Here is a 144179-nt window from a genome sequence, read left to right as displayed (position 1 = left end):
TATCAGAAAAGAAGAAAGAATTAACAAAGACAGGGATACTGTAAGTTGGAGGAAGGAAGGAAGGTTGCAGTTGTTTGTAAAAAGAGTTCTCTCACATAGTCCTGATCTTTGCACTTAAACAGAAGATAAGAACAGTGTTCAATGTTGAGGGAATGAGTCAGAGTTAGGAACCTGGGGCGAGTGGAAAACATTTAGTAAAGCTATGATGAAAAGCGATAGTGAACGACGCATGAATAAATGATGCACTAGTGGAATTGAGGACCACTTCCTATCTCACTGCCTAAAAAGCTGTTTCATAATAGCATGAAGTTGGGCTGATAGATTTTTCCATTCAGCGGGGGGGGGAAGGAGGGGAATGTATATACTAAATCCAGCTTCCCTAGCCCTCATAACAGCCTTCAGTGTGATTATACAAACAACAGATGCAGAAGGAGATTTTAGCCACACACCCACACACATAAAATGCACAAATACCTTCCTGTAGTTTTAGTAAGTAGGATAAAATATTGCAAGAGGATGAAATGATTGTGGCAGATGGTAAATAAGTCCCAAATTCCAGTGTCTGGGGCAGTTTTATCATTGGCTTTGCAGTGTCTTTGATGGCTATTTAAAGGAACTAGAACTTAACCACCCATTAAGAGTACAGATCAGGCTTTAGATTCACCTTGGTCTTCTGGGGTTTATCCCTTTCTACAGGATCTTCCAGATGCATTCTGTAATGACACTGTCTCAAGCCACTGAGACCAACTGCCAAAGCCCAATCTGCTAGAGGAATCTTCCTAGAAGAAAAGGATGTTTCATCAGAGGCAGTCATTCATCCTAGCCCACACCTCGCCTGCTTCTGATCTTCCGCTGTTAAAAACATAACACACTGGAGGAAGATTGTGCTATATTTCATGAGTGCTCTGTGCCACCACCAAGGGACAGTTCCATCTGTTATTTGCTCTCAGCTTTGCTTACTGATAAAACAGGAAGGACAGCTTGCTGATGGGCTCTTTGAAGCAAGTGGCTCCTCTCTTTCCTGCAATTAATGTTTATAAATTATTTCTACAGTAGATGGTATGTATGGTACCATGATTTCAAAATTCTTTTCAATAAATTACGGGCCTGCATTCATTACAAGAGTAGCTTGATTACAATGCGCCTCGTGGAGTTTAGCGTGTGCTCTGCATTTTGTGAAAATTGCTGCATGAAATCAAACGCTGCCGTTAATTCTGTTATCAACCCCTCGTAAGAAGATCTTCAGATCGTATGTGCAGTTGTTGAAATTTCATTTTGCCTAGTACATCGAGAATTTCAGTTGTTCACAGAAAACAGGGTTCAGGGTACTCTAAAATTTCAAACTCTAGGTTAATAGCCCTTTGGCTGTAGCAAAGGGAGCTGGCTTATGAGAACAAAGCACAAATATAACTAAAGCAATTTGGGTTTCTTCCCCCAAATTAGTCTGGCATTCCAATCATGCACCATTCTTTGGGTAGAGAAATCATTGTATATTTTCTGGCCTCTGCAATATTTTAAAAGGAATTTCCATAGGCCTAGAATATAAATTGCTTTTTCTAAATTGGAAAACATTCTTTTACCTCAACTTGTCATGTTTCCTTTATTTCCTTGGTTCAATATCCATGACCAAATTGTCTGTGTTTTCTTTATAAACTAATTACCTTGCCCTGTTACGTTATTTTATTTTCTAGGAAATAGTGGCTATGAAATTTATATTAGGCTTGTCGCTTGCAAGTTTTAGACTAGGAATTTTAACTTCCCAAGCAACGCCTACCAGTTAAAAGGACAAACAAGAAAAAAGTGGAATCATGATTTCTAAAGACTAGAGGTTGGGGAGAAAAGCCTTTGAATAATGTAAAAGTCATTTAGAGACTGAAAAGCCCAGGGAAGCAACCATCTCTTCATCCTTGAATGAGGTCAGCTGAGAAACTGAACTTTTGCAAGGAGAGAGGACCAGGAGGAGATGAGAATGCCATGATTGCCGGTTCAATAAAAGAATACAGTACACCTTGACAGTGTGACTCTTTAGAATATATTTATAATGTATGAGCAAAATGAAAGAATTACTAGAACAGGAAGGAAGAAAAATAGGTATGAAGCACCCTCCTACTATCAACAGGGTGTATTTAGGAGAAGCAATTTTATTAAAAAAAAAAAATAGGCCAGTGGTACTGCAAAGTTTACGACCATTTCATTTCATTTCATAATAACTCATAGAAGACATGACCTGAGTTGCTTGTGCTCATGGCACTGTGAGAGTAATCTGGAAAGCATGGCAGAGATCTGAAACTAATCGCACAAAATAAAATCTATTACATTTTTAAAAGACTAACTTGAGTGGAATTTGAATTACAATATTCGTTGTCAACTCCATCATTCAATGAGAGATAAGATAAAGCCCCTTTGAGATGGGACCATACACATTAATAAAGAACAGAAAAAAATAAAATGTTCAGGGACGTTTTACTTATCATTAAATCTGTCTCATCCATTTTTTTTTCCCTAAACTTCCAAGAACCCAGCCATTCTTAGCAGATTGGAGTGGTATTCAAAATGGCACTGATTAAATGAAGAAGTGATGAGAAACTAATAGAACACAGTTATGAAGAGACTAGATAGAGTACAATTAGTTTTTTCAAATGCCTTTTGGTAAGATTAAAAGAAATAATTACCAAGAAGGTAATACTGTTATTAAAAGAACAAGAACATTATTAGCCCATGTGTGATGAATAAGAATAATGAAATAATTTTCCTATTGAATATAGTCATCTCTCTTTGGGGTAATTTAGATAATCCAGGAGCCGAGCCTTTGGAATGATTAGACATTTGACAAAACAGTCTGGACATTTTATACTCCTCAAGTAATCAGAGAGATAGAAACATGGACAGAAGTTAGAGGAGAGAATAGATTGAGGCATATGATATATATGATAATAGATTGAGGCATATATATATATATATGTATATATATAGGCATATGATATATTTTCTAAAAGGAAGCATGCATTGAACCTAGAGGATATTCTACCATGTAACAGACTTCAGCAAGAGGTGGCAACTCTGTGTTTTTCATAGTTCCTAAAAACACATACATAAAATTGAGAATATAATATCAAAGATTGAAGTTTAATCTAGGAAAATGTACACAGGACCTGAAAGATACCAGCCTTTCTTCTGAGTCTTTAATAAATGCATATACCATCATGTTTCAAATAGTTGAAGGCCATCCTTCTTGTGGGCCTGTTTATTATGATCAGTCCCATTATTATTCCCTATGATGCAGTTTAGAAAATAAATTTGTGCATTTAGTAAATGGACCAAATCATAAGGGACTGCCTTTTGCTCTATAGTTGGTTGCTTTCATTACTCGTACACTTAACCAGTCAACTTTAGGGGGAAAAATGTTCATTTTCCTTTGAAGGAAATTAAGTACCTATTTTTAGAAAACTAAAAACAATCAGGCATCCGTTGTGTTCTTTTCCTATGAAAATCGACTGATGTTTAAGAGTGACTAGGACAACATAATGACTGGCTACTAGTAACAAGTTCTTTTGTTATGGAATTGAAATGAGTTTTTAATGATCTATTTCAGAATTTTCAGTTTTCTAAATAACGCGACATAGGGAAAATGGGCAGCACAAGGTTAGTATTCAGGAGAAAGACTAGATTTGTAAATAAAAACAAGATGGCAAAGAAACAAAACTGTTTAGGCATTAAAACCACCTATCATTTAAATGGGTATTTCTCTTCAAAGTAACCTATGCAAAAGCTATTATCCCAATAACAGTTTTGTTTTAGGTATTTTTAAAGCTCCATTTTTGGAATGGACATTGTGCATAATTCCAGTCATATAGGAAATCTGGCACTATAACTTCCCATATCCTATGGAATAGTTTAAATTCTGCTGCCTCTCTCAATATAGCAAAGTAAGTACTCTATACTCAGAATATTTGCTGCCTCCTTATTTTATGGACAGAGCCATACAATTAAATTGAAGAATTAAAAAATTAAAAATTAAACTCTTAGAACTACCAATTTAAATACAGATTCATGGTTCTTAAATTTTTGCACCATGATATGCTAAATAGACTATGTGAGTGGTCATGAACCAATTCACTAATCCACTGCTACTTTACTATTGATTTGGTTACATGAGGCTACACTGTGTCACCAGATAAACATTTAGGAAGAAAAGTTGCCTACACAGTCCAGCCTAAATGTCACAAGTTAGTTAATACATTTTGGTTCTCAATTGCCACTTGAAACCAGTTCAATACTAGTGCAAATTCTTCCCAAAGCCAGCTTGGGACTATTATCATGCCTGGCACAGTTGTTCACAACCCTAAAAATGGCCATGTTCCTCCATTGTAGGAGGACACGAATCTGAGGATCAAAACCTCTTAAATTATAATCTCCAACTAAACAAAGCCTGTCATGTCTTATCATTATGAAAAGAATTATTGTTTCTTAAAAAAATGTTAAAATATTGACTGATGGAGTAGAGTGGCATGACAGAATTTTTAAGGAAAAAACAGCAAAGACCAACAATATGCAGTGAAATATACGGATGTGTTTCCTGTCTTACAAAAACTTGTAAAATAAAATGGCAATATTTAGGATCATAATCCCTTTCCAAAATCATCATTGCATTACTGCCACTATTGTTTTTAATAAAATCTCTTGCCCTGGAAAGGATGGTGGCAAATGTGACTTTAAAAAGTTTGTAGGTTAATTGCATATATTACATGTCTACTGTGTGCTCTATTAACATAAAAATAATCAACCGTTTCTAAAGAATTTACTGTGATCCAGACACTATTCTTAGAGGTTATATAATCTCCATTTCAGGCCTGTAAAGGGACCATTGCCAGCCCTTATTTTAAAGATAAGTAGATCGAAGTTCAGAGAGGTTAATAACTTGCTCTTGGTTTCATCTCTAACAAGTGGTAGAGCCAAAATTTAAATCCAGGTCTAACGCCAAAGCTTACACTTTTATTAACTATTTCTGAGAGCTATATTTGACATATCCTTGCTGTTGGAAGTTTTAGTAGGGAAAAAATCTCAGTCTCTGGGAGCTGAATGAAATATATAAAGCGTTGTATATGAAAATGTCTCTCAGCTGAAGAAACACAATTTAAACAATGTTTAAACCTGACACTAAACTCCATGTCCTATTTCTCATTTCAAAAATGATTAAATAAATTTCTTTCCCTGCTGGACTCTCACCAGATTGGCATGTGATATATCTGGAATCTACCATCCAATCCCAAATGGCCAGAGGACAAAAGCTGCTTTCATGTCATTTCTAAGCAAAAGCTGAAAAAAAATCACTGGAGAAATTTGTTCTGGTGAGATTTTTCAGTTCAATATTATACTCCCTTGAGGTTTAAACAAACTTCAGATAATCATCTTGAACTTGGTGGTGAACCAAACTCAGATTCAGACTATGGCATCTCAGAGGGTCAGCCTTTCCATTTAGAACAAGGCCCAGCTTAAAGTGATGAGCCAAGTGGGTCAGATATTCAATACTTGGCAACAGACTCAGCTGTCGTATTGAAACAATGTTGACAAGATGGCAGGCTTTAAAATAAATCCCCCATGGAGGCTATCCATATCATTCTCCCTTTCCCTTCTGTCTCCTGTCCAGTCTGGAGTACATGGCAATCATGCAGAGCATTTACTAGGAACTATAAGGACTGCACAACATTCCATTATTTATTCCTGCAACAGGAGCCAATCGTGGGCATATATATAAGGGGACTTCCTTAACTCCCCTGCACAGAGTCAAGCATGCTGCTGACACACATCAGCCCAAGCTATCAGAGGGCAGCCAAAGCCACCACATTCCTCACTCACCAGCTCTTAACCCTTTCTAGTCAATTTTATTGAATAAAGTGGGCACTGGGCACCTCGAGTTTTTCTCCTTCAGGATCCATTTTGGCAAATGCGCCCAGAATGTTGATTCATTTCAGTTAGGTAGCCATCAATGGATCTTTCTGGTAAGCAAGACACTGGCTTACTAACTTCAAGTTATACATCATATAAGGGTTAGAAATATGGATTAATTATTTGTGTGATACCATTTCTCTGTAATAAACTGACTTGGACTGCTTCAAGTATAACCTACAAATTTAGCCCAATTCATGATAACATTTAGGCTTTTGATTTCATGAACTTTCACATGTGTGCCCTAATCAATTATAAACAGATATCTAGCCACCCCGTGAGGAAAAGTAACTTTTGATATATTACTTCTCTGTTCTAAAGTAACTGATCATCTTGTAGATATAAGAGATTAATTAGAGAATAATATAATATAGGAGAAAAATACAATGCCAGGAAATATAATTTAGTATTAAGATAAGATTGTTTTAAATGGCTCACATTGTCTTTGCCTTCAGGGTCTATATAATAAATTATCGCCAATGTGCGTATCTTTCAGTTATGTGATTTTGAAATTGGTATATAGGTATTTCAGTAAGGTCACTAGGCTAGCCTAACCACCCGAATATCCAGGTGAATGGCTTTATTACAATGAAAAGTTGAAAAACTAAAATGATCAAGGGAAACACTGAGAAAAGTTCTCTTATATTAACCCCGCCCCTCACCGCCACCCTCAAGCTATTCATCTTTTTAGTGCTCCCAGAATACGAAGCTATGGACAATTAAAAACCTCGCACTTTAAGAGGGCCATACATAAGATGATCTGATTCGGTCATTTACAAATGGGTTGCAATACCTCCTTCTGAAGCTATCTCAAAGGGGCTAAGGAGAGAGAGCAGTTGCCCGCACCTGCTTCATGCAGAGTCGCTCCCACCATTCTTCTCTTATGGTCTTTTTTTTTTTTTTTTTTTTTTTAGATTTTATTTATTTATTTGACAGAGAGAGACACAGCGAGAGAAGGAACACAAGCAGGGGGAGTGGGAGAGGGAGAAGCAGGCCTCCCGCAGAGCAGGGAACCCGATGCGGGGCTCGATCCCAGGACCCCGAGATCACGACCTGAGCTGAAGCCAGACGCTTAATGACTGAGCCACCCAGGTGCCCCTCTTATGGTCTTTTTAAGCAGGGTTCTCTTGGAAACATAAAATGGCACTGCTAAGGGAGAAATTAAAAACCATGCATCTTGTCTAGGATATTCCTCGTTTTATAAGTGAGTAAACTGAAGCTGCGAGAAGTGAAATGATGAGGCCCATGTCGCCCACCTAGTTAATGACCAGGTCAGAACAGTAGCAGCTCTTCCTACTTTGGACGCTAGAACCCATCAGGCCCTTTCCGAAGACTAGGGCTTTGCTCATGTTCTTGTTTCCTCTGTCTACATTTTCCAGAACCCTCTTTCTCCCTGATAGGCCCTACTCATTTTTCCAGCAGAAAATCATGGAGCCTTTTTGGAACCCTCATCAGCTTTATTCATTTAACCACAGAGCTAAGCATTTACCCAGGGGGGAACTGGCTTTAGGTGTAAAGGAAAACCCAAGGCTAGAGTGAAAATTTCACTTCATTTCAGGATCATTACCACCATTACGATCACCATGACTATGTCATCATCAACATCTCCATCATCATCCCTTACATTTATACTGCACTCTAGAATGGCTTATTCACATGCATGTTACTTCATTTGATGACAGTCAACAAATACTTTTCAAGTATCTTGATAAACTGAGTTCTAGGAAGATCAAGAATTTATTTGTACTACTTTGTACTTTTAGATAGACGCTTTGTAACCATCCATAATTTGTTTAGCATATGCAATTGCTCTCACAAAATAGATTTTTAAATCTTTTAAGTCCTCTGTTATGCCCCGTTATTTTTTTTTTAATTACACAGGTGTCTAACAAAGAGACCTATTTATAGAAAACAATGTGCAGATTATTGGTTAACAAAACTAGACATAAAACCAACAGCCTTAACCACAGAGTCCAATGGCAAAAAGTTAAGAGCTGAAAGTGGAATCAGCTGCAGGCGAACCACGGGAGTGCTCTAGCCTCGAGTGACCTCCCTGCGGCTCTTGATGCTAATCATCAGGCCCTCCTTCCTGAACCTTCCATTCCCTTTGTTTTATATATCACTGCTCTCTTCTTAGCTCTTTGAAGCCGCCTCCAAGTGCCATTTTATGGCTTTTCTGACCCTCCACATATTTTCATACTTTTGAGTATCTGCTCATGATTTTCTTTCCTTTCTTCCTCTCTGCTTGAACTTCTCATCTTCCAAGATTCATCTCAAATACCACTTCCTTTCTAAGGCCTTTCCTGACCATCTGGACTGGAATTATTTGTTCCTTCCTCTTTTCCTTTTTAAAAATATATCTAGTTTTTCAAACAGGTAATTCATTCACATGATTCAAAAGCCGAAAATATAAATAGGCATGCATTGAAGAGCCTGCTTTACACCACCGTTTTCTGTCATCCAGTTTTCCTTCCCATCACTTGATTTTTGCATTTCCAAAGATACTTATGCATAAATAAGCAAAGATAAGCATAATTTTCCTCTGGCTTTACACAAGTGTAGCGTATTATACAGTATGTTCTGCATACTGCTTTTTTCTCACTTAACGAGAAATGTTTTGGAAAGAGGTATTTTTATATTAATATATAGAATACCTATTAATACTTTATTCTATAGCTCTATGGTATTTTATGATAGAGGTATAACTTTGAGAAATAATAGTCTCATAGCGATTAATAGTCTCATATGTCATTTTTTCAAATAGGTACTATTATACCTACAGAATAAATTGGAATTGTTCTGAGAACATGAAATTTTCATAAACATTTTCCATTGTCCTTCATATATGTGTGCAGCAATTTACACTTTCTCAAGCAATATGTGAAGTGCTTATTTGATCCATATTTTTGATAACACAGTATTCTCAAACTTATGCATCTTTGTCAATCTTAATAGGTAAGAGACGTTATTTCAGTGTAATATTAATCCGCATTTCTTTTATTACGATTAAGATTGAGTACCTTTTTCACAGTTCTAAGGATCATGTGTATTGCCTTTTTAATTGTTTGTTTATATCATTTCTACATTCTTCTGGGTAATCTCATTCATCTATAGATGTTCTTTACATATTAAGGAAATTAGATCTTTTTCTGTTACATGAGCTGCAATTTTTTTTGTATGTTGTTTGCTTTTGACTATGTTTATAATAACCCTCTTCATTCTCTAGGTGCCTATTATTCATTTATTATTGAGCTCATTATATTATGTCATAAATGTTTCTATATTTGCTATTATATAGAAACAAATAGTGTTGCTCTTAGATTTTGAAGATCTCAAGAGCAGATATCATTTCTCATCCAACTTTCCACACCTTTGATTGTTAGCACAATACTAGGCATCTAGAAGTCAGCAATAAATTTTCTGTGAATGAATTATTAGTGTTTGCTTACTTTTTTCTTCTGAGCTTAAATTGCTGCTAAATTGGAATGATTAAATTGGTGTTAGCTACATGTAACAACATTTATAGCACTGCTTTGTTGTGGCTTTATTTCTCCTTTCCTTATTCTATGATACTTAACTGAACAATAACAAGCAACAATTATTTAGCAGATTGGTTTTTGTCTGGAGTATGATTCAAAAAAACGTCATGAGTGTGTGTGCATGTTCATGTGCGTATGGGGTGGAAGTGGAGAAGGCAAACTCATACCCATTTATGGTCCTAAGTTTCTTTTTTAGCCTATAAAATAAATAAGTACCAGAGTAAAGCTTCCTGGAACATATTGAAGATTTTGTGCCAGGATCCCTAGTCCCAGAAACCTATTTAGAAATGATACCTTTGAAGTAAATCAATAGGAAATTCAAGGAAACAAGAGACCTGCCCTTCAATGAATCCTACATCAATTAGTACTACATCTATTTATCCTTTCTTTTCCTCCTTGCATATCCTAGACACAAATTTTAGGATATCTTTTTATAGAAAAAAAAAGTGAAAATTTAATTTTCTATTATCAACTACTTCTTCTCATGTTATTGTTTCTCAAGTGTTTCTGTAGTTGAATGAAAATACAGTGACTCCTCAGGCTGTCTTTAAAAGTTTGTTATATACTTGGTCAGCAGGGGTGGAAAGAAGGTGTGGAATTCCACCCACATGTTCATCCATAATTTTCCTCTTTGGTTTAGAACTTGATGAGGAGTCGAGATGTCCCCTTGCTTTGTTTGGTTTTTAGGTCTCCGTGCTAGCATGCGGTGGCAAAAGAGCATTCACCCTGACTATCTTCCCTTTGTGTTTCTCTCTTTTTTGTTCTTTTTTTTTTTTTTTTTTTGCCACTGATGACTGCACAAAAAATAAACACTTTTCCTATGGTGCTCGATAGCACTCAAACGTACCAGGGCAAGGACCCCTTTTCTAGAAAATGAAATAAAACATATGGAAGGAAACTAAGAACTCTTGTCAAAATTATTCCACTGTGAAATTAGTTACATTCTACAAGAAAATATAATCATGCCAAGGGTTTCTTTCTTCAGTGACTCTCACATAAACTGCAGCAGAAAAAATAAAAAAAATCTGGTGTTCAGCTTCATAAGCTGTCAGTGCCATTGGCTACCTAAACCCATTCATATTTGATTATTTTCAGTCCACTGCAATTTCTATACAGCCCTGGTGGATATTTCTTTGGTTCATTGAATAAAACATTCACATCAGTCTATGATTGTGTTGCCATTGTCCTTGCTATAATTAACACAGCAACAGATTAAAAAATACTACTTAAAATAACTGGTGTACAATTCACTTCCAAACAGAATACACATAAAAAAGATTATCCAACAGAGAGCTGCCAAATGTACTGTAAACTGGAAGGGTTTCAATATCCTTTAAACACTCAGCTAGAAGCTAACTGAACCACATCTCTGCTGTCAGTAGTGCATGAAACTCTGAGATTTGTTTCGGTTTTCATCCAGTCTCTGCCAGTTAAAACTAAAGACTTCCACAGAGCAAATACATATTTCCATTTTTACTGGCATCGTCTACTTTCTCTTTTATAAGCAATACATTTCCCTTTCAAGGATGCTTGAACATTTTATGAAGATGACATTCTGAAAAAGCACGTGTAACAAACTTCCCCAACTTTCATCATCATCCTCATCTCCACAGAATCCTTCTTGGGTGCACACAGTTGCGAATGACACTGTGAAGAAAATCTAATAGACCCCATCCTTTCTCCTATAAAAATGAGTCACGGAAATCTCAAGGTCGTGAGATGAAGCCCCACGTAGGGTTCCGCACTGGGTGTGGAGCATGCTGAGGATTCTCTCTCTCCCTCTGCCCCTCCCTCAGCTCATGTGCACGCTCTCTCTAAAAAAAAAAAAGAATGTATCATGGAAAAACACACACGTGCGCACGCACACTCTCTCTAGAGAGAGAGAGATGAATATAAACAGTAGACCCTGCCCAAAATCCTCTATTGGACTCCCATTTCTTATCAAATCAAATGCAATTTTCTCAGCCTGTCATTCAAAGACTTCTACAATATGAGCCTAGATTATCTTTCCAGCCTGTGTTTTACCCATCTCCTGAGTGTATCTTCTATTCCTAGTAAACCAGGTTACTTGCAGTTCCTGTATCATTGGCTGTTCCCATTATCTAGTCCTGCCTCCTAGATAAGCAGAGAATCAGAGCCCCAGAGTCAACTCATCTGAAGTATTGGCGTTGGATGCCTGCTACAACGGAAGACAGGGAGAAGCACAGGGAGGAAGAGGTGCTCCTTGTAGCCTGATCGCTAGGCAGCTGGCGGGCCACTAAGGGCATGATTTGAGTCAGATCATCTCTCAGAGCTGCTGATGAGAAAAACCACGCAGACATCCAAATAAGTTATTGGTTTATTTTTTTTTAATATTTTATTTATTTATTTGAGAGAGAGAGAATGAGAGAGAGCAAGCACATGAGAGGGGGGAGGGTCAGAGGGAGAAGCAGACTCCCCGCCGAGCAGGGAGCCCGATGCGGGACTCGATCCCAGGACTCCAGGATCATGACCTGAGCCGAAGGCAGTTGCTTAACCAACTGAGCCACCCAGGCGCCCTGGTTTATTTTTTTAAAGATTCTATTTATTCATTTGAGAGAGAGACAGAGCAAGCACAAGCAGGGGGAGGGGCAGAGAGAGAGGGAGAAGCGGGCTCCCAGCTGCGTTGAGAGCTGGACGCGGGACTCGATCCCAGGACCCGGAGATCATGACCCTAGCCGATAGCAGACGCTTAACCATCTGAGCCACCCAGGCGCCGCAAGTTATTGGTTTAGATAAGTGCTACAGATAAGGAGTCTGTGGTGACACCAAGAGGACAGAGATAGCACAAGGAAACAAGTTTCAAAGTGGAGGGATTGAGATGTAGTCCAACGCTGTATAAAGGAGAGGGGAGACGAAATGTTTTTTCCTATAGTGGCTGCTTCTCTGGGTGGCTAGGACAGAGAGTTAAGGATGTGAGTGGAACAAAATGCCACTTCAGGGCTTCGTGGCCTTCTTTCTGCATGGAGCATTTTCCTCCACCAGTTCCACTCATATCCATGATTCAAGAGCCATCTCAAATATCTTCTTTTCCATGAAAACTTTTTCCATCCCTACAAAAGGGACCGCCCTTACCTCTTTGGCACTCCATCAGACATGGTTGGTCATGTTCAGTAGCCTTCCCTAGGCAGGTTGTGGATTACAGTCTTTGGTTTATTTGTCTCGTGTCTTTACTATAGTATACACACTGCAGATTATGGATTTGTTCTTTCTTAATATCAACTGTAGCAACTGCAAACTCTGACGTATAATTGTTATTCAATAAATATATTTAACATTATTTTAACTAACATCTGGTTGGGGAACAGATATTTGCATGACCTATGGAATAAGGAAAAGGGTATCAAGGTCCAAATATGTCTCTGGATGCTTTCCCAGTTGGCCAGTATCATTGGCATTCCTACAATATGTTTTATAGAGACAGCTAGATATGTTTAGCTTATATTCAATATTTACTTACAGTTCCTCAAGGGCCAATTTGCTAATTTGTCAACATAAAATGATTCAATATAATCTTAAGGTAAATGGAAGATGTTGAATAAATATTACCCCAGAAATACAATAATGTCCACTTTCATATTCTCTTCAGTTTTTCTTGGACAGCCAAGAAATCATTTCATCCCAACTAAAATTCTGATACCAAGACTGATTTAGGTTATGTGTTGATCAAAATTTAGTTTGCCTTTCTCATTATATTATCCCTTCATTAAGTTCATCATTTTGGAAGTATATGCTTGCAATATATATTTCATATAAACTAATGGTAGGATCCACAGGAAAAATCTTACAGTATCAGGAATAAAATACTCCTTGAATGCTCTTTGGGTTAGTTGCTAGGAAGATTAAGGTCAAATTTTCAGCTGAGCTCCTAGTAAAGTCTATTGGATATTATAAGATATATTTTGTGATTCAATATTATCCCCAAATTTATCTTATTCTTCCTACTTATTTTCCCATTCTCTAATTTTCTTACTTAAAAAAATTAGTATCTAGGGGTGCCTGCGTGGCTCAGTCAATTAAGCATCCAACTCTTGATTTTGGCTCAGGTCATGATCTCAGGGTTGTGAGATCGAGCCCCATGTTGGACTCCATGCTGGATGTGGAGCCTGCCTAAGATTCTCTCTCTCCCTCTCCCTCTCTCTCCTGCTCTAAAAAATAAATGAAAAAAGAAATTAATAAGTAAATGAATAAATAAATAATTGGTGTCTTATAAGCCCCTTTAAATACTTGCTATTTTAACAATGGTGATTATGCATAATAAATACAAATAAAATTAAAGTGAAGCACTAGTTTTTTTTTAAGATTTTATTTATTTGAGAGGGAGAGAGACAGAGATAGTGACAGAGAGCATGAGTGGGGAGGAGAGGGAGAAGCAGGCTCCCTGCTGAGCAGGGAGTCCTTTGTGGAGCTCAATCCCAGGGCCCTGGGATCATGACCTGAACCGAAGGCAGATGCTTAACCGACTGAGCCACCCAGGAGCCCCTAAAGTGATGCACTGTTATTTACACTTTGACATCCTGTGTAACATCCTGCTACACAGAAGTATAATATTATTAAATTAAAAAAAAAAGAAATTTCCCCTTTTAGGTACATTCTATTGAAAGTAGAATGATTTCAAAACTAGCTGGAGGGTTCAGGAAAAATCTATTGGTCTCCTAATTTGCTCCTAACATTGAGAGAAGCCATTTATTAATTTTATCTCTTACTTTCTTCTCTAAAGGGTAAGATAAATAAAACTCTCATCTGCCCATCTACCTTAGTTTTATAATTTGAACATAAAATACATATAAAGGTAAGAACTCTTGACTTTCAAAGTACTTTGTAATATTTACAGAACTGAAAGACTGTAAGAAATGCAGAGTGGTCATATTCATTACAGACCTTGCTTTCCAAGGCTACAGGAGTGCATCAAGAAAATAAACCATAAATATGATACATTTTTGGCTACACCACCCTTAAAAGACCCTTTAAAATATGTAGTTCTTCCACTAAAATAAGATGAAAACTTAGGATTTGAAGCTGATTAACAGCACAATTATTGCAAGGGCAAAGAAATTTTTTCATAACTTTTCTTTTTGTTTCTACAACTTTCACGTTCCTAGTAATGTTATGACATATGTTTTACTTTTTTTTGCTCAAGTTTAATGGCTAATTCATTTCCAATTAAAATGTTCAAAAAATTAATATTTTGACTAAAAACAGTCATTAAAAGGCCAGTGCTAACTATGAAGTTTCCCAAACCCAGAGTCTATCCTTTTTTAATGTGTGTAAACAAACTCTATGAGTCTGTTTATGAACTGGTTATTTAAATGTGTGAAAGTGAGCAAATGTTCTATTACTGCTGACTCTGAGGAAGGCACTTGCTTTGTGGGCAGAGAATGTCGAAGCCATTTGTGAAGGGAAGAGTATGTCACCTAAATTAATGTAGTAGACTCGCCTCATAAGTCATCTCTGCCATTCTGCTCTACCACACTGCTGGGAAGAGTAGAGGTCAATACTCCATGCACTTAGAACATGCAGAGCCTATTTACTGACTATGGGACTCATATTCCTTCATATAGTCAGGATACAATAAGACTCAGATTAAACACTTTTTTTGAGAAACCAATTATTCAGAACAATAAATTAGCCATTAAACTTGAACAAATATTTCAAAATCCCTCTTGGTACTAATGCCACGACTCACCTACTTATACAGAGGAGGTGGTCACCTACGGGCTCAGACTTCAGTGCCCTTGAATATGCTCCTCCCCCAATGCAATAAGTTGTTTCCTTCCTCATGTTCATTGAAGCGCCTGAGTTTTTCTTCACTTTTCTCTAAAATCCTTTAGAAAGGGATATGAAATTCCTTGGTTCACTTTAGACTTAAGAAGCAAACTCTTTTTATGCAGAAAAAGTGCAGTATTAAGCATTGGGGCCAGGCTTACAGAAAGCAGACAGTGAGAGGATGAGAAGTGGCAAATAGCAGAGGAAAAGAGATTATGAAATGTCAAAAACAAACTTCAAGTGGTCAGTGTTTTGTTCCTGGTTGCTTTTTGCTGAAGGTAACAAGGAACCTAGGATGAGGTCCAGAGAATTTTTTTGTTGAATATTTAGATTGGTAATTGCTATTTATAGTATGTAATTATGACTGGTCATAAAAATGACTAAATATTGAACAAATGGATGCTTTCTGGCCCTATGGGCCAGTTTCCAACAATGAACATATTCTTCGTACTATTTTGTTCCCATAGAAGCACAAAGGGTTGTTGCTTCAGACTTCTTGCCCAGGGAATCAGCTCATTCAGCACATCCATATGGTGCTCCAGATTCTACTGAAAAGTCAATGAATCATGTGGGTAAATGGCAGTGGACCACTTCTATGCCCTCATTTTCATTTCCATTTGTTGGGGTTTTAAAAACTTTGTGTTGAGTTCATTTTGATTGCTAATTATTAGGTTTCTGTAGTTCGTTGGAATTGTTCCGAAGGAGCTGAGAAGATAGTGGGGGGAAAAAAACCAAAAAGCTGGGAGAAACAAGGCTGGTGCAGGGATGTGAGCACCCTACAGAGATCTAGGTGCATGAAACCTCTTTTGCAAAAGTCTTTGCTTCGGAGTCAAACTACTCCTCTAACAACTTCTTTCAGATGATAAAAAAAAAAAAAAAAACACCTCACTGAGCACCAATTAGACAGGAAGCACCATGATAGTTTTTCAATTATAAAAATATTAAAAGAATATGATTGTTATCTTCAGGGAGCTCAAGGTCCCTGTGAAAGTCACCATGAAAGCAATGCACTTGAATACAAACTACTAGAAGAATGATGGCAGGTTATGAGTGCAGTAGAAGAGACTCAGGGGGTGTAGATGGAAGGGTCAACTAGCAGGAGAGACAAAAGGGACATAAAAAAGATAACATTGGAGGGGAGTCTTAAAAATGTGATTGTGAAACATAATTTAATAATATAATGACAATATATACATACTGATGTGATTCTGACATGTGGGAACCAGGTCACTTCCAGTGCCTCGCCAACTGAAGGTACAATCACACAATTCGGGGTTTAGGTTTCCATCCGATGCACTTTTAGCAGTGCCATGTTTCTATTTACACACCATTAGCTCGTTGGCTGGAATCTTTGCTGCCATGCATTCATCATCCCTGCTCTTCTTTTATTTCTTTATGATAAATGATTTAATCTCTGTAAACATATTTTCTCATAGGGCTCTATTTCCCTCTAATTTTGTCATCTTTAGGCTCTTCCCTGACCATTTGTAAGCTCTTTAAATTCAGTGTAATGATGCTTTCCAAAGGGCAGAGGTACCAGACCCCAGGGCAAATTAAAATTGTTTTTTCTTCTCCCCTATAAAGTATGGTTAAAATAAACATCACGAAAATCTATGAGGAAATAAAACAGAGAGGAGATCTCACAAAGCCAACTGAAATGAAGCAGAGAGGAAGCCCTGTTTCTTCAGCTTGTTGAATGAACACTGCGGTCAGAGTGGAAAGAGTGGGGACTCCGCCACTGGGAGTCTCTCCCACCTTTGTGCCCTGGGCTTTTCATGTTATATAAAGCAGCCAACCCTTGGCGCCCACCTCAAGCCTAAATTCAGGTTGCATCCATGTGTTTGTCAAAGCTCTCCATTCAGATGGAACAGAGGGGACTAATTTAGTTGGCACAGCAGATAAGTAAGCCAGTGGAATCACAGTGGAGTCGCAGGATAGACAAGAGTCCATGGGTGTGTGGAGAGCTTCCAGCAACAGGGAGCAGAAGAAATCAGGCAGAGCATACACATCACAATCTGGAGCAGAAATGTCTCTGCACGTTCAGCATACATCACCAGCCTTCCCTTCTGGCTCATTTATTCTTCAATAAGTTCACCCTAGGAATTGATGCTGTATCACTTCCATTAGTTATATTTTCATCTACCCAAATACACTTTTGCTTTCAACCCTCTCTTGGCATAAGAAACAGGATAGTAAAATGGCCACTATTCTCCTAAAAAATTTATTCCATCTGCAGTAGCTTATTGAAAGGCTAACTATAATTCATTCCTACCAACCACTTCCAGAAAGTCAGAGAAGGAATGGCCCACACCCTCAAGGAGAAAGAGAGGTAATTTCTCTGTGATTTTTAAAGGTATGAAAAGAAAAATCTCTATTGTAGCATTGACTGTAAACTGCACAAACAATACATTATTTCGAAGATTGATTAAACTTTCAAGTGTCATTATGACTAGTATTAATCGATGGCATTAGCAACTTACTACTTTACATGACATCAACTGAGCAATAGTAAGAAACTGACAAACAACTAAATTCAGTTATAATTTGTTCAGGTAATCAGAATTCTCATGAAAATGGAAGACAAAATGGATATTAAATGGTACAGAAATCTAGGCACTCCAATTTTCATGACTACTGCACTAGCAGAGTTTGATTTTAAATTGTAAAATTTTAGGGTAGACTTTGGTTCATAACGTGTTCCAATTTTCAAAGAGGTCAAGTTTTCTTATGCCAAAATACAGCCTGCAATTACTGGCACTTTCTTCCCCCCCCCATCTTTATGTATCTTCGACAAAAAAAAAAAAAAAAAAAACACTTTATTTAACCCCTTTCTACATCCTTTATTTTTTGCTGCTACTGGAATAAATTTGGGCTGAATTTTTAATCCATCCACTTCAGCAAGTATTTTCAACCAATACAAAGCTAAGGGAAGGTAGCTGAATGTGACACAAGAAAACAGAATGGAATAGTAGAAATACCTGAAACCTCTGTCATCCGAAAGCAAAGGGGTCATCTCTGATCCTCTCTGCACCTCTTCATATTGCCTACTATAGTATAAGGCAAATAACAGTTTCCCAGAATTTCTGAGTGAAATTGGTTAAAGATAAATATTCTTATGTCATAAAGATACAGTAAATTACAATTTGTCACCCACCTTTTTGATGTGGTCTGTAAGGAAGCAAGAGATCATCCTGCCCCTCAAGTCTAGCCTTGAAAAGTAGATTTGCTAAAGTAAATGTCAATAAGGCCAGTTACAGGATCAAAGGGTTTTAAAGTATGAGACCTTACCAGGAGTTTAGTCAAAATGTCTCTACGAGGGGCGCCTGGGTGGCTCAGTCATTAAGCACCTGCCTTAGACTCAGGTCATGATCCCAGGGGTCATGATCCCAGGGTCCTGGGACGAGCCCCGAGTCGGGCTCCCTGCTCCGCGGGAAGCCTGCTTCTCCCTCTCCCACTCCTCCTGCTTGTGTTCCCTCTCTCGCTGTCTCTCTCTGTCAAATAAATAAATAAAATCTTAAAAAAAAAAGTCTCTTCGAGGAGGAATAAGGCAGAGGAGAAAAAGCACTGACGTAGGCATTGACTGACGGAACTCTGCCCCGACTGTCATATTGAGTGAATCTCTTTAACATTCCAGGTCTTAATTTATTCATCTGTAAAATGAAGCAAAAGGTGAACCCAAAAATCTGTTTATGCCAGGGTGAAATTTTCCAACTAGCCTATTACCTTTCATCTGGTAAACCAACAAACGTAAGAAATCTTTAACAGAGTTCTTTAACATTGACCTTGAATAATTATCTAAGACTGCCAATAATTGAAATAAAAATATAGTGCAAATTGCTCTCTTAATTTGACTCTGCCCATGGCCTTATCTTTCTTCATGATTTTGTTTTCCTTTTTATTTTTTTCACTGTTAGAAGCTGCGGGAGCCTGTGTGTGCGCACATCTGGTCCCATTTTGGCCACCAGGAGGGGTCACTTTCTTGGACTTCCCACAAGATTCAGTTTGTCTCCTTATACCAGGACTTTCATGCTTTTTAGTAACTACTTCTCTAACTCTCCACATCCCCCTTCCAGAACACCACTCCCTCAGCAAGCCCCTATAGTTTTCTATAGTCTAATTTCTTCTACAAATTCTACTAAATCCTCTCTTCCTAACTGGAAACTGATGGGTACAATGGCATTACATAGCATGTTGGCCTCCAATTATAATCTCTGACCTTTTTGCATCATGTTTAGTCCCTACCTTTAAATTTCTGTATTCTTAGTTTACTTTGAACTTCTCTGATGATGTAATACATGCAGAATCACTGCAAGCCTACACATCTGTTCTTTATACTAGGTAGAAGACTGCTTCCCGCTTAAAGGAGTTCCTCACCCATTCTATGAATAAGAGAATAGAATTAGGTATGAAATAGGAATGTTTCTGGGCAGTTCCCTTCTAGGATCACTCCTAAAACTATTCTGGAAGGAAGGAAGGAAGGAAGGAAGGAAGGAAGGAAGGAAGGAAGGAAAGCAGGAAGGAAGGAAGGAAAGAAGGAAGGAAAGAAGAAAAATGGTCATCAGGTGGAGCTCCTGTAAATGTCCCCAAGATCTCCAGACATTTTAAAATCCATTTTTTCTCTTCTAAAAAAAATTAGAATGAAATGCAGAAAATGCCAGGAAATTGAAAAACAGGTATGAAGGAAATATGTAGTTAGTGAAAGTCAGTATAAGAAAATGTAGAACATATTTAAAAATAAAACTAAACCTGTATTTTGATTGGCAAATAGATGTCAAATTGTTTAATGACACAGGGAACAATCACTAGTGGAAGTGAGGGAAGTTATGACTAACTACTTTGCAAGGCACTCTTTGACTCCTTTGTCCTATCATTTTTCTAGTCCATTTCTAAATGGCAATCCCCTATCAAATGCTCAAATGCAAAAACTTGAATTCAAATAATTGTCAACACTCATCTGGACTCTTTTTTATTTCACCTTACATTTCTAAATCACATTTATTTCATAATGCTAAACTCAAGCCAGATGAAATCCCTTGACAAAAGAATCGAACAAGTCCAAATTGATCTCTTAAGTGGATCAATAGAAACTTAACTGAAATGGATTAGGGATTTTATCAAACTTGATGTAGTAGAACAATAATAAGATCACTTCCAATTCACACATATAGAACCAAGTTTTCAGCACAAATTGATCTGATTACTAAGGATGAATGGTCACCTTTAATAATGGATTAAGGTGGTAAAGAATTCTTTTTTTATAGGAAAATGCTAGTTTTTTAAACTCTTGGATATTGCTTTAACTTTTCTTCTTACACCACATTTTACTCATTTCTGACATGGTCAGGTTTGACCTTAGAACTGTTTTAATTTTAATTAATTTCACCTGACTTTTTTGGTCAGAAATATCTTCTGAAGTGTTTTCAAAAGGAAATTTTGTAACAGCCAGAGAAGCCATGATGATGCAAATGCATTGCTCTGGTAAAACCATAACATCCCTAAAAGTAATTTGTAAAATAATGCAAGTAATAGTAAAACTGTCACTATGACAGAGGATTATATGCTTGAAGGGTTAACTTTGTCCATTTTATGATCACTAATCTGATAATTCAGGTACATGTTCCTTAGAAGATCTGTTCCATGTTAGGATTTTAATATTATTCATAAAAGGTATGCATGAAAATTTGATGACAAATCTTCCATTTGGTTGGGGTAAAGGCTTAACGTTGTGATGAATAAAAGCCAAAGATTGTATCTCTAAGAAAAAATACCCTAATCTACCTCCAATCCATTTGAAATAGTGGAAGATTCATCCATTTGAATATCTGTCTCTTCATTTCAACATTCAGTGACTAGCTTCTACACTTGTGTTAGGTGTTGGCTCCAGAATGCTCTCAACAAGTTTTACCTTACTTCAAGAAAGAGTGTTGCTATGAAATGCTCAGACCCTAGGATATTTTACTGGACACTCTGTTAGTGAACGCATGTGGGTATATCTTCTCTAGACCTTTTGTTTCTGGGACCATGAAACAATGTCCCATGACCTAAACCCCTTGAGAAAATCAATCTTTCTTTCTCTTTCACTCCCTGTCTCTCTCCTGTCCCCACCCCCTCTTCTGTGTATCTCTCTTTGGGTCTTTGACTCTACTGACTCTATCTCTCCCTCTTACCTCTGTTAGGTAAATAGATACAAAAATGGAAGGCTTCTCTATGCCTAAGAAAACATTCAAACAAGCAGTCAAGGCTCGGTATCTTGTTTCCTGCACTCTCTTCTGCTTACTGGTGGGTGTGCTTTAAATTTAAAAATTTTAAGCATATTTGTGCTTCAGGAAGCAAATAATAAGACAAGACATGTGGTCTACTTTACTTCTAGGTTCTAGAACCTACATGGTTTAGATGGACAAACTACACCTAAAATGTTCTCCAACTGTTTGGTTCAGGGCAACTCACACAAATTTTATGTTGGAGTATGAGTCTGAAGCCCCAGAATCTCCAGTAGTATCTTTTCCCTTATGGTGGCTTCCTGTTTATCTTGCCTCAGAAGTGCAAAAAAAAAATGTCTGATTTGTCTAGTGTAGATTTGGAGTATTTGTGTGTCCCTAGGACTAATGCCACCATAAGCTCGCACCAATATCTTTCAACACTGGGAATTATGAGAAATATAAAAATGAACAAGGTATTACATATACTCATAAATAACCTGGAATTATTTCTGATTTCTCCTAGTAGTACTTTTTATTCTCTCTTATGTTGTTTTCTTTAAAATTTTATTGTATTTTATTGCACATTTTATTGCATTTTTTCTAAATGTGAAAGTAATGATGTATTTATTGTAAAACAAAAATTTGAAAATTTGGAAAACTACAAAAATAAAAGAAATAAAGGTTCATATGGTCCCACAGGCCAGAGACAATCACATTTTAGAGAGAACCTACTATGTGTTGAAGTCTAAAAGTTCTGTATCTAAACTAAAGTGTTAAATAGGAAATTTCTTTCTACTTCTAGACCAAAGCCCAAATAATGGTCACATATTTTGCATATTCAATGCAAGGAAAGGCCATCATTTCAAAAACAAGCAGAAAGAAGAATATTCAAGATATTCAAGAACAGTTACCTCAATTTTTATTAAGGCTAATTGGTCCTATCCCCATTCCACTCACCCATCCTATCTGGTCATGTGGGAAAAAAATCCAAAAGGGGGAGAGAGGGTAAACATAAATGGTCCAACCATCTATAAGAAAGAGGATGCTTCAGGCCACCCACATTACCAAACCACTCTAGTGCAGCACGAAGAAATCCCCCAACCATTTTCAAGTGGATGATAATGCATCTTTGGCTTTGAGCAACACATCCTCTAGGGGCTCATTAAATGAAGTATTTCCATCTCTTCTTGAATAAGAAGTCAGAAGGTTGTGTGGGGAAAGAGGATCTGAGCTCCTTTGAGAGGCTGAAACCATAGCACAGGATGTGACTTGAGTATGGATAATTAAAATTGCAGTAGTGGCCAAAATGATTTAATGTGAGATACTGGAAGAAATGAGAGACGAGGGTCACTGTTTACCATGAGATCAAATGTTATTACCTCTCTTCACATTCTTTCACATTCTCAGAGAATGCTTTCACATTCTCACTCTGCTAAACTTGGTCTTGTTTTGGTCAATTAAGTGTGCATGAAGTGGTGTGAGTTGATGAGATGTAGAGCCTCTAAGAGCTCCTGGGTGTGATTTGCCTTGTCTCTCTTCTCTCTAGTGACAAAGTAGTGACAACTTTCCAGAGAGAGATGGCACCATCACCCTGAGTTCTAGAGGAAATACAAGAGCACTGGAGCTAAACAGTGAGGGACACTAGCATAAGAGAAATAAACATTTATCAATATTAGTTAACAAGATTTTCGTGTTGTTGATTACTGCAGTCCCGAATAACCTATTTTGATGGATATAGGCCAGGTGCCAAAGCTCTCAGGAACTAATGGGGGATATAATAGAGAACACCCACAATAAGGGGTAGAGCAAAACAGCTGTAAGAACTGAGCTGCAAAAAAGATTTGGTTTATTACATAAAAGATACAGTTCTGGAAGCTGTGCAGATTCAGTTTTTGCACTATGTATTTGATTTTGATTCATACATTATTTTTATTTAACGTAATATTGTGAGAAGTTTTCATGTTTAAACACTTTTGTAAAGTGACATTTTTAATGGTTACGTTCTATCTCATTGATTTACTTATTGTGCTATTGACATTTAGGTTGTCTTCTATTGTTTATCATCACCAATGATACTATAATAAATATCTTCATTTTGATACTCAAACTTGAAATGTAATTTTAGAGCCTTAGTTGAGTAGGGATTTTACTTATTTAAAATATCTTTTTGTGTTGTCCTTTGCATTAGAATGTAGCTCCTTATATGCACATACTATGTTCATTATTTTCTCTTAATTTCCCTTGATACTTATTCCAGTAAATTACACAGAGCTAATGCATATAATAATTATAACTAGCCAACTAACCAAATAGTACTATAAACATGCTTTTCTCTGACTCATAGGGACAACTGAAAGGATGGTGGAACGTTTTCTTAACAGTAGCTGTTAGATGGGTGACCAAACTGCATAAACATTTACATGTTTTTATAGGAAGTCTAATTCTAGCATGTGAACTGAGTTTTATTCTACATTTGGCATCGATGGCCACCGAGGTCTCATCAGAATTCTTTGGAAGACAATTTAAGGAAAATAGTAAAAGCCGGTATTTTAATATATTCAAATTCCTATTTCCCTCCTTATTCAATAACTAAACACAATGTGACTTTACAAAGTCAAGATCATGATTAATTCAATTGTGAAACAGAAAAGTAATGTAAATAAAAGAAAAACTGAAGTCCCTAGAATTAATCATCTATAAATGGTACACATTTATGCAATATAGATCATTCTAAAATGGGGTGAAGGGAGAGAATTTAGCTTCACCCAAATTATCTTGTATGCCATACAGTTAAATGCCACAGTCACCAGAAGTAATGTATGAGACAGAGTTGAGAATGATAGCCAAATTTCTGATGTGAGCAACAAGATAAATGGTGATATCATTCTCTAAAAGAGGGAAACCCAAGGCAAGGGGATTTGGTGAAGGGGAAAAAGTCTCGTGCAGTTATGGACATACATAGAAATGTGAGAATGGGGTGTTTGACAAATGGATAAACATATACATACACAACAGTGTGGTGGTAATTTTGTATACTTATCAACCTAGTTGGCATGTGTTCATTAGCTAGTTACATCCTGTGATTTAATTTTACAAGTGAACACAAAAAGAGAGTGGAGAAATAGGAAAATGTCTTACCAAGGCAGTAAAGTAGTGAAAATAAATGCCTACACAATAATAGGCTTTAACTCAGTTGGAGTAAGTGCTGGCCATTAAATATAGTCAAAACAGATACCATGCTGTGAATTACAGGGTCTTAAACATCCCTTTAACTGATACTTGACTTGTTAGAATGTAATGGTGAGTGGAGAGGGGACCTATCACAATAAATAATAGAAGATAAATTCTAGGCCTGTCAGCAAGGATTTCCTATGTGTTATTTTCACTTAAACAGTGAAGGAAATGACAAAGGCATAAATAGAATGAAAGCCAACTTAATGAAGTCTTTTTTATACAGTTTAGTAACACTGAATCTAAACCAGCTTCCAGACAAGACAATTTGGCACTTAAATCAGACCTCAGGACTGGTTTGCTGGGATCAAAACCGAGATGCATTTCTAGAATTGTCTTTCTTAGAACGAGTCAAAAGGGTCAGTGTCTTCATATCATCTACTTTTTTGCATTTTTCAACTTGATGGTGTCTGCAAAGTCCTTTTCCATTTATAAGGTTTATTCTGTAGTTTAAGAAGATGGGCTGCACATTAGTGTATACTTAGTTACTTCAGACTTTTGAAGGTAACAGTAAATCTAACATAAAGAAACACTATGGATTTCCAAAAGTTAAGGGGCCTCCGGTACAAGCTAGTCTACCTTTCAGCTTCTAAAATTAATTCTACCTGAATTACCATTTATCTAAATTTATGTTGTCATTGCAAAATCAAAGCAAGTCAAAGATTAGGCTGTGTTAACCTTCCATACACTAATGGTTGTCTATGAACAAAAGTTGCTTCAAGAAAGTCAATTGGTACTGGATTAATCCATTTATTCTACCATTTTGTTGAGGATTTATTTAATGCAGGACATCATCATGTACTAATATAATTAAAATATTAGATATATCTTCCTTGTATCTCTTAGAAACCTAGATACATGGCTTGAATAACAAATTCCAAAATACTAGGAAAGTCAAGTCATTCTCACAATTTTTGGGATTCCAGAGCCCTACTTTTTCCTGGTACCATCTACTTCCAGACCGATCCATACCTGAAACTTAGTTGCTTTAACAAGAAATCCACACATTCACACACACATGCACGCAGACACACACACACACACACACACACACACACATTTTGCCTATTCTCAAGTTCAGTAATGCTATTAAACATTTAGTACCCACAAGACTAGAATGACATGGCAGAACATATGGCCTCTCCCAGCTCTCTCATTCCCTGCCGCTCTCCCCATTTGAACACTCACCTTTCCTGTGCTTTCATCTCTCAAAACTAAAACAAATTATTTTCCTTGTTGCGTGCTTGACATCTCTGCCTTATTTTATTGGAATGTTCTAACTCAAAACAAAGTCTCTCTCTAGCTTATGACACTCTATTTCCCAATTGTTTCTCTAATTTATAGAGCAGTGTTGTTTAACAGAACTTTCTGCAATGATGGAAATGCTGGATATTCATCTCGTCCATAGAATCGCCACTAGCCATATGTGCCTATTGAACACTTTAGATACGGCTAGTGTAAGTAAAGACCCGAATTTTTATTGAATTTTAATTAATTAAAATTTAAATAGCCATATGTGGCTAGTGACTAAAATGTAGAGCAGCACCACTATAGCTCAAGTAAGCTCTGCTAAGCAGTCAAGTACTTTCTTAATAATCGAGGCTATATTAACAACCAAGTTATTAGGCTTGCTTATCTTCGTAGACTTCATTTTCTTCATATTAAATATTCTACCCTCTTAATTAAAAAGAATACAAAGGACTGAACTATTAAACCAGACTCACATGAATCAGAATTTCAAGCTTCAGTAATAATTTTGAGTTTTAAAATAATCCATGGCACAGGCAAAGCAAAGAGAAGTCTAAGATCCATAGTGTGGCTCTTCGTGCCTTCTCATCATATTAAAATACCTCTGGCCCTAATTATATATGAGGTCACTAATAATGTATGTAACTACGCTCCTTACACAGAAGGAATCTCTTTTAATTATGAAATAGATACATTTTATGCCAAATAGCTTTTATGACATTTCCTAGAAAGCCATGTCCACACATCCATAGATTCCATTCTCCAGAACTCCACAGACTGCCATAAGCAATCATTGACAGATGCAAAGATGACAAAAGAACCATCCAAGATGCAGTTCCATAATTGGTCTCAGTTCAACAATCCCAGAGGAGCACTCAAAATGAAATCTTAATATTGGCTGCAAGTTATCTAGAGTTTTGATGTCCAATATAGAAGCCACTAACCACGTGTGGCTATTGAGCCCTTGAAATGTGGGTAGTTCAAACTGAAATGTACAGCAAGTATAAAATGCACACCAGACTTTGAAGACTTAGTTCCAAAAAAGGAGTAAAATATTTCATCGAAAATTTTTATAGTGATTGAATGCTTACGTGAAAATACTTTGGATAGATTTTGTTAAATAAAAACTTATTATTGAAACGAGTTCCACTATTTATTGTTACTTTTTCAATGTGACTGTAAGTACATTTAAAATTACATATGTAGCTTGCTTTTTATAACTCACATAATATTTTTATTGGGTAGCACTGGCCTAAAATATCCTATTTCAAATACCCTTCACCTATTATAGTACAAAGCCTCTTCACGATCTCTTCAAATTCTCAGTATATTACATTTTAATGGCACTTTTGTCAAATACCTCCTCTCACACACAGTTTCTGTTTTGCTCTATATTAGCTCAGCCAAAAATTCATAGCTTCTATCAGTTATTAATTTAAAGAGAAGGATTTATAAGCATAGAAACATTATTGACTATTTATGGGCCAGAGTTGCATCATCAGGTCTGCCTTCTCTTTATGATCTTGCTTTTTCCCTTCATTCTTTCTTCATTCTTCCTTTCCCTCTCCTTTTGCCTCAGGAACAAAACATTTTTCTCTCTTTCTCCTGCACAGCAGTTTAGGAAGCATCATATTATGTTCGAGCACGCTTATGAGGTCTGTCTCTCTCTATCTGAAGACAGGCAGTTTTCTCCTTAAGATGAGGTCTAGTCAATACATATTTCTTCATCTTTTTACACTTGTAATACAAAGATGAAAGTCACCAGAGAGATTTTTAGTGTGTTTACAGTCTACAGGGAGAGACAGAGAAGTTAAACCAAAAATGAAAATAGGAGTGTGAAAAGGGCCATGATGGAACTGTAGCCAAGAGGCTCTGCGAACACAGGGAACCAACGGCACTCACCATCAATTATGTAGATATATACAAGTAATCAGTGGCTGAACTGTTTTGGCTACATTCACACAATGCTCTAGCCAAACAACCATGTGACATTCATCATTCACTCTAACTCAAACTCTCTAGAGGTTTTCCAAATGTAAATGCAGTTTTATCACAAAATGCCTTACTTTAGTTAAACCCCATGAGAAAATGTAAACCAGTTACCCAAATAAAAGCAGTTACTCTAATTGTGGGGAGAGCTGTGGAGTACCATCTATTCCCTGCCCTCTCTATTGTCAAGTGCGGTGACACCTACTGGGACTTTGGGGAGCACAGGGTAAACACCATTGCTCTGCTCCCTTGGCCCATGAGACACTCTCTTCTCCCAATTTCCCATTTCTGCCTGACAAGTCCTCCCCAGGCAACGTTGAGAACTGATCATTTTCCAAATACCCCTAAATGCTAGCTTCCTCTTGTGCTTCCTATTCTCAATCTCTTCGTGTGTATTTTCATCCAACATGGATTCAACTCTACTCTCTAGAGACTGAAACATGCAACTCTAGATCTCCATGCAACTTTCCTCCAGGCTTTGGGTTCAGATAGCAACATACCTGCTAGACATCTCCTGTTGGTTTGAGGTTCCACAGGCACCCCCATCTTCACATGCTACATACCTCACACCTGAATGAGTTTTCCTCCAGTATTCTTCATTTCAGTTAGTGACATTTCTTAAAGTCAGATAAGTTAAATACCTGGGAGTTTTTGCTTTGTCTTTCACTCATCCTGTACCATCTTCATAACTGACCAGTCCTCCCAAGTACTTTTTTAATGTGTCCCCTTCAGTAGACAGAATAAGGGCCTGCCAAAGATGCTTACATCCCAATCCCTCAGGCCTGTGAATACATTACCATACCTAGCAAAAGGGACTTTGCAGATGAGATTAAGGATTTTGAGATGAGGAGATTATCCAGTATTACGTGGGTGAGCCAAATCCAGTGTGATCATAGTTATTACAAGAGGGAAGCAGGAGGATCACTGTTGGAGGAGATGTGACAACAGAAACAGAGGTCAGAGTGATGCAAAGAAGAGGCGATGAGCCAAGGAATGCAAGAGAGCTGGAAAAGGCAAAGAAGAAGATCCTGCCCTAAAGCAACCAGAAAGAACACAGCTCTGCTGTCACCTTGATTTTAGCTCTTTAAGACCCATTTCAGACTTCTGTGTGCCACAACTGTAAGATAACAGGTTTGTATTGTTTTGGAGCCACTAAGTATGCAGTAATTTATTATAGTAGCAATAGGAAACCAATACACCCCCTTACCACAATCTCTATGTCCACAGCCCTAGTTTTGTTCTCCTCACGTCTGAACACTGTCATAACCTCTTCCTTGTAACCCTTCTTACATGTTGATTCTCTAGAATCTAGCCTCTAATCAGTATAGGGTTTTCTGAACGTCCCCTTGTTTACTACCCAAAGGAATCACATAAACAATGCTCACCATGACCTATGTGGTCTTATATGACCTGGCCCTTGCCTACTTCTCTCCAGCCTTAAGCCTTTCTTTCTGCCTCACACTCAGCTTGAGGTCCCTGTGCACTCTGCACAATTCCTTCCCCCCCTTCCTTGGCAGTACACATGCTGAAATGCTTTCCACAATCCCAACCCTCCTGTAACCCTTTGCCTTCTTAGCCATTAATGCTCAGTTTATGAGTCATCCATCCAGGATTTCATCTGTACTTCCTTAGGTGGGATTAGGTATTAGTATTAAATGCTTCCATAATGCCTATCCATGCCTCTACCAGGCCCTTAAAATACTATCTTATATCTGTTTATGGGTCTCTTTCATCGTCACACTCCCAATTACTTGAGAAAAACTGGCCTTTACCTTTGAATGCACAACACTCAACCCGACACATTGTAGTGGCTTATTATTTGTTGAATGAATTAAATTTTTGAATTAAACTACATCATATTGCACATTTCTCATTTTCTAGCAAAGGGAGGGGCTTATTTAACAGCAAATTGGAATAATATTAAGGAACTGTGATAGAAACATATGTCACTGGCAAAAGAAATTTGAATGCATGTTACAAAACACCACAACTCATTCAGTTATCTACAACCTGGAAAATTCATCTACGACAGGAAATGTTGTATAAAGCAAAGCAGGGTTACAGTGGTGCATTTCCAGTTTAAAAGTATAAATTACCTTTGCACTTGTATGATGGAGATAAGACGCAAGTCTAGTAAATGAAGGAGAAAGATTTTATAGGAGAAAGTAGTAATTTAAAATACATATTCATACTGGAACTCAAATGAAAGTCTCTGAAATGATTTTCCATTGCCACATTTGTCTTATTATATAGCTAAAAGGTTAATAAACCCATCTCAAGGCTTCTTTTTGTTTCTTCCTTTACTATAGAATTAAAGTTAAATTGTGGAGCATATCTTATGATTCATATGATATTAGTACTTAAAAATTATACTACAGAGAAACTTCTGATTATTAGGTCAGAGATTCTGCCAGGGAAACTGAGAAGTATGAAAGTTTGTTCTACACTTGTTTTTTCTCAGAAATCTGAAACCAGTAGTGAATTCCCTGGACAGTGAAATAGCGAATGGCACTGATCTACAGGTAAGATAGATTAACCATCCTTATTCTTCTTTATTTTTTCCTTTCTCATTTATGGATCTCAGATGCATGAATAACTAAAAAAGTTGGGGTGTTTCACTACATATCTTGACAATGATCTCATCGGGACATGCATTTCCATCATTGCACCTCAGCATCATTTAAATTTCTTTCTTTTTTTTTAAAGATTTTATTTATTTATTTATTTATTTATTTATTTATTTATTTATTTATTTATGAGAGAGAGTGCAAGTGATGGGGAGAGGCAGAGGGAGAGGGAGAGAGAGAATCTCAAGCAGACTCCATGCTGAGCGCTGAGCCCGAAGTGAGACTCCATCTCACCACCCTGAGATCATGACCTGAGCTGAAACCAAGAGTCAGTTGCTTAACCAACTGAACCACCCAGGCACCCCTTAATTTCTTGTTAAATAACTTCCCTTCTTTCTAAAAACTGATTTTAATGGAACACATTATTATTGCATTATTACAGCTAATTCACTCAAAACTGTTATCTTTTTTTTTTAAGATTTTATTTATTTGTTTGAGAGAGAGAGAGCATGAGAAGGGGGAGGGTCAGAGGGAGAAGCAGACTCCCCGCTGAGCAGGGACCCTGAAGCCGGACTCTATCCCAGGATTCCAGGATCATGACCTGAGCCAAAGGCAGTTGCCTACCAACTGAGCCACCCAGGCGCCCCAAAACTGTTATCTTTTAAAAATACTATTAGTTAGTTCTTAGGTTCATAATCCTTCATCTTGATCAGTGGGCACAGTTGGTCTCCTGCTTTTATCACTGTTGTTATGCTGTGCTATTCTTGTGATTTTCCACTGTATCTACCTCTACATTCCTCTTGCCTTCCAAATTTCCCCCTTAGGGTGCTTTAGCTGCAGCCCAAGAAGGTTGGCTTGTTTTCTTCATTGTTACCTTGTTCCAAGTATTTTGTAAATTTCTTCTACCTGGGATTTTCTTAGCAGTCTATTTTTAAGATATACAAACTTTTTAAAACTATCCTTTTATTATTCATTTCCAATTTTGCTATATATTGTCATAGTCTCCAAGATATTGATTCTTTGCGATTTAGTTGGTTTTCATCAAGTCTCAATAGAAAGCTTCAAACATTCTATATCTTCATGTCTTGTGGGTTTGAACCAAACAATTTCTGAGGAAGTGTTAAAATCTCCAATTAAAATAAGTAATTCATCCAAATATCCCTGTTGTTCTGTCCACAGGTCACCTGCATCCTACCAAAAACAAAACAAAACAAAAACACTCTGGAAGCAAGAAACTAAGAGGAATGTGGAATTGTTAATTAGAAGTGAAATCATTGGGGTGGAGAAAGATGGCAGAGGAGTAGGAGACCTGGATTTCGTCTGGTCTCAGGAATTCAGCTGGATAGGGATCAAACCATTCTGAACACCTACAAACTCAATAGGAGATCGAAGAAAAAAAGAGCAACAACTCGTGGTATATATATACAATGGAATATTATCAGCCATCAAAAGGAATGAGATCTTGCCATTTGAAACGACGTGGATGGAACTGGAGGGTATTATGTTGAGCGAAATAAGTCAAACAGAGAAAGACATGTATCATATGATCTCACTGATATGAGGAATTCTTAATTGCAGGAAACAAACCGAGGGTTGCTGGAGTGGGGGGTGGGGTGGGAGGGATGGGGTGACTGGGTGATAGACACTGGGGAGGGTATGTGCTCTGGTAAGCGCTGTGAATTGTGCAAGACTGTTGAATCTCAGATCTGTACCTCTGAAACAAATAATGCAATATATGTTAAGAAAAAAAAAAAAAGAAGAAGAAGGTAGCGGGAGGGGAAGAATGAAGCGGGGGAAATCAGAGGGGTAGACGAACCATGAGAGACGATGGACTCTGAAAAACAAACTGAGGGTTCTAGAGGGGAGGGGGGTGGGAGGATGGGTTAGCCTGGTGGTGGGTATTGAGGAGGGCACATTCTGCATGGAGCACTGGGTGTTATGCACAAACAATGAATCATGGAACACTTCATCTAAAACTAATGATGTAATGTATGGGGATTAACATAAGAATAAAAAAAAAAGAGAGAAAAAAAAAAGAAGTGAAATCATTTTTACTAGCTATGGCTTCATGGCAGGATGTGGAAATGATGCCTGTAATTTGTCTTGAATTCCCTTACTATTTGCAGGATTTTTCAGTGGTGAGAGAATGCCCCAAATTACACTTCTACTCCTAACATCTCCCCACAGTTAAGTAAGGCATTGTCCAGATTAACACTTGTATGTCCCGTTACCTATGGATATCCTAAAGAATAAGTAATATTCATCAACAATACTCTTGTTGATGGAATTTTCTTTTCCCTTTGCCCATTAAGCAAAGAAATTTCAATACTTACAAACAGATGGAAAATAAAACATTTGGTGGTTGTAGAATAGGAATAATTTTAAATGCTTTTATTTAAAGACACCTAAAATGTGCCAAACACTTCCTATGTGATGTCGAACAAATTATTTGACTCCAACTTACCTCAGTTTCTTCCTAATAGAGTGGACCTCATGGGGCACCTGGGTGGCAAAGTGAGTTAAGCAACTCACTCTTGGTTTCAGCTCAGGCCTTGTTCTCAGGATCATGAAATGGAGCCCCACATCAGGATCTGAGCTCAGCATGGAGTCTGCTTGAGATTCTCTCTCCCTCTATCCCTCCCACTTGCGCTATCTCTCCCACTCTCTCTCTCTCTCTCTCTCAAAAAATAATAAATCTTTGAGGCACTGAGGTGGCTCAGTCGGTTAAGCGTCTGCCTTCGGCTCAGGTCATCATCTCAGGGTCCTGGGATCGAGCCCCATGCTGGGCTCCCTGCTCAGCAGGGAGTCTGCTTCTCCCTCTCCCCCTGCCCCCCTCCAATAAATAGATACAAATTTTTTTAAAAAATAGTGTGGACTTCATAAAGTTGGCATGAGAATTAAATGAGTTAGTTTTTACTTGGTCCTCAGAACAGTGTTAAAGGCACATAGTACACATTTGTTTAACATTAATTATTTTTATCTTGTCTCTGGCTGTATCTCACACTACCTATTCTTTCCAATTTCTTGATTTATTCATGCTTTATATGAATGTACATCTGTGTATGGGGGGGGACAATATACATGTGTCTAGAGAAAACCTTTTACAGTTAGTACAGTGACTGGGAATTCTGCTTCCTCAAAACCATTCACCCATTCACTTGTGCAGGGACCTGAGGGCCATCATTGAATTCTGCTTGGTGTTAAAATTTGTTACTTGTAATTGTGACTAAAAGACCTGTGGCTTCTTGAAGTACCTGGCCAGACAAAAGATTTGAGTCTTTGTGGTTGGGTAGAACTGAAAGTTACATCCAGCAGTTAAATGGAACTTCTGACTCGCTTACTGTCTGGGTGGGGTCATAAAATGGGCTCTGCGCTGGGACAGCCTGATGGATTTTGCTCCAAACTGGGCAGAACTGCCAACCAAACTCCATGGCCAGACAGAGTCACTGGATTGGGTCTGCATATGGGCACCACTGCCAACAGGAATGCTGTCTACCAAGATCCACATGCTAATTACTGTGAGCCTTCTCCCCTTCTTTATCTCTAGCAGATTTCCCCCAGTGATCCTTATGAGGTAATACCTAAGTGGGGCTCATGGGAAACTTCCCAGAATTATGGGGAAACTGGGTGTCCACCTTGGGCTTTCCTTTGCCCACTAGAGAAATAGGCCAGGGGACCACCCTACGTGTGGTGTTGTACTGGCCTGGGGGAAGGTAGATGTGGTCAAAATGAAATCAGTCTTCTTATCTTTCTAACGTGATTTTTCTTGGTTTTTGTCATCCAAGGGGGTGCTTCAGCCTCACCACCAAGTTCTGGGGTCTTCACAAAGGCGTCTTATCTATGGGTAGTTGCTAGTTGTTCCTTCTGCAAAGAAAGCTTAAGTTGGGAACCATCTTTTTTACCATCTTGCTCTAACACAGCTTTGTCATACCCAGGTTTGCTTTACCTGAAGTTCCATTACCAGATGTTTCTCTATGCACTTATAGTGATATATTGATTTCCTTAAAAGAATAATTTGATATCATCCAGGTGTGCCTAATGATAAGAAAAGGGTAATGTAGAAAGTGTGATTATTAGTAAAATACTTTCTCAAATTAAAGCTCTCAGATTTCAGTGAGAGACTATTGAATCAAAGAACTGAAAGGGCAGAAGAAATTGAACAATGGTTCAATTTTGTAATAGATGTTATTTATCATTTTTATTAAACTTTGTATTAGCCATGTGCTTTGCATTGACTAGGATACTCCTCACCACTCTTTATGAATAAGACAGATGACAAGTCTTACTTCCATTTTTGGATTAAGAAAATGCATCCAGAATAGCTAAAATGACTTGCTTAGAGCAACAGAGAAAGTCAAAGAGGTCAGAATAGAAATTCTCATTATCAAGTCACTCTTAATTTTCAGACTATTAAATCAAAATATTTCTTAAGTGAAGACAATTACTTTATTTATCAGTTAATTAGTCATTAAATATTTATTTTGTATCTGCTATATAATTAATAATACATTTTATGATATAGAAAGTATACCATAATTCTTCAGCCCTAGGAACTCACAGTAATTCAGCTTGGATAAAGAAGTATCTGTAATAAGCCACAGAAACACACAATAGCATGTGATTAACTATAAAACTGTGGGTTACAACTCTAAATGCACTAAAGCATAAGAGTAGTGGGCTTTGCATTGGTCCTTAAACATTTGGAGGAGATGATCAGGAGGGTAGAAGTTCATTTTCAACGATGTGTGTATGTGGTTTTCAATTTGAGGAAAGACATGTATGCCACGTATACCATGCTTTTGGTTTCTAGAAGAGTTAAGTCTGAGTAAATTCGAGACTAGTCAATACAGAGGAGTTGATTGTATCATGTCTGCTTATGGCAAAGCCTTTAGACCAGGAAAGTGAGTTTGATCTGAAGATGGAATCTGCTGAAGGCATTTCTAAAGGGAATAATTTGGTCAAAGCAGCTACTGAGCAAGGTTATATTGTCAGCTCTGCCAGAGAGTTTATGAGGAAAAATCTGGGATCAGCAAAATCTAGCTGATGAGTTTTACAATATATAGGCATAAAGTCTAGATTGCAATTAGAGATAAAAGGGCAGATGAATTAGAAATTCTGGAGAAAAAACCAACAAGTGTTTGTGCTTGATTTATTATGGAGGATAAAGAGGAAGAGGAGTCCAAGGAGACTCCTAGGTTTCAAGCCTGAATGAGCTGATGAATAAAGGAGCATGTGACTGAATTAGGCATGTTTGGTGGTAAACAGCTGATTTCTTTTTATGAAGTGATTGGAAATTTGAGCACATTTCCATTTATGAAGTGCTGAATTTGAGGTAGTGAAAATTCCTCTGGATACAGTTCCTAATTATTAGGTTACAGGCAAGAGCTCAGGAGAGAGGAGAGGATTCAAGATGTACATTGTTAATATTCTTGGGGAGGCTGATAAATATCACTTCTCTTCCCCACTTGAATTATAAATCAAGAAGACATAAGTCAAACTTGTAAGGCAAATAGGAGCATAAAAACATCACCTTTATTGCTGATACAGTTAATATAGAAGAATATGATTCATAGCTAAGGGCAAGTGGGCTTTCTAAGATTGAACTCTAGGATTAGAAGGATTTGGTCATCTCATTGCAAGCATTGTACCATTTCAGGCCTCTTCCCAAGGATTTCTGACTCTGGAAAGGTATGGAGCAGCATGGCAGAATTAATGCCCTCTGAAGCCAGGATAGCTCCAAGAGAGAAAAGACACATAATTAGTTTATTTTTTTCCTTTCCAAACTCACCAATAAAATTAGGGAACTTCTCTTCTAGAATGAGGCTGAATGTTTCCCTAACATGGCTCCTTCTACATGGAAGTATATATCAGGTATAAGAAAGAACCATCTCCTCTCTCCTCACCCCCCACTCCATCACATTTAGGAGTACTCTGTATAGAAATGCACCTTGAGTTCAGAAAACATGTCTTTTTCACTTTGTACCCATAATCTAACTCAAGCATGGTACCTAGAAGATGTCACTCAACAAATACTTTCTGATGACATGAGCAAATAAAATTGGCAGTTGAAGATGACATGACTTGATAGCTTTCCATTGAGGAGAGTGTAAAAGAGAAGAGGATAGCCCCCATTGAGTAAGCCTGCATGATCTGGGGAGGAATGGAAGGAACCAGAGGAACTAAAAGGGAAAAGAGCAGTGGGAACCTACTAAGACTTTGGATGTAAGATGAATGTTTGGGATGATGACACAATATATTGCATTTCATTGATGTCATCCTCTATTTCTCATATTTTGTTCAAGTTGGCAGCTATCCTGGACTTTGTGGTTTCAGGTATGTGGTGAGTGAAAATATGTCCAATGATAATTACTGTATTGTATTGTCTTCTGCTACCAGAAGCAGTCAAAAACATAATTTCAGCCTTAGCAAGCTCATTGTGATGTAGTATATCATATTATCTAAAACTCTTTTGGATGTAAATAGCAGAAACCAATTCAAGTAATTAAAGCAAAAGAGGGAATAGGATAAGGAAATAGCCATGTCTTAAAGAACCACTATCAGTTTGGCCTCAGAAAGGGCCCCAAATCTTGAACTGAAAAGGTACAGGAAACCAGGCAACATTCTTTCTCCATTTCTTAATCTCTGTGCTTTATGTGACTCTTAATACTTCTATTCTTCCAGGTACTGGTCTCTGCTATACAACACCTGAGTTTGTACATCTCTTCCAATTAAGAGAAAAACTCAAAGACTCAAATCTTTTATCTGGGTACCATAGAAAACCACCAAGCACATCCTCGAGCCCTCCTGGGCAGGGAAGAAAGTCAGTGCCCCAACCAATTGCTGAGTATAGTCTCTAGTACTGCCTCACCGGCAAGCCTGGCCAGAGACTCTGGGGGGCTGTGGAGTCCATACGGTAGCCCTCCTCAGGCTGGGTCAAGTCAGCAGGCTTGCCCAACTGCAGAGTATAACCTCTGACACTGTCTTCAAGGGATCCCAGACAGTGACTACAGGCAGACTTGGACCTGAGCCAACCGTACTACCCACAGCCTGTGGTCTCTTCCAGGCACAGAGCCCAGCCAGCAACCCCACCCAATCATGGAGCATAGCCAACAGCCCCATCCAACTATAAGGCACAGCTGATAGCCCTGCTCGGCTAGGGACCCCAGCCAGAAGCCTTACCAAAGAGTGGAACATAGCCAGCAGACTGCCCAATCATGAAGCCCAGCCTGCAGCCCAGCCTGAACACAGAGTCTACCCAGTGGCACCCTACATCTGGCTGGGGAGCCAAGTCAGATGAACATAGATTAAAAAATTCTCAACAAAATACTGGCAAACCAAATTCGGCAGCACATTAAAAGGACCATACACAATGACCAAGTGGGATTTATTCTTGGGATGCAAAGATGATATAACATATGCAAATCAATAAATATCATATACCACATTAATAAAATGAAAGGTAAAAATCACATGATCTCAATAAATGCAGAGAAAGTATTTGACAATAGAACATCCTTTGATGATAAAAACTCTCAACAAATTGAGTATAGAAGAAACATCTTGACATAAGAAAGGCTATTATATGACAAACCATAGTTGTCACTTTAACGGTGGAAGGTTGAAAGCTTTTCTAAGACCAGCAACAACTCTCACCATTCCTATTCAACATGGTACTGGGAGTCCTAGCCAGAGTAATTAGGCAAGAAAAAGAAATAAAGGGAATTCAAATCATAAAGGAAGAACTAAAATTCTTTGTTTGAAGATGATAAGATCATATATTCACTAAACTAAATACTCTATCAAAAAACTATAGACCTAATAAACAAATTCAGTGAAGTAGCAGGATACAAAATCAACACATAAAAATCTGTTGCATTTCTGTATACTAACAAGAAAGTATATGAAAAAAGAAATAAAGAAAAGAATCCTATTCACAATATTATCAAAAACACTAAAATACTTAAGAATAAGTTTACGCTGGAGTGGGGGGTGGGGTGGGAGGGATGGGGTGACTGGGTGATAGACACTGGGGAGAGTATGTGCTCTGGTAAGCACTGTGAATTGTGCAAGACTGTTGAATCTCAGATCTGTACCTCTGAAACAAATAATGCAATATATGTTAAGAAAAAAAAAAAAAGAAGAAGGTAGCGGGAGGGGAAGAATGAAGCGGGGAAATCGGAGGGGTAGACGAACCATGAGAGACGATGGACTCTGAAAAACAAACAGGGTTCTAGAGGGGAGGGGGGTGGGAGGATGGGTTAGCCTGGTGGTGGGTATTGAGGAGGGCACATTCTGCATGGAGCACTGGGTGTTATGCACAAACAATGAATCATGGAACACTTCATCTAAAACTAATGATGTAATGTATGGGGATTAACATAAGAATAAAAAAAATTTAAAAAAAAGGAATAAGTTTAATCAAGGAGATGAAAAATTTGTACACTGAAAATTATAAAACAATGATTAAAGAAACTGAAGGAGACCCAAATAAATGGAAAGATATCCCATGTTACTGGATCAGAAAAATTAACATTGTCAAATGTCCCTACAGCCCAAAGCAATCTATAGATTCAATGCAACCCATACCAAAATTCCAATGGCATTTTTCACAGAAATAGAAAAAAAATTCTAAAATTTGTATGGAACCCACAACAGATCCCAAATATCCAAAGCAAACTTGAGAAAGAAGAACAAAGCTGGAGGCACCACCCTTCTTGATTTCACACTTTATTATGTAGCTGTAGTAATCAAATAACATGGCACTGGCATAAAAGTAGACACATAGGCCAATGGAATAGAATCAAGAGCCCAGAAATACATCCATGCATATACAGCCAACCAGTATTTGACAAGGAAATCCAGAATGTTCAATAGGGAAAGGTAATCTTCAACAAATGGTGCTAGGAAATCTGGATAATCACACACAGAATAATGAAATTTAACCCCTATCTGAAACCACTCACAAAAATTAACTCAATAAAGGAGCACCTGTATGGCTCAGTCAGTTAAGTGTCTGCCTTCGGCTCGGCTCATGATTTTAGGGTCCTAGAGTCAAGCCCCACGTTCAGCTCCCTGTTCAGCAAGGAGTCTGCTTCTCCCTCTCCCTCTGTCCCTCCTCCCCGCCCCGCTTGTGCTCTCTCTCAATCTCTCTAATAAATAAATAAAATCTTTTTTAAAAATTAACTCGAGATAGATTAAGGACTTAAAAACTATAAAAAACAAAAAGCTCCTAAAGAAAACAATAAGAAAAGTTTTCTTGATATTGTTCTTGGTGATAATTTTATGAAGATGACACCAAAAGCAGGAGTAACAAAAGTATATTAAACAAGTGGGGCTAATAAAATAAAAAGCTTCTGCACAGCAAAAGCAATAATCAATAAAATGTAAAGGCAACCTGTGAAATAGGAGAAAATGTTTGTAAATCATATATTTGATAAGGGGTTAATGTCCAAAATATATAAGGAACTCCTATAACTCAATAGCAAAAAAAAAAAAAAAAATTTTAAATCCATTTTTAAAATGAGCAGAAGAGGGGCGCCTGGGTGGCTAAGCTGATTTTGGCTCCGGTCATGATCTCAGGGTCATGAGATGGAACACCGTGACAGGCTCCATGCTCAGCAAAGTCTGCTTGAGATTCATTCTCTCCCTCTGCTCCTCTCTCCACTAATGTTCTCTCTCTCTCTGTCTCTCAAAATAAAATAAAATAATAAAATAAAATGAAATAAAATAGGCAGAGGACCTGAATAAATATTTTCCAAAAAGATATACAAATAGCCAACAGGTACATGCAAATGTGTTCAATATCACTAATCATCAGGGAAATTCAAATCAAAACCACAAAGAAATACCACCCCACACCAGTTAGAATGACTAGTATCAAAAAAACAAGAAATAACAAGTGTTGATGAGAATGTGGGAAAAGGGTGTCCTTACACACTGTTGGTAGAGATGTACATTGGTCCAGTCGCTATAGAAAACAGTTTGGAGATTCCTCAAAAAAAAAAAAAAAAAAGAATTACAATATGACCCAACAATCCCACTTCTGGGTATATACCCAAAGGAGATGAAATCAGAATCTCAAAGACATATCTATACAACCTTGTTCATTACACCATTATTTATATTGCTAAGATATAAAAACAACCTAAGTGCCCAATGGCAGATGAATGGACGATGAAAATGTATACTTGAAATTTGCTAAGAGAGTAAATCTTAAATGTTATTGCCACAAAAAAAGTGGTAACTATGTGAGGTGATGGATGTGGTAACTAATCTTGATGTGGTAATCATTTTCACAATATCTACATATATCAAATCATCACATTATATACATTAAACTTACACAGTATTATTTGTCAATTATATCTTAATAAAGCTGGGTGGGGGGGAACTGTATCAGATAATTCCCTGTTTTCCAAGAAAGTGTTCTTTAAATAATCTCAAATAATTTTTCTTTATTTTCCTAATTCCTTAAACAAATGTTATCTTGCTAGAAGAGTCACTTTTCATCCATTGTGAATTACGAAGAGTAGAAATAACTAAAAATTCATTTTATTTCTACAAAACCAGAAAAAAATTTCAAATAATTTTACTGTACTCGCATTTTTCATATAAAAGCATTATAGTCAAATGAAGATTTTCTTTTCTTCTAAGATAATAACTCTGTTTAATAATATGTCATGGAAAGTAGTTTTTGCTTAATGTTTTCACTTGGGGGAAAAAATTTAGAAGTTACAATTAGGCTAAAAAATTATAGCACCAGAAAAATATTTCTCAAAAAAAAAAAGAAATTACAAATTGGCCTTGAGATGAATGTTGGTGAGCACTCAATAGTGTAGGTCAGATGTAATTTAATTTGAAAAAGAGGAGGGAAAACATGCTAAGGAGAGACAACAGTAAAATTTCTGGAAAAAAAGATTTCCATTTGTTGATTATATATTTCTTGCAGTTACTTTCCTTTTCAAAATACATGTCTTGAGCTTATTGCCGTTTACTAACACTTTTGGCAATGTAAACTAATTAGATAAAATATAACAATAATTAAAAACAGAAGTAAAATGGAAATCATTTTTTACTATTTGAAATGATTCTATTCAGAGATTTTAGCAGAGTGTAAGATTTGAAATTTTGATAAAGTTCAATGTGTATATTATATCTGAATTTCATTTGTCTATGCCATAACACTGGGTAAAAACCAATGTCTTGAACATTGACTAATAAGTCCTCTACAATTGCTCCACTCTAGAGGTACATTATGTATGGTGTCCCCATGCTCTGGTTCCACTGGTCCTGCATTTATTTCCTTAAACAAGCCCTACTTTTTCTGGCTCAGGGACTTTATCACACAGTTTGTTTTGCCTATAACACTCCTCATCCAGGCTCCACTTTACCTGAGTAATGCATACCCATCCTTCAATATCAATTCATACTACATCTCTAGGAAAGCCTTCCCCAACATCCTAGGACTAGATCACGTCTGGGTATACCGTTTTATAGCACCTGAGACCCTAATTTTAACGATACATTTGAATGACTAGGAGAAAAAATATTTGTACCCCCCAGCTTCACGAAGCAGAGGCAATACAAACTGTTAACCGTTTTGTATCTTTAGCACCTATCATATGGCTTAGCACTGGGGAGGTACTTAAAACTTTGACTTTAGTTCTCTAAGTAACAAATTTTGAAAGGAACATAACAATGGGAGAATAAGAAGTAAACATAAGTTTAAGGCAGAATTCGGAACATGAAAGAAATTTTTATGGTGTCTTTAGATTCTAGGAAATGGAATGCATGATGATAAAAGAACATTCAGGTATATAATCACAATGTTAATTACTATGACAAAAGTAAAATTAGTTTCTCTTATTTTTAAGAAAAAATAAAACGAGAGGAAAATAACTAGCTTGCTCACATTTTTCTTAGGGTTATCCTCACTTATACTTCGTTATTTTATTATAGCCGGAGGGTATTTCAATTTTTGTAGTATTTAACCTGAATTAACAACTTTGAAACCCTGTTTCACATCTTTCAGAGATTAATAAATCTTCAAAGCTAAAGTTTTAAAAGGTATTGAATCCTAATTACATTTTTATTTCTGAATTCTTTCAAACATCAAACGTTTTTTGAAAGAATTAGCCCATGCCTGCTGGTGACCAGGTGTTCTTAAGCTTAACACTATAAAAACAATAAGATGGCTATAAAGACCTGACTTTCAAAGTCAGATCTCCAGGAAGTCTGCAAATACAATTTTTAGGGCATGTGGAAGCAAAAGCAACAGTAGTTACCCATGGCCCACCCACCCAATCCCAGCATATATAATGATCTCAAATCTTCATAGACATAGCCTAAAAATTCAAGTAGTAAATTATTAGAGGTAGTTTAGCAGCAAAAGTTTTTGTAAACCTAAACTAGCATGTTTAAGAGCCTAATGATAGTTTAAAAGCAAATTATTAGCCATTATGTATTATCTAAGTTTTTCTGTATATTTTTATTAAACATATTTCCAGTCACATTCATTAACTTTAAAATAAGTATATCTACATATGACATGGTTTATATTTCTTTTGAAAATAGTTTAAATTTAACAGGTGCCAACGTTATTAGTTTACTTTTTTGTTGTTCTCCCAAAGCATTTCACCAGGGAAAAGTGTTACTCAATCTCCTATGTCTACTTCAAAGAGAGTTTTGGTCATCAAAACTTTAGGTTCCTTCTACTCTACATTTTTGAGCATTTTTTTCAAATTATTATGAAAATGATACCTTATTGAAAATATAAAAACCTAAATGTCTTTTCACAAGAAAAGTTCATAGTAGGTCATTTGACTGTTCATTTCCTCTATCAGGACCCACTTACTGACATGAACTGGGGATGGGGGGCAGTGGAAGGGAAAGAAAAAGAGAGAATGGGAGGGGGAGAGGGTGGGAGGGAAGAGACTGAAACTCCCCAGTTTTCTTACATTCTGAAGTTAAGATATTCCACGGAAATATTCTTTCCCTAGAATCTAATGGATTGCTCAAATTTAGAGGTAATAAAAACTGCATTTAAGAAAAAATTATCATGAAACCTAATGAATACAAACCATTCATTTATTCATTGAATATATTAATTTAATAAACATTGAGTACCTACTATGCTTCAGTCAGTGATAGACACACACACACACAATTTCAAATCTAGGCAGAGAAGGGAGTCAAGTACAACAATTTCAAAGGTGTGATGAGTTCTACAGAAAAGGTGCACCTAAGATGGTGAAGGTATTCAGGGATCAATCTTGGGGAAGATTTCTGGAAGAGGTGACTTTTGAACTCGGTCTTGAATGCTGGATAGAAATTTGCTATGTGGAAAGTAGATGATAGGAATGGGCAAGGAAAATGTAATTCCTGTAATCCACAGTGTGTCAAATGAAATAATAGCATCTTTTTTGTTGTTACTGTTAAACTACTGGGAAAAAAAAAACATTTTATATGGCTGCAGAGAATGTAGAGTACCTGGAGAAAGAAGGACAGCAGATTATTCAAAGCACTGTGTTATGCAGGGGAATTTGGAGTTTGGATTTATCCAACCGAAAAAAATATATAAGTAAATGTAAAGCCATGGAAGATTTTTACTATATTTGTGTTTCAGAAAGAACATTCTGGAGAAACATGTGAAGGCTGAAATAGGGATAGACAAGACATGAGACTTTTGTTAAGAGGCAAGAAATAAGAAGACTGAACTAAGACAGGAGACAATAGAAGAGAGAAGTTGGTAGATATTTCAGACCAGAGCACAGATGGACATAAGCCATGAGGAAGAAGAGTGTCTACGGTCTTTAGTGTTTGCTACCACTTTGAGTTTTTAGTATAGGGAATTGATGCCAAGGGGAATACACCAACAAATTCACAGAATCAATGATAGATAAATCCAATCATCAAAACCAAAGCCTTCAATTTGTTGGGATGTATACTGCTTAAAAAAAAAAAAAAAAAAAAAAGCAAAACATGACTTTTCTTATGTAAACTATCAAATGTTTATTTTATTTCCATTTAAAATATTTTCAAGTAAAAAATACGGACAAAAATACATATACAAAGCTTGAAGCAACTAGAAGCAGGATGGGTATGCAGATACATAAATACAAATGAAATTAAATTCATTGCAAAATTGAGTGACATCATATTGCACAAAAATTTATTTGATACAAAAACACACGTGTCAAGACTTTCCATCAGATGAAAGTACTCTTATTTCATAGCATCTTACCACTCACACAAAGAGCCCATAAACACCATCTGGCAGTGTGATTGCTGTACCAGAACTCTCCCCAGAGGGAAATCATTAAACTGTAGAAAAATCCATTTTATTTCACATATCACATGATGGTATAGGCTTCAGTGCCAGAGAACCTTAAGAAACACAACACAATCCACACATGAAAGTCCCTTCGCACCATTTATATTTTCATAGTTAAATATCTAAATAATTCAGCACTCCTAATATGGTTGGAATGTAGACACAGAAAAGGAATTTTGCTATTTAAGAATTTAGCAATGTAAGACATTGTGTAGAATTTGTACAAAATACACACAGACCCCTTTACCAAGTTTTATCATCATACTGTCAGAGTGAAGAAACCCCACCACAGATGAAGACCATTTAGGATATTGAGGTTCATTCTTCCTCAGATCAACTTCTCTGTTCCTGTATTTTGGATGACCGGGCCAAACACTGTTCCCCCTGCCCCTCAGTTAGGGGAATGGTACAAGGTCATGACAAATGCATTACAGATTCATGGTAGGGGTTAGAGCTGGTCTATAAATTATAGTTGAAACATAGATCAAAGAGGTGGCTGCCAGCATAACCCTCCAGAGGATTCTGACTACCATTTGTTCCACTGGTCTAACCTAATTCCGTGGGTGCAAATTATTGATGCTTGCCATATAGAATGTCAGAGGCATTTAAACACAATAATATACAGAACCTAATAATATGTTAATATGAACATACCAACACACATATTTGCTATCCCTTGATAATTGAAAAAAAAAAAGTCACTGTTACTAGGCAGATTTAACACAAAGCTCACTAAATCCATTTTTATATAAAGTAAATACAGATATACATACAATAAAAAGACACAAAAAATTCATCATGAAATGAATTCTGAGTCAATAACTAAACACCATCTCTACCAGTGCATCACTACCACCTAATCCACTCTACAATAAGTAAAAAAAAAAAAAAAAAAAAAAAAAAATAATTCTATGAAATCTGGAGTGAAATATTTGTCAGAAAAGTAGGACAAATTAAGTTTGTCAAGCATTTGGTACAAGAGGCCATTTGTCTTGCTTTTTTCTGACTTGTGCTTACCATAAAAACACAGGTAGCCAAATGTAGCATTAGTAAACACAACTACGTGTCTGTTCACCAATTTGGCAAGGAGAGAAGACTCTATATTTCATGGTACTAAGCAATGAACTCTTAACACATCCTTAACACATCTAATGCTTATGTTTGCAAAGTTCTCAAAATGTTGAGGGGTACCACTGAAAACTCATTACTATTACATTGCAACACATCTACAAAGAAATAGAAACTTGAGGCCCACGCCTATGTTCAAAATAACATTGGCCCCAAATATCCTAAAAGAGTAAAGTCATATGTCACTCGCTGTACATGAATAATGTCAAAAGAAGAATCCGGTTTTCAACATGTAAGTATCCACAGTTTAGTTCCAGATTTATAGCATTGGTAATACTATTCACAAGGGAAAACTATTAAGTAAAAAATTTCTCCAGGGAGAGGATCAAAAAAAAAAAAAAATCCAAGACTACTTAAAATTTTTGGAGGACTCTTGTGGTTTATGTGATAACCGTAGATAGATATTGGGGTCTTTTTTTTTTTTTTTTTTTTGCTTCCAGAGCAATTAAAAAGTGCTATACTGTAGTGTTTGAAATCATTAAAACAACAGTAGTTTAATGTAGATCACTCATATTCTGTTAAAAGCATACATTCATTTGAAACAATCTGTTTTATTTGCCCAGAGTAGTATTTTACTTTAAGATAATTTTCTTTATATTACATTAGTCAGTAAATGGAAATTTGGAATGGAGAACTTCTAGGGAAAAAATAATTCCAAAATCTTTTGAAATAAGACAGTTCAAACCTAGAACCAGGAACCACATTGCATTGCCTCCAGGTGTGATACAAATGAGCTTCTGAGGATGTACTGAAGACTGTTAACCTAGTAGGAGTAAGAGAGGTCTATCTTCACAGTCATCATCTAAGTCAAATCCCTCCCAACCCATCCAATTACCCAGATGTAACATCGAAAGGCCTAATATGTTTTCCCATAAGATTCTGTGCAAAGTACATTGTCACCCACGGTGCTCAAAATACAGTCACTTCTGCAAAAGACATAACTGTGATTCAGTCTTTTTTGTTTGTTTCTCTAGCTTTCAGCATGACCTTTAAAGACTTCAAGAGGTAATAAGGAAGGACTCAGCAAACAAGTCTTCTAACCAATAAATTAATTCGCTTGAAAGTCATACTTTAAAAAGAAGTCAGTAGTGTAAGTTACTGTGGAAGGAAAAACAAGTATGCTCACTTTCAAACCAGTGCATCCATCTGCATGTCTCTCAGATGCCTACCGCTCCACAGTTTTCTTGAGAGAATTTTTATCTATAAAATTGTTAAGGCTGTTACTGATACCATAAAGGTACCCTGTGTCCAAGTAGTTGAAATACACACATGTAATAGATAACTACTTGAGATAACCATCTCCCAGTGATATTTTAAGGCCAGTGGTAACAAAGAGAGGAGAAGTGAGGACTCCCAGGGAAGTAAATCAAGTGGCAGTTTCACACTAAGGATATCTAGGGTCATTGTATAAATTCAAATTAAGACTAACTCCCATCTCAAGGCTATCATGTCGAAATATGACCAAAAAAAAACAAAGGAAATCATTGATTCATTTAAAAGAAAAAACAGAAATGGTTCAAAAAGATCAAGCTAATATCCTTAGGAGGTTATAAAGAAGGACAATATCTCACAACATGGAAACCTGGTGAACTTTCTGTGAGACCAGGATTTACACCTTTGTGAATTTGTAGTGAATCTAAAAATAGACCAAGCATTTATTTTTAGACACCAACTAATTTGAAAATGCAACAAAAGGAAGTAAGGATTATCTTTAAAACTTGGCTGTTAAAATAACTTTTTAAGAACAGTACTAAAACTACCTAGAGGTTACACTTTTAGGTATTATATATATTGAGATACATTTAAAATACTGTTTATGAGAACATTAACCTAAAATACACGTATAGGTAATAAATTTTTACCTTACATATAAATTATGTAAACAGAAGCTGTCAAGATGTCTCATTGTCTACTCTATATCTGCCACGAGTTTCTCACCAGTTACACAATGTCATGCTTTAATTCCTGACTTTGAATTGTTAACAAAGTAAAATGTGACTGTAAAAATTATCAGCACTAACATACAGCATATCGTGTTGGGCAAAATGAAGAAAGATTACATTTAAGTAAAATCAGTCTTTTACTCACTTGCATTCAAATCCCAAATATCACTATATTTCTTTCCTAACTAAGAAAAAGAATTACAATTAAAACCCTATTTGTTGTTTTTCTATCATTCAGAACTGAATCATAAAATATGTCAAAAGTGAACTCTCTCCTTATATATCGCAAAATATATATTATGAGAAAGCCATTTATAATTATATATAGATACTTCAGTTAACTCAAAACTTTATTATTTAAAAATGTATTCTATAAATGGCCCATGTTTATTTCTACTAGAAAAAGTAATGGAAGTTTATTTTACCATACTCACAGGGAAAGATGCAGAATTTGTAGGGCCAGAAATGTATAAAATTTTTCTGATCTTCTTCAAGAAAATTAATACACATTTCCTAATGCAACATTAGGTACAGGACCTTGGAAGGGGCATGTCTAAGTGAGGGGCACGGAAGCTACATTCCATTAGCTACTTGGGATATCCACTTATGCACAACAATTAATTTTTAATATTTCTCTGACTATGCTGCATAATAAGTTACATCAAAGTATCATTACTTCCAGTCACATGCTATCGTTCATTTCCTGCTACTCTGACCTTCAGTATTCTATCTTTTCATAACCTACACCTCAATTATAAGAAATCCACCATAGGTCAAAGATGCCTTCTTTCTTGGTTGGCATTACATTCATCTACAAATAGAGATAAAATAATGAGTTTCCTGAAGACTGATTACAGTTCATAAAAAATTAAGTTAAGTAATTATACTCAGGTTAACTATCTGTTAATATACCAAATAGCAACTGGGGAAACAATTTTACCAGGCATGTAAAATAATCCAGAAATCTGTTTCAACGTACATGTTTTAGTGTTGGAGAAACTGCCATGCATTGCTAATGTTAACCTAATAACCTATTGTACTTTTGTGCCAGCAGAGATGGGGGAGAATACAGTATAAGCACATATGTATATGTGAACATTTATATTGGGTACTGGAGTCCGCCATCTTTTCTAGGGCAAATCTTTAATCTCCTGAAGAAAGACAAGAACAAGGTCTACTTCCAGCTGACCTAAACATTCATAGTAGTCTAGTTTTCCTCAACTGATCAAAGAAATATCTCAGAAAAATAACCTAACATTTTTAAAAGTGAGTCAAAAACATTTACTGAAATATTCCTATTGTGTAAGGAGAATCAGGTCATTTTTTAATCAAATTGTTTTAGCTTTGGAAGTCTTTACTAATCTGTTTAATCCGCAATTAAATACTTGAGACTCCATGTAACCCAAAAAGTAGTACATTTGAAAATAATATATTAGTTGTCTTAAACTGTATTGGCCAATTTTACATTTTGTGTTATAATAAACTCATAATATGTATATAAACATTTGAATATCCACACTGGTGCAAGTATATTGTAATGGTTTATATATAATTCTCTCCATATATAATTTTAAATATATGAAAAAAAATTTTACTTAGTATAAATAAAAATATATATATTAGTGTTCAGGAGAGTTTTCAAATAGAATTGGTTTGATGTGATACCATCTGAATAAAAATTATGAATACTGATTTCCTGATTATAGAAACTCTGCATCTTGTCATGATGTATCCTAAAAATAAGCTGAAGTACAACTTAATCTTTATTACTTTAAAATAAATTACTGACTGACTCTCTGTCTGGCTAAAGGTGGTATTACAGTAGCATCAGAAATTTAACAATGCAAAAATCATTTTTGAAAATGATGGAAAAAATATGAGAATGTATCCTAGTTAGCTTTTATAATGTTATATTTAAAGAGAAATTAAAACAAAAAATAAAGAAATAAAATGAGACCTATCTGCCCCTGTAGTTTATTATAAGCACATTACTCTCAGGAATAATCAAGAACTATGTAAACCTCTCCATGAGATTTTACCATTTTTTTTCATTAGACAAAACAAACAAACAAAAAAACAAACAAACCCCACAAAAACCCTTAAGAAGAGTTTGCTGGTTTATAGTACATGGGCCTAGACTGTTAAAAAAAAAAGGGATATAAAGACAATCTATTTTTTTTTTACCTCAGCAACAATAGAATGGCATGAGATACAGACAAATGGATATAAGAAGCAGAGTCTACAGATCAAATTTGAAAACCAGATGGTAAGAGAAAAAGGAAGGAATTTTTATAAATTCACTTAGAGACCCAAACACCAGGTTTGGCCGAAAATAGTATCAATCTTGGATGTGTATTAAATGTTATCAAGAGCAAAAACTGAAATTAGTGAATTGGAATTGCCTCAAATTCTAAATCATCATTTCTACTTCGGTCAATTTTCTATGAACCTATATCAGCTCTTAACGATTTTAATCAGTGCAGTTGTTTCAAAAATTGTTACTTTTAAAATTAGAGGATGAAACATACTCTCGTATGACTATTTAATCTTGGATGTATGTAAATAATAGTTTACACATTCCATCATTATATTACACTATATGAAAATTCCACAATATTTTCTAAACCTTGCATAAAAACACCTATCTGAATACACACACAGTTTCTCCTTCTTTCAGTGAATTTGTTATCAGTTATCTCTTTTGCAAGTTGAATGATAATTAAGGTGAGGAAATTACTGACAAAGCCGAGATAAAGAAGTGGAAAATTTTAGAAACATCAGTTGTAAATCTTATTTAGCAGTGACATTTCTTCCTCAATTTTTATGTAAATATATGCCTTTTCCTAATTAATCTGGACAGTTTCATCTGAAGAGATATTTTAACAGAATATAAAATATATAAAGGAAATGTACAAACTGTCAAAATTTATCACCATATAAAAATAGCTATGAGATTAAAAAATTGCTCATAATTACTAACACTGCATATAGATATGATTATAGGGTTGGGCATAGTATTTTGGGTATTCTGTTTCTTGTTGATTTCTGTCTTATATGGACATTGCAATTTGAAGATTTAAAAATGCATATATTTAGCTATATTACCAAGGGGTAAATTATTAGTGAAACAAATGATTGTCCTTAAGAGCCTTTAATACCAAACTGACTATTGCTTTGCTCTAAGAAAGATGTTACATCCTTTCCTGATCAAGTGGGCTTCCACAAAAACAAAGTGGCCCATAACTGTGGTGCTTCCTGATAATGAGTGAAAAAAAAAAATCTTAACATAATCAATTACCGAAAATTTTTAGATATAATTCCTGTATTTTTCTCACAAACAATAGCCCCTGGAAACTCTTCTTTAATGTACTCATTAAAATTAGGCATATCCCCTCTGTCCTTTGTTCAAAATGCTCTGGGAATAACGCACTAAAAGATGAGTGATATCTAAGTTGGTATCTAAGGGGAAGCAATGCAATGCCAACATAAAATAAATTTCTTTCTTTCCTCAGTCCATAATGATGACGTATGGTTCCCCCACCCCAGAAGAGTAAAAAACACTTTTCACAGTATAGTCATCTACAGTATATACAAATTGTTTCTATAAAAGCCATATATACAGAAAACATCTCGGTGTTTATGATTAGATATGTTATATGGACCACTAAAGTAATTGTTCATTCGGTAGTCTATTTCCTCTAACTTCATGTAGGTATCAGGAATTCCAAAATCATGTGAACTCATGGAATACTTGCATAGCATATCTGCTTTCAATAACTACAAGGAGTTATAACTAAATTTCTTAGAAACCAACTTGAACACACTAAAATATATGAATAGCAATAACCGATTCCTTTAGTCCATCACCAAAGTTGCAATCTTCTGGATTTTCATAAAATGAAGTGAAGATCCACATTTTGTTTCAGCCCTTTGGGCAGAAACAAGGCCAAGCATAGATTGCCAAGATTTCAAATGCATTAATTCATAATTTATGACAATCTTCTTCTGGTACAACTTCCAGTATTATTTGTAATGTTCTGGTTATTCTGTCTACAAAGAAATAAAGAAGAGAAATTAAAAACGCACAGAACTCAGAAATGCATAAAAACAGCAAAATGTGAATTATTTGGGGTTGAATACTGAAAACACACAACCGCACATTTCATAGAGCACTTTCAAGAATTATTTACTTCATTAAAATCCCATCATGCTCAATTAATTTATTTGTCACTTCTGTAACATCCCATGATGGCTTCTCAGCAAGAATACATTAATATTTTGTATTCAAATAGGAATTTTTATTCATAAACCAGGAGGCTGAAAATATTTTGAGGCAATAGAACCAAGATATAAATAAATGTTCAAAAATACACTTCATATTTGGTGTAAAATTGGTTTGTTGTTTTAGTACCTATGAGATTACAACCAATTCCTCAGAAAAATCAAAAGACTCATACTATAATGTCCAGTCTTAAACATGTAGCGTATTGGGGCACCTGGGTGAATCAGTCATTAAGCGTCTGCCTTTGGCTCAGGTCATGATCCCAGGGTCCTGGGATCGGGCCCCACATCGGGCTCCCTCGAGGAAGCCTGCTTCTCCCTCTCTCACTCCCCCTGCTTGTGTTCCCTCTCTCTCTGTGTCTCTCTCTGTCAAATAAATAAATAAAATCTTTAAAAAAAAAAACATGTAATATTACTGAGTAAAACATGTTATGTCCCAGGGCCTTATTACCTCATCTGCAGAATGAGGGATTTGGGAGTGCCACCAGCAAGATGGAGGGCTAGGGGGTCCCAACACTTGCCTCCCCACCAAAAAACAAAAACAAAAACAAAACAAAACAAGGGAACCAAAAAGTACCCCAAGAACAATAAATAAACAGCTATAAACTGAAGAAAACAAATCAGGGAAATTTCTAAACAACAAAGAAAAGGGGGCAAAAGTCTGGCAGAGCTAAAAAATTGAGCATGTCTGCATAGAAAAGTAAAGAAAGCATTTTGCCTGCATCATCCCATCCCCCAGTCAGAAGCTGAAAGACCCCAGCAAGCCTCGGTGTTGTGGATGTATGCAGCTTTTGCTACCGAGTTCTCGCACGGTCCTCCCCAATGACACTGGTGTCAGCTGATGAAGCAGCCTGCAGCGCCCCCACTCTGCATCTGCTCCCAGAGGCTGGGGCTGTTGCTGAGGTGAGATTTGCCCTTGGGGGTCTTGGTTGTTGATATGCCCACTCTTAAGGACTGGGGGCTACAGCACATCACCATACACAAGACTGGAGCTGCCACAGTTCTTTGCCCACTCCAGCCCCAGACTGGGGCTTTGTCCCATAATTACTGAGGCAACCTCTCCCCACCTAAGCCCTGCCCTCAGGGTCCCAAGTTACTCGTTGGCTGTCATTTTGGGGACTGTGCTGTTGCCCTGAGCCCTCCTCCGACAACTTTCCCAGGTCAAGACTCTGAACTATAATTGCCGAGACAGTCTCTTACTGTTCTGACTCCTACGCCTGGGTTCTAGGTCCTGGCTCGGACTCATCACTGCCAGGGGCACTGCCACTACCCTAAGAGTCACTCACTTCCTGTGTCTCGAGTCACACTTAGGCTACCATTATCAGGGCTGTGCTGCTACTGCTCCGAGAACCCCCATCCCAGGTCAAGACTCTGAGCTGTCATTGCTGAGATGGGCTCTTGCTGCCCTGATCCCTGTCCTCTGGGTTCCAGGTCACAGCTCTGACCCATCATTGCTAGGGGCACTGACACTACCCGGAGCTCCACCCCCCAAGTTTCACGCTGGGGTTCTGACCCATCATTGCTGGGACAAGGCTACTGCTGCCCTTAACCCTACCCCCAGGTCCTGGGTTGCAGCTCCAGAATGTCATTGCCAGGGCAGTGCGGCCACTGCCCTGCGCCCAGATCCCCGGAGCCCTACACGTACCTTAAACAGACTACTACCAGAATTGTGCTGTTGCTATCTTGTCAGTGTACTGGTGCCAGAATTGAGACTTTCACCCACATCCTCAGGCTGTGCTACCATCACATCTTGTTATTCCAGGACTCTTGCCACTGCTGCATTCCCTCCTACCAGCACAAGTCACAGTGGTGAGTCTTTGAGACCCAGGTACCAGTTACATGGGATATCTGCATATTCCCACACTCTAGACATTAGTGCCGGAGCCACAGCCAGCACATCTATGCCCCAAGATCTAGGCACTGTGATAGTTCCACATGCACCTGAGCCTAGGATGCCAGCTCCAATCCTGCTCTGAGGGCTCTGAGTGTCAACATGACTGACCAGGTCAGCTGCCTCCCATGGGCAAAAAGATCCCGGTAAGGCTATCAGCAGATTTCTCAGCAGAAAACCTGCAGGGAATGGGATTACATATTCAAAGGGCTCAAAGAAAACCAAACCAAACAAAACAAAAAAACTGCCATCAACCAAGAATATTTTATCCAGAGAAGCTGTCATTAGGAAATAAAGGAGAGGTAAACACTTTCCCAGACAAACAAAAGCTGAGGGAACTTAAAGCCAAGAGACCTGCCTACAAGAAATGCTAAAGAGAGTTCTTCAAGATAAATTATATATATAGAGAGAGAAAGTAACATGAAAACATAGGAAAGTAGAAAATTCACTGGTGAGGATGAATATATACTCAAATTCAAAATACTCTCATTTTGATCAGAGCAGAATTAAAAGAAATAGAGACAGAAAAACAACAGAACAAAAGCAATGAAATTAAGAACTGATTATTTGAATAGATAAACCTTTATCTACATTAACTAAGAAGAGGATTCAAAAAGTAAAATCAAAAGAAAGAGGAGGGGTGTTTGAGTGACTCAGTCAGTTAAGCATCCAACTCTTGATTTCAGCTCAGATCATGATCTCAGGGTGGTGAGATGGAGCCCCGCATCGGACTCCACACTGGTCATGCAGCCTACTTAAGATTCTCTCTCTCCCTCTCCTTCTGCCCCTCCACCAGCCCTTTCTCTCTCTCTGTCCCCCTTTCAAAAAAAAAAAAGAGGAGACATTACAACTGATACCACGGAAATACAAAGGATTATGAGAGACTTCTACGAACACTTATATGCCAACAAACTGAATAACCTAGAATAAATGGATAAATCCTAGAAACATATGCTCTCCCAAGATTAAATCAGGAAGAAGTAGAATCTCAATAAACCAATATCAAGTAGGGTGATTCAATCAGTAATAAAAACCTCCCAACACAGAAAAGCCTAGAAATAGATGGTTTGCACTGGTAAATTCTAGCAAACCTTCAAGGAAGTATTAACATGAATCCTTCTCAAACTGTTCCAAAAAAATTCTAAAGGGAGGAACACTCCCAAACTCATTTTATGAGGCCAGCATTATGCTGACACCAAAGTCAGACAAAGACATTATAAGAAAAGAATATCATAGACTGATATTCCTGATGAATATAGATGCAAAAATTCTCAAAAATATTAGCAAGTAAAATTCAACAACACAATAAAAGGATCATTCACCTGTGGTCAAGTGGGATTTATCTCTGGGATGCAAGGATGCATGAAACATATACTGGAAGTCCTAGCCAGAGTAATTAAGCAAAAAAAAGAAAGAAATGGCACTCATATCAGAAAGAAAGAAGTAAAATGATCTCTGTTCACAGATGGGTGATCTCATATTCAGAAAACCCTAAAGACTCAATTAAAAAAAACTGTTTTAACTATTACATGAATTCAGTAAAATTGCAGGATACAAAATCAACATATAGAAATCAGTTGCATTTCTATAGAGTAACAACAAATTATCTGAAAGAGAAATTAAGAAAGCAATTCCATTTACAATAGCATTGAAAACAATAAAATACTTAGGAATAAATTTAACCAAGGGGTGAAAGACCTGTGTTCTGACAATTATAAGACATTGATGAAAGAGACTGAAGCAGACACAAATAAACGGAAACATATCTCATGTTCCTAAATTGGAAGAATTAATATTGTGAAAATGTCCATATGACCCAAAGCGATCTACAGATTCAATGCAATCCCAATCAAAATTCCAATGACATTTTTCACAGAAATAGGACAAACTATCCTAAAATTAGTTTGGAACCCCAAAAGACCCTGAATAGCCAAAGAAATCCTGAGAAAGAAGAACTAAGTGGGAGGCATTGCAATACTTGATTTCAAGCCATATTACAAAGCTACAGTAATCAAAACAGTATACTGGCATAAAAAGAGGCACATACAGGAATGGAATAGAGAGCCTATATACATAAATCCACATACATAAGAATGAAACCTTAGCTTGGACCTCTACCTTACATCATTCACAAAAGTTCACTCAAAATGGATCAAAGATTTAAATGTAAGACCTGAGATCATAAAATTCCCAGAAGAAAATATAGGGGGAAAGATCCTTGACATTGGTCTAGGCAATGACTTCTTGGATAAGTCACCAAAAGCACAGGCAATAAACACTAAAATAAACAAGTGTGACTATATTAAACTAGACAGCTCTGCACAGCAAAGGAAACAATCAACAAATTGAAAAAATAACCTACTGAATGGGAGAAAACATTCACAAATCATGTCTGATAAGGGACTCATAACCAAAATACATAAAGAACTCAGACGACTTAAAAGCAAAAAAAGAAAATAATCCAATTAAAAATGAGCCAAAACCTGAATAGATATTTTTTCAAAGAAGACCTACAAATGGCCAACAGGTATATGAAGAGGTGTTCAACATCAGTAATTACCAGGGAAATGCAAATCAAAACCATAATGTGATATTACTTTACACCTGTTAGGATGGCTTTTATCAAAAAGACAAGAGATAACAAATATTGGTGGGGATGTGAAGGAAAGGGAACCCTTATACACTATTGGGTGAGAATGTAAATTGGTATAACCATTATGGAAAACATAATGGCAGTTCCTCAAAGAAGTAAAAATTGAACTACCTATGATCCAGCAATCCTATTCCTGGTTATGTGTGCAAAGAAGTTGAAGTCAGTGTCTCGAAGGATTATCTTCACACCTGTTGATTGCAACATTACTCACAATAGCCAAGATATGGAAACAACCTAAGTGTTCATCAACAGAAAAATGGATAAAGAAGATGTGATTATGGAATATATTCAGCCATGGGAAAAAGGAAATCCTGCCATTTGCAACAACATTATGCTAAGTGGGATGAGTCAGACAGAGAAGGACAAATACTGTATAATATCACTTACATTACAGAATCCAAAAAAAAATGAACTTGTTAAAATACAGAGTAGAATGATATTTACCAGGGACTAGAGGGTTAGGAAATTGGGGAGATGTTGTTTAAGGGTACAAACTTAGTTATGGAGATCTAATGCACAACATAGTGATTATAGTCAACAGTACAATAAATTACAAAAACTGCTAAGAGACTAAATCTGAACCAAAAAGAAATGATAACTACATGACATTATAAAAGGTGTTAACTAATGCTAGTGTAGTAATCATATTGCAATATACAAATATATCAAACCAACACATTATACACCTTAAACTTATATAATGTCATAATGTAAATTATATCTCAATAAAAAAGATAACTAAAAAAAGAAGAAGGGACTTGGACTAGAAAGTAGTTCTCAAAGTGTGATCCCTGGACTGGGAACATTAGCATAGCCTGAGTTATCAGAAATGCAACTTTTCAAAGTGCTATCCCAGACCTACTAAATTGGAAACTGAAGGCGGGGCCCAGAAATCTGTGATTCTGCTAGACACTAAAATATAGAAACCAGTGGGCTGGATGATTTCTAAGGTCATTTTATCTTGGCAGTCCTAGAACTCTGTGATGCTAGTGTCCCAGGGTATTCGTTCTTGTTCATCTCTTATCTTTGTAATCGATCCCTACAGAATCTCTTTAAACTGTTACTGATCCTGGAACCTCTGGAGCTTATCTTCTTGACAGTTTCAGACCCACATCGTCTCTCATCCAGACATGCAATGTTTCTCCTCTTTCATGACTTGTCACCTGTTAATAGTCCCTTTCAAGCAGTATTTCACGTCACTAAAAAAGATATATTTTTCATCCGTTGCTTTATAACAGTGTTCCCCAAAGTTGTTTTTCTCCACACACTGATATTTATAATATACATTAATTATCAAGAGCTCAGCACAGTTCTGGCAAATGATAAACTCCATGTAAATCTTTCTTGAATAAATTATATTTGTTACAGCCCACTCTACACTGAGATATATATGTGGAATACAAGGGAGTGCTCAAGAGTAATAAAAGTCCATGTTTACAGAAAAGGGAAGTGGTAAAATTATCTGAGAAAAATAGACTGTGGAAAAGTAAGTATCAATAGTATGGGATATATGGCTTTTGTAAGCAGAGAAGGAGACAGGGCTATCTGATAGGTTGAAACAGTAAGAGATTTTAGGCATCTACAGTGCTGGATTGCAAAGCATTGGGGTTAAATTTATATCCTCTCCATCTCTTCCTCCCTGAACTAATCCCTACAATGGCTGACTTTTGACTGTGTGTGTGTGTGTGTGTGTGTGTGTGTGTATGACTATTCAGGCATGTATCTTCTGAACAAAAGCCTTTTCCGAAAGTCTGTTTCTGTATTCTGGGACCCCCAGCCCTTTGCTTTCTTAGATGTCTTACTTACCCATGTCACAATACTGCATCAGTTCCAGAGAAAAGGAGAGCAACTTAGAGATCTTGATGCTTTGCTTGTATGACATTCTCCTTTCTGAAAACTCAATTTAGATCTTCTATTCAGCAGCACATATGGAGCCAAAGAATCTGTTTTCTGGTTCTGCACACCCATTCTCTTCTTCCATGTTCAATCAGACCTATTACATTCTCTCCTATGACTTTTCTATGTTCTCTCTGGGGATCCCAAGATTTGAATAATTATCATAATGGAGGTTTGGCTAGAGTGACTGATTTTGGCCATGAGTAAGCTGTTGGAACTACACCAGCTTTTCCTTCTAGGTCATCTACAGCGATGGGGTCAGATAGGAGTACTCAGCAGACCCAAATAAGCCTCTGTGGAAGCTTCCTGCTTGCCCAGGAGAACTGCGGTGCATGTAGTATTCAACTGCACTTGTGCTCATATAAGCCTTTTGACTTTGGGGATAATCAACTCCATGATACTCTTCTTTTTTACATACCTATATTTTATAGATTTTATTTATTTACTTGAGAGAGAGTGTGAGAGAGAGAGCATAAGCAGGGGGAGGGGCAGAGGGAGAGCAAGAAGCAGACTCCCCAGTGAGCAGGGAGCACACACAGGGCTCAATCCCAGGACTCTGGGATCATGACCTGAGCCGAAGACAGATACTTAATCGACTGAGCCACCCAGGAGCCCCTCCATGGTACTATTCTTTTAAATAAAGTTGAGCCAATGAGTCTATACGTGGTGTTTTCAGTAACTGCAATTTACAAGAGCAAATAGCAATTGCAGTAATTTTAGTTTTACTTTTCAGTAGTAAAGTAAAGTAGTTTTTGAAATCAGCTGAAACAACAACTGACCTTGCAAAATCTGACTTACCCAACCACGCTTGGTACAAGCATGGGATCTACAGCCAAAGCTGAGTAAGTCTGTGAAGTATTAGCACAAAACCAATCTTCCCCACAAGTCATAATGAAAATAATAGTATGTGTTTTTTTAAAAAGGCTGCCAAACCTTTTCACATGTATGGTCTCATTTTATCCTTACAATGAAGATGGTTTAGGCCCCTAAGAGATGTAGGCAAGCTTAGCTAATTTACAATATCACCCTGCAGACTTCGTGAAGAGTCAGTCAAACGCATTAAGGAGCTTTCAGTGAGGTATCAGAAGCTAAGTTACCAATGATACACCATAAGCAGCATAATGCTTTTAGGACCCCAGAATTGCAAAGTCATTGTCTACAGAGATGGACTATGATCATTTTGCTGGTGCTCCCCAGTATGATTCTTTGTAATCAAAGATATTGCCTAAATGCAGCTGTCCTCCATATCTTGCTTTAGCAAGAGGGACCAGCTTCCAGTCATCCCACTCATCTCAGGTGTGACACAGTCTGGCTGATGAATAGAGGCAGCCAAGCCAAAAGCTACTGCAAGCCCTCGCCAGAGCTTGCCAGGTCTAGCTACCCCCATGTATAGTGAGTATGTCAGTGGGGTGTCTGCCCCATTTTCCTTGGGTGAGAAGCTCGTGTTTCTATAGATAAATAAATAAATACCCAGAAAAATTCACTACTCTGTCAGAGATTGCAGAAAAATGTGTTCTGTGTATCTGAGCACATTTTCTTTTCACCCTAGGAATGCTATCAAACAAACTGTGGTTCAATACTGGCATCCTGTGGCCAGAGAAATTCATTAAGTCTCTGAAAATCTCAGATCCTCAGGTTCTGAACATTTCTGGCTATCTGTACCAAGCAGCTTTTCACCATTTCCTGAAGGCTGTTCAGTCACCTCACATAGTCTGTGAAAGCACCTAAGGTAAGATGTATTGAGATCAACTATCATTTCAGAAGGCTAACCCGTTCATGTATATCAGGGTGAAAATAAATGATAACAGAAAGTCTAGAGAGTGTTACCCAACAACAACAACAACAAAAATCTGATATGAAGCTCTCCAAGTTCACACTGAGCTTTTTCCTAACAAGGAGGCGGTTGGGAAAAGAGGCAAGGTGGTAGGCAGGACTCCGCTGTTTGTGTGTCTATGTATGAGAGTTTTGTTTTGGCCAAAGGCTAGGAAACTACTTGCTATTGCAGCAATAAATATCATGAGTTTTCTTTATTTTACTACAAGAATGCTGCCTAAGAGGAAAATCAAACAAAATTATGGAGGACTGTTGTTTTTTGCTACTTACTTTCAAGGCGGTTATAAAGATAAAGGGTTACAAGGCCCGCAGTTTAAAGGCAGCATTGCCATGCTCCCTGGTAAGACTTAATGGCATTTATGAGATCCAAATAACCATCATGGGACTACCGCATCACGGCTGCTTTCACAAATGGCTACACTAAATTTGGAATCCTTGGAGATGTTTGAAACATCATTAGAGACAGAAAAACAACAAAAAACTTCAAAATCACATAACCATGGAAAACCATCAAAGAAGGATCAAGTGTGAAAACTGACAAAGAAATGGTGCAAAATATGTACATGGTAGCGAGGGGAAAGGATGTTTAGAGTTGGCTGCCTCCCAACTGCAGGAGCGCAATGCCTACTACACAGAGAAGGCATGGACTCTGCTCTCTCAACATGCTCTGCCTCATCATCGTCCAACTCTAGGGCTACTAGCTCTCTCTTCCTCAATTCGCCTGCTTTCCCATGGCTCTTGGGGGTTCGAACCATCTCTAGCCAGGATCTGAGACAGACACAGACCTTGCAATGATGAACGCTAATCTGTCCCAAACATTGGTAATGAGGACAGCAATCCTAAGGGTAGTTTGCTTAACAAGATTCTTTTTTTTTTTCTTTTCAGGAAAGCCTCTATTTTTATTGCCTACAACAGAGAAAATGTAACTAAAAATATTCCGCAGAAAACTAGTGTGATCTAACAGGAAATAGAGATTAAATACCCTGCCAGACAATCAGTGTGCCCGTGTTAGCCTTAAGGAACCCAACTTTTAGAGTAATGCCTCTTCAGGGAGTAAGTGTTGCTGGCTAGAAAACAAAATTCAGATATAAATCGTAGCATAAGGTCTAAAGATACCAAATACCAATTAAAAGCTAATAAAGAGTAGTAGCAAAAGTCTATTTTAAATGGCTGACTTCTAAATGAGTTTGTGTAGCACACTGGAGAGCCAATATGTATACATATTTCGGGGCTTTTTGTTTTTTAGTTTTAGTAACACTGACATTATTTATTAACAATTTTACCAGAAATATCAGAAATCTCCCTGAACTTCTTACTGGGCCTTTAAAAATTAATTATGGTTAAAGAAGTAAATTAAAATAAAGGACAAGAACAATAGCTGTTTTCTAAACTCACTAAACTCACCAAACTCACCAGCAAGAACATGGCTGTTCCTCTGGCTACATGTTTTTACTTTGCTCTTGTCCCCCAAGCACCTACTGGAGGGAGAGAGCATGGACTTTGAAGTCCAGCAGATGTGGGTTCAAATCCTAGCTCAATGGTTTAAAATCTGTACACTCAAAGAAAAGTCCTCTCTACCTGCCTGAATCCTGGTTTCCCACCGGGTATGGGAATAACAAACATTATCTCTCACAGGGAGCTTGTGGAAGATGGAATAAGATGATGTGTGAGGGGAAAGGCCTCACCCAGCTGAGCCCCTGACAGAGGGGTAGGTTCCCCACAGAGGCTGCTCCTAAGCACCCTTCCTACCTACTCATAGCCTATATTTCCTCTTTCCCCAACCTACCTGGTCACCAAGCCCTCTGGGTTTTTCCTCTTTAACAGCTCTCACTTTCTCTTAGACCCTGCCAGCATTGTCCATGTTCAGACCCTTCTTAATCCTTGTACAGGGTTAATGTGGTAACTACCAGTCTTGAGTCTCTTCAGCCTTGACCCTCTCTAATCCATCTTCACTATACCCAGGATGATTTTTATGAAATACAACACTACTTGAGTTTGAATTCTAGCTGGTCTACCTAATATCTGCATGACTTGAAACAAGTCACATGAACTCTTCCACGGTATAACTCAAAATCTATAAAATAGGGATGAGAACTTTTCTTACCTCAGAAGGTTGTTATACAGATTAAATAAGGTCATATATGGGCTAACACACAGAAATCACACAATAAATATGAGTTGTTATTCTTCTCTTCATTGTTTTTGCTGTTCTTATGACCCTTCTGTGAATTGCCATGCCTATTAAATAGGGTTGTGTCACAATCATATTTAGGACCTTTGTGGGTCTCTATCTCACTCCCTACCAAATCTCATATCACTCAGCAAGTGGCATGTTATGATACAGAACCAATAAACTGAGTTCAACCCAGAATAAAAAATAATTAGGTTAGTAAGGGATTCAGGAAAGCAATTAGGTCATTTATAGAACTGCTAATAAAATTCTATCTAAAAAAAAAACTATTCTCTTAAGAAGTGATTAGAGCAGCCCAAGCTAAATATCCTGAAAGGATTGAGTGGCTGTACCCTAAACATCCTTCCTGCTTTTTCTTCTCCTAGTTCTAATTAAAATGCAATAACGTATTTAAACTAGCAATTGTCTTACTTATATTTTTAAACTTTAAGGGGTGTGGGTGTACAAATAGATGGGTTTTCCACAACATGGTCCCTCAAGAGGTCCTGAAATTGTGTAAAAGTCTTACCTGACATTCTTCTAAACCACTTGGGTTTCTTGTCCCATATGATAAAGAGATAGTATGCAGGAACCCCAGTCAGAGTAATGATGAAGCCAATCCCTGTACTAAATGGGTCCGAATACAGGGAAAGGGCAACCATGAAGAAACACGTGAAGGAAAACAATGCTGGGATGAACAGCGGCACCTGGAACACAGCACAGGAAAAAAAAAATCACTTCAAACAGTTCTAGAGACAGAAGATGGGTTCAAGAGGAGCACATCAGTCATAGGATCGGATGATCCCCACTGGTCATGTGAGCAGGTGACCGGCACCATCCTACCTTTACCTTAACAGCAACTTTGATAGGGCACAGCGAATGTAGCAAACATACTCCCTTAAATTTTTTTTTAAAAAAAATCTTTGAATAGAATAAAACCTGAGGATAAATAAGTGTGTTTCATTAGAGATGTTTTGTTTGAATGGTTTGACTAGATAAGTACCATTATGATTTATGTTTTTGATTTTAAAAGGTTGGCTCTTTGATAATTATGATTAGAATCTGCTTTAATGTAGAGTCAAGAGCAACGGCTGCTTGTTACATGTTAAAGCCTTTCAGTGCATATTGATTTTCTGTTGGAGACTCACAATAAGAACTGACAGGAATAAAACAGACCAACTCCTATTCAACCGCTAATAAAGATGTTGCTAGCATTAGGCAATGGATGAAATTAGGAACAAATTCTGACAACATGACTGACAACATTATCTGTGTTATTTTTTAAAAGCAAATAAATAGTGAGGTCAAATCAATCCATGAACATTCACGGCTAAAGGAGATGAGAAATAGATTCGTCAGCCTCCCAAAAGGAAATGCTCAGTTATAGTAAATGGTATTCTCTTAAGTGGTACATTCATACATACACCTTCACTTTCCCCATGTGTCCACACTTTTATTCCTTCTAGAATATCTAATTTTAAAAAAGAGCAATGTCACAAGTGATAAGATTTAAGAATACTTAAAATGACTGTTTTGTAAAGCAGCATCCTTTGTAGAGTTTCAATTAGTGACAATTCCACGTATATCCGCCTCCCTCTTTCTCAGCATGGCTATCCACAATTACTCAGCATAAAGATACAAGTGTCCCACACTTTGAACACATCAGGTCATTAGACACATCCAAGAAATAGCAACATAACAAATACCTTATATATATATATATATATATATATATATATATATATATCTACCCCTTTTCAGAGATGTGACATACAAAGTTGGGTATATCACATAAAAGACTTGATGAATTATTTTTCCAAGCTAACATAAATTCAACATGAAGGCACTACCTGCAAGAGTTAAACATTTTATTCCAGAGGATGCTGCCCCCCGCCCAAGCTCCTCCTCATCAAGTTATGACAAAGGGAGGACTAGGTATTAGAAGAAAGATTTATGTAAACCCATCAAGATTACTGAGGTTACCTTGAAAGGACGATGCATATCTGGGCGTTTGTATCGAAGATAAATCAGCCCAGCAACCGCCAGCCCAATAAAAAGCCACCTGGCAAAACTGAGGAAATTCAAAAGACTGTAGAGGTTCCCAGAGAAGAGCATTATCATCGTCAAAGGGTACTAGGGCGAAGGGGGAGAAAAACCTCGCTCAGTGAGTTAAAAGAGAGCACAGCTGATAACAAACAATAACATCACTATACATTATGATTACCTTTTTCATATGATTATTTATACTGATAAACGACCACAGTGATTAAAACCTATATTCAACTAACTTCTTATCTATATTCTGCTCTTACACCCCATTACGCACCAGTAACAGCATGAGATCATCATCATTACCACTTAATCAGACGGAATGTTATATGGAAATTTAGTTCTTAGTTGTTTTTTCATTTGAGAGAAGAGAACGTGTTTTCAAAGAGTAAAACACAGGATAGTCAATGACTTAAACTTAAAGACCCAGAGACTGAGATGGTTAGCAAATAACTAATACTAAAAATCCAAAGTGTACCCAATTAGAAAATTCGCAGAGCACTCTGTAAATGGTTTCTGACAAGCCCTTGGCTATGCACACACGTGAAACGCAGCCACTTCGAGGTGACTCTGCCAACTCCTGAATGCAAAATATTGACCTTTCCTTCCTCCACACTTACTCTCCCCATGCGCTTGCCATGTGTGACCCTCAAGACCGCAGAAAAAAATGAAGCACAGAGATCAGCATAGCAAGTCTCTGCAGCTGCACACGCCAAGGACAGCACGACTGATAGCAGAGGCTTAAAAATGAAAGCCCTCTCCACCGAATAATACATTCTGTTCCCACAAGTGACGTTAACTTCCAGATTCCGCACAGAGAGTACAGAGAGTACACATACTTTACAAAGAGATTTCAAAGGAAACATTCTGAAACAAATTAAATGCATGAAACAAAATGTCCAATGTATTCTATGGTGCTCCTGACAGCAGATTCCATTTGACAAAAATGTTACAAAAATAGTAGGTAAAAATGACTATAACATTGCCAATGGGTATTATAAAGGACTTTTACACCTTATGCAGTTTTTTGTATCCCACGCTTCACAAACACTTTGCATTAAGAATTCTACAACTCAAATTTCGGTTTTGGTGCTTTTATTTCTTCCCTATAGAGTTGGTCTCAAATAGCTCACTTTTTATCACAGAATTACTGCACTGTCTAGGACTTCATGTGATTTTTTTCTATTAGTTTTGTATGCATTTCATTATAAGGAGCCTACGATACTATAACGTACACCTAGGTGTTTCTGGACTGTGGCTTTTCGCTCCACTTGCAGTTCGCAGATTTGGGACTTGTTGCTCTACATCCTTTTCTGTGAGGCTCTGTGTCAATGACAGAAGCCAAGGTAGTCATTTCCCTCAGAGCTCGCAAATTTCTACAAAGGTGAAAAAGAAGTGATGTGCTTATTGCCCCATAGCATCAAATATGCATCGGAAATACTGAACAAAGGGAAGCGATGGAAAATATCCTGCCTCCCAAACTCCACCAAGATACACATAGAGCCAATCCAGCAATGAATGAGAAAGTAAAGCCCTATCTAAAGTCTGCTTTGAAATCCTCTTTGCAGGCGCCTGGGTGGCTTAGTTGGTTAAGCGACTGCTTTCGGCTCAGGTCATGATCCTGGAGTCCCAGGATCGAGTCCTGCGTCGGGCTCCCTGCTCAGTGGGGAGTCTGCTTCTCCCTTTCCCGCTCCCCTCCTCTTGTGCTCTCTCTCTCTCTCTCATTCTCTCTCTCAAATAAATAAATAAAATCTTAAAAAAAAAAAAAGAAATCATCTTTGCTAACTGGTTATTCAAACTTATATGTAGGTATACTTTTTAATATGCATTACCAAAACAATAACTCCTGGCAGAGGGGTGTGCTTGCGGACATGAATCATGGAGAGGAGTTCTGGAAGGTGACCCTCTCGAGACGCAACATAGAATAACCTGATGGGAGAAAAACGTGGCTGGCATTGACTGTACAATTGATCATTTCAAAGAGAAAAATCCAGAAATCTAAGAGAAAACTTGCATCTAATTCCATACCAAACGGTTTGGCATTTCTTAGGTGGATTTCTTCAGTTTCACTGCCCAGGTAAGGCAGAGAATCATCAAGAAAAAACTGACTTCAAATTTTATAAAATCTGCCAATAATTTCTCTTATTCTTTGAGGAGACCCAATAGCAACATCCGGCTCAGCATGGCTCTCCCTACATAGGAATAGTTCTAGATTCCTAATATTGTATGTGTGCTGTCCATCCAATCCAGCCCGACATACACAGACATGCCCAGGTACGCACACACACAGACATGCCCATGTACACACATAACATTTATATTTTTCTGATTGGATCTTAATCTTATGTTAAAATAAAAGGGGCTTTTATATCAAACAAAACAAAAGGGATACGGATGGTAGGGTGGTGATTTCTGGTGTCTCTTACTTTACTTTTTTTCTTGTTACCTTTAGAGAAACAAAAGATTTTATCACCAGAAATAAAATGCTGTTGTTAGACTCTATAGACATACTATTAAAAAAAAAAAAAAAAAAGGCTCCATGCCCAGCTTCAGCGTAGGCTATGAGTAGACAAGCAGTGCCCTCTAATGGGCAGAATGAGACATGCTGTTGATACTTGGATGAAGATTTCGATCTTAATGTCTCTTTAAAAACAACAGCTTTGGAGGCACTATTTCTTCTCTTTTTAAACCTACCCTTATCACATCCAATCTCAAAAACAGAAATGCATTTCTGGAAATGCTTGAACTCACTCACCTGGAGACAGCAAACACACCACCATTCATGGAGCCAAAGCAGGAGAGGGCAACAAAGATCGGAACTGCTAATGAGAAATTTCCCAGTAGCCGCTCAGAAAAGGTCTAGTGAAAGACAGAACGAAGCAAATTAATGCTCTGCCAGAAAGTGGAATAAAATGAAGCAATTTAGTCCAAACTCGCTCTATGACTTTGTTTTAGCCTGCTGATACGTGTATGTTTTATAATCTTTTTGGTTAGGGTCAGACTAACTTCTTAGACAATAATCAGAAGCAAGTACCATGGCATTGCTTGTTGCAAAACTATGGGCAAAGGTCTAAACAAGCACCTTCTCCCTACTTTCAAAAAGCAACGACCCATTTATTGAATTTTCATCAACCGTGATATCTATCATCTCTGATTCTGGTAGGTAGAAAAAGCTCAGTTCAGAAGTTCTCCTATTGGAAACAGAAAGCCTTCTGTAAAATGCCTTCTCTTTAGCCTGGAAAGCCACATTTTGATAGCGAAGTACAAAGGTACACTGAGAAGTATCATGGATACCTGTTTCATAGACCAGTCCTCCTGTTACGACACAGAAGTACAGTGAGATATAATTGACGACTTAATCATTTATATCGCATATACGAGCAGTTCTGAAAATCTTTGCCCCAAATAATCACATTAGCTGAATGTCTGTTTATTGAGTCCTCCCTCCCTCTCAGGTATCTGCCAATTCCTTCTGTGGTTTCCTATCATAAGGCTAGAATACAAACACAACTCTGAGAAAATCCAGCCACAGAAAATACGAAAGATAAATGACAGAACTTCTGAAATTTCCTTTTATGCCATGGCACAGGCAAATTTCCATGAAGGATGTATTAAACACACACACACACACACACACACACACAAAACAACTATGTGGGGTTCCTTAGTTGTCCTTGATGCAGCTGGTGCTGTGTAATTAATGGACCACATTACGCTCAAAGAGTAAGTGGTGCCCTTTGTCTAGTAAGACGAGATAACTGACCTGACCTCAGTAAGCTCTGGACACTTGGTTGTCTGGGAGGACTTACAATAGCGGCAAAGTCTTTTTTTTTTTAATACGGTGAACAAGTCCATACGTTCACGTGAAATGAGATAATTTGTTCCCTGTGGATGTTGCCTATATGAGGTAATAGCGACTATTTTAAAAGGAACTGACATCTAGTGAAGGGAAGTTACTTTTTCACCCTTCATTGTTATGAGGTCATGAGTAAATGCCCCCTTACCAGCTAAGTTTTTATACAAAATAAAAGTATGTGTCACAGAATAACAGGCCCATAGCCTGACCTTTGAGAGCAAAGATGATCCTGAAGTCAAATAAATTTTGGAAAACGCTGTAAAATTATGAGTATCCACTTCTTAGGGAGCTAAAATGCACATTAGCACCTTTAATATTCTGAGAAGTTCCATAGCAACGACATCTGTTTAACTTTGAATAACTCAGCATTTCTAAAAATTAGTAATATCCCATTACTGGTATTCAAAAGGATATACTAGAACAAACAACTATATATGGTCATCCCTTGGAAATTCTTAAGCGGTACTTTGGGGAAAAGATTTTAAGTTAGCATTTGAAAAGTTTACAAACAGGAAAGAGTACAGAATAAATTACAATTCGCATACCAAAAAATACATGCATTTAAATTCAGTAACTGCCCACCTATCCTGAAAGTCACGTTGGAAGAATACTATCTTCTGTACAACATGCACACATGGAAATGTGTTTTCAAGCATGAATATGGGGAAATGTTTTACACGAAATGAACAGTGCAGAGAAACCATATAGGACTTTGGCTCTATCAGTTAAACGGAGTGTGCTAAGGTGTGTTCTAAAATTTTTAAGTGCTCATTATCATTCAGGTCAAGAAACGATTACTGAATTTCAAAACACTTTCTGCTGGAGGGAACTACTGTGAAATTGCATCAACTCATTAACCTAGATTCAGATTGGCCTTTTCTCAACTTGGACTCACCACCGCCACCGCATTTGACAGCAGCAGCTCCTCGGCACTGATGGTTGTAAAGTAGGCCACATTCGTTAGCACGTAGCCAACGGTGACGACAGCCATGGAGATACAAATGGCAAGGGGGACGGTTCTGAAAGGCACAAAGGAATTGCTTATTAGTCATCACTTGTTAGTCATTCTCTGAAAGCAAAGACCATACGACAACAGGCTAATTCAAACAAAGAATAAAATAGTATGTATGATAATCACAGGCTCTGTTGGGCATGTATATCTTATCAGGGTGAAGTACTACAGAGTCCTTTGTAATTTAATAAGGTCCGTGGGAGCAGAGACTTCATTTGTCTTGTCTCCTGCTCCACCCCCAGAACATGCGGGTCCATCCCATTCTTGGAATCCATAAAGGCTACACAGTGTTTCTCACACTTGGTCATGCATCACCTAGAAGGCTTGTTGAAACACGGTTCGCTGATCCCATCTCAGAGTTTCTGATTCAGTAGGCCTTGTACTGCTAACAAGTTCCTGGGTGATTGAGGGGACTACACTTTGAGAACCACGGGCCCATATTCTTTTCTAATACTAATTTACTGCCTCGACACCTTTCTAATACTAGGCCCCAGGAAGGTCTTTCACATTCAGCTTTTCCCCTTCCGTAGCTTCCCTTATCAGCAAATAAGTTGTACCCTTTTGGATGCATAAGAGCAAGATACATCTATCAGTCTAAATGATAGTAAAGATAATTTTATATATAACACAAAAAGCACGGAAGTGCTCCCAATAATGACTTTGCACTGCCCTGCTGTGAGTTCAAAGGAAGCTCAAGATCGTGAGTATCTATTAAAGCAACAGTGCAGATAATCCCATGAAATTAGAGGTGACATGCTGAGAAGTACATATGACCGGACCGTGCTGACACTCTGGCATCCACAAGTACCCGGCACAAATGCAATGTTATGTCTTCATTTAATGCACTGGGAAAGCCAGGAGTTACTGACCCTAATAATTTGATTCCATGTTACCGATACACATTACTTGCTTAACATAATCACCTCTTCAGACTCTTTGCAGTTCAAGCAACTTAAACCTTCAGCTCCCTGCACAAAGGCTGATTGGTTTTTTAGCCACACAGCTTATCAGCCCTCATGGAGCCTTAACCCTGCTGGGTGCCACTAATGAAGACCTCAATATAATTTCTTCCAAGATGAAAATACAGTTCAGAGCTGGGAGAGGAAAAAAATAAAAAAAAGGAGGCACAGCCTGCCTCACTCCCCAAGCTGGGTATGTTTAGCACACTAGGTCCCAGCTCATTATGCTGAACAGCACTATCCCCTGTTGAGAAGGGGCAAACCTGGCCAGTCAGCAACTGCCATGCATTATGCTGCTTGGAGCCTGACACTTCCCCTGATCCCCAAAGCCTTAAGCCTTGATGGGGAAACACACTGACCTCTAAATCCTGGCATCCTTATATAAAAGTAGCAGATGTTCCCCTTCCCCAGTGTGAAGAGGGTCCTGTGGAATTTTCTGTTAACACCATAACATGCATTGCTAGCTGTGATTGATAAATGCTAAATTTAAGCAGAGGAAATCACCGGACCAATTAAATACAAAGGAGTGAGAGACATAAGGCATATTAAAGATGAATTCTGTTTCTCTGAAAGAAAGACAAGATGTAAATGCAAAGGGCTAAGATGTATTGCAAAATGCAAAAAAAAAAAACTAACAATTTTACTCTCATCCAGATATACTATATAGATACTAGAGGGAAAAGTCAAAGGAGCTTAAAATACGAGACAAAAGTGAGAAAGGGTCCAACCTTGTTGCAGTCCAGGCAGACTGGAAGGTGTATGTGCAGCTTTTCAACCACTCCCTGTCTTATTTTAAACTTGAATCTTTTCTGTTTTTACAACATCCCAAATGGTGTGTTAAGCTCCTTCTCTGGAGGAGAGAAGCAGGGAGGGAGAGGGGGAGAGAGAGAGAGACTCTCTATTCCTTGCAAGGATGGGATTAAGAAGTGTAAAGTTTCTGTTAATAAAAACTGAGGTGACATTGTTAAGTGCAGCGAAGCAGCTAACCGGTCCAGGACAGGTAGCCCTGTCACATCTTGGGGCGCTGCAAAATAGCAGGGACAAGTCAGTCTGAAACGTGGGCCGTGGCCCTCCCAGCACAGAATCTCGCCTCTGCTCGGCTCTTCCAAGGCAACCTCCCCACTTCCCGCTTTGAGATTATGGTATGTCTGAGGGAAGTTTTCTAAACTGATTTTAGCAGAAAGAATCCTAAAAAATCCAACTTTTTTTCCCTCTGCTTGTCAGTGACAAAAACTATAGCAATAGCTGCTGCCGTTTACTTGGTGGTTGTTACGTGCCCGATATTTTATTAGGTACTTTACATATTTGCCTCATTTTATCTTCGGAAAATTCTGTGAGTTAGGAGCATCATCACCATTTTCTACGTGAGGAAATGAAGTCTTAGAGAGCCTAAATAACTGTTTAAGGATACACAACTGGTAAATGGGAACCCAGAAATCAGCTGATCGATCCTCGCTGAAGTCACAGCATTTTAACCACTAAAGTGTACTCTCTCTCTCATGTATGTGGATCCTCAATCTTTTAACTCTTCATTTTCAGAGAAATCATAATTGTTGAATATGTTTATTGCAAAGCTCTTATCAAGATTGTATTTCTCATGTAGTCACTGAAAATACAGCTTTATTTACTATAAAGGTCGGGAAGAGAGTTATTCCATGATTTTTATAATTTTTCTGTGTAACATGAACCGTAATGTCAAGTGAATGTTTTCAAAAGTTTCAATTTTTAGAAAATGGGGTTTGTATTTTTTTTAGATTTAAAGGACAACGGAAGCTCACTTAATAAATTTCCCTAAACAATTTTTGCAGGAAGGAGGAAAAGCGAGCATGTTTGTCAGAGAAGCTGAAACATATAGATTACTAACAATTTTACTCTCATCCAGATATACTATATAGATACTAGAGGGAAAAATCAAAGGAGCTTAAAATACAAGACAAAAGTGAGAAAGGGTCCAACCTTGTTGCAATTCATAACATGCCCAGGAATTCCTCTCTAAGTAAATTAAGCCATGAGAATTGGAGGGGGTATGGCAAAAGAGCCACTATCTTCTGTCCTCAGGTTCCATTTCACTTTGAAAAAGGGAAGGAGGACAAGAGTTTGTGGCTGCCTTGGCTTAAACAGCAATCAATTACCGAGGAAAGCAGTTGACGTGTTCAGAAGGGCTTGGCACCATGTGGGTAACTCCTGGGTTTCAAGCATCAAGGCTTAAGAGCCACTGGGTGAGCTGATAAAAGCTATTAGGCCATGCCAGAGCAATCTTTCTGGAGGCTTTAGATGCAGAGGGCAGATAAGCACGGTTAGTAACTCAAGATTAAGGCAAATGGCACGTGATAATAGAATGAATTAAAGGGACTAGAAGACCACTGATATTTCAAAGCCTCTGTGTTATTGTGAGGTACCCTCCAATTCTAAGTGCAACAAAAGCATTGTCTTTAAGCTGAATAAAAATGACTCACACCTATGAGTTCTACTCTTTTTTGAATGTCCGTGCATGTCTACTATGATTAACAAAATACAAATGTACTGAAAAGAGTTACTTAATCCTTAAGACCTCTAGTCATTATACAAAGTCTTTTCAATTAAAGGCCATTAAGTATGTGAGAATCCAATAATTGTATTAGCTGCACTTAGTTTTCAATCAAAAGGTCTTGGATAGTCTTCTTTTCCTCTGGGTTTACTTTAAATTGGTACCTATAACCTGCCTATGTCACACATGGATAAATACTTGCTTTCTTTGAAATTATTAAATGGAAGTCTCTGCAACATCTGCTTAAAAGCACTTCATTCCAAGGAATAGACCTCCCCAGGTATCCAAATGGTCCCAAAAGTAACGGCTGGTAGCTTATATTTGTATAATCTACAAAGCACTGACAAATACACTTTATCTTCAAATATGCACATGCCATTCCAAATCCTTTGTGGAATGAGAGTGTAAACGAATAACAAACAAAATTCACAACAACCAAATGAGGCAAGAGGTTGCTGAAATTGTTCCCACCATTTTCAAATAAGGGAACCAACGCTTGGAAAGTTAAGTGATGTGGCCAAGGTCACAAGAATAAGTGGGAGGGCTGAAACTTGAGCCTACATCTTCCAGATTCCACATTCACCATATATCCTGTCATGATACCATGGTTCCCTTGTGCCCGCTTTAACTCCATGGACAAGGTCCCTAGGATTCTAATGAGCTGACAAACATGTGTTTTATTTTGTATAAGTAATCCAAATACCCGAAGGCTGGATGTAACAATGTGACACGTTTTATACCAAGTGTATTTTCTCTGTGCACCAAACAGTCATCACAAATAAACTTGCAAATAATGCAGCAGGGGATGCATTTTTCAATATGCTTTGCAACTGTATAATAAAACATCAGAAATGACCATTGTTTCCAATGTTTTATATTGGCTAGAAAGACTCTTGCTGCAAACACAGAATGAGTCAACCTCGCTTGATTCCCCAGAGATTTGAGGACACCTGAAGGTTACAGGGATTTCTGATTTTCAAACCATATGAGCCATTTATTCATCACTTGAATTTAGAATATTCCTAAAATTGTTTTATAACTTGATCCAAATTTTCCGAGATTTGTGTGAACCAAAATAATTCCCACACAATCCCAAGTGTTGCATACACAATGGGGACCACAGAACTCATTGATCCTGGAGCATCTAAAGTTGTCTTTGAGCCAGGGGACTGGGCATGATGACAGTCAGTTATGTAAAGCCTGCTCTTTTATGTTCAAGAATTTTCTAAGGGAAGTAACTGATGCTTCACACTTTCTATTTAAAAATCATTAATATTTTAACACATGTATGTGACATTCAGGAGAAAGGAGCAGGGGAAGGAGGGCTTAAGAAGTGCAAGAAAATGGTAAACTTCTTAATATGTGAGATGCAAAAAAAAAAGTAAAACAACTTGCAAAATATTTTGCAATTCTATTAATAAACTAGGCACTATTTATTCATACATAATTGAAAATGTAACTGTGATTCATCTCAAGACATTTAAAATTATATTAAGTACCTCTTGATTCCAAGTTTTTATTTTAGAATCATCTTGTTTCACATTTTCTTTTTAATTACCCTATAAAGACCTTGAAAGCTTTTCTATAGCCCTGACACAGAAATGACTCAAGCACCTCTTTTATTTCTCTCTTTTGTATCCACCAATCAATTAATTAATTAATTTTTGCTGAATCACTCTGTTTATACACTGCTGTTAATTTTAGCTCACTTCTCAAACTTCAGTCATGTGTTATAGACAAAAACATAAGTAATGGTATATCTTAAAGAAAATCAATCTATATTTTTCATTCACGTGATTTTTTTTTTCCCATACACTTTTGCATACTTTCCCTGACTCTTGCTCACACCAAACGCTCTAGAGAGCCCTAGGCACAGAATCATCCTATCTGGCTATGTCATTTCTGACATTTCGAGCAGGGATTGAATTACAAATAAGTGTTTTTGATAGTTTTCCAGACTTGAAACAATTAGATTACAGATGGCTGGAATCACAGATTCCTTTATGCGTTTTCAGTGATTTTTGCCTCATTGTCATTTAGTGCTATCACTATATCTCTAGTTATCCATGGTGAGTGGGAATTGTGCTGTTAAAAACATAAAAGAAATGTACTTGAGGAGACATAGCAAGTAGTTGAGGGAAATGTGGGGCTGTCACTAAAAGAAAAAAAAATGTAGCAAGAAGAAGAATCATGTTCAGTTCTGACTTAATGACAATTTCTGGGCCAAGGATGAACACAGAGATGTGACCAGCAGATTGTCACATAAAGGTACACAGTGATCCCACTGATTTCAGGCATTAAACACCCGCCCTCTGCTCCTCAGGATCACCGCAAGGCTATGGATGTTTCCACTGAAACATTTTAAATTTCAATAGCGCTGATGTCTAATCTAAATCTCACCATTCTCCATTGTCCACAGATGAAGAAGTCCACAAACAGAAAGAGAAGACAGAGAGACCTGTAGAGAGATGTAAGAAATGAACAGACACAGATTAAAAGACTGCAGGGCTGAAGGAGTCTCATGAGAAAATGTAAGGAGGGAAGTAGGTACAGCAACACCAAAGAGAACAAAGAACTAAGATGGAAACTTACAATTCAGAAACATAGGGTGAGAAGCAATTAGAAGCATTAGTATAAGCATTTAATCCCGAAAAATACTTATTTTTTATCCTATTAAAATAAATTCATCACTAAATAAAATTAAGCTTGAAAGTAAATTTTCATTTGCTTCAATTTCATTCAAAAAAAATAACATGGGCTACATCTCACTTTTTCTCATGTTCTAGAGATTTAGAGTATGTCTTCCAGATATATTACAATTATTCATATTTATCATGGGTAAACATAAAGATATTAGTAGGCAATTTTGAACGTACAAAACCATTATTGGTTTCCAATAAATGTTAGCCATTAAATAACTGGAAAGATAAAATATTTTAATAACAATAAATTTCACACCAATGTTCAATTCTTATTTTTGTTACACTGTTTTTACCATATGCCTTTTAAAATTTCATTATTTTCCTCAGGACTTGGCCTGATGTACACTACAATAATGCAACATCTCAGTGAGCCATTCTTTGAAACAGAGTCCCTAAAATTCAGATATATCGCTGAAACATTAACTACCTACCACACCTTTATGTACCTCTTTCCACAGTATAAATTGTTCCTGAGAAGAGCTACTCACATAGGCCACATTTGCCAGACTCTCTTGTATTTAGGTGAGAAGGTGACTTACCCTTGATGTCAACTGATGTGGCAGTTAAGGGCCCAGGTGGATAAGAAGTGGGCCGCCTGTCAACACCTTTGCCTAAATGAGAGCCTGTCAACCCCTTTGCCTAACTGAGAGCTAGTTGCTGAGGATCTATCGAGTAGCAAAGCCACTCTATGGAAGGAATCTAGGTCACAGAATCAACATGTGGAGGAGGGCCCACCAGTTAGCCAGGGACACCAACACGGGACTGTTACATGATTTAAAAATTAAATTTTTGACTGTTTAAAGCCATTGAAAACTTGCAGTTTGTCTGCTGTAGCCATCAGCATTATCCTAACTAACAAAAGAATAAAAGGCCTCATTATATCAAGATCTCAATTAATTAGTTTATATAAGAGTTGAAATGGGTCCTCATTAAATTTTATCCTGTATTTATTGTTTTATAAGAGATTAGTATATGATATAAAATTCTTAAAACAATGTCCCAAATTACAAAAGCCAAATGAAAACATTCACATCTGAGAATAGTAAAAATTAGTCATTATTCAAACTTCCCAGAAACAGAGCGAAGATAGATCCCCTTGTTTGCCACTTTAAAATATAAAATCTCCTGCACTTCTAACAATTGCCACCAATCCAACAAAGATCAAAGCACAATCGCTTCTTGTTTTGACCAAGGACATATAATAATACACAATGCAATGTTACATAAATATACTTTTATGCCAAGAACAAGGCCACATAAAATAAATATACCCACTCTGGCATAGTAAATGAGAATTAGAGTCAAAATTCCCTCAGGCCATAAGCACTATCTTGGAAGGAACAGATAACATTTCTCCTACTACACATGCATAAATCAGGTCCAGGCACATTTCTGATCAGCCACATGATAAGAAATGGAACAGGTAAACATGGAGACGTTCAGCCATGATGAATAAACTACTGCTCCTACCACCAAAAACTGCCTTCGACATTTCTGACCAACAACGACAAATCTAATTATTAGTAATAATTTTACTTCGATATCTGGTGGTCATATAGATAAGTGACTTCCCAGTTGGGTGCTCTGGGAATCGGAACAGAAACTGGACAATTGGCAAGATTACAGACCATCCTGTTCTCATGCACTTCAACCAAATCCGTCCTCTCTTATTTGTTTTATGCATTGATATTCTGCCACACAAGTGAGGCTTTTGAATAGTTTTAAAATCAGTGCTCTACATTCTACATGTTGAATTACATCTTCAGATTATTTTTTGGACCCAATACTGGCTTCCTAAAGTACAGTTTTGAAAATACATGAATTTGTTCTATATATGAATGATTATACAGGTATGTATGTATATATTTGACCCTATAAAGTTGAAAATAATGTTTTTTACTGCAACAAGTCCCTATTTATACTCCCTATTTATAGGGTCATTCTTAGTAGGAAAGGTACAAAGTTGATAGACGAGCCAAGAGCTATGGCCTGGCTTCAATAAGTGGTAAATCCATATGGCAGGACCACAGAGAACATGACACAGCAGGCTGATGAACCAGTAGAGAAAGGCAATGATGAGAAGACACAGAGTTGATGGGCCAAGTACCTTGCCGGTTGAGAGAGGTGATATGTCACTGTCAAGAAAGTGATGACGCAGATTCCTGATTGGAACAGTTCACAGCTCCCCAAAAAGGTCACAAAGGCCCAGAGAATAGCAGAACCTCCTGCAAGCTGTCCCTCTCCTCTCTGCAGACTGTCCATTCACAGAGATTCATACTCACAGCAGAAATGGAAATTTTGTGATCTTATACCTTTTGGCTCAAAAGTTAAACCCTCTGAACAATAAGCTTTTGTGCTAGAGTTTATAATTACTAATGCCCTTTCTTAGGCTACAAGGATTCATAGGCAAACCTCTCTCTAGGAATAATTTTCTCAAGTCAGATACACTGTACAGTGGCTGAGGGACTAGGAAAATAGAAGCAGTCCTCACATTCGCCCACCTTTTAATTCCCCCTCTCCTTCATACTTTCTCTCAGCCCCATTCCCCAAATCCTACAACCAATATAAATATTGGTATGTGTGTGTGTGTGTGTGTGTGTGTGTGTGTGTGTGTGTATATATACCATCCCAATTGTAAATTGTCTTTTCGCAACATCTTTTCTCTGATTTTGTCTTAAGTTCATAGAGTTTTGAAAAATATTCTGGACCCCAGTCCGAAGGCTGGGTCTACTCACATTCCAGTCACTTGCAGGGACTCAGTGAGATCACTGGATCTCTCTAAGTTTAAACTTCCTTATCAGCTAAAAGGGGTATTGAATTGGGGCACCCGGGTGGCTCAGTCAGTTGAGCCTCGGACTCTTGGTCTCGGTTCGGGTCATGATCTCATGGGTCCTGAGACTGAGCTCCAAGTCAGTGTCCGTGCTCAGCGGGGAGTCTTCTTGAGATTCTCTCCCTCTGCTCCACCCGTGACTCACGCACATGCAGACTTACACGTGTGTGCGTGCTCTCTCTTTCTCTCTCTCAAATAAGTAAATAAATCTTTTTTTAAAAAGGGTACTGGGGCGCCTGGCTGGCTCAGTCGTTAAGGGTCTGCCTTCGGCTTTGTTCTGCTGACACCCCACTGATGTGTCAGGGTCCTGGGATCGAGCCCCGGCATCGGGCTCCCTGCTCGGCGGCAAGCCTGCTTCTCCCTCTCCCACTCCCCCTGCTTGGGTTCCCGCTCTCGCTATCTCTCTCTGTGTCAAATAAATAAATAAAATCTTTTAAAAATAAATAAATTTTAAAAATTAAATTAAAAAGGGTATTGAATGAATAGAGTCTAAAGTCTATTTTATCTGAAAGTTTATTATTCAACCATTTTAGCAAATAGAGCTAATCCATAAAAACTGTTCAACAGAATACTTTTAAAAACTCAGTGGAGCACTTGCTCATGTACCAGAGCATTCTAAGGAAATGCCTGCCATTGCCTTGTTCTGTCATTCGGAGGAAGGAATAGGATGCTAACTTTACAATCTCTTCTCCTGGGCTCTGGAGATTACGATTCTATCCTCAACCAGGAATACCAGCACATCAAAGCACCTTCTATCATTACAACTTCAAAGTATCATCCTGGCTGAAAAAATTGATCATTACTAAAGATCACTTAAAGGAAAAGTGGCTGTCCACTCTTCCAGATTCTAAAATGGTATCGGTAGATCAGGTCAGACCTCTGGAAGGCCACATTACAAGACCATTTTATACTCACAGCAGAAATGTCTTTGCAAGTCACTATATTTTATGCCTCAGCTTTTATCAAAACTTTATTGCAAATATATTTTTTAAAAATCATCTGAATTTTAGGAGGACATTTGTAGTAATATTATCATTTATCATTTCCATCTATTCATACTGGCCAAATTTTACAAAGAACTTAAGGCCATTCACTGAGCATTCTAAAGTGCCCTCAAAGTGTTTCCTTTAAATCTGTAGCACAAACATTTTTGAGAGGAGTTGACAGGACTCTTTGTTACCCTCAAAGATACCTCTGCTTTTCATGTAGCTCGTAACCACATATGGAAAGAGTTCCCGGCCTCCTTGGCTTCTGGGTTTTTGTTTTTGTTTTTTTTTCTTTTTATCAATCTTTTATTTCTAGGACATGTGGTTCATTAAAATAGGGAGAGAAGAGGACTAATTTGGAAGATATAACATGGGATTTAAGAAATTTTTAAAATAGAAACTTGTTTGCAATAGTGATGGGAGGACTCAAAAGTTACCAAATATAAATTACTTCAACCAAACGAAGCTATCATTTCGACTTTCTTTTACATTGTTTTCACAGCCAGGAGACAGATCTGCACAAACCTTCCAAAAGAAGACTTTTAAAAAATAAATAAATGGAAGCTGTGAAGAGGAAAAAGGAAAAAAAAAAAAGTTAAGAGGCAGCTTTAACCGAGAAAAGAAATGTTTATTCCACCAAATCCTCACGAGAATTCTAAATTATTAAATCTCTGAGAACACCTGATTTATGAACAGGATAACACAGCCCCTAGCCAAAATCATTTTTAATAAAAAGCAGGAAACCTCCTGAAGTTCATCTCAGATTTAATATCAAACACAGCAACCACACACGAACACTTCCCCATAAAACACAAACACAGCACGGCTCGACCGGCTGGCAGCCATCAGTGGGGTATCAGCAGAACAAACAAACAGGGTGTTCGAACCGTGGGAGGGATCTGGCCTCGCAATCAAGATGAAGCAGCCAATGGAAATGGACGGCAGACTGAACCAACGTCAGTGAGGAGGGAAGGGGCTCGAGGAAGACTCATTTCTAAATATACTACGGCAGCCAACTCACAGTCCTTGTCAAAACCCTGAGCTTCCTGATTGACTGCTAGATTTGAGAGAGCAACGCAATTGTGGTTTTGCGTTGAATTTTACGCATAAATTTAGAATATACCAACTGAATGGGAACCACCATAAGAAAACAGAGGCTAGTAATGAAATATTCCAACATTGCCATTCTCATTCTGTAAAAAAAAAAAAAAAAAGGAGAAAACACCTAAAAGATGTATAAAAATGTGACTTGAATATTTTCCACCAGATACTTGGTTCATATATAAGAAAGGTGTCAAGGAAAAAATAGTATCTTATTCTTTCTAATGTATGTTTGCTTAGGAACTGTGTTTATTACCATGTTTATAACGTACATGGTAAAGGATTTTTTATCAGGAATATAAATTCAACTGGTTCAAATATAATATGATATAATATAGTATATATAATGTATAAATATATACATATATAAAATAATTAACTTCATTTATGTTTGATCCCTTAAAGGGCAGTTTCAACAATTTTAAGGATCATAAGGAAATATTTTTTGCATGTTTCCATTGATATTTTCATTAATATTTTGGCATTTGGTGTTTTGTTAAAAAAATATTCTGGGAAACAGAAAATCATTAGAAAAGGTGCTCCGTTAGAAGAGTTCAGGGATTGGGTGCCTGGGTGGCTCAGTTGGTTAAGCGACTGCCTTCGGCTCGGGTCATGATCCTGGAGTCCCTGGATCGAGTCCCGCATCGGGCTCCCTGCTCGGCGGGGAGTCTGCTTCTCCCTCTGACCCTCCCCCCTCTCATGTGCTTGCTCTCTCTCATTCTCTCTCTCTCAAATAAATAAATAAAATCTTAAAAGAAAAAGAGTTCAGGGATTAAAAAAGAAAGGCAAAAAGGGGAAAAGAGTGAGACTAATATCAATGACAGTTACCTTATAGGTTACTTTAATTAGTATTTTCAAAATGTAAAAGAAGAAAGAGAAGAAAACAAGTTAATAACTAACTGTAGGATACAGGAAAGGAAATGTATGGACTATAAAGGGTTTAGCCATACATGTAGAATATATCTTTATATATAGGGCAGATTCTACTGTAATATAATACTACCAAGATAATTTGAAAAACTATGAGTGTTAAATTTCAAAGCATTATACAGTTTTTCTTCCTATTCATGAAAAGCCAAGAGTAAAAACTGCCTCCCTCCAAATATGTTTATACTATTTATTTATTCAGAGAGAAAAAGTAATAAGTAAGGCCATCTTTCTGTCCAGATAAGAAAGAGTATTAAAACTTTCAATAAAAATTATATAGTAATTGGCTGATGTATCAACAGAAAGATAAGTCGAGCAGAATAAATTACCTCAAAATACAACTTAGTATATAACATAAAAACAATATATAACAACTGTCATAATTTATGAGTTAGTGTTATAAACTAAGTAAGTAAATATCATAAACTAGGGGGTAATATGACTGTTCAACAAATGCTGGGATATTGAAAAATTGAGGGGGGAATCAAAAGCCTCCATTATATCATGCTAAAAGAAATCCATTCCACATAAATGAAAAAGCTTAATGTCAAAAAGAAATCAGGAACAAATAAACAAACAGAAAATATGAGTGATATTTAAATGATCTAGGGATGTAAAAAGATTTATGATAGAAAAGCAATACACAGAAATATTTTTAAAACTTACATTTAAATATAGCACACTTAAATATTTAATTAAATTATGATATATAAATTCAAAGTTCTATGAGCTAAATCATAAAGAAAATTTAGTTACATGAAAAACTGTGATAGAATTTGGCAATCAATATAATAAAGAATTAGTACCCATAATATACAAAGAATTGTGTTGAATCACAAATATTCATGCCCCAAAATGTCAACCACATACAGCTATTAAACATGGAGAAAGTATTAAGCCTCATATGTGATTTTAACAATGCAATGTAAAACAATGAGGTATAATTTTTGCTTTTCAATTAACAAAGATTTTTGTAAATAATGACACTCAATGCTGATTAAGTATTCTTAAGTATTGCTACTACTGAGTGAGGAAACCAATGTACATGCTTTGGAAAGCATCTTGGTAATACAAAGAGAGACTTTTTAAAAGTTTATGGCCTTTGACATGGTTAATTCTCTTCCAGCAATCTTCCTAAGAAAATAATAGAATATGTACAAAGATTTATCTATTAAATGTATAACACAGCATTATCACACTAAAAGAAACTGGAAACATTTTCAATGCCTAACAGAAAAATGAGTAAATGCTGGTATCCCTACCCAGTGAAATACTGTATCACTATTACAAACGGTGTTGCTAAGATCCACAAGATCCAGGAAAATCTAATGAAATGATGTTAAGTGAAAAAAGCAGGATAGATCTAGATGAATAAAAAGCGCTAGAGCTGAGCTTAAGATACGACAAATCTGGATGGCAGGACAGACTTCATGGGTGCCTTTGAGCTGCTGGAGATAGAGCAATGAATGACACAGAAGGAGGCCCAGGCCCTCATAGGGGAAACAGACAACACATAAACAAGTAGATCTATAATGTAATGCCAAAGTGACAATGAAAAATGCATACGTACATTTAGCTCAAGTAATATAATGCAATACATATGAGCAAAACACAAACACAGGCACATTACACACGGGGAAAAAAGCGAAACATCAAAATAGTAACAGGACTTCTATGTGATGTGATTATGAGATAACAGGTGATTTTAATTTTCTTCTACATAGTTTTTGGTATTTTAAAATTTGACTACTACTATTACTAAAATAAAAGAGGGAAAGACCCCCTACTGTTAGTGAAAATACTATGAAAATCATAAAGTTTTACTGTTACTTTTTGTAGCAGGGTCTAGAAAACATAGAAGTTTTCCTTTCTAGAACTTGATTAAATTGATCATTTGACCATAACTGCTAGGTGGAAATTTGCATCCTAGCCACTTAAAAATGGCATAAACAAGATGTGTCTTTTAGGAGAAATAGGAGAACGAGATCGTCAGGATGTCTTGCGCTCCCGGGTGCCCCTGATCTGAGCTATGGAGCTGGGAAGGCCGGTCTCAGAGGTGAGGGAAGTCTGCAGGGAGATGCCTTAGAAATGGCAACAACACGGCGCCTGGGTGGCTCAGTTGGTTAAGCATCTGCCTTTGGCTCAGATCATGATCTCAGGGTCCTGGGATCCAGCCCTGCATCGGGCTCCCTGCTCAGCGGGGAGTCTGCTTCTCCCTCTGTCTCTCCCCTCCAGCTTGTGTACTCTCTCTTACTCTCTCTCAAATGAATAAATAAAAGACCTTAAAAAAAAAGAAAACAGAAATGGCAACAACAGGAGCAGAAGGAGCCCTGTCTTTTGGAGAATAGGACTTGCATCAGAAACTTGAAGGTTGAAAAGCACCTCCATACCCAGGCTGAAGCTGTCTCCCTCACTGCAGTTCAGAGTTCAGGTTGTGGCTTGACAAAAAGACAAAGGGCTCCGTGTTACCAGAGAGGGACATCGCTGAGTTCAACTGGCCATTGTCTTCTTCCAGCATTTGCCACTGATCGCCTCTCCTTGGCCAGAGGCCATGGCATGAAGAAGATCAAATAGCAAAACACTTACATACATTTAAAACACATTTACCCTTTCTTCCACCAGACCCTGAGCAGCTACAGATCAGTAGTTTATTAGCATGATCTCCCCTTGCAATCTCTCTCACTCATGTCTTTCGTCATTTTCTGGCTCAAAACAAAATTAATCATGTCTTCTATGTCAATTTCTCTTTTGCTTGCCCCAGGCCAGAATATGGCAAGTGAGATCTTGATTGTTTGATAATATCAATACAGAAAAATTAAATATTGCCCCCCCCAAAGAGATATCAGAACTATTTTGAGAATCAGTGTGTCAGTAAAAATCTTAGAGAAAATAAAAAGCAACTATTTCCTTACAATATCCTAGCATTTCAGCATTTCCTAGTCATAAAGTTTCTGTTTTAATCATGTAACCAAATGACCTTCAGTAAACAACCTGAAATAGATTATTTAACTCAGCTAGCCTAGGACCCCTTTCATTATGTGTTTGAAAAACAGCTTTAGAAAGTCGAATGCAGGCAAATGTTAATGCTTTTATACATTTTTAAAAGCCGTTTCGTTCCATTCTCAAATAACATACAGTCACTCCTCATGATTACATTCTTCCCCCCAGCTAATTTTGAGGCTAAAATCTTGCCATATCCATCACTTTTAGATTTGTATTCAACAACGCTAAGTGTTTGAAAAGAGGACTAGAAAGGGATCAGTTATTTTAAATATAAACAAATGTAAATACAGACAAATTAATCCATCTCTCGGGCTTCAATTCTTTATCTTTACAATGAAAGGGATAGAAAATTTGATGGCTACTTCCTTCCCAACTCAAAAATCTCAGACTTTTGTGACATATTTTCTCAAGGTCAAGTCCACTGTGTTTTTTATTTCTAATAGGTAGTTAGTCTAATAAACTAGGCCAGCCATGCCAATGTGTGAATGGAAGAAGGTGAATGGGTGGAGAACTATTTGTACACACGGGTAACATGAAAACTGAAAGAATTTAGAAATTTAGAGACATTATCACACCCTTTGCTATCTATTCCCTAAGAGAATGACCATGACAGTAGAATGTCAGGAAGAAAGGAAAAAATGACATCATGAAAGGCCAAGAGGAGAGACACTTTGGAGGAGGTGGGACATGAGATGCCTACAAAAAGCTCTGTGTTGGGCAACCAACCAGCCTCTAGAAATAACTCTGCTTACAAAGTCATGCATTATGGTCTTTAGTCTCTCTTATTTTGTGTTATATGACTGTATGTTATAAACTTTAGTTTAACATATTATGAAATATTTGAGTGCTATGCCATAGACTTAATTTCATAAACTATCTTCCATATAATATTGTAGATCTTACCATATAAAACAGTGGCCACGGTGTTTAATCACTGCATTCTCAACTAATATGCATTAGTATTGATTATTATTAAGCTTTTGTCACAGATAGCTCTCCCTATCTGTTCCACATATCTAACTTGAAAAGAGAGAGAAGGGGGGTGTGCCTTGATGGCTCAGTCGGTTAAGCATCCGACTCTTGATTTCCAGTCAGGTCATGATCAGGGTCATGGGATTGAGCCCCGCATCGGGCTCCCTGCTCTGCGGGAAGCCTGCTTCTCCCTCTCCCACTCCCCCTGCTTGTGTTCCCTCTCTCGCTGTGTCTCTCTCCATCAAATAAAATCTTAAAAAAAAAAAAAAAAATCCTGCACCACAGAAGTTAATAGACTATTTTATACCTTCTATAGGCACATGTGATAAAAATGGTAAACAGAATCCAGGATTCATCATCACACACGTTACCAATCTCCCCAACAAGTGCATTAACACCTGCCTATCCCTCCTGGTGCACTCCACATATCACAGGATCCTGTACTTCAGGCGACCCCACTGAATTAGATTCCACAGCTTGGATCTAATCCTAGATCTTCAGATCTAATAATTAAGTTCCCATGTGGTAGGGTATCACTCTGGCTTTGTTTCCCCCCTCCCCATTTGTCCATTCAGACTTCTTATCATTTCCTGAAATAACTCATAAAGTTTTAGTCCTACCTAATCTCCCAGTCATCGTGATATCTAGAAACTGGCTGCAACATCCCTTTCTCTGGGTCTGTTTTTCTTCCTGAGACAGATCTCCTGCCTACGTTTCTCACCGTTGGCCATATTCCCAAATGATATCTTCATGTCAAATGAGGTACTTCCATGTCATCTGTAAGAACCATAGAACATACTAGAGTTGAAAGGAAACTCAGAATTTGATACTCTACCATTCCATTTCCACAGCTGAGAAATTGGAGGCTCAGAGAGGATAAAGGATATAGCTATGGTCACAGAATTACATGTTTCCAGAACTGGAAGTTCTTAGTCACGTGACTCCAGGTACAGAGCTCTTTCCACAACACCAATGTGAGTCTCACTGTGCTTGGTGTACCCGCTGCTTTCCAGCCCAAATCTTCCCCTGTACTGGCATTGCTGTCTCCCTCCCCTCCTTAACTCGCCCTTTCCTAGAATACCAAATGTTTGAAAGCCAGATCACTGACACATCTTATTTGAAATATTTCCAAACTTTGACTCAGGATTCTATTTGACCTTACAATTTAAGCAAGGGTTTCCTTTATCCTCCTAAAATGTGACACCTCTGTCCAGTAACATAGACCTGTGGTGCAGTAAGTGATTCCCCGCATTGGTTCCCATATATTCACTAACCTAAAAATAGAACCAAAATATTAAAGAATTAGAAGCAAGCTTAAGCAATGGTCTGCCTCATTTTTCCACCTGAGTATCTAAAGAATCATGGCTAAATGATCATTTTTTTAATCTCTATTTTGAGATTTCTCTTGTTTCAATACTTTTGAATATAATTTTATCTTAAAATGAACTTGCTTCTCATTTAAATTGATCTCATTTGCTCTTCCTCTGGCATAGAGAATAAATTATTCCATCTTTTTCATTAAAAAAAAAAAGGACAACTCTATTTTTTAAGAGAGTATGTAAACACCAGGTTGACTCATTCATTTTGTCTAAGCAGTTTAGTTCCTATCTTTGAGCTGGGACAATGTGACCATTATGATGCTATTTGCCAGAGTTTTCTGCCACATTATTTGTCACCATGTCTGACTGTAGTAATGTTCAGGTCCAGAAGGCAATTAACTTTTCAAAGACATTTCCTTTTTATTGATAATAAACACATAAAAGAAGCCTGAAATGTGACTTCGTGGATTAAAACTCTCTTTAAACTGTACATATGTCACAAAAGGAAAACCCACTGAACCTGCCGTCAGGTACATCTTCCCTAAACACCATTTCATATATACCCAAAACTTGCAACACACCCCCACTCACCCTATCCCATTGGCTACTGGCTCAGGTCCAAAATTCTTATAATGGAGGCCCACCCCATATCAGCATCCACATCTTACTACCATTTTGCCTTCCACTCTTCTTTACAATCCTTTGCTGAAGCTAGAGCAATCTATACATTATTCCTTGAAACTAGGACTTTGTGTATGCCCATCCCCCATTGAGATGGCTTGACTTCTCTCTTCTACCTTTGTAAATCCTACTTTTCTGGAAAGAGTACAAGCTCTGAAAACAAACAGCCCATGCACTATATCAAACATGGATTATAATCCTAATCTTCTCACTAGGTACACAGCCATGAAAAATTACTTCACTTCTATGAGCTTTAACTTTCTCAACTGAAGAATGGAAATAGGGGCACCTGGCTGGCTCAGTGGGTAGAGCCTCCAACTCTTGGTCTTGGGGTCATGAGTTTGAGCCCCACATTAAAAAAAAAAGAATGGAAAAATATACATCATATTATTGAAAATAATCTGAAGTGCTACTTTGTAATCCATCTATTACTAAGATAACAAATACTGTTTATATTTTTAATAAAGGCTATGCATTTTTTAGCTAGGCAAAAATTCATTAAAAAAACATTTGGGGGGTAAACTAATACTTGTGCTCTCTGGAAATAAGAATAAAAATTTAAATACATGATGCCAGTCACTCAGATCAAACCCTTGTTTGTCGGATTTCATAAAGGAGTTTCTCGGTAAGAGAGTAAACCTAAAAATAAGTGACTGCACAGGAAGTACAAATAGTCCATCCATTATATCAGCACCATCAGCCCCCAGCGTGCTGGTAACAGTACTGGGTGTGGGCATACAAATATTTGGTTTAGAAGGAAAAAAAAAATCTGCCGAGAAATGCATCCTGATTATGATGCATGAGCATATTGCTACCTAAGGGAGATTAGAGACTACTAAATAAAAAGCAGTTCTCATCATCTTTTGAACCTTTTATCTACTAATAATTGGGTACTTTGCTGATGATGCAGAACAACTTTTCAAGCTGATTAATAGGTCATTTGTGTAGAAAAGGCACCCCTGTTCATAAAACAATTATGCTAATCCTCTAATTTTTTTCAAAAATTATGAAATATTCTAATCTTTCAAGAATAGAGGTTTGGGTTGCACATGGCAACCGTTTGTATATTACTTGTCGAGCTCGTTCACATTTTTGAATTTCACATATTTTATCCTCACGACCCCATGAGAACTCTAATATGGGGATTAACACCCTCTATTTAAAACTGGTAAAAAAAAAGATTCAGAAGCAACTTAGAGGCCTGCCCAAGGTCAAATAGCTACTTAAGAGGAGACAGTCTTAGAATTTTGATTTCCTAAACTAGTGCTATTTCCAAAGACTCAGTAAGTAAATATTTTCACCGTTCATAAAAGTGAAGGAAATCTTTCTTCACTGGGAAGTCTCAACTTCATTTGCTTCATTTTAGATGTTTACATTGGTAATACAGTTTTAGCTTGTGCCTATACAAATTCAAAAGTTACTCATTTTCCTGAGTAGATCGATAAGCTGAGTCAATGTTTGATCATGACTAGAACAAAATTATCAAAATTATGCCAGTGTATGGCCAGTGTAAATATAATGGCCTGGATACATCTCGTCTCTGTGCATAAAGAACAACATGGGATATTATTCTATTTTTGTGAGAATCTTAAACAACACTGAATCTGAATGAATGCCAAGCAGCAGACCACAGACTAGATATCAGTGGTCTAAGAAGTTTTTCACCAAGTATAACCCAGAATGTAAAACTTATTTGTGAGCTACTTTTTTGGGTACGATCATTAACATTCAAATCCAGGCACAGAGAAAAGTAGCTTATTTGCATAAATGAGAACATGGATAGGGAGTCACTAAACTGTGAACTCAAAAGCAGGAGACAATCTAATGACTGACATTTACATCTGATTGCAAAAGGTATTTCCTTTCAGATAAAAGGATTCTAACTCTGTAACCTCTGATGTATGTCATTTAATTTTTCATTTGGGTTGTACCTGTTACAGTCAAAACGTCTGCCCTACCCTCTTTATGCTACCCACCAACAATTTATCAAAGCTTGAAATGGTCACAGAAATGAACAGGTTGCTAATCAACATGTGAAAGCAAACAATATTGGTAGCCCAGTTCACAATAGGTATAGTCGGTTTCTCATTTTATTTTATATGAGTTATATCTGTTTAAAGCTATTATGGAGGTGATTCATGTCTCTGATGGAAAGCTTGATTACACAGTGTCCAAGAGCCCTCCTAATTCTGAAATTTTTTGATTCCACTCATTATACCATTTCTGGTCTCTTATTTTATGAACAACTAAAGGTAACAGAAACATAGGGTAAATTTAAATCAGCCACCTGTACTTCACCTAAAACATTAGTTCACGATTCTAAACTCGAAATATAAACTTCAATAAAATTAAAATTAAAATTTAGCAACAAGTAATATGAAAGGATGTAAAACAGTCAAAAGCATTGACCTTCAAATTTTTGCCACCTAATGGGGTTAGAATCCTTAAAAAAAAAAAAAAAACTAAAAAACTAAACTAAATGGCTTCCACAAAGCACTTGAAGGATTAATATCTGTCTTCTTCAATTACTGCCTGATAAAATATTATAATATAATCCTATAATTTCTGCACCACTTATTTGACACCTCAACTTTACATGAACACACTGTGTTTGAGCCAAATGTATTTTTTATGCATATGTGAAGCTAAGAAATGCAAGAATTTTGATCCCAGGGTACCTCAACCACATGTTCCATCACTGAGAAATTTTTAGACTAAGCAAAGGCAGGAAGAGTAACTTGGTGACCTTGTTCTTTGAACATAGAACCATCTCTTCTCTGTGATATCAGTGGCTCAACCAGTATGATTATATACATATTTTGAAACATATTTTTAAAAGGATATACCAAACTTTTTACCTATATTTCCAGAAGAAATGCACAAAATAGAATGGTTTTAATTTAGACATCAATTATTTCAATGATTGAAGAGAAGCACTGTCACATACTAAGATAATTCTAACTATTCCTTATTGTCATTAATAAAGAGATACTTCATTTTGCCAAAGTAATCTTTGTAACTTGGGTATAAATTCAATTTTAGGGGCGCCTGGGTGATTCAGTCAGTTAAGCGTCTGCCTTTGGCTCGGGTCATGATCCCAGGGTCCTGGGACAGAGCCCTGCATCAGGCTCCCTGCTCAGCGGGGAGCCTGCTTCTCCCTCTCCCCCACTGCTCGTGCTCTCTCTCACTCTCTCTCTCAAATAAATAAATAAAATCTTTAAAATTTTTTTATAAGTTAACTCAATTAGGAGACATCATTTTTAAGAAATTCATTCAGCAAATACTTTTACAAATTAATTCTGCTTAATAATCCAGATTTTTCTATATGCATTTATTTGCAGTGAGCTAATTTTCTGTGGAAATTAGTTTACATTCCTTAAGAACATATATCACTTGAGTATTTGTCAAATAAACTTTAGAAATATTCTAAGAATGCAGATAACATTGTTTTGTAATAAAAAAAATCACAACTCATAATAGTGCAGTAATCTACACATATATATACTCAAGACATTGTATGCTATTTTCCAGCAACTGTTAAGTTAGAAAGCTACAAAGTATATAAAGATGGAGATTTGTCTCTCGTAGAAAACTGCATCCTTAAAATGCCAAAATGCAAAATAAAAGACCTCAAATCAACCTTTAATGTTCTGTCATGCAACTTAGCTATAGAACATTCGGGCAAGATTTTCAGATTGGTTTGTTCTGCTGTGTTTTTAACCAGGTCAACAGTTTTACATGTCCTATAAGCAACAGGCCTTATAAAACAGTATAATGTTATTAAGAAATGCCTTTACACTGACTTAATATTAATCAATAAGGATAGAAACACATAGGAATTTAAGATGGCAATATCTGAACTGAATGCAAATAACGTGATTATGGACCATTTATGAACCAGTGTGATCGATCACACTGCCCTAAATAAAGGTCTTTGGGCATCTTCCACAAGCCAAGTTTCTCTTCTTCTAAGTTATCGTTGGTACAAGGTGTGATGACTCTCAGGCATCAATTAATATTAATTGGAAGCAGGCAAAGTATTAATTAAACATGATACTCTGATTATTTAAACCTTCTATTAAAGTTGATTATTCAGACCATGTTGATAGCCTGTTCTTTAAAAATGACTGATGATATCAAGCTTTACTGACTTCCACCAAGTCGACTATTTCCAACTCTTGAAGACAGAGGGAATAAATGAAGTGAGAAGAACACTGGAACAAGTCTAATAGAGAAACCGACTAATCTCAGACCCCCAAGGTCAAAGTAAAGTGATTCATATCTTGGCTTTCCTCAACACAAGACATGATTGATCAATCGAAGAGCAGGATTACAAACATTATACATCTCAATGATATGTTCTTTGCACTGTGTAACTTTGGGAACAATGATAGATTGCACAGTCTCCACACAAGTAATATCATAAGGCAAAACTCATTATATTTGCGAAGAAAAACACTTCAGTGTTTAAAAACAAAGGTACACATTAGCCTTCCCTACTACTACTAGGCATTTCATTTGATGGGGGGACGCTTTAAAATTCAGATATTCTTTGGGATTCTATCACCTTCATGGTTCAAACTTTGGACATTCTTGCTCCTCAATACTATTTTTACTCTTACGGAGTCAGCCACCATGCTATAGATAATTACAAAATGTTACAAAAATTTCCACAATAATTACTGTCATTTTACGTAAGTATGAAGTGCCTCTTAAAGGATTGATACTTCCTTAGATCCAAAACTACTCTTTAGAGAAGAAAACACTCTAAAAAGACACTGGGAACATTTTTAGCATTATAAATGTAATCATAGAGCAGGAATTTTACCCCAATTTTTAGGATTAGTGCTTTACAAGCTTTAAAGAGAAAGTGAGACATAATACAAGAAAGAAGTCATGAGCTAGTTATTTTGATTCCATTAATTTCCCAGTTTACCTCTCACTTGTTTTAACCCTTAGGGAACTGTACTATAAGTCATGCTTGTAACAGCACTTCCGAAATTACTCCCTAGAGTGACATTAGGTAATTTGAAAGATTTCCACTGAAATTAAATTATATGTAAAGGATAGTCAATTGTGATCATGAAAACTTATTCTACATTCTGTATATTTTAAATCACATTGTTATTTGCAGTGATCTAAATTAATGATCACTTTTTCTATTAGGTCACAATTTTAGCAAAATTTTATTGCTTAGGTGGAGGAGGATAGTAAAAGGCGTTATATGTTCAGCCGATGATTCATTTCACCAGCTGCCAGAAAGTTACACGTTGCAGCACACCTGGACACATGCACCCGTGACTGATTGGGAAACACATTTATCTTGGCATGTCACAAAGGAGATGGAATTATAATTATTCTCCCTTGTAACTAAAGGTATTTTGGAGCTGTATCTACCTACAAAATAATACAAATTACACATCTGGATGAGGTTCACATAACTTTACCATCTGTTCTCTATGTTCAACCATAAATATTTCCCAAATTGTTCCTTGTGTTTAAAAAATAAGATTGAGTTTTAAAAGACCTGGACTGATTGTCAATGTTATAGGGAAATGCTGTTTTTAAAATTAAGACACTGAATAAGTTGCTTAAAACCCTGAATTTCTTTGGTTGATAAGTACACAGTACAAATTTAGTCTTTGCTTTCCATTAAGGGGATTTTGTGGATTTCTCACATTCTGATTTTGAGAAAACAAACATGTTACCTAAGTTTTACACAGAATCTTTTAGGCAAAAATTGGATACTTAAGTACCCTAGTATAGCAGAACAAAAAAGTACCAGAGGTTTCTTTCTTCAACTAAGTCTTAGCAGTTACTAATTATCTTGACCTAAAATTCCATAGATTCTTACTTAATCTCTCCTGAGAAGTTCCTTAGTTTAAGACCTTAAAATATCAAATTAAAAGTATTTAGAAATATTTAATGACATTTGCAGAATCATGATTACCAGAAAATGAAAATACTTCGTCTGGCATACCCAGTGATAATAATCAGTCTGAATCAGTTTTGACAGTTACTTTTAAATTATTATGAAACTCTTATATCTTATGTTTTTCCTTTAAAATACTAATTTTCTCTGAATATAAAAAATTAAATGAAATCTGTACACAAGAAGAGGAGAGATCATAAAATGCATATTCAATTTCAGCGCTGAAAGTTTATGGAACAGGCTTCAATATGGTGTGAAATAAGTTTTCATATTTCTTTCAAAAATACTGAAGAAAGAGAATGGCTTAGGATATTGTAACCGAGGAAATACTCTAACATGAGTAACACTTTATGTTGTTCTTAAAATCAGAATATAATTACAGTAAAAACAACCAATTATGTAGAGATTAAAAAGTACAGTCACTAATATAGGCACTTTATACATATTAACTCATTACCACCACCCAATGAGGTAAGTGCTATAATTATTCTCACTTTTTTGAGATGAGGAAACTTCTTTGCAACAAAAACAACAAAACACCAAATCAATACAAAACTGTTCTTTAGTAGTTGTACATATTGAATCATGGACATTATCAACATGTAAAACTAAGACCCTTAAATTAAGAAAGAAAGAGAGAGACAGAAAATCCTTGAATGACATACTTTTCCAGTAGAATGAATCAGAAATTCAGATCAGGGTAATCATGGCATAAATAATTTCAAAATCTGCTTAATATACACAATAGGATTATATATACAGCAAATAAAACCAGACTTAAACTGTTAAACACCATTACAAGAGAATCTGAACTGTATCTATTCCACTGATACACCATATAACAAATGTCACACTATAGGGCCTATCCACAAACCTACAGCTTGCCTTTTTTTTTTTTTTCCTAAGAAATATTTCTTTTTTTTTTAAAGATTTTTTTATTTATTTATTTGAGAGAGAGAGCACAAGAGGGGAGAGGGTCAGAGGGAGAAGCAGACTCCCTGCCGAGCAGGGAGCCCGATGCGGGACTCGATCCCAGGACTCCAGGATCATGACCTGAGCCGAAGGCAGTCGCTTAACCAACTGAGCCACCCAGGTGCCCCTAAGAAATATTTCTGATACTAGATTTTAGTAACTGGGCTCTCTAAAGGGTCTTTAGACTTAAAAGACATAAACCATAGATATCTCTTTTATACAATAGAAATTCAATACATATTTTACATACATAAATCTAGTAAGAGCAATATGTGCTCTATGTTACCACTTACACACTATTCTCAAAAACAGTAAAAACAGGGCAACCTATTTATCTCTGTAATCAATAGATTTAGAGTCACAAAGTGGCTTATCATTTCAAAGTAATGCTAGAAGAAACTAGTTCCTGGTAAATGTATGTTCTCTACCACAATTCCAGTTATAAATATGAAAGTACTGTCATAAATTTCTCATATTTCTCAATAAAATAACTTTTTCACATGTTTAAATTACATATTGATTTGCATAACAGTTGAATCAGATAGTCTGAACATCATTTTAACCTCGATTGCTGGTTTGCGTGTTCAAAATTCTGACAACCCCACTACGTGGCCAGATCTAAGGGTGGCTTACTATCTCCCTCCCAATATACTTAGTGCCAGAATTTCTTTGTCTACCTTAATGTGAATTGTGAACACTTGAGCTTATTTTCTGATACTTAGGCAATTTCATACTGACTCACCTTTGTACATGTTTTGTTTCTTGGATGTCTTTCTCCCTTTTTCCTTCTCTCTCTCACTCTCACCCTTTCTCACTCTTTTTTACCTAAAAGTACTTGTTCATCATTTGAGACTCTACATAATAAGCACATCTCCTTAGACAGAGTTAAGTATTTCCTCCTTTACTCTCTGTCAAATTGAGTAAATAATCTATTATGGCATCATACTATGTTACTTTCATTTGTTTACATATTTGACTAACTGACTAGACCATAAAATCGTAAATACAAGTTTTATTCATCATGTAAGAAGTTCCTAGCACATTGGTTGAAACATGGTAGATGTTTAATGAATGCCAGATGAGTTAAATTACTTAATAATTCAGTCCATATCTCACATGGCATTTCTTAAAATTTCCCTCTTCTGCCCATAGATTATGTTGCTTTCCTGTATAAAGTCAAACGTTTTTATGGAAACCACAAAAGTCACTTATCTAAGTCCTGAGTTAAAAATAATTCAATTAGGAACATTATGTAAGTCATCATCAAATTACCTAATCATCAAAAGTATTACCTAGGAACAAAAAGTAAAAGCAATCATCCAGCTACTAAAATTTACAAGTTTTTATAGCATTCTGCAGTTACTTCTCAGCTTTCATAACTAACTGTTCATTAATTGTATTATTCTCTTTAATTGAATAGTTACCAAAAAACTCACATGAATTATTAGAAAAAATCAATTTTTAGAGTTCATGTCTTATGGAACATTTGTAGGCAGCTGAAAGTCCATGTTAAGTTGTATATAGGCTTTTATGAAATGGATTACTTAAAATATAACTTTATTATTTTATACTTTCAGGTTATCAGATAATTTAGTGTTGAATGTGGAATAGACAATAAAGTTATGTACATCTAATTTATAATAAATTCAAATAAATTTTATCTGCCTAAGAAAATGATGATAAGGAGGAGGATAAGGATAAAGTTAATTAGCCCATACTGAGGACCTTCTTTAGGTCTGCTTTTTCAATTGTTTAACGTTACATTTTATTCCTCATAAATATTTCAGAGTAAATATGGCAACTTACTTTTCAGGATTTTCCACTTCTTCAGTAACAAAGTTGAGATAGAACCTAAAAAGATATAAATGAGTTATAAATTATCAACATACTTTACACTTATAACCCAAAGTGTCAATTTTTAAACATTTACAATCAAACTCAGAATTATAAAAAATTTAAAAACAAATACTTATTGTAAGATAAAAATCTCCAACAAAGTTCCCACAAATCGTTTTTCTATTAAACCATAAGTATAGAGTTATTTTTTTATTTTTTAACATTTTTATAGAGGTATAACATATGAACAGTAAAGTGCACAAATCTTAATCAACAACCTGATGAATTTTTACATATTTATACACCCATGGAACCAACAAAAAGATCAAGAGATAAAACATTCCTAGAACCCTAGAAGGTTCCCTTATGGCCCTTTCCAGTCAATACCATTCTCTTGTAAAGGCAACTGTTATTCGATTATCACCTTTGATTAGTTTTACTTGTTTGATCACAATAGACTAATATTGGGGTTCCTGAGTGGCTCATTTGGTTAAGTGTCTGCCTTGGGCTCAGGTCATGATCCCAGTGTTCTGGGATCGAGCCCCGCATCGGGTTCCCTGCTCGGCGGGGAGTCTGCTTCTCCCTTTCCCTCTACCTACTTGCCTGCCTCTCTACCTACTTGTGCTCTCTCTCTTTCTCTCTCTCTGTCAAATAAATAAATAAAATCTAAAAAAAAAATAAAAACCACAATAGACTAATATTTGCTTGTATTACTATTATACAGTAATTATTTTTTTGTGCATCTGGCTTTTTTTTCTGGACTTTTTTTTTTGTGAGTCTCATCCATGCTGTTATATGTAGCAATAATTCATTATTTTTATTGATGTTCATTTTATTACACCATACATTCTACTGTTGATGGTTTTGGATTACTTCCAACTTATAGCTGTTATAATAGATAACATAAATATGCCCGTACATGTTTTTGGGGGGACCATGCAATCATTTCTCTCCAGCATATACTCAGAACTCAGAATATGATCATTGGGTCATGGGGTAGATGTATGTTTACTGCCAAACAATTTTTTCCCGTTTTTGCACTCCCAGCAATATAGGAGATTATCATGTTTCAGTGAGTGGGGAAAGCAAAGTGGGAAACCCACAGTATTTCTCCTCAAGGAGCCCATGGTTTATAGAATTGCCAATAGAATAGTGTGACAGAACACAAGCGTCAGTGCTGGACCATACACAGGGCACAGTGGGAGCCAGGGACGAGGCCTAACCCAGACTGGCAAGTCAGGAAGGTTTTCTAGAGAAGGCATCACCCAAGTGGAGTCTTCAGAAATGCTCAACATCTGAGCCCTAGTGAAGTGGTGAAGGACAGTCCAGACTGAGTACACCGCATGAGCATGGGGGTGTGAGCAACAGTTTACTATTTTGCACTGCAAAGTGTGGCAGGAGCAGTAAGAACAGAATTTAAGTACCAGATGGCCTTTGGCTTCCAGGAATCCAGATTTTAGTGGTGTTGGCAAGTCAATCAAAGCTTGTAGAGCAAGAGATGTATGACAATAGCATTTCACAGTTTTAGGGAGTTGGCCATATATAAACACAAGAGGGCAAGTAGGAACTGACAATGGTATCAAAGATAATAGAGTCTCAATTTGCACTTCTTCCTTTCCATTCACTGTTTTCTGGTATATGCCCATCCAAATAACCTCAAGTTACAAGACTATGCAGTTTTCCCAAGTTCTGAACACTTTTCTGGATCCCTCACATGACAAAAAGCATTCTAGGTATATAATATTTCACTTTCAAGTTTCATAGGATTACAAATATTACCCTAAAGTTATGGCCCTAGAGAAATTCAGATTCCTTTCTTTTACTTCGTGACTCTACTTATCCTACCCAGAAAATGTCTACCACCTTGTACCCTTATTTTTCCAATCGAAAGGGACTGCTCAAGACTCTTTAAAGCCCTTATAATTCTTTTTTTGTATTATGTTCAGTTAGGCAACATATAGTTCTTTTTCCAGGTTCCAAGATGTACAACTGACGTAGACTCCATCCTCAAATAAGCATACATAGATAACTGAATTGTGAAGATGGGAAAACCAAGGGATCATATGGGAGAGCTAAGCATATAAAGACAAAGACATTTCTACCTCTTCATTTGATAGGCTTAGGTCATTTCCACAAAATAAAAAGTCGTATTTTCAAAACACTCTTCTGCTCTCTTATTTTTCTGCAGAAGGCAAAACAGCCATTATATAGATACACAGAAGCTTGGGTCTATAAGTACAAATTTTTCTATTACTTAAAACCAAATGGCTAAAATATTAGCCCAACAGCTTTAATATACTTAAAGTATCTCATAATTTAAAATAAGAAAGAGAAACCTGTCTTATCTTTATAAAAACCCATCTAAATTCACAACTAGGAAGTTGATGTTCATGGTTGTCAAAAACTAGACAACAAGTCCAAAATGGAGTTGCTTATGCTAAGCCCCACAACACCAAACCAAGATAATTATAGTTTCTGCTCTCCCAGGAAAGGAATTTTAAACCAATCAGGAATCACTTGATTGGTACTAGTTAGGTAATCTTCCTGACAGATCCCTGCCATTGCTTACATGAAAGTAACCTTGCAAAAACCAACCTGCTTTTTTGCCTACACTAAGTTGTTTGTTCCTGCTCCCTTCTGCCTATAAAAGTCTCATTTTATGCAGTTCCTCAGAGCTCCTTTCTATCTGCTAGATTAAATGCTACCTGATTCAAATCAACTTTTGCTCAAATAAACTCTTAAAAATTTTAATATGCTTCAGTTTATCTTTTAAGAAGGTTAAGGCATCTAATATTTTAAGGACTATGTCTTAAGTAGAAGCATTTGAATAGCTGACAGAACAGTAGCAGTAAAGGTGATCTAAAAAGTTAGCAGTCAAGTTTATTTTTTAATGACTAGAAAGTAAGCTTCTAAAAATAGAGGCTGTAGTTACACCACGAAGGCAAGCAACAATCAATACTTATATCTGGGATATGCACTCTGAGGGATTTCATGTGTTATAAGGCCAAAGCAATGGGAAGTACAGGAAGAACACGCAGGAAAAAAAAAAAGAAAGAAAGAAAGAAAACCCAAATATAAAATAACACACACACATACACACACAAATGTTTCCAGGCTTCTCATGTCAAAAATATCCAGTTCCTTCTTAATAGTTGTTTTAAAAACTGGTATTTTCCAACAATGTTTACAGCAAGAAAGGAAATATTTGTGAAAAAAGGAACACAATTTCAAATATTTGCCAGAGCTCCAGAGAATAGAGGAAAGGAAAGGGCTTGGGGCAGGGTGGGGGTGTGAAGGAGAAAGCTTCTTACTTTGGTCCAAACATTCACATCCTGTGGGAAATACACCTTTATGCTTTCCTAGTCTCCAGCAATGAGTCCATAGCATTCTCCTTGCTTTACATCTCCTCAAGGCCTCTCGAGAATGTTCACAAGATCTATTGTTTCAGCTTTTCCATAATTGTGTATAAAAAGTACCACAAAGCTGGCAATGCATCCCAGTACCCAACTATGAATTATTTTAAAAAGAAGCTTATTCTTTAGATTAGATCTGACACAATGGTACAAAATAATCCCAGCAGGTACTTTAGAAAGACTAAATCCACCGAGGATTGGATTTAAAAGGGAGAAAAAAGACATGGAAAAATTTTCTATTACACAGTTTTAAAAAACCCCACGAAGCAATATTTAGCTTTGGATCAGGATATGGGACTGAAATTGGTTGAGTTCCCTTGGGCCACGAGGAAGACTGGCAGACATATCTCTCTAAATGCAGACATTGGCAATAATATTAAAGTTGCTCTGACCCAACTCTGTGACCTGGCTGGGTTAATGATTTCTTTCCCCCTAATCATGTTTCTGTGAAGGAGTTTTCATCATTCTGAAAAGGTTCTGCACTGCTCATAGCCAAAAGCCTACTGTAATCAGACCCAAGGTTTGGCAGGGTCTTTTTCCTATTCACCATGTCAAAGTTGAATTGCTAACAGAGCAAGGCCTCCCCATCCACAAAGGTCTCGCTGCTTTTACTTACACCCTAGGTGGTTAAGTTCTGATGACAGTAGCTGCTTCTGTCTGACTTATTTGCAATGCCCCCCACACTTTTTGTTTGCATCAAACGTTGTCACGGCAGCTGCATGGGGAGTGGAGACTCATTTACAGTGTCCCATTTATAATTCCATCACCTAGTCTTGTCATTATACTGCGAAAGACAGAGAGAGGTCAGAGAGGCAGGATTACATTTGGGAAGGGAATAAATACCCCTCTCTGTGAACTCTTTTTGTCTCCATCTTGTTCCACGTACAACCAGGTATTAGCTTTTTCTCTGGAACTCTGAGCCAAGAGACGATTTCTTCTAGACATGGTTTCCTTTTTCTAAGACTGATGGCCATAGATTAACAACCAGATTATTTCTACCTATCCACAATGCAGCATTCAGGTAGCATAACAACCCCGTTAGAGAAATGCAGTTACTCCTCTGTCTCTGCACAAGCCACTTGTATCAGGTAACACTGCATTTAAAATCCCAGTCTTCATTTCCAGCACTATACTCGAACCCCTCTTAAGAATAGGAGAAAATCAACAGTTTCCTCTTCTTTAAAATAGGGAGTGGAGGGGCGCCTGGGTGGCTCAGTTGGTTAAGCGACTGCCTCCGGCTCAGGTCATGATCCTGGAGTCCCTGGATCGAGACCCGCATCGGGCTCCCTGCTCGGCAAGGAGCCTGCTTCTCCCTCTAACCCTCCCCCCTCTCATGTACTCTCTCTCTCTCTCTCATTCTCGCTCTCTCAAATAAATAAATAAATCTTTAAAAAATAAATAAATAAAATAAAATAGGGAGTGGAGAGAAGGATCATATGGGTAAAAGTATAAACAAAAGTTCATGTAAACCCCACATTCCCTGTAAAGAGAGCATTGAAATACATTTCTGGGCCCCAAATGGGGCCACTGGGTCCCCAAATGCCAACTCTGGGATCTATACTTACTTCCTTATTCCTTATTCATTTTCTATTTTTCTCTTCCTTGTCCCTTATGCTTTGAAAGATTTCTATAAAAGCATATCCTATAAAAGCTTCCTGTCTTCCACCCCACTTTGCGGTTCTCTAGACTCTTGAAAGTAGAGACTGCCCACTTCATGAATTGTTAAATAAAGTCTGTCTATATCACCCAAATTATTTTTTAAATCATTTTAACACAAGCAGCATTTTAGGTTCAGCATCAATAAAACAAAATATTATGATAATAAGATAATTTAAAATGAAAAGAGTGAGAAAAATGGAAAAATCCCTCAGCCCTCCAAAGCCTACAGAAGTAGAGGAGGTTTGCTCAACACGAAGCTGCTGACCTGAATATCTGGTACTGGTAGTGGGAGAGTGAGTTGGATAGAAGAATATTTTAAGATTCCGTGGTAACAGATGCATGGCACTCAAAGGCAAAAGAAACTTCATTCAATAGAATTAATCAAATCTCCTTTGTGACTATCTCCACATTCCACATTCCTGATTGAATATTGCTGGGCTCCCAACACTTGGCTCTAGCTGAAAGCTTTTACCACCTCCCCACTTCACTCTGGTCTCTGGGTTACCCTCCCAGTAGCTTGGCTACTGCCCCAGGGCACCAGAGCTTTGATGCAGGCTGAACAGCCACAGAATGGTGGATTCTGCTACTAACCCTGTGATCACAACTCTGTTCTTCTCTCTGCCCAGCACCACATTGTGCTTTGGACAAAAATAAAAAGACTTCAAATTCACTGTGTGATTCAAGATTGATACTTACACACAATAGCTGTAAGAATATTTCTTGAATACACAAATATTTTATCCTATACCACTTAGAGCTACAACCTTCTAATGCCTTTCAAACATACTTTGCTTCAAAAGCTAGGTTAAAATTTTAAATTCCTATACTCTCCTAATTTTCCTCTAATGCTATATTTTCACAATTCAATGAGATTAATAGGGTAAATACTCCATATTTTTATATTCCATGCACTAACTGGAAGGTAAGAATCTAAAAACTAAAGAAACGGAAGTAAATAAAATTTATATTAAATGCATTTACATAATTTCTGAGTTAGTGTGGTTTCCTGATACTATTTTTATGTTCATAGAACATTCTCACAGATAAAGTTGCACAACTATTAGCTCTATAAATAATTTTTAAAAAGAGATTTTGCTACTAATAACTCCAAAACAGTGAAATTTAATTTTACTACAATGATTGTGATGGTTAAGCAATACTTTTCTACCTAGTGGGCTTTCTTGCAACAGTCATTTCCACTGAGTCTTAGATCAATAAAATTTAATCAGTAAAAAATCACACCCTTAACCATGATTATTGTTATTCAAGTTCCTGAATAAAATAAGGCATAAATACAAAGTTCTAATGCTTCAGCCAGAATGGTTATCACAGCTTAACATGCACAAAGGAAATGTACCCATGGCATAGTGATTTTGATCATCTTTGCTGAATATTTTGCTTTTCAAATGTTGAGGAAATCTTAAGGAATTTGTAAGAGCCTTAAATGTAACAGATTATCTAGTATACCTGTTTTCACCATCTTAGTTTTTCCTACCCTGCTTTTCGAGTATCATTTTACCTTCTGGGAACACCTTACTTATTTCTATATCTGAATTATTTCATTCTCATAGGACAGTAGAGAAAAATCAATCACTATTCACAAACAACCTTGGAGCTTCAACTGAAAGACCTTTTGACAAGCAAAGAATTAATCTTCAATTTCTCATGGCACTATTATGTCCTCACTGATACAGACTTATAAGTGATTTGCATTGGTTAATGTCAGCGAGTTCTCTTGCTCAATTGTAGACCCCAACAGTTAAAACCAGAAATAGACAAAACCACTTAACTCATGCTCTAACTAAACCCATTGTGCTTATTTCTTATTGTACTTTCTTGAGGCACAAAGACATTTTGCAATGACCAGAACATTCTAACCACTGGACCAGAAAAGCCCTGTTAACAACGGAATGCCTAGAAGACCACACCCCACATGTCCCCTTTCCTACCCATGATCAAGGGCTGAACACATACTCACCCCACCCATGATTACGTGCACCCTGTCTGCTCTCTTGCACTTACCCCCCAAACCTCTCCCTACAAAACCATAGGTGTTCATCTTACAGGCAGAGAGGTCGATTGTTAAGGCTTGAGCCTGCCACCTCCCCCAGGTGCCAGCATCTGAAATAAATTTCTCTTTCCCTTTTTCAAACCCTCGTTGCTTGAGTTATTGGCTTCTCTAGCAACAAGTTCATCTGAGTTTGTTCAGCAACAGTATTGGCAAGCCCAGTCAGGAGCTGTACTTTCAATTTGTTCAGCCCCCTCAGGATTCCCCAGGATGGAGCAGTTGGCCCTGGCAATGTGCACCAGGCCTCCCCATTTATTTCCTGAGTTAGTGGCTGTAACAGATCTTTTGGCAATATTAAGACCCACATTTGTTTGTTTTTTATAACATCAGGCTAAATCTAATAGTTAACTTGACTGAAAAACTCAGTTATGCTTACATTAAGTCATATGCACAGTAAGTGGCCTGGTGGAGGGAGCCACACCATCTTTCTCACTTCAAGAAAGGCAGATTGTGCTGGATTGTGGCTATTCCCACTCATCTAGCATCTTGCTTGGCACTTAACCAAAATACATGAAGGAATTAATGACCCATACAAACCATCAGATCTAGAGATATCAACTTACCAGCCAGCATATGCATACATTCCATAATAAAAAGCCAGTGGCAACCCCATAATACTCGCATCTCTTCCTGAGAAGGCATCTTTAAAGTGTTGTGTTTGCCCTGTAATGAGAACAGAAAGATTTTAGGATTTTTCAAAGAATTGGTTATTATTCATTCTTTAACCATAAAAACATGGAGAAAGAAATGGGAGGGTTGGGGATGAACTATACTGTTTCAGGTCCAGATTTCTCACTTCCTGCTCATTACCAGATTCATCTATTAATACTATATCCATTCTAGAGGAGGAGTCCCGAAGGTATATTGATCACCACTGACACTATTTCACATTTCTCTTTTAATAAAATTATAGCAAAGAGCAAAGCAGTTCCTTGTTTGAGTGTGCCTCTACTCTTACAGAGTTTGAGCATAAAAGAAGACTAAAGAATAATCTGTAAGCTATACAGATTACAGTTTACAGGAGTATGATAAAATTCTTTTAAATAAATAAAGCACAAATAATGCTTGTGTTGGGGAGAAAGAATTTCCTCTGCCCTTTAAAATCCTTCTAGCTGGACTAAGAATCAAACTAACATGAGACAGATTAACAGGAGAAAATCAAATTTAATAGCATACATATAGGGAACCCCCACAGACATGGAAATTCCAAAGACAGTGAGGCAATATGATAGTTACATGAGCTAAGAAGGGGAGTAGGGTTCTGAGGATATAAAGGGGAGAAAGAACATTAGCAGGAAGGTAAAAGGAGATGTTTGGAAAACAAAAGTTGCCCTACTATGTAAGATGAATCTCTTAGGTAAAGAGGAAACTATCTTGTTAATAGCTCAGGGGGAGGTAAAGAGCTTTTCCTGAATCTGCTGGGTTTTGATTGCTTTTAACTCAAAATAATGTTCATGTCAAAGTAGCCCATCTCGGGGCAGACTGCCCTTGGCATCTACACTTGGAAAGAAATATCCACAGTTCTACTCTCAAAGAGGAGGTAGCAAAAAACCCAAGAACCACCTTCTCATATCATTTAATTTTCATTCTGCTTTCTATTTTCCCCGGTAGTCTATTAAGTACTCACAGTGGTAGAAAACCCTGTGGACCAACTCTGCCTTCCAAAGCTTCTTGTGTAAATAAAGTTTCATTGGAGCACAGCCAGGCCCACTTATTTGTGTATTAGGATTGATATTATCAGTCTATGGTTGATTTCACTCTGCAATGGCAGAGTTGGGTAGTTGTGAAGGAGACTGTATCGCAAGCAAAGTTGAAAATATTTACTATCTGGCCCTTTACAGAGAAAGTCCACTGACCCTGGCTTAGAGAATGGCATGATTTCCTTCTAGAAACACTGAAAAGAAATTATACTGAATTTTAAAATAGATAGTTCTTAACAAATTTTGCATCAACGTGTGGATTGAATGCTTTAATTCATAACATTTTTCCCTACTTTGTGAATCATACTGGGCCTTTTTCTTGTATATCCTTTGGATAATTACCAAAAATAAATAAATAAATAATTCAGATTTAGCCAATATTCAAAGTTTAACATAAAAAGTCTCTTTCTTAAAGAAAATAGCAAATGAGATCACCAAAATGGGAAATGTGATTTTGTTTCAAAATTGGTCTTCACTCAAGTAAATAAAAGAGGGATGGGCTTATAAGGATACAGAATATTTATCACTGTGTTATTTTTCTGTAGAAATAATAATTTTTTAGTTTAACTATGTGCCATGCAATATTTGAGATACACTTATATAAAATATAATCCATTGTTTATCTGAAAAAAAAAAGAGGGATGGGAGGTAGATGATATATGTGATTATGACCCTCTCTCGTCACTGAAACCTCAGTTGTTGCCTGGGTTGCCCAGACAACAATATATATTAATATAATATGTATGAGCTTTGAGACCAAAAATGGAGAAGGTTGAGTTGTACAGTAAATAATTTTTCCCTCAAAGTATCCAGTTCCAAAATATAGTTCATTTAAAAAAAAAAATGACACAGTGAATTCAGAAATGCCTGTTTTACTAAAACATCTCTGTGTCCTCATAGAAGGGAAATATAAATACTGGAGCTCAGATAAAAACATCTGTTGAATATTCTTTTATCATGATATATGGTCTCCTTGGCCTAAAGAGATAATATTCTAAGAGTAGAGTACTGAATAAGCAATAAGAAAAACCAAACGTTATTGAAGATCAGGTCCTAAAGCATAAATCCTAAAAAGTGTTATTTTGAGAGTATTACAAAAGAGAGGCTTTTTTAGACTTCAGGAATATTTTGGATGAATAACAGAGGTCTCAGGAATATGAAAGTCATAATATTCAAAGGAAAGTTTAACAAATCCTCAAAAGTACAGAACATACAACTATTTTCAGGATCTGATTAGAGTGGAAATAAATGCACGCTCTGTATTAGTAAAGCTTTTATCTTCCTGGAGTTTCAAATTAATGTGAAAAATTTGTGATTAAGTTAGAAAGAAAAATCAACATTTTGTATTAATAGAGTAAATATGCTTGCTAAGAATGCTCTCCAAAATAATAAAATTTACTTTAAATGTAGTAATATTCTTACAGCATTTCTCTATTAGGTGAGCTATAAAAGGAAGCCTGTTCACATTAAGCACTGATAGATAGCGTAAGTATTAATTAAAGGATCATTCTATTTTAAGTGTTGAAAAAGATCCAAAAGATATATTATGATCTCTGTTCTTAAGGAATTTACAATAAAATAGCATTTGGAAAACTTCACCTCATCTCACATACATATATAAATAGGTGGTAAAAAAAAAAAATGACTACAGTCTTATATTAGAGTTTTAAAGGATAGTATATCATCTTTTGGAACCTAAACTAGACCTGAAGTAGGGTCAATGACTCAGGGTCTCTGCGCTTTCCAAACATGGAAGAAACTCCTTACAGAAGACTAAAGAGTTAGCTCATAAAAAAAAAAAAAAAAAAAGCACTAACAAAACAGATTATGTTCTCTACATTTCTAATGGATCAGATAAAATGAGCAGGCCAGCTCTGTGGTGGCCAATGTGAATTAGAAGAGCGAGCTCACATCTTCTCTTTAGTGTAAGCCATAGCATTAAAATCTTTATTGTGTTTACTCTGAGTTGGCTGAAGTTGCTGGATTTGATGCAATCATTTAGCCAGGAGAGTTCTAAGATCTTCCATTAGTAAATGTACAAGAGCAGCTCCCTTGCCCTAGCTACAGAGTGACAGATCTTTCAGTGTTTGTTATTGTTTGATGCCTCTACCATCAGCGATTATTTTGCTGAATTTTGGCATTTCCTTTTGCTTTGTGTAATTCTTCTCCTGCAACTTCATAAAATTTCTCTCTAAATTCCCTTTCCTGGAACAGACAATATCAATGGAAACACCAAACATTTAAGATGCCCAAATTATATGTCACTTTTTCACAATTTCATCTCACTTTCCTATTCCCTATTATCAAGCCCACTGCCAATTAATTCACCTGGACCTCCTATGCTTCCAACAACTTCCACTGAATCCAAGCAATTGCATGTACCTTCTTCCCTAAACAGCTGAAACTCTAAATACATCACCTGCTCAAACATCTCATCTTTTCTTATTAAACAGTCAACTCTACATATACTCCCCGAAAATGATATTACATTCCCATAGAAAAGCATATCTTACTTTAAAAATAAAGTAACAATAAAAATTAAGTTTTTACAACCTTTTTTTTTGTCAGATAATATTTGGCTTTTAGGAATGCTATTCCCATATCTGACTCCCCTTCCATCAAGACTATTCTCAAGGTAAAAGTAATAATAGCCATAGAGTAAAAGAATTACTGGTCATCTTTCATTATTTTCCAGATATCCTTTTTTCTTTAGTCTTTATTACTATTAGTGAACTATTTTAAAGTAAATATAAGAGGATATAGTTATCTGTAGTTGAAACTAATGGCAGATTTGTTTTTCCACTTTGAGTTTTCACTCCAAAGAGTTTATATGGAGAGAATTCACTGATGCCTTATTTTGTTGCTTGGCCCAGTCTTAATTCTGTTGTTGCCATTCAGCTGTAAATACCAATGCACTCCGCCCCCCCCCCCCCCAAGTGCAGCAGTCTTTCAAATCAATTCGATGACAGTATAGAGTCTAAGTTCCACAAACAGAGACTAATTAAGGGATTCTGCTAATACAAGCGGAAGTTAGTGCTAGGAAAGATCAAAAGCAGATACGTATTTTAAAAAGCATTTACTTTCCAGTCCATACCTTTAATTAGCTGCATAACTCCAGGAACTATAATTATCAGAATTGCTGTGAGCTTGCAAAAGGTTAGGAAAATCTGGATCCGGGTGCTCCAGCTGACACTCATGCTGTTTAGGACCATAACTACAGCTGCAAACAAATAGATGAAGTTACAGAAGGTGAATTCTCATTGGCATGAAGACATTTTAGGTCCTTGCTATTCAAAGTGCCACCCATTAACCAGCAAAGTTGGCATTACCTGGAGGCATTTTGGAAATGCAGAATTTCAGGAACTGCCCTAGACCTAATAGATATATTTCAACAAGATGTCTCAGTGATTTTTATGCACACCTTGAAGTTTGAGAAGCTTGGATAAAACCACCAGACAGTAAAAATTCATTTCTTGGTCTTTGTATATGTCAATAAGAGTGGGCATATACTGTACTTTCTTAAAAATCATATAAAAATATCTTCTAACTGGCTCAGTTGGTTGAGCGATTGCCTTCGGCTCAGGTCATGATCTTGGAGTCCCTGAATCGAGTCCTGCATCGGGCTCCCTGCTCGGCAGGGGGTCTGCCTCTCCCTCTGACCCTAACCCCTCTCATGTGCTCTCTCTCATTCTCTCTCTCTCAAATGAATAAATAAAATCTTTAAAAAATATATGTATCTTCTAACCAAATCCTAAAGTCATCATCATATGCAATCAAATTGCTGAATATGACTCTCCAGCTTGGTAAGACAGGCAACTATTTCCTACTGTCATGATGTTACGCATATGCACCTGCCAGGATGGAATCACTCAAGAAAGATGTCAAGAAGTTGGCTAGTATTTTATTCTTCACTCTCAGACCTAGCCCTAGCGGGCACTCTGCTTTTCCTCTCCACCTTCCAATTAGCACAAGAAGGAGTGACTGACTTTCAACCGACCCTAAAAATACAGGTTTCCAAGATGTGTTTGGGGACTTGGACAAAAAGAGTTCTAAGTAATGAGTCCAAAAGAGTTCCAGGACTAGGACACACCTTGGGTGTGAAGCCAGCAGAATTTCCCTTTCTTAATGATGCCGTCTACAGTTTCCTGAATAGCACTCAACTATCCACTCTCCCCACATGGTAGCGCATGAAAACCCTGAGGATAGAACAAGCATTTTCTTTTTTTTAAAGATTTATTTGTTTATTTGTTTGTTTGTTTGACAGAGAGAGAGAGAGCGAGAGAGGGAGCACAAGCAGGGGGAGTGGGAGAGGGAGAAGCAGGCCTCCTGCTGAGCAGGGAGCCCGATGTGGGGCTCGATCCCAGGACCCTGGGATCATGACCTGAGCTGAAGGCAGATGCTTAATGACTAAGCCACCCAGGCACCCCAGAACAAGCATTTTCTATCTCTGTATTGCTAGTGTCCAGCTCCATGTTTGGCCCAAGAAGATAATCAACACAATTTTGTTGAATAAATGAATGAGTTGGATCCTCAGTTTAAAAAAAACTACCTTTCAGCCAAGAAGGCATGAAACTAATGGTAATACTCTAAGACCCTGACTTCTATACTCAGCTGGAATGACTTCTAGAGGTTCTTCTAGACCACGGATTTCAACTTCATGCTCTTTCCAGAAGTTTATATTCAGTGTTAACCCCCCCCACCCCGACCAAAGCTACTTTATACCTGACGTTTGCAGTTATTATCTATAAGCTTTATTTTTTAAAAGGTGTATCCCTCCTAAACAAATAACACAGATATATGAACATACTTCTCAGGGGACAAAACAATACACAGGATTTTTATAATTCGAGTTGCAATAGGAAGTATTCCTATTATACAGTCATCAGTTATCTTCATAGTTTCCATTGCCTTGTATAATCACTAGCTCATTTCAGAACTTTAGAATCAGTGCAAATGTTACCAACACATAACATACACAGTAATGGCAAAAATTTTAAAATAACCTAGACCCCTAAAGGAAGGCTAATTAAGGTACACCTTTTTAATGATTTGCTATGCAACCATTTAAAATCATGATGCAGTTAAATATGTATTTCATGAAAGGGTGTTCATGATATATTACTAAATTACGAGAGAAGGATGGATGGATGGATGGATGGAGAGAGAGAGAGACAAAGACAGAGAGAAATGAAGGGAAAATATCTGAAACAGTGTTCACCAAAACACTAACAGAAGGTTTCTATAGATGACAGAATACTGAATAATTTTTTATTTTTATTTCTTTTTCTGCATTCAATATTTTTTACAATGGACATGCAGCATTTTAAGTGAAAATCAATAAAAGAATTTTCATTTTTTAAAAATTCAAAAATGGGAAAATAGGGATCAGAAGATCCCATACAAAGTTAACTAGGGGTCTACTAATGATGAAATGTTTCGAAGGAGTAATGATGAGAATGATCAGAAAGGCTGGAAACCCAAATAATCTCCATGGGAGGCTAAGGGAAATATTTTACCTATGTTTGAAGCTAAACACATGAAGAAAGACAGGTCCATTGTTAATGGCAGAGTGCATTAGTTTATCAGAGGAAAGATAAAACAATAAAATTATTTTTCTTTCTTCAACATAAAGCACTTATGTGCTGAAAATAATTTAAGCAACCCTCTTCCCCACTTCATCATCCAGTTATTCTTTTTTTCTATGCAAATGACTCTGTGATAAATGAGTCATCATGTGAAAAGCATTATTTTTTTAGTTAAGGAGATTCAGAATTGGCCTGAAAAAATTGGACTCATGTTCCCACCACTAACAAAAGAGCACTGTTTTCTTTTAAATAGAGCTCCTAAAACCTAAAACACTATTTCTGAAAGTACTCCACAATAGAAAAGAGCTGTTGTATAGAGAGAAAAAAAGAACAAAGGAAAGAGAAAGAGAAAAAGAGGAAAGGGAAGGGAAGGAGGAAGTAGGGGAGGAAGAAAAGAAAGGTGGATGGGAGGGAGGGAAGGAAGAGAGAGGGAGAGGGGAGAGACAAAGAAAGAGGCATTCTTATTTTTGGAACCTCTATCTATATATTTGAGGAGAGGAAAGAGGATTTGTTACTTTCATAAAGAGTATAAGACTTAATGCCTATTGAAATAGAAAAAAGTGAGCATTTGGGGTTTTATTTTCTATTTTGTGAAGTTTTCTTAAAAATGGAAGACAAAATCAAGCAAATACTATGAATTGATAATCTCACCTTGCACTCCTCTCAGGCAGCTGAAGTAAAAATTCTGGTTAAAACTGATTCCTCTCAAAGGTTTCTCAAAACCCCACTTTATCTGAACATCCACACATTGCACTCATTATTTGGTACACCAGATTCCAGCTGAGATGTACCTCTATGACCCTGAAGGATACAGCTTAACAGGCAGCCAGGACAGAGGTATCGTGAAGGTCCTCAAGTGACTAGAAGTGCTGTTTCATCATGTGTCTTTACACAGAAATTTCAGTCTACATATGTTGCTTATCCAACAATATTGAAAAGGGGCTAAACGCAAGAGCTTTCTGAGTTTCTGCAACAAATAATATTTACTTTGATTTTTATAGATGATCTACCCACATTGTAATAAAGGAAATCTGAGTAAGTTCTGTGGTCCCAACTAGCTTTATTCCCTTTGAATAATAATTGCAAATGTCACACATTAGAAACTATGTCAATTTTGGCTTTTTTTCCTTACCGAAATGAAAAAACAGGGACATATAATTTTTATTTACTTATTTATAGGGCAGTTTTCTAAGAACTGAAACACAGCCATGAAAGCTATATGTATAAATCTTGGAGATAAGAAATACATATTTGAAGGGAGCTGTTTCTAAAGAGTATGTTTAGGGAAATGTGAAGGACTGGCAAGTGTTTCTTTCTGCACTTCTATAATTCAAGTCCATCTTCGGATTTGCTGAGTAAGATTACTGAGCCTGGATATATTGGTTTTTCTCCCAGGTTCAGGTTCTCTCTGGTTTCTTACTTCTGACTTCTTCATGCTAAATTGATAAAATATATGGATGCTGTAGGTATGCCATGTGGTGAGTTAAAGTCGATCATTCCACAGTTTTTTATAACAGCTGCCTGGGTTACCTTTTTCTTTGTTAGCATGTATGGATGTATTGATTTCAGAGAAGATAAACGCGTCTAGCCATAAACATTTTTTAAAAGGAGAGACAGTCTATATCTAGGATCTCGATATTGAGAATAAAATTGGTAAACATTAAATAATTGTAAACTAATATCATATGGCAGGCATGTACAAAGACTTTACATGGTTAATGTTATCTAATCCTCATCTCTCTATGATGGGGGTCACCATCATTGGCTTTATTTTCCAGATGGGCAGCTGAAAGTTGGGATAGTATTTAACAGGCTTATGTTCACACAGGTAAGCGTAAAGATAAACTGGAGCCTAGGTAAACTGACTTCAGGGTCCACACTTTTACGCCTACCTCACAAGTAACAATGAGGAAGTAGCTCAAAAGACACACGTGATCTCACTAGTATACCTAGTTCTTTCAAACTCCTAGTGGCTCTGCTTCTCTGTTAAGGTTCATGTTTATCTTGGCTAGGATTTCAGGATACTTTGATCCTACATTTTACTTGTCATCCTCCTGAAGGATATGGTTATTGATTTTCAGTGCTTATATATTTCAATACCACGTATATCTACCTAAGAATACATTGTCTTGGTAATTTAGGTACGATAGAGCCAGACTTCAGAATATTTACGCAAAACCACTCCACATGCTGTATTTGAAATGCTAGCCCAGAACTGATCCTTGATTTTCTTTCATGTAATTCAATGATGCCAGGAAAATAGTTTGGGAAAAGAAAGTACAGTGATATGGAATGGAACTGGCTAATTTTTTCTTATAATGCAGTCACAAGTGTTATTTTCTTTGCTTCTTCTAATTATTCCCACCAAGTATGAGAAGCAGGGTGGGGTCCTTTACTCATCTATACACACACTAAGTGAGGAAGGAAATGAGACTCGGAGATTGTTAGGAATGGATCTGGGATGAGATTTCATATTTTGAAGAAAGTATTTTTATTATAATATTCTGCCATTTAAGTATATACTATATAGGTAAGAATTTCAGAAGACCAGAACGAAAGACTGGATATCATTTTACAGATCGAACATCCTTCAATCCTTGCCAAAGCTCCATGGACAGGGAAACTTGCTGGCGTTGCATGGGTGTGATGTTCAGAGTGGACTAGAGGAGAGCACCTCATGTGAATGTGTAAGATTTCCCAGCTGGACTTCCCTGTGCCTAGCATGTTTACCCAAATGGACAGGAGTTTGGATAAGCAAAAACTTTTCATCTTTATCAAATTGACAGAAATGAAATCGAGTACTTTCAACAAAGGGCAGATAAAATTAGCATTTAGTAACTCCCCACTCCCACCCCACTATCATTTCTCAAATGGTTGGTTAACATTTCACAAAACTTGAAATTCCTTTTTTTCTGTGACTCGATTCTAACAAGATCCTTCACGTTTGCACTTCTCCTACACTTGAACTAGAGATTTCAAACTATCACAAACTGTTTCCTTCCCCCAAGGTATACAGGGAAGCAATTCATGCAATTAAATTCTGTTTTCTACATCTCACTAAACTTCCACCCTTCGCAGGCAGAAAATCATGGATACTCACTTTCAACAATGCAGAATAGGAGAGATTTGCCCCTGGGCAGATTTCTCCTTCTGCATCTCCATATCCACCCTGTTGCTGCATTAAAGCTAAATTCTTTTAAAAGAAGAGTCTCACTTTCCCAGTTAGGCCACTGATTTGCATGACCTACCACTGAGTCATAACAATACCTTGTTTCCTCTTTCAGTGCTTCTGATTATAGGAATGCACTTCCTCAGAATCTCAAGCTTGCAAATGGAACATCAAAATTTGTAAGCTAATGCTATAACTAACGGCAAAAATGAAGAAAATGTCTAGGTTCACCCAAGATTTACTCAGGCTTTGTGAACTCTTCTATCACCAATCTCTACCATAGGAGTTTGGTAAACCATAACTGGCCTTACCTACAATTGCGTTAAAATTTTGGTTTGAACAGTTTCCATTTTCTCCTACAAAATACAAATTTTCCCTTCAAAAAGTTTAACAGCACTGGGATAAGAAAAAGAGTCATCCAGACTCTTGGATGTAGTAGTATGTCATGATTATCCACCTCATTTGAAGTCCAAAGCAGGCAATATTTGCAGACTTGTAAATGTTTGCATAAAATCTACTGAAAGTTTGCTAATTCTTTTAATTAAGTTGAGAAATACGCGTGCCTACACAAGAGATAGCTTTTAAAACTTCTATTGTAAATTTACAAATCTCTCAAAAACATTACCTCTGTCTTCTTTTCGAATATAATAATTGTGGTATGAGTCTGCCTCAGTCATTCGAGGGACAAGAATGTAACGGTTATAATACTGGCTGTTAGTCCAATCCCTTAGTGGGACACCACATTTATCAAGAACTTTCTACAAGCAAGGCACTTTGCTAAAGGCCTTAAAAACCTGACGTGATTTCATCTTTCTGCAGCCATCCAAGACAGATTATCTTTTCACAGATATTTTACCAATAAATAAAAGTAATGCTTAAGCAGGTTTAATATTTAGCTCCAAATCACCTAAGAAATTGTCACAATAAGTTTCAATTCCAGGCTGTTTGCCTTCAGAGCCTAAGCTGTAACTACTATGCTAAGATAGTTCATCCCACCAAAGCTCATGGTATTAGATCTGAAGATCACATTGAACAAACTCTGTTTCATTTACCACCATTGTCCTACTGCCTGAGAAAACTGAAGATGTGTAATCCTCCAGGTTCAACAAGATTTTTCTGCTAGGGAAAAATTCGTAGACCTCTCTCATAAAATCAGCGAGTCAACAAATATTTAGTGAACACAAATACCACACAAGGAGCTACATGAAGGTCTGGAAATATAGCAATGGAAGGACCCTTGGTCTCATGGGAATTTCAAATGATGCTTTCCCCCAAGAGTATAAATAGCTACCATTTGCAATTTGTTCTTAATAAATTGCAGGCATTACCCCAAACACTATACATACATTGTCTCCATTAATATCATTTAATCCTCACAGGACACCTGATGAGACTCCGCAGGATTTACAGGTAAGAATAATGAGGTGTGGGAAGGTTCAGTGATTTGTCCCTGAGTCTCACATCTGTAGCGTGTGTTAAGAGTATGATGAGTTAAGTTTGCCATTACCTCTCCAGAACTCAGAAATCTCTACTTCGAGTATTTTTCTTTGTCTTTCTTCAAACATTTCATAGAATAATAGCGTGTGCATGTTTGGTGAATAAAGCAGCAAATCCAGAATGAACCTAAGTTCAAAAATATATGTATCTAGGGCGCCTGGGTGGCTCAGTTGGTTAAGCGACTGCCTTCGGCTCAGGTCATGATCCTGGAGTCCCCGGATCGAGTCCCGCATCGGGCTCCCTGCTCGGCAGGGAGTCTGCTTCTCCCTCTGACCCTCCTCCCTCTCATGCTCTCTGTCTCTCATTCTCTCTCTCGCAAATAAATAAATAAAATCTTTAAAAAAAAAAAAAAATATATGTATCTACACTAGAGATACTTTTATGTGTAATTCCTAACTCTTTCCTGCAAACAAAGCACTCACCTCTCTACTGGCGAATGTGCATTGTTCCCTTCGTTGTTCTACTGAAATACTTTTGCCATGCATAACTGAATTTTTTTTCGTGAGTATGCAATTCAGCTACTCCTGTGTCATTTACTATTTACAAATAGTTCAAACTTAATCAAATGTGGTCATATTAATTCTTAGAACTGATTCAATTAGCATCTAGAATTAAGTTGTTTCCCATAATATCCAAAGGTTTGGCTTCATATCACTTATGTAATGCTGTGTATTTTCCTCTTTTTTATTTCTTTAAAAAAAGTCTAGTATTTGTGCACATTGATAAAAATGAACAAATTCCTAATTTGGAGACCTAATCTGAGAAGTGCTACTAATAATCACATATTAAAAGACTTTTATCATGACCATCAATGGGCAGCTAAAACTATAACACTGAAAGTGACATTCTGCTAACACTATAAAATGTATGAACACAACATACACACCCAACACATAAGGATAAGTGAGTTATCATTCAACATATTGTCAGTGAGGAAGGATAATTTCTAATTCAAAAATCCATAAAATAATTGGGTTTTCATCTGTGAAATTCTCTTTTCTTGTACTATTTTACTAACATGGTGGTTTTTGTTTACCTACATCAAAAGGTTAGACATCATATCTATTAATCCAATGCAAAACTGGCATGTAACGTGATGCCAGGGATTACTCTGAATCCTTCTTCTTTTCTTTATTTTCCAACACAAATTTGGCAAGGAACTGAAGCCAAAAGCAGGATGTGGAGAGCAGTCCCATCATGCAAAAAAAGTCCATAGAAACTTTGTCATCAATCACTTTTGCTTTTTTTTTTTTCCTTTTCATATTTATACCTACGATACTCACTTATGCCCACAGCTGTAACGAGCTTGATCGCAAGTTCAGGAATTTCACATTGAATAAATAATGGTTCCAGAATGTAGCGTCCAAAAGCCAGAGAAATCACAGCGGTGGCTGCAGGGCTGGAAAAGAAAAAATTAGGTTAACAAAGGAAAAAACAAATAGCACCTTCACTAAACTTACTCTACCTTGAGGTAATGTTATTCAACAACAAGAACATGTTAAATACAAAAGCCTATAATTTTCCAAACTTCATATTTGCTTAGGTTGTCACAGACAATCCAAGTAAAATATGGCCTATAATTTTGGTGGCCAGTTTAAACATCCCCTATCCATGGAAGCAAAACTGGGTGATATCAGTTTTGACCCTGCTCTCCTAGATTTGACTTTTTTTTTTCTTAAAAAATGTAGTTTATTATTCGAGATCCTAACAGAGCTGAGCTTTACAAGAAGCATCTTCTCAATAAGTCAACAACTAAACTCCAGTCACAGCACAAACGGGTTAAGGACACAGAACTATTGAGTCAGGGCATGGTCAGGAAAATGAATACAAAATCCAACTTCAAAAACTATTATTAATAATTGTTCATTGCAAATATATGCTTTTGTCCTTGACATTATATTCTTCTTATTTTTCCAATACAGACAAAAACTTGAAGAGCCCAGTGATTATTTTTAATTTCATAAACATTTAGATGCGAAGTATAAGTTGAAAAATAAAAATGTTGCTGTGATTTTATACAATTGAGAAAACATGCATAAGATAAGAAAATTAAATAAGTTCAGGTCTATAGTAAAATAGGTAACAAACCATTCTACTTTAATTCTTCAAATATCTCTATGAGAAAATTGCATGTGCCTTTAAATATATTTCTATACGAATGCATCTTCTTTAAATACACAGGCAAGTTCATGGAATTATCTAATTTCTCATGCCAATCTTCGCTTTCAGCTTCTCTTCTCATAGTTACTCAGCACCCATGCTAAATCCCTACACTGTCAGAAAACCAACCACCGTTATGTTCCAACATTAGCCTGCTTGTAATAGCACCATAGATTTTTTTGATTTTCTTCTTTTCCTAAAGACCCTCTCCTCTTCCACTCCCAAAAGATGATTTTTCCTATTCTTCATCATTTGCAAATTTTTAATGTATAAATTAAAATCTGATCACGTCATTTTAGTGCTTTCAAAACATGCTCAGGATATGCAAAATCCTTCAGTTACGGCTCCATCTGGTCTAAGCGTTCCCTTCCTCTTGGTTTGCTTCTTCCCACTAGAAGGAGATGAATACCCTTTGCCAGGAGCTCCTGCAACTCACTGACATTTTTTTTTTTAAAGATTTTATTTATTTATTTGACAGAGAGAGAGAGAGCGAGAGACAGAACACAAGCAGGGGGAGTGGGAGAGGGAGAAGCAGGCCTCCCGCCGAGCAGGGAGCCCGATGCGGGGCTCGATCCCAGGACCCTGGGATCATGACCTGAGCCGAAGGCAGACGCTTAACGACTGAGCCACCCAGGCGCCCCTCACTGACATTTTTTTATACCCATATCTTTGTTCAATCTTTTTTTGCTCAAGGAAATTCCTTTAACCTTCTGATTGGGTGAGAGCTCCATGAGTAAGTACACTCGTTCACTTGGTCTCATGGCTTCCCTTTCACGGTGCTTATCACCGTAGCAACTTTATCTTCACGATGTGATTTCTTGATTGATCACTATTTCCCTCGTGTGACCCTGAGCTCCATGAATTCCAGACTCTGTCCATCTTAATCACTATTTTATCCCCAGTGTTTAGTATAGTATCTGTCATAAGTAGAAACCCAATAAACATTTGAATATATTGTTAATATGTGAATTCAATCTAATGACCCCTGCTATGTACTGATGTATGATATTTATTTTCTTGAAATCTGTGTCCTACAGATTATTCCTGATAAGTATGAAGCATCATTTTAAGTATTTAGACACCATGGGTGTTGTTAACAGATGAGAAATATTAAAGTACCTAGGTATCTTGTCAATCCTCAAATCATTTATCACTCTGCTTATTTGGAAGACCAGCCAAGCAATGTGAGTCCCTTATTACAAAGGAGTATATGAACCCTTCGAAAAAAGCTTCTAGAATATATCTGGGTATTTTCCTCTGTCAGTACACATACACACACACACACACACACACACACACCATGAAGCAGCTCTCTTGCAGTTAACTAATGTTTAATTATGTGCTACGTGGGAACAGGAATTGTGGCTCCTTCCACTTTAGATCTCTTTAACTTACCATTTGCCACTCAGTAGCTGTTTAAGGAATGAATAAATAAGTGAATGAGCACTGTCTCTGTGCTACTGTGAAAAGAGTGATCATGTTCGTTATAATGCCAAGCAATCAGCCAAAGCCATGCAACAAATACATAGCTGAAGAGGGATTCAAGTGCAGCTCTATCAGGCTCCCACCATCCTAACAGGCCAGCACTCTAAATAAGTAGTATCCTCATCTGAGTGCTGAGAATGTTGTATTCAAAATATTATAACCTTAAACTTTCAGTCAAAAATAATTAAATTATTCAAAAGAATTTAATATTGCTGCTCAAAAAGAATTTACTATCTGCGATACTCAGGACACTGATTAAGAAGTATAATGGTTTCAAAAAGTGTGAGAGTTGGTCTTATGTACTTAAAATGCCTGCATTTCTGATAGGGGAAACAGAACATAGACACCTGGAAATACTGAGACTACAAGATATCGTGTTGAATGTCAAATAAGGAGAGACTGCCTTTTTTCAGAAGAATTAAGAGAGAAAAGAAATATAAACTAGGGTGAACAGGAAATGAACTGTGGACAAGATAGGATTTAGGTTAACCTTTGAAGAGTAATATTCAAATAAATCAAAAAAGATCAGAAGGTACATCCCAGGCAAATCCCAGATTTTAGAAAAGGACCAAAATACTTTTCTCATTATTTCATTATAACAAGTTTAAAATAATGCAGAATTGTTTAAAATGAGAACAGACTTACAGAAGTAAATACTACTCGAAGCTCCTTGTTAGAAAAACATTAGGATAAAAGCTCACAGGAGCTCTCAGCTGCGTATGTCTGATAAGTTTATAGTAAGAGCAAGTTTCTCCAGTTATTTCTGTTGAACTCTGCAATCAGAATGTGCCAGTCACATTTTATGGTAGCAGTTAGCCTTAAGGAACTGTGATACTCTACACTTCTCATATGACATCACAGATTTCCCACAAAGGTAAAGGAAATTTGCTATTCAGAGTGACTTAGCACTATTTGGTTTGATTTTAAGCCAAGCCAATTAGAAAGGAGAACATATCTTACAGCAATAAAATTTTTTTTCACAACTATAGTTCACTGATTTGCCTAACAAGAGGAAGTGAGTCACTCGAGCTTTGTTTTGTTTTGTTTTTTGTAAAGTAGTAAACTCAGTGACACATTAAATTGTTAGGCACAGAAGTTTCCTGGTCACGACAACTGAGTAAAGTTAAATGACGATGTAATCTACAAGAAGAAAAACCCCAACTACTAGCATAACACTTAATTTTGTCTGGCCAGTCAAAAGGTATGATTTATCAAGGTAGATTTTCATGCTTTGTATCCTTTCAGGTCAACATATTTTCTAGAAATGTCAGAGAATAATTGAACAGCAAAGAAAATCAGTAACTTTAAAAGTCTGGCATGGACAGAGAAGTCCTACGAGTGACAAAACTGGGTTAAAAACATTAATTGACAGAGGTATTTCATACAGACTTCAAACCCTGAAATAGACTGTTTACAACATAGTCACGTGACATGCATAGTTCTAATCCATTAAAAATAATTAAGATGATTCAGGGCGCCTGGGTGGCTCAGTTGGTTAAGCGACTGCCTTCGGCTCAGGTCATGATCCTGGAGTCCCGGGATCGAGTCCCGCATCAGGCTCCCTGCTCGGCAGGGAGTCTGCTTCTCCCTCTCACCCTCCTCCCTCTCATGCTCTCTGTCTCTCATTCTCTCTCTTTCAAATAAATAAATAAAATCTTAAAAAAATAAAAATAAAAATAATTAAGATGATTCAAAGAGGGTGTAATGAATGGATTTATTTTTCCTTAATATTTTTTTTATCTATGCTCTTACCGTACTATGAGCAGTTCTACCCAGACTCGTACAAAAGCTGGTAATGGGCCAAAGACTTCCAGAATATATGTATAATGTCCACCAGATTTCTTTATACTTGTTCCCAATTCAGCATAGGACAAGGCGCCTGTGAAATGTACATAATAAAAAGGTACAGAGTTAAAATATTACCAAGTCATCCAATAGAAGAATTGATACAATAATGTTTATGTTACATGAGATGTTACTACATCATTTCGTCTGAATGAGGTCCTCATTTCAGGAGAAGAAACAGTCATCTGATTGTTAGAAGCCACCAAATTCTCCTTATAACTTCCTCATATTTGAGAACTAGTTCATTATATTCAAACAATGTAATCTTACTTGAAATGGTAAAGACAAACTTCTAAAGTAGTATCATATTATTAAGAATTTTTAATCTCAAACCTGAGGAAAAGAGAAGATAGATGCCAATAATGCTAATCTATTTTTAAAGGAACTACACACCAGGACAAGGAATTATCTCAAATTGACCTCATAATATTAAGAATCCTTATAATAAATGATATTTCTGTTGCACATCAAAATTAACAAGGTTTATTTGTTCTTCAGAAAAGTATAGACTCTAGGCCTTGCAAGACCTCACTTAATTTGTAGGACATGGTCTGTCAACAAAATGAATTTTGACTCCAATATTCTATTTCTAAAAAAGGTTTTCTTGGATTTTTTTGAAGTTCACACTTCTGGGTAGTTGAAATAACATACTGTTTAAAAAGAGATGCTAGGGCGCCTGGGTGGCTCAGTTGGTTGGGCGACTGCCTTCGGCTCAGGTCATGATCCGGGAGTCCCTGGATCGAGTCCCGCATCGGGCTCCCTGCTCGGCGGGGAGACTGCTTCTGCCTCTGACCCTCCCCCCTCTCATGTGCTCTCTCTCTCTCATTCTCTCTGTCTCAAATAAATAAATAAAAAATCTTTAAAAAAAAAGATGCTATAATTTATGTATATTAGGTAAAATTAATTTTAAACAGTTAGCAATTTCAACATTTAGCAATACAATTCACATGGACCTGAGCAAGTCATGTAACCTCCCCAAACCTACGTTTCTTCCTTTGTAAGATGGAGATCTCAGTTCTCACCTCATAAGAGAGTTGTGTGTACCCATGTGATAATGGGCACCAAGGACAGTACCGGGCCTGATACAAGAGAACGCCTCACGAAATATACTTACTAATTTGAGCAATTAACTATCAGGAAAATGAAAAATACATCTTGGTACTACGTGAAAAATGCTGTTCATACTGCAAAGTACTCAAATGTAACACAATTGTTGGCAGAGCTACTTCAGAGACTAAAAGTGTGGGAAATTATTACTGATCAGAAAAGCTTCAGGCAGAACTGTCCAAGAGGAGTAAAATTTGGATATTCAGTGAAATCTTAGTATCATTTATCCTATTCCTGAACCTAGCTCTGTATCAGAATCACCTGGAAGTAAATTTCTTACTTAAATACACACAAAGAACAGACTCTAAGGCCATACCCCACACCTGTTCTCTACCAAGTGAGTCCAGATCTCCAATAGAGGGATCCAAAGAAATCTATTATTTTAAAATTTGTACAGATGATTTTAAAGTAACTGGTAAGCAGATTGATATTTGGGGATCACTAATATAGCTTGCCTATTTGTAACTAACTGTAACTAGCTGCAATTCACTCTTGGAAACCAGTCGCCATGTTGGTAGTCTGTACATAAAATCTTCCAATATAAAATGTTATTGGAAAGTCTCAAGTACCTCAGAATTTATTGCCAGAGAATCAATACCCAGACCTGTGTATGCTTTGCTGAAACTCCAGGATGGTTGCCCTAGGTTTAAATTGAGTTCTGGAGGAATGAGATTTTCATTTAAAAGTCTCAAGCGCCATAACCATTTTACCCAGATGAAAAAAGTTCAAAACAGGATGTAAAAATCCATGTATTGACCCTGGCTTTAAAAAAAAAAAAAATTGTAAACCAAATATACAGATTCTTTACCCTTAGTCCCAGAGTTCTAGAGTTTTAAGAAAAAGGATTTGTTTTCCTTACATTTTGCTTTGCTTCCTGTTAGGAAGGCACTCCTGTCAAAAAGCTCCTAGGAACTTAAATGACAAATAAAATGTAAATACAGATAAGTAGATTAATACAGGAGCATGCTCCCTGTGATTAGTAATCAAAGAATATAAACTCAAGTGTAATCTTAGCTAGTCCTTTTAATTTTTTTTCCCTCTGCGTCTGCTTGAGTTGATATACTTACACAGAACCATATTTTCATAGCACGATAGCATTTTAACTAGTTCAGTCCTCAGCCCAATCCATTTTACTATATCTGAATAACCTTTTATTGTGTACACACATCAAATCACACAGTGGGAGCTGCATGTATACAAGTACAAAAAGTCCAGGAAATTGGTTATGGTTTTTCCTACTAGACATTGATGTATTCTCAATTTACCAAGTATTTGTAGATTAAAGACTGAGGGTGCACAAAGTCATTTAAGAAGAGCAACAATTAGGTTTCTCTTTGTCTATAAATGTACATGCCAGAACCATACAGAATACCACAAACTCTTTTAAAAACCCAAAAATAATCTTCTATAGATCTTTCTATACTAAGGCTTTGTTTTAACAAGTTTTCCTTGAAATACCTTCTTCCTACTAATGGAAATTTGTGTTCTCTAGATGAATACCCAAAGGAATGCATTAAAACATCACAAGGCCTTAAGAATGAATGGATTGGTACGCGTAGGACCAAGAATTAAGACTTAGTCCTAGAGTTAGGACAAAGCTTTGTGTTAGTAGAGCCTTTTAGAATTAAAACACACTAGTTGCCACAAAAGAGCAAATATATCTTAGACACTTACTGCATAGTGTAAGCAAAATTTAATTTTTTTGACCCTCCACCAGTTTTTGTCACCTTTATAACTAACTCAGGTAGCTTTCTAGTAATCTGCCCACCCCATGAAAGGCATTTATTACCTCTTTGCTATTAACATCAAATCAATAAAAGAGATGTAGATTTTGAAGCAAAATTGTATCATCACGCTTCTACTAGTAGTTCTGTTCAGATTGACTCAGTGGAGAGGTGGACACGTTATCCATGTCCCTGAAGACCAAGTGAACTATAAATGAAGGAAACAGATCTGGCAAGCACGGCAAACTAACACCCAATTCCAGTTTTCCTATTTATATTGCAAGAGTTTACAGGTGTTAGGGAGAGATGGAAGATTGAAAAAAAAAATTGAAATATGCTCAGACCCTTGCAATATTCCCACTTATCACAGGAATCGAGTTATGTGCCACCACACATGGTATCATGGCAAGGCCTTTTGAGAAAATATTAGGAACTGACAAGCACGCGAAGTTCAAAAGTTAAAAAGAAAAAGACTGCACCCCATCCCGCCTGGTTTGTTTTGGCAATAAAAACACCGTAACGCTTCTGCTGACTGCTCAGTTCTGTGCCTAAATAGGCCACGCCGGGTTTCACTTCACAGGTGTTTCATTCAGCGTGCTGGCTGCCAAGATGCCTCAAACATACGTAACTAAGCAAACTGCCTGGTACAGAAAGTTCACATGTACTTTACTTGGTCATCACAGTTAGCTTTTGCTCTCATGGCCACAGGGAAAGTCAGAAAACAGTCTGTCTTAGTCAGGAAAAGGGAGTGCGGGCTGCAGGAAGCAACTTGATGGAATTCAGGTTCCTGCCAAGAGTGAACACCGTGTTTGGGTAGTTCGCACACTTAAACAAAAATCAGAAAATCTGGTGTAGCCTGCGCCGTTCATTCACTCCTTAAAAATTACCCTTTGCTTTCCCAGACAGCAAACTGCCCAGCGCCGCAGACATACCCCAGAGAAGAAGCTGCACTCACCAAATAGTGACAGGACCCCACAGACTGTCCAGATAACCAGAGACATGCCCACGCTGCCCGTGTTCTGGAGCACGCCCTTGGGAGAGATGAAGATTCCTGCTCCAATGATGGTGCCAATGATGATGGAGATGCCCCTCAGCAAAGTGATTTTCTTCTTCAGCACCACTTTCTCCTGCCCAGGTGGCTCCTTGCCACCCAGGGAAGGCAGCTTCCCATTAACATTCCCCTGCAGGTAACCTCCACTGGAGATGGTGGACACCACAGGCTTTCTGACCATTGTAGTGGCACACGGGAAAAATGAAACAGAGGAAAAAAAAAAAAATTTAAAACCCCAAACTTTCAACTTTGGTGTCTCTTGGTGTGACTGACCAAACCTCTTCCTCTTGGCTTTCAGACTGTCTCGCTCAGTGCTATTGTGTTCACAGGTAAGAACTCAAAGGTGTATTTTCTCCTCCACAGCTATCTAATTACCCCTCAGAAACACCTGTGTGTTCATGGTGCTCTCTCGTTCCTCCGCCTCCTCGGACTACCTCTGCCGCTGCAGCCGCTGTTACTGCCCTATGATTACAGACCAGCTCAGCTTCCTCAGGGGCTGGTATTTAAGCTCCTGCCTGTCACACCAACTTATTCCAGCTTAATGATGATGCAAATTCTCCAGGTTTGCATCAGCCACATGAGAAGGCTCCAGCATTACTCAGCTCTTAAAAAAAAAAAAAAAAAAATTAGCAGCATGTTGCTCAACTGACCTAAGCTTTTCAGAGAACAAAGCACACACTTAAAAGGGATCTTAACCAATCAAGAAGCAGTAAATTCGGAACGGACCTTCCCGGAGATTTAAAGCAACTCCTAGTGAGGGACAAAAGCTCTTCACGCGAAAAGAAAATGAAAAATGAAACAGGAAATGATCACTGCTTTGTACGGAGTTTCTTTTTTAACTTACGCATAAAACATTTCACATGCAACTGCTTTGATAATAGAACACAACCCAAAGCTGCATTGTTTATGCAAAAAGTTTTTAGATTTCTTAGGTTTCCTGCTTAGTTTTTTTGTTTTTTGGGGGGGAGGGGTCTCTGAGTAATATAGGCAAATCTAGTATTTACAAAGCTAGGATGACTCTGTGTAGCCACTGTCATGCACATAACAATTGTGAGACTTACTCAACATTAAAAGATAAAAATGATTTCTTGCTACCTGGAATAAACAGAAAATAGCTATTTTCTGATTCTCATCAGCTCTGGGTGATCTCCTAAACTAAGTAAAAGATACATATTCTTCATTTGCATGTTGTTTCATTGAATTACCAAAAAAATTAATTTCAAAATTAAGCAATGATTACAATGACATAAAACTATGCATACAGCAAAAACTTGAAAAGGAATACAAAGAATAACAGTTTTGGAAGGTTTGATATTATGTATGGCTTTTTTTCTAAAGTGTATGATCTACTGTTATATCATGATTATAAATTTAAAATGAATTGGAAATATAAGCTAATCTTAAAATGTTCACTTTAAACAGTAAGAAAAGCAAAACATTTTCAAACCCTACTAACTTTCTTAATCTAGTGTCCATAACACAAATACCAAAAGAAAAGGAATTCTAGATATTGCTTTTGGCTGTGTTTATAGATGGTTTCGGAGTCAGTGAGAATTTAACGTTATGTGAAGCTACCTGAAGCTACACTTACAAACGCCATTAAATACACTTCTAAATGTCTGAACAAGAAAAACAAAAAACTTATGTGTGAGAGGCGGGGATGAGGTGAGTGGGAGGTTCAGGAGGGTGCAAGAAAGAAACCGCCACTAGGAAAGTAGCACAGAGAAGGTTAGAACCATTTCTGTTATTTTGGCACCTGAGAAAATTCTACCACCTCAATGCTCTTCCATCCAAATAATTGAGCCTGTAATCATTTCCTTTTTATATTATCCACCTAAATCCTATCTAATTTGCTCTGGGTATCTGAAGTCAGGGTTTTTAGACAGCCAAAATAAATATGTTTTCCCAGTTGTTAATGCCTTTCATAAAGTAAAAATGGGTGGTTTCCTTCATTCAATCTTGTTGACACTCCTAAAAAAAAAGGAAGCTAAAGGAAGATTCTTCTTCACTTCTCTTCTCCCTACCTGTCCTTCCCCTCACACAAGTGAGGGGAGAGTTCTCTGTTTCCCCAAAAGGAGAACTAATGAGTGCTGAAGAAATAGGAGTCAAAAGTAGAACACTAGGAATCCCAGGGAATAACTTTTCATCTTTACCTCACATGGAACCACACTTTGATTTTAAATTTTGTGCTAAATGACAGAACTAATAAATTGAGACTGTGACCCCACTCAGACAGGAAGTCAGATAAAGTCTAAAAGAAGAAAAAATGTTCTTTTAATATCAAATAACATTTTCCTCCTTTGTAGTATTCTGAAGAAAACTTGAAGTTTGACTAATGACCAAAAGAACTGTACTATCATATAAGAGAGTCAGTCATATTCAAAAATTCTGCCAGGCTGTGCATAGCCACCAAGGCACAGCATACCTCTTCCAACCACCCACAGATTTGCAGAAAATTCAGGTTACAGAGAAAATGTTGAGTTACCTTCAATGTTAACAAACTCTTATAATCAACAGTCCTAAACTTGTAAACTAAGAATTTATAGTTTTCAAATATGTGTGTATCTATCATAAAAATGAGTTCTAAGCCAGTGCATTTATATTCCTCCTGCCTCAGGCCTCATTTTAAGCATTCCTGTCAAATTAGTGCTATTTACAAATATTTTTCTAGTGCTGTCTGTGCACAATGGATAACCCCAGCTCTCTAAAAGTATCTGACAGAAGAAACCAGATGCGGTATACTGTGGTGGCTTCCCTTTTCTGGTAATAATTTCTGTCCCATGATTATAAATATATGGGCATGTAATGATCTGGCCAAAAATCATCTTCTTCCCGGCTGCCAGGTATAGGAATGTGACCTGAGCCAGGCCATTACTAAATAGAAAGAGATTTATCTTTTCTCAACTATTGGAAGTTGTAAAGATGTGACCCAGAACGACTGGTGGCCATGTGCTCTGCCATGTTGAGTAAATCCTCATGAAATAAAAGAGAATATGCAGGGATGAGAGACACTTTCAAATTGCCAGAATCATCAAGGCCTGATTTTGTTCCCAAGGGACCCAGATTGGCTCTAGATCCTGAAGATCGTCCTTCAATTCTAGAAGCGACATAGTTTCCTTGCTAGATATGCTACCTCACGCCACACACACAAAACAGCGACATGGGTGCTAGAGCTAAATGTAAATGGCATATCATTAAAGCTTCTCAAATGGGTTGATATATGATATATGATAGTCATTAGATACATGTAATTATTAGCATCTGAAGCGTCGCTAGGCCAACTGGGATGCGCTCTACATGTAAAACAGCCACTAGAATTTGAAATCTTATTTTTAGAAAAAGAACAAAAAACTCTTGTTAATAATTACATTATTCATATTAATTTCACCTGTTTCATTCCATTTTTTTTAAGTGGCTACTTAAAATTAAAATTATATATGTGGTACATGGGGCACCTGGGTGGCTCAGTCCATTAAGCGTCCCAATTCTTGATTTCACCTCAGGTCACAATCTCAGGGTTATGAAATCGAGCCCTGTGTTGGGCTCTGCACTAGGCATGGAGTCTGCTTAAGATTCTCTCTCCGTCTGCCCCTCGCACCCGGACACTCTTTCTCTCTCTTTCCCTCTCTCCCTAATATATAAATAAATAAACAAACAAATAAATAAAATGATATATGTGACACAAATTTCTGGCTCACATTATATCTCTAATAGTCAGTGCTGATCTAGAAGAAAACATAAAATATATTCTTCAACAGGTGTAAGAAGGGATTTCTTAAAAGGGACATACAAAGTACTAATCACAAAAGAAAGATATATTGAAATATATTAAAATTAAGAATTTCAGTTCATCAAAAGACATGATTAAGAGACTGTAAAAGTGAACCATAAGAGGAAGTATTTGCAACTGGCAAAGATCTCATATCCAGAATAAATAATAAATTCCTATAAATCAATAGGGATAAGAGAGGCAACCTAATAGAAAATCCACAAGAAATCTGAACAGACACTTGATAAAATGGCCAATGCATTTTTTAAAAAACTGCAAAACCATATTGGTCATTAGGGGAATTAAAACTAAAACCACGATGTGATATTAATTCCCACCATCATAGTGGCCCACATGAGAAAGATGACAACACCTGGAGTGCTAAGAGTGTAGCACAACTAGTAAAATCTACTAAATTTAAATGTACACGTACACTTTGACCAATAAATTCCATTCCTAGGAATATAAACCAAAAAATGCAGGACATCCATGTGCCAAAAGATACAGATGAAAATATTCAGAGTAGCTTTATTCACAATGGCCAATAATAAAAATAACACAAATGTCCATAAACAGTAGAATGGATAGATGTATTGCTGTATTTATTCAGTGAAATACAACAAGACAGTAAAAAAGGAACAATAGCTATGTACAACATTATGGATAACTCTCACATAATATTACAAGATATATGTAAAATAAAATACTATATGATTTAATTAACATATTTAAAAACAAGCAAATGACTCTATGGGGTAAGAACTCTGATGGTTGTCTTTGGAGATAACTGGATTCTAGTGATTGAGGGGGGACACAAAGGTAGTTCTAGGGTCCTAATAATGTGCTATTTAACAACCTGGGTAGTAATTACATTAGTCTTTCAACTTTGTGATAATTCACTGGGCTGTACACTCGTATTTTTGTACTTTACTGTATCTATGTTAAAATTCAATTTTTAAAAAATAAGCATTTCAGTTGAAAATTTATGATAGCTTCTCAAAAACAGATCAAACAGACAAATAAGCAAAACATGAGAAAATCTGAAGAATATGATTAACAAACTTAGTTCTCTATAGAGAACTTCCTATCCACCAAATAGAAAATACAGATTATTTTAAAGTATATATAAAGCTTTCACAAAAGAAGCCATATCTATGATAAAAGGAAACCCCAATACATTCTGAAGAATTAACACCAACATTATACACTCTTATCACAATGCAACAAAATTAAAAATAACAATTGTAAAACTAAAAAAATAAACCTTGCATGTCTGGAAATTTAAAACTATATTATCAATGTATCTTTACATTAAAGAAGAAACATGAGAAAAATACACAAATTACTTAAAATTAAATAAGAAAGTATATGTTCAAATTTGTGAGACTCAGTAAAAAATTAATAAAGAAAAAATTCAAAGTTTTAAGTTACATTAATCAAAAAATAAGAAACCCTCATGCAAAACTGTTGGTGGAAATGCAAATTTGTGCAGCCACTGTGGGAAACAGTATGAAGGTTCCTCAGAAAATTAAAATTACACTTATCATATGATCCAGTAATTCCCCTACTGGGTATTCAGTCAAAGAATATGAAAACACTAATTCAAAAAGATATAATGCACCTCTATGTTTACTGCAGCATTATTTACAATAGCCAAATTATGGAAGCAGCCCAAATGTCTATGGATAAATAAGAGGGGGCATATTAATATATATATTAATATATATACATATATATGGTGGTATATATATATAAAATGCATATAATATATATAATAGAATATTATTCAGCCATAAAAAAGAATGAAATTATGCCATTTGCACAATATGGATGGATCTAGAGGGTATAATGCTAAGTGAAATAAGTCAGTCCAAGAAAGACAAATACCACATGATTTCACTCATATGCAGAATTTAAGAAACAAAACAAAGGAACAAAATAAAAAAGAGATAAACCAAAAACAGACTCCTAACTATAGAGAACAAACTGATGATTACCAGAGGGGAAGTGGAAGAGCGGATAGGTGAAATAGGTGAGGAGATCAAGAGTACACTTCTCAGGATGAGCACTGGGTAATGTATAGAATTGTTGGATCACTATAGTGTATACCTGCAACTAATACAACACTATTTGTTAACTATACTAGAATTTTTTTTTAATTTAAAAATTAAAAATGAGAAAAATTTAGGGCAAATAAGCCAAATATCCAACACAAAATTTGGGAGAAAAAGACTATATTCAAAGAAGACAAAAGATAATTCCAGGAGTCAGGAAAGTAAAAACAAAAAGACAATAGAAAATATTCCCACAAGCAAATTTTAATTATTTGTAAAAACTAATATAGATATAAGTGTGACAAAATGAACAAGGAAAAATTAGGAAATTAATTATATCTGGAATGAAAAAGAGAAAATACCTTAGAGAGCTAGACAGTTTTTTTTTAAATAATAAAGGAATATAATAACTATATGGCAAATAATATGAAAACCTAGTGTAAATGGACATATTTCTGGAAAACAAATATTAGAATTTGAAGTGGCACTAGAAGAAATAGAAAAATCGAATAAATAGAAAAATTGAAAAATTGAATAACAATTTAAAGTGGTAATCAAGGATATGCTTGACTCAAAAAAACAAAACAATGACAACAAATAAACAAAAATTTGGTCCCATTTGTTTTACACGCGAGACCTACTGAATTTTCACAAACTAAATAATTCATTTCTTAGAGAAGTTATTTAAGAGACTTAAGAATTCTTCCTGTAGGAACAGGCTGGGACTTTACCTGAAACTGTATCTTTGTTTTCTTTATCCTCCCTGACCTGCTTTCTGTATACTCTTACCAGTATTCATTAAAGCATTCTTTAGTGGATCACTTGGATGTGATTCTTCATCTCACAGTATTTGTCTGGAGAATCTGACTGAAGATGGTTGATATTGAAAGTAGTCTAGAATGCAAACTCTAAGAAAGAGATTTGTAGTTTACTCACTCACCTGTCAAACAGGAGTAAGGACCCCAACACTAGTGGCAAGTAGAATACTAATAGCCACTGTCAGGCTATTGTATTGCAATTACTAAGACTTTCCCCTGAGGTGAACTGGGATAAAACACAGTTGGAAAGGGATGCACTGCCTTGCGCAAGCTCTTTGGTATTTGGGAACACTAGAAACATTTCTCTTAATGTCAGGAATAAGAAAAAGGAATTCACTGTCACCATTATCATTTAATATTATCTATTTGGTACTAGCCACTGCAATTAGATAAGAAAAAGTACTTAAGCATTAAAAAAATGAAGAAGTGAAGGCAAAAATTCTCACTATTTTATAATTACCTGGAAAAAATAAAACATTTAACAAGAACAATGAAAATTTCTTACCATAATCAAAGTATTTTAAGGTAACGAACAAAAATAAATGAATAGAAAAGCAGTAGATTTGGGCGCCTGAGTGGCTCAGTCGTTGAGAAAAGCAGTAGATTTCATATACTGGATATATGTATGTTTATATACAAAAACAATTAAATGAAATAATGAAAGTACTTATGTCACTTATAATAACAATAATAAATTTAACACTAAAATGAAATTAACAAGAAATTGGCAAAGCCTATACTTAAAAAATCAGCTTGAGCAAATGAAAAGGTATGTTATGTTCTTGGATAGGAAGACTAATATAAAGCTGTCAATTTTTAAAATTAATTTGTAAATAGAACACAATCCAAATGAAAATGCCAAAAATTTGTTTAACTAGAAAAAGTGATTCTGCATTTATATGAGAATGCTGTTTCTTAATCCTGAAAAATAAGATCATTGAGGGAATACTAAACTATCAAGATGTATTATAATTCTTCAGTAGTTCAAACTTTGAGGCATCAGTATTTTAAAAACAGAGTAATAGTATAGAATACAAACCCCAGGAATTGACCTAAATACATTCAGCACTTTATCAAATGATAAAAGCATCATCTCAAACTAGAGAGGAAAATATGAACTATTCAATAATGAAGTGAGGAAAGCTAGATAACCATTTAGAAAAACATAAAGTTGAATCAGTCCTACACACCACACAAAAGAAACAAAATCCTAATAGACCCAGGGTGTCAATGTAAAAATGAAATCACAGAAGTCCTATGACAAAATATAGTAGAATTCTTGTAGAATCTAAGAGTGCAGAAAGTTTATCTAAGTGACACAAAATCCAGAAGCTATTAAAAAATCATAATATTAAGAGAATACAAATTTTAAAATCCATGTGGCAAAAAAACCACAGTCAAAAATGAAAATGGGGATGATATATTTAATATTAAAGGCAAAGATCTAGTCTCTTTAAATTTAACAATTTTATACAAATCAATAGGGGAAAAAAAGATATCAACCAAATAGAAAATTAGCAAAGGATATTAATAAATTCTTTACAGAAAAGGAAATATAAATGCCTTTCATACATATGAAAAAATGATCAAGCTTACTCATATTGAAAGAAATGCAATTTCATAAATCAAGGATGTGCTTAATAATAAGTAGAGCTGGTCAAGAAGAGAAGCTTTCTTGAAGCAGCTCTTATTGTCCAAACTTGGAATAATCTGAGCATCATGAAAGATAATGATTGCAAAGAAAAATATTTTTTAAAATAATTTTTAAATCATTTAAAAAAATGATGAGTATAGTTTCCCTAGGAGAGAAAGAGAGAAGGGAGAGAAGAAAAAAGGGAAAATTGTTCTTTAAAGAATCACAGCTATTATATGTAAAAGGAGTGAAGAATTAGAAAATAAATTATTTTGTAATCCAATGCAATAATTGATTCAGATAACAATCATTATGAGTGTCAAAACCACTGGGTAAAAGCTTGTTGAAAAAGAGAATATTTATATAAGCCTGAATTATCTCTCCAAAAAATATTTATAATTTTCAAAGAAAACAGACCTTTTACAACATAGAGATATCACTGTCACTACCTTAATTAAGTGATCAAAGTAAATACCACCAATAGTGCCTATTGATGTAACCAATACTGATAATCCAATATTACCTATATAGAATTCTTGCCCAAAATATTTAATTTGAATTCAGCGATGGGCAAAAAAATTAGAAACATCCATAATCAGAGAGTATTTATTTAACAAGTAGCCTATGATTTAAAAAAAAAATTCAGGGTGTTACAAGACAAGGGAGGAGGGGGACTGTTCTATATTAGAAGAAATTAAAGAGATATTACAACCTAAAGCAGTCTGTGAAACTTGATTGGACCTTAGATTTTTAAAAAAGTATATAAAAAATATATTTGGGACAACTGAGGAAATTTGAATAAGAATTGTGTTTTGGATAGTATATAGAATTTTTGTTAATTTTCTTAAGTATGACAATAAAATTGTGATTACATGGGAGAATATCATTTTCCTTCACAGATGTATATAAAATATATATGGATAAGGTATCACGATGTATGCAATTTATTTCCAAGTGGTTCAGCAAAAATACGTTTAAAGAGAGATAAGTTAAATGCAGTAAAATATTAACATTGCATCATAGTTCGTGGTAGCAAATGTTTCAAAACATCAATGCCCATCCAAACTGGAATGGTTAAATAATTATCCAAATAAACAATAGAAATTTAGCCAGCTATTTTTAAAAAACCCAAACCTTCAAATTTCTTAATGTCAATATACGTAGATTTCTAAAATATATACGCTATTAAGAAACAAAGGAAGAACATTCATTGTGTGGGTGTCTGTATAAATATGACTGCATAAAATCTCCACATGGAAATTGAGCAGATGGGGTCAAAGTAGGAAAGAACTTTTCACTATATACCAATTTTTAGTGCTATTTGATATTTAATCACTGTGAATGAATACTTATTTTAACAACAACAACAATACTTTTAACAAAGAACAATGGAGGAAGCTCAAAAAATGTAGAAAAAAGAGCATAATAAGGCAATAATAGAAATTGGCATAAATGATGATAATAACAAACAAAAGAAACAACATATGATTCTACGAAAAGCTGACAAGTTAAGCATACTTTCGGCAGGATGGATTAAGGTATAAACAAATAAGGTAAAAGCAAATCTTTGTAAAAGAAATATAGGGGTCATAACTATCAACAAAATACACGCTTAAAAACTATAATAAAGTGGTACAAATTCAAGCCAATTCATTTGAAAAAAATCACATTAAACAGACAACTTTCTAGAAAAATCTCTATCACCAAAATGACTCAAGAATAGAAATTTTGAATTCTTTAATAGTTAGAAACTTATCAGCAGTTTAAAAAATCATATATAACAAATGAACAAAAAACATAGAGGTAATTTTATAGGAAAATCTACATTCAAATAACACATACTTTCTGTCTTAAGCAAACTGTTACCCAAAGCAGAGAAAAAAAAATCTCAACTGTCTTTATTAAGTTAGTGTAATCTTGATATCAAAAATTAGAAAGACAGTAAAAACAAGGAAAATGAGGGTCCAGTTTTACTTGAAACACAGATAAATGCATGTTAGTACTAACATAAATCATTAAATATTAATTAACTATAATCAATCATGTATTAAATAGTTCATAATAATCAAATCATGTGATCTCAATAATATAAAGTTAAACAATAGAAAAATCAGTGCAAATTTTAAATTATGTAATTAGTGGATGCTAAAAACTATAAATTTCATATTTTTATATATATTATTTTTATATATGCGTATATAGTAAAATATACACACACATATGCTATTCAATATTTTATTGGAATTCCTAACCAACACAAAAAGGCCAGAAAAAGAAATTAAAAGTATAAGAATTATTTTTTAAAAATCCTTGTTATTCACAGATGATATTACTACCTAAATAGAAAGCCCAATAGAACCTACCAATAAATATATTAAAAGTAATAAGAATTTTCAGTAAGATTGCTGGATATCAGATCATTATATAAAAAGATTACATTTCTAAACATAAAATAAACAATTGTAAAATATAATCCTTTAAAAAGTGTCATTAATTGAAATTTGCTAAGTGACGGGTCTGTGGCAGAGAATTAAATAAGCTAATATATGGAAATATGTATTATAACAATCAGAAGTGAAATGCCAAGTTACCCCTTCTAAAAAAAAAAGTATCATTAATGATTTTTAAAAAGATGCAGATTACCTAAAGATAAGTTCAAATTTTAGAAAAAAATTATAGTCTTTACTGAAAGACTTACAAGAAGATTTATTAAACAGATATATACCTTCTTCTTGGATGACAAAACTCTATTTTAAAGACGTCAGTTCTCACTAAGTGAACTGATACCAAACTAAAATCAAAACTTAACATTTTATGAAACTAGATAGCTCATCCTCAAATTTATGTTATGATGAAAAGCCAGGAATATCCAGGACACATTAAAAAAAACTAGTAATAAGAGGATTCAACCAACTGGAAATCATAACTTATTACAAAAACACGGTAATTAAATTCATGGGATATTGGTACAAAAACAGACTACTGGAAGAGAACAGAGAGCTTATTAAAAAGACTTAATTATATTGAGGGTATTGGCATTTGACAGGTAGCAATACAGAACAGTGGAGACAGAGTGGTCTGTTTAATGCACAGTGTAAGAAAAGATACCTGTGCAGAAAAAGTTGAAATTATACCCCTACCTCACACAACACACACGCGCGCACGCACGCATGCACGCACGCACAAATATTTTAGACAGATAAAGCTTTAAATAATGAAAAGCAAATTAAAAAAATATTTTACAAAAATGTATAGGAGTAAATTTTATATCACCAGATAGTGAAAGATTTCTTACACAGGAAATATATCTATATGGCTTGCTTCCTCATTTAATAAGTTCTCTGCTCTAATGTCACCTTATCATAAAGGCCTTATTTGACCACCAGATATAGAATAGTAGCCCCCATACTTGATGCTTGATATTCTCTATATTATTACCCTGTTTTATTTGTCATCATAGAAATTATTACCACTGTTGAGATGGGAACATTTGTGTAATTATAAAAATACAAAAAAACTTTAAAAAGTATTAATAAATTTACCACAGTGAGCTGAAATTTTTCTGTAAAAATCTTCATAAACATAGAAATAGGCCATATCTGAAAGATATTTACATTCCCCCCAAGAGAAGGACTTAAAGATCAGAATATATAAAGATATGTGCAAATCTATAAGAAAAGAAAAACAATTAAATATAGGATTTAATCAGACGATGCACAAAAAAGAAAATCTATCAGGTTTATCTCATCAATCTCAGAAGTATACAATGTACAATTTGATTGCAAGTTACCCTACGTAACGCCTAGACATGAATTAACTTCATGCAGCTTCCTCACCCACCCAAGGCTAACATAGTTTCATCCAAAATAGAATCAGAAGAAAAAACACATTCTTCTTGAATACACATGCAATGATTACCACAGTTGACCACACACTAGGCCATAAAACAAATCTCACAATTTTTCAGATGAAAGGTATCTATCATACAGGGTCATGTTCTCTGACCACAACACAGTTAAGTTAGAAGTTGTGCATAGGAAAAATAAAATGCCCATTAAGGAACTCACTGGTCACAAAATAAATGGCAAGAAATTTAAAAATTTGTGGAGATTAATAAAAATCAAAATGCTATATTTAAATTTAGGGCCATTGGTTAAGGCCTCACTGAGGAGAATATACAGCCTTAACTGCTCAGGTTAGAAAAGAAGACTAAAAAATTAAAGAGTAAAAGTCTAACAAAAAATTAGAAGCAAACAGTAAGCCCAAAGAAAGTAAAGGAAATCATTAGAAAGATGAAATAGAGACGTTCCATAAACTGTAAGTCAGATCTTTGAAAGGTGACAACATAGAAGCGACCTCTGGTAATACTGAGGGATAAGAGGAGACCGGGAATACATAAATAATATGAATGATAAAGGAGACAGAATACCAGTAATGCAATTGAAATTAAAAAGGTGATAAGTGAATATTATCAACAACTTTATTCAAATGTAATGAAAACCTAGGTGACAAATTATTAGGGAAAGTTAGCCTACTGAAACTAACCTATGAAGACATGAAATGTCTGAATGGCACTGTGACTATTAAGGAAATTGGAGAGTTGCAAAAGCTTAAGAGAGTAACTCAGGTCAAGATGGTTTTACAGGTGAGTCTTACAAAAACTTTCAGAGATTAGTACAGTTGGCAACTTGTATACCCTACAACCCGTCAATTCTACTCATAGCAGTTTTGCTAAGAGCATTGCTCACATATGTGCGCTATGAGATGTCCACAAGAACAATCAGAAAGCAAAACATTACAAACAGTGCAAATTCCCTCTGCTGGAGAATATTTTTTAAATTATGTTTTATTCATGCAATGGAGTGTGAGAATGAAGAAACTATAACTGCATGCAACATCATGGATGATCTTACATAATGTTAAGTAAAATAAAGTCTCCAAAATCATTCAACATGATACTTTCTTCATGAAGTTCAAAAAGCTAAAGCAAACACACACACAAATGCACAATTCCTAAAAAGCAAGGAAATGATAAACACCTTAAAATTCAGGGCTATAGGAAGCAAAGAGAGATGTTTAAAAGTTCAGGGATGTCCATGACATTATTTACAAATAAACAGGCAAATAAAAATATAATCATGCATGGACTAATTATGATTTTGTATCATGAGCCTAGGAACATAATAAATGAAATTCCTTCTGCCTGAGACCCTAAAGAAAATAAAGGGGAGTAACTCTATCTTCTGCTCTCCTAGTAACAAATCTTAACCAGATATTTTATACAGGGAAATGAAATAAAGAGGAGTTAATGTTTCACCCCTTCCAGGCTGATAAATATTTAAGATGGATAACATCCACATGTTGGTGAGGATATGGAGAAAAATAAACCTTAATGTTGATCTGAAAGCATAAAATTTACACAACAACTTTATAGAGAACTATGCAGAAATATCTAAAAAAGTTAAAGTTGCACTTGCCCTATGAGTCATGAATTTCATTTCCAGAAATCTGTCTTAAGGAAATTCCCATACAACTGCTCAAAGGAGACAAGTACAAGGACCATTCCCTGAAATCTTGTTTACAACTGCAAAAATGTGGAAATGCCCAAATATTCATCATAAGGAAATGGATAAATTGCAGTTTATTCCTATAAAATGTGATACAACTGGTAAGAAGTGTGAACTAAATTTGCATGCATTAATATCTCCAAAACATAAGCTTACATGAGAAAAATGAAGTTGCAGTAGGATGCATACCTTTGAGGAGGCAAAAGAGGAAAGGATTACAAGGATGAGGTTTTGTGGGGATCTTTAATGTTTCATTTCTTTCAAATAAAAATAAGGTGTGAACTTATGGAAACATGAACTTAAGGAAAATAACATCTGTTAAATCCAAATTGTGTACCCTGTGTTTGTTACATTATTTTTAAAATTTTTTTGTAGGTTTGAATTATTTCAACAATAAAATTTAATTGAATTCTATAACAAAATAATTTGCCATCTCAAATTTTACCTGAAGTCCCAGTGATCACCATTAGCTCCAGTGAGAATTTGTAGCACACACATAAAGGAATCACTGGAATCCTTAGAATAGTGAGATATGTTATGAGTTTTGCTTATAATTATTTGGCTCAACTTAGCCTAAACTGTGACATGAAAGAGATTTGGGGAAGAGTACTTAGCCTCCTATACTATAAATTTTTATCAATCATCAGGGAATGGCAGAAAGTACTCTTTTGTAACAGATGGCTGAGGTTATATTAAACCTAAACAAACTAAAATCATTCATATGTAAGCAATTTCAAAACACTTAGAGTAATTAAAATCTTTAGTTTTTGTACTGCAATTTTTTTAGAAATGTGAGCTCCAGAGAAAATTTCAGAAGCAATGAAGGAAAATTATAAATGTAACTTATACATTTAAATATGGGTCATAAGTACAACTGAACTACCATGATTCTCATGCTATTTCCATTTCAAGAATTGATGCTATAAAAAAAATCGTAGGCTTTGATTTCAATCATGATATTGAGTCATCACAATATAGCTATGTGCAAGTCTCAACTTGGATTACCACTCCTTCCTCTTTTAAGAAGCAGGAAATCTTACAATCTCCGAAAAAAATACACCTTTCATTACTACTGACGGCATCTCTACAATATGGTTTATGTCAGCATTCACTGGAATAATTTGTTAGAGGCGCTAAACTTTATATTCTTATACTGGGGGGGAGAAAAAAGCTTATTAAAGGAATTTGCCAGAAAATAATTGCAAATAAAATAAAAGCATTCCCAAAAGGAGGGAAGGGTGGGATCCTGTCTTTAACATAAATAAATTTACATACTTTATCTATTAAACAAAACAACTAATGAATTATGAAATCAAACCTAGCTAATTCAATCATGAGTTGTATGAAAATCTCAATCTAAAATTCAGGGCTAGAATTCACCAAAACAATTTCTATAAAATGGCTGACTCACCATAGCCGGTGTCACAAAGAATTAGAAATAAATTGTAAAATCAAAAAAATATAAAATTCTTTTGCTAAAATTGGATTACTTTTCAAATCTGTTTATGTTAGTAAATATTTGAATTAATTTTGCTAAACAAATCCTTTTTCCACTTTGAACATCCTTTGAAGGCATATAAATACTATACAAAGTCAAGTACTTGACTGTATAAAGCCCTTAGATGAGAACATCCACTTTGGAAGACCCAATCCAATTCACTGACCTCTTCAATCTATGCTTTCCTCCTGAGCCTCTGTCCATTCATTTCTTCCTTCAGCAAATATTCAATACATATTTATCATGTGCCACACATTATACTAGGTGAGAATATTTAGTGGATGATGATGATGATGTTATGTCCAGACACTATATAAGCACTTTATAATCCCTACTTTCATGAAGATTACAAACTAGTAGGGAAGGAACGACTAATAAATTGATTATAATTATACTGCATACTAAAAAGGAATCTTTTGCGAGTCAAAATGACAGGGAGATGGTCTGAGAGTCAGGGATGAGGTCCCCGAGAAGGCACAAGAACACTCCCAGTTTCCAGCAATTTCCTTATCTTGCTCCGGTTGCCCAATACAGCTTGTCTCTGAAAGCCAATGCCATAGCCCTATGGACTTTACTCAGCCCTTTCCTCCCTCTTACCCCTTTTTTCCCCACATCCTGATCTACTTTTTGGTACTGAGCCCGTGTTTGGCCTCCATCCCCAAATTTTGGCAAATATACTTCATCCATTTAATATGCAGAGACTCCTATGGGCACTCACACAGTTATTTCCTTGTGCCATCTAAGTAAAACCCAAGAGAAGCAGCAACTGCCAATGGAAAGCTACCTTCTTCCCAAATTCTTACATGCCACTTTTACTTCTCAATCTGTTCTCTTTTATTGCAAAGAAGAAAATGAGAGCAGAAGAGCACGGAGAAGGAGGGAACGAAGGAAGAGAAAAAAGAAGAGAAAGTAAAAAGGGAAGAAAAGGAGGAGAGAAGAGCATCACCGGCAAGTTCATGATCAATTTTAAAAGCACGGGAGAACTTTGACATGTCTTTTCCTCCTTCTGTTGTTCTTTCTCTTCTTTCTTTTACCTTTCTCCTTGTGTTCCTTTTGATCGCCTGTGGCTATCAGTACACATACATGCATAATCATGGCATTACTAGAAGCAGAGATCTTCCTCCATACAGATCACATAGCAATGCAAAAGTCAGCCCCTGGATGCAAGAAGCGCCTCATAGTTTTAAGGCCACCTTGTCCCTTAAGTAAAGCCAACCAAACCTCTCATCTCAGGTATGTTACAGATTTGGAATGAGAAGAGGGCAGCACTTATATTTCTGCCAACTGCCTTTGGCACTGGTTACTTCTGCTGAATTTTATATCACTGTTCTGCCTTTGCTTATTATTTTGATTTTCCTCCCCTCTTCACCCCATCCTAATTGGACAGTGCCCTAACCCTTTCACACACACCCAAATAGCAACCACTCAAAGTTACCTATTTACATGTGTCTAGCAGACTAGAGTGAAATTTTGGTGCAATCAGGGTGGGAGGTGGGGATTACCTACCAGAGCAATCTAGAGAACAACTTTAAATTAAACATTAGGCATACCTGTTTTTCAAATCTCTTAGCCACTCCTGACACTGAAAACTTTTGCCTGGCCACCCTCCTTCCATACAGGAAGTTGCTAACTGTCCTGTCTTCCCTCACCCAGTTTCATCTTCTGTCTCATTCTCAGGCTGCCTAGAGAAACTCAAACTTCTTACTTTGCCATTCAGAGCAACTGGTTTGTCTTTGCCTCACTCCTAGCCCAGACTACTCTTTTTTTTTTTTTTTTTTAAGATTTCATCTATTCACTTGAGAGAGAGAGACAGTGCAAGCAGGGAGGGGCAGAGAGGGAGTTTGAAGCAGACTCGACACTGAGCACAGAGCCTGACATGGGTCTTGATCCCACAACCACAAGATCACGACCTGAACTGAAATCAAGTGTCGGACACTTAACCGGCTGAGACACCCAGATGCCCCTAGCTCAGACTATTTTTATACTGAAAGACATCATTCCACAAACCAAATGGTCCCTCACAAAACTTAAGAAATTCATTTGTTTTACTGTAGAGAAATTCTTTACTCCCGTTTAAGCTAACAGGTTCTTTTTTCCCCCTTATTACAATTTTGAAAGCATAATTGTAAATAAAAATAAAGCAAAAGCAAACAAATCAATCTCAAAGGAATAATAATGAAAGGTAAAATGTGCTGTAATAGATATGTCTAAAAGTTCTGGCTAGTGCCTTGTAGTAACAGTGCTTTATTAAAATAATTATAATGGAATTCCCTCCAACAAATACAAGTTTATATTTAACACTATATATGTGTGTGTTGTGTGTACCCAACGGTTTCTAAAAGAGTAATAAAAAGTCTAATATATGGCAAAATACAATATGAAGACAAAGTGAAAAAAATGTTAAGACTTTGGCTAACAGACAAACAGCGGCAGAAACCTCAGAAATGCAGGCATAGTTATGGCTCCTAGAAGTGAAGTACACTGTGCAAGTTGGGGGAGGGGCGTGTAGGTGTGGGGGAGGTGTGGGTGGGGAGAGGTGTTGGTCGAAAAGGTGAGGATAGTTAAAGTAGCCACTGAAATGACAACCATACAAAACATCAGTGTGGTACATTTGTTCTGCCTTCTATGGAAACTCTGAATTGATTAATTGACCAAGTTAATGAGCAAACTGCAATCTAGCAGTCTGTCCCATCCAACCCTACAGTGATCAAATGCACAATGTCTTGGGAAAGAACCAAGAAAGAAAGCCAGGTTGGAGCTAACCAAAAACATATATCATGTCCTGGGAAAGTAACAATGAATCTGGAACCAACACTTTTTGAAAAATGTTAAAGGAAGAAAGTATCAAGACCTGACAGGTGTTCATGAGAAGGTTGAAAAGGAGGGGAAGATGAGAAGTAAAGCTAACTCAGAGCATGTTTAAAATTTTGAATTCACGCAGGTAGTTATACTATGCTTAGGGACTGTATACTCAAATGCAGCATGATTGACAATAACTTAAATTTGCAAAGTTCTAAATTGGAAGCAAGTTTTTCGTTTGGCGAAGATGCCTTTTCCTTCCACTAACGTCAGGTCAGAATGCAGCCATTTCAATGATGTACCCAGCAGCAACATGCAGTGCGTTTGTCATAGCTAATTATTTGACCACATTTGGTGGCTTGGATTTCTCGATAAGAATGGTAGGAAATTTGACCACTGATAGCTTTAAAGATTTGGTATTCAACATGCCAAAGAAATAAGAATCCAAACTGTACCTGTTAGGGTCACATATCATTTTCTAACAAACTGAGGCAACGCTAGTTTGCATTCTAAGAAAGAAGAAAGGAAGAAAAGGAGGGAGGGAAGGAAGGAAGGAAAGAAGGAAGGAAGGAAGGAAGGAAGGAAGGAAGGAAGGAAGGAAGGAAGGAAGGAAGGAAGGAAACAAGCAAGCAAGGAAGGAAACAAGGAAGGAAGGGGAGGGAGGGAGGGAAAGAGGAAAGAATGAATGAAGAAGCTCATTCTTTAAAAGTATACACATGACTGCATGTTTTGTGGTCATTTTCATTGAGAATGTCATATCAGGAAAATGTTCAATTATAATAACTCATTTTTCTCCAACACATTTTAAATATAAGAGAGAAAGAAACTGTAATCAACAATTTTTTATAATTTTGACAGAATCAAAATATTTTTGCTGGTTTCAAAGATGAAGTACAGGCAGTCTGTGGCATGTGGAGTCTTCCCAAGAGAACGTTTCCAGTGGCATACTTAGGAAAATGGTAAATGAGGAAAAAATTTATTGCTGGCATCCTTTGGTCATCCTTCTCCCTCCTTTTAGCTGAATATTTTGTTATGCTTTTGGTCTGTTGAAATCCCCCAACTAAATTCACTTTTCACTAAAGTGCCCCATAACAGAAAATAATCCTTTCTTCAATGAAAACGCCCATTCTTTTATATATAACAACAAAAAAGCAACCTTACTGAAGACATTCATACTAAGTATAGATGGGGCTGATACAAGTCCAAACATCAAAGGCATATTTTCTAACTAAAATCAATTGATGGTATGGTATGTGTAGGAAGGTCTTTTTGTCTGTTTATTT

General features: G+C 36.5%; 1 protein-coding gene across 2 annotated transcripts; it reads right to left on the bottom strand.

Annotated features, from left to right (window-relative positions):
- Positions 1-51807: 51807 nt before the first annotated feature.
- SLC7A11 (solute carrier family 7 member 11) lies at positions 51808-124973 on the bottom strand. 2 transcript variants are annotated; one of them, XM_021679343.1, is made up of 12 exons: positions 124663-124939; positions 120784-120910; positions 116670-116785; positions 108230-108355; positions 103999-104098; positions 96266-96310; positions 69432-69555; positions 67436-67539; positions 66513-66609; positions 64615-64764; positions 63161-63338; positions 51808-51957 (listed from the first exon to the last, which is right to left on the bottom strand). In XM_021679343.1, exons 1-12 carry the CDS (start codon positions 124937-124939, stop codon positions 51890-51892), a joined length of 1512 nt encoding a protein of 503 aa, XP_021535018.1. In that variant the 3' UTR covers positions 51808-51889. The 2 variants fall into 2 exon arrangements, with proteins under 2 accessions (XP_021535018.1, XP_044768552.1); XM_044912617.1 differs by lacking the exon at positions 51808-51957 and having other exon boundaries at positions 62963-63338; positions 124663-124973.
- Between the last annotated feature and the right edge of the window lie 19206 nt (positions 124974-144179).

Source organism: Neomonachus schauinslandi, chromosome 2, assembly GCF_002201575.2.
Source record: "Neomonachus schauinslandi chromosome 2, ASM220157v2, whole genome shotgun sequence".
NCBI classification, from domain to species: Eukaryota; Metazoa; Chordata; class Mammalia; order Carnivora; family Phocidae; genus Neomonachus; species Neomonachus schauinslandi.
The sequence above is the reverse complement of the archived record's forward strand: the minus strand, read 5'-3'. Positions and strand labels throughout refer to the sequence as shown.

Excerpts from the sequence above, each read along its gene's own strand:
- SLC7A11 (XM_044912617.1), bottom strand. The coding sequence starts at position 124,939 with ATGGTCAGAAAGCCTGTGGTGTCCACCATCTCCAGTGGAGGTTACCTG. Across the intron at positions 120,911-124,662 it reads TGGGGTCCTGTCACTATTTG|GCGCCTTGTCCTATGCTGAA; the intron begins GTGAGTGCAGCT and ends TACATTTCACAG. Across the intron at positions 64,765-66,512 it reads TGCCAGGAGTTATTGTTTTG|TACCCTTTGACGATGATAAT; the intron begins GTAATGCATATT and ends CCTTCGCCCTAG.